Raw genomic sequence first — 113,936 nt, forward strand, 5'->3', positions numbered from 1 at the left:
CACTTTGTACACTGGCAAAACAGAAAGCACAAAATAATTACTTGAAAATATTTCTGTATTTCATACCTTTTCCTAATGATTTCTTTTAAGATTTAAAAAAATTGATTTTTTAGAGAGAAAGGAAGGGGGAGGGGGAGAGATATTGATGTAAGAGTGCAACATTGATCGTCTGCTTCCTGCACACACACCGCCACCCCCCCACCAGGGACTGAACCCAAAACCCGGGCATGCACCCTCACAATCAAACTGGCAACCTTTTGGTGCACAGGACGATGCCCAACCAACCGAGCCAAACCAGCCAAGGCTTTTCCTAATGATTTTATAACTTCAGCCACATACACATGTTGCTCAAAAATGACATTCATGAATACGAATTTATCCACAAAGTTTGAGGGGGAAAAAAGATAGTTACTCAATGCAAAATGAAAACTTTCAATTTTTTATTTTTGACTGCAGCTGTTTACAGAAATATAGTTGCGAGTATACAAATGTTCCAATAGAAGCAAAATATCTTTTTAATATTTAACAAGTTATCACAGATAGCTAAAAACATAGATGCAAATGAAATTCCCCCAGAGAACAAACTGAAAATATCTGGTGTCAGTGCTCTGTAACCCCAACTATGAAAGCCATATACACAAAAATGTAACCCTTAGTCATTGCAGGACAATGGAAGAAGGCAGTTCAGTGGTTGATCAGTGTGCTCAAGCAAGTAAAATAAAATTTAAATGGCAGAATGGCAGCTAAACCACTTGAGAATAGGTTAATGAAATACTTGTAATATATTTATCAAAACACTAAGTAAAAGTTGTCAAAAATTAGCAACTACTTGGAGCTTATCAATTAGAAGTAAGGGAACAAGGTGAGAAGATACATTCATTAGATGAAAAGAAATTAGCTGAATGTCACTGGAATCAGTTTGTAGTCCCTAAAGTCATAAACACTTCAGTGCAGGACAGGTCTTTATCAGACACGTTAGTCTGATTCCAAACCCACTCTCAAACATCTGAGATGGTGCGTGTGTGTGTGTGTGTGTGTGTGTGTGTGTGTGTGTTGTCCTGAGGTTCATTAGCTAAAATATTAAGTGATCCCTATGAACTACTCAAACCAGGCAAATTACTCTGGGGAAAAAAAGAGCAGGAGTGATATGACGCTAAAACATGGGGCTTTTAAAGGAGATATTACAAGTTAAAGTCAAATAGAATTGTGGGGTAGAATGCTTTGGGTACAGGAATATATTAAACAATCAAGTAAGGGAGAGAGGAAAGGAAACAAGAAAGGAGGAATGTAGCTGGAGCATCTCCCAACAGTTTGCCTATGTATTTGCCAGCACCATAGTTTGTAGAGTAAGCCACTTACATTTCCACTGCTAGTATTAAGCGGTGGTGGTTTTTATAGAGAATATTATTATTTTGAAATGTGAATTTTTCTTTCATGAGTTAATTAATTGGTGATTTGTAAACAGTGGGAAGAAGATTAGAATAATCACAGAGGTATTAAATTACACAGGAAGATTAAAATGAACAAATCGATTTGCTTTGTGGCTAGTTTATATTTGCCATGATCCATACATTGACAAGGGAGAATGCCCAAATTATACGATGCATTACTGTCTTGTGTAATATTTATTTCAGTAAATAATTCTTGTCTGAAGCATAAGTTCCAAGAACAGTTATATCTCCACTGCAACAGTTCTCATACAAAGCAAGCTACTTTTAAAGAAGTTTCATGTATTAAAAAAAGAAATTAAATAAGGTGCTTTGTTGATCTGGCCAAGCCATCTTATTTAATATCTCAGATACAAATATAAGTATAGGAATGACAATTTTGTTCTGAGAGTTGGCCTAGCCAGACCAAAATTGTTGTCTGCTGGTAAAATAAGAGGCAATGAAAAAAAAACCTTGTATTATCACTGCCCACAATGTACCCATTTTATGAATAAACAGAAGAATTTAGCACCTGTCAATTATATTAGCTACTTAAATGTAATAACAATGAAAAGAAATATAGAACATTGCACCTATATCTTTAAATCAGTCACTTAATGTAAACGTTTTAGTAAGTGGTAGGACTTGCCAAACTAAGTTAACTGAGTCACCGATAACCAGACTAATTATATAAACACATAAAATACACTACAAGCAGTACGGAGAATAAATAATCATTGCCAATAAAAGATTACGAGTAACCGGAACAATGTATAACTCCATCTATATGAGTAGGGAAGAAACAGCTTTCTAGATTTTACTGTTAATAGTTTACACTAGTGGCTCTCAAACTTGATGTGTGCATCAGAATCACCTGGAGGGCATTAAAGCACAGACTACTGAGCCCCACTCAAGAGTTTCTGATTCAGTGTGTCCGGGACAGGACCTAAGAATCAGCATTTCTAACTAGTTTACCAGGTGATGCTGATGTTGGCTTGTAGGCTAAGGACCATATTTTGAGAACCACTGGTTTCTACATACTGTTTATGTAAAAAACTATATACTATAATGTTCTTATGTACATGACACAAAATATATAGGGAAGAGGGCTGGTTTTAATTAACTCTCAAACATATAGATTAGTAAAACTGATCATTTTAATGTTTCTAAAATGATTTCCTGAAGTGTAATCATTTCCCCTTATAGTCAATTACATTTCAAAAGTCTAAATCCTGTCTAAGTCCTACTACAGTCATTTTAGAAAATATTCATATAACACTTACACCAAGTTGCTATCCAAAACAAAAAGGGACATAAATATTCTACATAGTTAAGATGTATTCATCAAGAAGGCATCACCACTATTCAGCATTATAGACTTCTTTGGAATGATTAAAGTGCATAATATCAACAGGGTATTAAGAATATTGCATAAATGTTTGCAGTCTTCAGTGTCACTAACAACCACGGAAACACATAGAGGATAGCAGCTCATCCTAAAGCTACTTCTATCCTGACCTGTTGCTGATGGCCCTTTCCTCAGGCACTACCACCATGTTAAGGAGCTGGAACATAGGCAAAATTAACAAAAACCAGAGGGACACTCAATTCAACTGTACCTGGTTGAAAGGAATTATCTTAGTGCTGTAGGGACTCAGATATAACTTCATTTCCTTTAACACTATTTTTTATAGCTAGATTACTGAGGTTCTGATGAGTAAGAAGTGCACTATAATTAATTACTTGGCTCTGTCCAGTTAGAAAAACTGACATTACCAGGCTTTATTTAAACTATGTGTTTGTGATTTATTTTCATTCATCTAATTAAGATCACAGAAGATGCTTTAAACACTTCCTGAAATTTATACACATTTATGGGCATTGAGTCTTACAAGTAGTAAAATTTTCGTTAGCATTCAGGTAAGACCTATCATTAGTTGGTTGAGATGAAGACAAATTTATAGTTAATTTATATAAAGCCTAAATAGGATAATTCTGTAATTTTTACTTACCCTCCCTCAACGGAACAATTCTGGTAATGTATCTTCTGTTACTCTTATGCCAAAGGGAGTTAGATACTTATAAGTTGTTTCCTATGATGATTAAGAAATAGAGCTATAAAAACCTTCCATTTTGCACAACCCCTTGGAGTGCCCTTCTAGTTGCTAGATGGGATGCTGCCTGATTCACAAATTGCTTAATAAAGCCGATCAGAATTTCAAAAAGATAAGAAAGAAATGCAAGAAAAGAATGATTAAGTGGAAAAGTGGAAAGTTGGGATCCATTAAAATAATTTGTGTTTTTGGCAATAGCAAAAAAGGAAATTACAAAAAAGGGGGCACTATCATGGTAAAAGGCACTTTCCCATTTAATCTAGTTATAAAATACTAATTTTAAATTTTTTCCTAAAAGAGAAAGTAGAGTAAAAATATAATTTTATTAATAAGTGAGGCTAGAATGGCATGAAAATCTATGGGAATTAAAGAATTAGAGCCCTGGGACAATTCACAAATGACATTGTAGGTATTATTTTGATATTTACTACATTATGAACATTATCTCCAGAATTTAGCTCTAGTGATACAAATAAGCAGAGGAGAAAACCTTTTTATATATGTTATTAGATTTTCCTAAACCACTTACTAGGGTATATTCTCTGAGTTATTATTCTAATAAAGCTGCTGAACTATTCAGTGTCTCTCATTAAGCCCCTCCCCCTCCATATAACCAAGGCATGCAGCTACAACATGGTTGTCTTGGTTAAGGATGCAGCCTGTGGTCATGAAGCTGAGTAAAGCTTAGAGGTCTTATATAATTTTCAATCAATTTTTAAAAATCAACTAAGAAACAGATATGAGAACAGAAACTTTCACCAGAAAAATGAAAAATTTTCAAGTTACCCCTAGTGAATATTTTGAAACCATGCTGAATTTGAGACTTTGATTAAGTCTTTAATTTTGTTCTTTAATTACTGATGCATCTAAACAGATTTCACTTTTCCAAAACAAGAATCTATAATGGCTAAAATAGTCAAAAGAATTATTATCTTAGTTCTAGAGGAGGGAAAGAAGGAAGATACCTCATTAATACTGCGTCTATAATAAACAAAGCCCTCTAAAAACCTGTTCTAGGGAGACTGGTGAAAACAGATTTGCACTGGCTAAATAACATGACTCTTAATTACAAAGGTAACATGATAAAGCTCAGAAGCAAAATACGACTTCTAATGATCTTCTCCTATGTTGGTGTGGATATATAATGGAATGACAGTAAGAAATAAAACACACATAAACACACACACAGACACAGAGATAAGCTCCAAGCATTAATGTGAGTTGCTAAAAGCAAGAACAATTGAATGTAACAATTCAAAAGAATAACATGTGGTTTGTAACTTATTTTTAACCTTCTGCCATTAATAAATCCAATAAATTGTTGTTTCCAAAGCCTTTGCTGGCTCACGAAGTCTCTTCTATATGTAGCTATAACTTGTAACAGTAATCTGGAAACTGCATTATTAGCACAAGTATCAACCACTGACCACTAAGCTAACTCTTCAATAAGAAGATAAATACTTTTGTAACCAAATTGTATATTCAGAATGTTGTACCTAACATTGACCTTTAGGGGTAAGGAACATTTAACAATGTTAAAAAAAATAACATCATTATTGAATAAGAATATGGTAGCATAGCGCAGCCCTTGTATAAATAACCACAAAATTTATCAAAATAAAAATTGGGTTTTTTGCCTCTGTCCAATCAAACCATTACAGTTCAGGTGTATGTTCTGTTCTAAATTTAGATAATATAAAACAGAAAATTGGTCCCTAGTGACTTGGCATTGGCAATCGGCATTGTACAACGATAAACCTCTTGCTAAACAACAGAACAGAAGTCAGCACACAGCCAGTCTTCTTGCCACCACTTAATCCACAGAGCAATGTTAACATTCTAATTAGAACTTGGTGAACAAACAGACTTCCCGAGTCTCCTGTATAATCTCTTGGAAAAAAATTCAGAAAACTCAGAAATAAATAGTATTTTATTTCTACTTATTTTTATACCTGCTGGGTAAGCTTTCTGACATTTGTCAACCCTCTGCAGCTGGAGTTTTACATTTTAAAACTGAAGCACTGGATTGTGTGGCTGGTCTTTCTCATAACCTGAACTATATTGGGTAATTTTTCTTGATACAGGTGGGGACAGAAGGGATATACTGAGGAAAATGATTTCAGTTCAGAGAATTTATAAAGTAGCTCTGGATATTACAAGATGGGGAAAATGTTATTAAAGTTACAAACATTTTTTAGTGTCTTCATAAATAAAAAGCATAGAACACAGAAAGCCAATTAATAATAATAACAATAACAATAAAATATTAAATATATAGTGAGCAAAGACTGAATGGCTCATTCTCATGAAACACCATTTGACACAACTGCCTAGATGGGTTTCCTTACTCTAACATTTTGCTGAGTGAAAGATCCAGCAAACACACAGTAAGCTGCCTTTAGCCCACTAAGAACATCAAGAACTGCCTGATGGAATGGCCACAGATGAACAGGTCATTTGTTTCAAAAGATACTTAAATACTCAATAAGGACATAACAAACCCCCCCCCCCTCACTGTTATCAGACGCCACGTTGTGGTAGAACATCAGACAAACTCACAAATTTACCACAAAAATGTGTGGCAAAAAAGAATAGTTTATATATATGTATATATATAAATTTCTATATTTATGCCAATGTACTCACTCAGTACAAATAGCAAAATAGTATACCATTTCCTAAATACAAAATATAGCTTTCCAAAAAAATGAAACACACATTTGATATAAACCATCCAAAACTTGAACGATTGAAAACTGTATTCAAAATTAAATGACCCAGAGTAGGTCTCTTTCTGAAAAGTTCCCTTCATATCGGCAAGAAGCCTGTACTACTGAAAACGTAATTTAATGCCTCTCAATCAGAGAGAGAAAGAAAGGTTGGGGTTGGAGGGAAGAATATATGAGAACAAAGAAAAAACAAATTAGGAGAAGAGCACATTCAAAGAACCAAGGAAGATCATCACAAAGAGGGAGAAAAAATCTGGCTGTATAAACAAAACCAAGACCACAATTCCACTAAGTTCAACTAAATGCATAGGATAGAAAAAAATAAAACAACAGAAAAGTAGCCTTCAACAATTAACAGGCTATTTTTGGTACACTTAAAAAATAAATGAAACTGACAAGAAGGCCGAAACATCTTATCTACATATAGAAGCCACACACAATTTGGCCTTAAACTGTATTACCAGCTTTCTACAGGCCAAAAGAAAAATAAGACAAAGCATGTGTCCAGACAACAGGTTGTAGTGAGAAGCAGGCATCCCATGGGTGATGAGAACACCCAAAACTGTATAACTAACACTACAACTGCAAGTTCTGGAGTGTGTTATTTTGCTCTCTATAGATGTAACACAAGTTAATTCTTCATTTTAAGTCAATGACATGACCCTGTAAAGCCTAAGGTTTGTGGGAACCATCAGATAAGTGACCACTTCAAACTATAAAGCACTGAGGTGACAAGTGAATTACACTCTCTGCAGCTCAGGGAGAAGTGATATTCCAAGAAATTTTACTTTGCCTTTTTAAAATTAAAATTTACACTGTTTCCTATTAGAGGGAAAATTTTGAAGACTTCACAACAGCACCGTTCATGGGGAAAAATGCATTGTTTCTTGTTTCTCAGGAATCAGCTCTCCCCATTCCTAAAAAGGTACTCCCAGCCCCACCTGTGCTGCAGGACTTGCTGGGTTACCCCAGATCAAAGTGGCCTTTTCCTTTAAGATGCTACAGGGTCACAAAGCTAGGAATATATTACCAACTATCTAAAATAAAGTGAAAAAGAGGGGAATAATATAGACGAATATAAAAAGGGAACAACCAGTCCAAGCTTGGGTTAAGAAGAAAACAGACTTAAATTGCTGTGTCAGTTTAAACTGCTACCGGAAGATATCAGAACATAATTTACCATAATATTATCCCTTTCATTTTTTATAGAGCAAGATAATTATTTTTCTATGCAGTTATGGCTGAACCCCTCACCAGAAATGCAGAGAATTAACAACAATCTGAAAAATAAAATCAATAGCATTCCAGCTGTTTCCAGTTGTGTGTTGTCTGCCTTTGTGATAAAGAAGCTTCTTATCTGTGTAGAGCTCTTAATACAGCTTACTTGTCAGAATGTTACCTCTCCAGTTTTTCTATAAAAACTGAAAAAAGACTCCTTCACTTTGGCCAATAGCTGTTTTTTTTTATATTGAAAATCACAGCCTTAGTTATTTGAATTTTCCTTTTTCAGAAGCTGTTATCTGACTAAAACAATGCAGGGAAGAAAATAATGAAGAACAAAAGTAAACATGACAATATGAATTATTTTCTAATAGCAATAATAACTGAGCAATACAGCTTTTAAGTTTAAACTGTACTTTTGAAGAAATAGTGTCTAGGAAAATAGCAACAATTAATTCTGTCAGCTGGAAACTCAAATAGATTCTCAGTCATCATTGTTATTAGGAATATAAAATATGAACATGTTAACAATGGTGGCTAATCACTGCAACAGGCAGCAAGGGTGAAATCTATCCGTTTACTCAATCACAGTTTTTCATATTTCGTTTTGTTTTTAAAGTAACAGTTCAATAATCTTCATGGAATCACAATATCTCAGGAAATCTTGGAATCAGGATTTTCTTCATGGAATTTCTAAAAAAAGAAGACATTTAATATAACTCACTAGAGAGGGAAAGCATTTATAAAGTTCCTGTTACCCCGAATGATCCCAAAGTATATTACAGTACTACTTTATCATATTTAGACTTCCACAGTTTTCTGACTCAATATTTCTTGAGGAAAAGAGAAATGAGACATTATTATATCTAATATATAATACATACATCAAATTTTCTGTCATTCCAAGGCAAAGAAGTTTAGAGCTAGAAGGATTGCCCAGTATTAACAATACGATCACAAGGTATCACTCATCGAGTAACTTATTCAGAGTAAAAAAGTGCCATCTTGAGAACACCACATTTTAAAAAATTAGTGTCTAAACAGTGCTATTACTTAACCCAAATCTGCTGAGAATAAAATTCATTGATGCTTTTTAATAAGAAAGAAGCCAAAATGCAATACTTACATACCAGTTAAAAGGAGCCAGTCATGTTGTTCCCTTGGTTTTGCAATGAAACAAGCAAATCAATCTTTTCAATGTTCTGATTGGTGTTTATAGAGGATGCCAGCGGAGAATTCTCTGGCATTTGCTGAGAAAGAAGTGTTGTCACAGGTGGCTGGCCCTCATTTTGTGGTTGGCCTGGTTGACTTATAGCCATCAACTGATCTGGCAATGCAGCTGGTCCAGACGTTAAAAGCTGATTACAGTCTGCAGAGACATTTAAAATAGAGAAGCTACCTGATTAGTTACTTTCTGTTAAGATTCATAAGAAGATATGAATTAGTTGCTGGGGTTAAGTCATTATTGTGTTCACTAAGCACAGAACTAAAGTTGAGGCCCCTGACAGCCCCACAAAAAGGTTTTACTGAAAAGTACCGATATTCATCTTTGGTTTCCTCTAAGTGATATACAAACACAACTTTATCTAGTTATCATCCTAAGTTCTATATAATTTCCTTGGTACATTAACATTAAAGGTGGGTTCTTACCTCCCTGGAAACTACTTAATTTAATTCGCTCAAATTTTCTGTCATTCATTTTCCTTTCAAGTTCATAGGTGAAAGCGGCAAGCACATATGTTTCTCCACACTCTCGCATTTAATCCTCCCATAGCCTTGCCGAGTACTCAATACTACCACCACCCTAGATGCACAAACTGAAGCTCACACCAGTCAAATCACTTGTCTAGCATCTCAGTCTATGCACGGGAGAGCTGGGACTTGAACTCAGTTCCGCCAAACTGCAATCTGTGTTCTTAAAACCACTGTGCTTTGCTTCCTTCTAATAATAAGAGTACTCTGACCATTTAAACCAATAACATTTAAGAAATGAGAAATAAGAAAGTGTTTCTTACTATTTTGAATGCCAAATAAGAACATTCCTGAAGTCTGCTGAGATGAACCAGGAGAATTTTGTAGTTGGTTCATTGTGCCTCCTGTAGTGTTGTGAAATAAAGTAGCTTGTGGCTGAGGTGAAGCTGTGGCTCCTTGGATTCCAGGCATGTTGTTCTGAGGGGAATAAAGAGGAGACTGTTGCATGTCTTGTTGGTTTATACTGGTCTGCAATGCAGACATGGATGCTGGAGAGAGGAAGAGAGTTACTTGCTGCTCTTGAGAACTGGGTGACCCCTGGACCAACTGAATCTGAGGAGAGCTATGGAACAAAGAAGTCTGTGACGATTCAGACTGGGTAGGACCTGGGTTCTGAAGTGAGGAAACTGTGGGCTGGTTCTGAAATTGCATGGGCTGCTGCTCCTGATTCATTGGGGCCATATTATTTTGTTGGTGAAAAATTGACTGGTTCTGTTGCTCCTGATTAGCCATTGGATTCTGACTTGGGTTGAATATCATGTTTGGTGGTGGTTGCTTCTGAGATGCCATTGTAGCCATGGTATTTTGGTTACTGAATAAAATGCTCTGCTGTTGCTGCTGCTGCTGTTGCTGCTGTTGCTGCTGTTGCTGCTGCTGCTGCTCCTGGGATGGAGAGTTACTCTGGATGGCAACTATTGAGTGCTGTGACTGGAAGATTGTCCCTTGTTGGTTTTGAGGCATTGGGTTAGGAGGAAGGGAGCCCAGGGACACCTGAGGCTGAAACAGACCTTGCTGGGAGGGTTGTGCCTGTTCTTGGGAAAGCATAGGGGTCTGAATGTGTGATATTGGAGGCTGCTGTTGGAAAGCAGCTTGCTGCTCAGTGTTTGACGTTGATTGAAGTGGAGAAATTGAGTTCTGAGCTGCAAAAAATGAAATCTGTTCTTCTTGGGCCACTGCGTTAGTTTGAAGATTATTCATTGGACTCTGGGAAAGAAATATGTTGGCTGACTGCTGGTCTTGAGGAACATTAGAGCCCTGCAACACAGCCATAGTACTTTGAGAGTGAAACATTGGAGGCTGCATCTGATCAGTGGAGGATGTAGAAGTTTGACTATGGACAATAGGACTTGGACTGTGAAAAATAGAACCTTGGGTTTCCTGGGAAAGGTTCTGAGCATCAGCAATAGGATTTTGAGGATGAAAAAGTTGAGCCTGTGAATGAGAAGGCTGCTGCAAAAAATTCCCAGATTGGAGTGACATCATCTCATTACTCTGCTGGAATAAACCATTACCTTGTTGCTGGGCACCACTATTTTGAACACTCATCATACTTTTTGTAGATGAAAAAAGGTTAACTTGAGGTTGATTGTCCCCACTATGTTGCATTTGGACCATGGTCTGAAAGACACTGTTCTGAATCTGTTTTGCTTGTGTGCCCGTTTCTTCTCCATCTCCTGAACTTGACGTCTGAAACATGGTAGTGCCAGGGGTTGCAACCTGCTGTGTGGTGGTTGTAGTAGTTTCATTTCCAGAAACTGCAGGAGGAGAAGAAAACAATTCACACTGCATTTGCATGTCCTCATTGGTAGATAATGCACTCATCATATGAGGGGTCTGCTGGTAAACTGGAGACTGCTGAAGGTTTCCATTTGCTGAAGCAGTTGAAGGAAATAACTCCGACTGAATCTGGGCAGCCGCCTGGCAGATACTCTGTTGCATCTCCATCACCATTGCAGCTGATGATTCCATCACCTGCTGCTGCTGTTGCTGCTGCTGTTGATTAGATAATGTGTTTTCAGTCTGTGGGTGAACACTTTCAGCTCTTCCAGCTATTAAGTTATCTGGTCTGGTATGGACTGCTGGCTCTGTTGAGGAAAATATTCCAGGGCTTACACTATTTTGAATCTGACTGACTTGTTGAAAAATGTCTGCACTAAGCTGTTCTTGAACATTCTCATTACCATCTGGAGTAGAAAATAAAACTGAAGATAACTGTTGTTGTGCCTCTAAAACTTGTTGGACCAAGTCAACACTTCCACTGCTGCCACTAGCAGTACTGCCGGTAAAACTTCCTGCTTGCAACTGCTGAATCGTGTTCTGTAGCTGACTCACACTGCTTGGTGATGGGAAAATACTTGATGAAATCTGCTGCTGTAAAGTCTGTGCTTGTTCTTGTAGTGGTGACTGCTGCTGTTGCTGTGATGCCTCAGTCAGGTGTGACAAATTAACCACAGTACCATCTGACTGCAATACCTCTCTAGATTGAGTTTCTCTTGTCTGAAACTGTGTAGCCTGCTGCAGTAGTGCATCACTGTTAGGCAGCTGACTAGAAGCAGAAACAGCTGGAAAGGTACCAGGCTGTGAAATGTCCTGTGTTTGGATAGTTGTCAGGGTCTCTGGGTTGTATGCTTTGGGCTGAATCTGCTGCTGCTTTTCATTTTCAGAGGGTAAGTGAGAAGATGACGATGATGAAAAAGACCCATTTCCTGCTATGTTAGAGATATTTTCTAATGTCTGTTGAGTTGATCCAACTGTCTTTGTAGTCTAAAAAATAAAAATACCCAAATAATATGTATAAATAAACATTAAATGAGCTCATATGATACTTCAAAAATTAATATTATTCTAAAAACATATACATATGCAGGACCTATTTTCCACTCTATATTATTATTATTTGGAAAACAGATATAAGACTGTTCCTTGGTGATAACATGTCTGATTGTCTAAAGAATATTTTTAAAATATGTATTATAAGCAAAGACAGGCAAACAAGGAAGTAAAATAATCAGCTATTGACATGCTTATGACAGTAAGAACATTAATTCTACGGTTCATGAATTAATAGCAAGTGAAAAAAAAAATCTCCATTTTGCAGTTTCCTGGTAACATTATAAGAGGAAAACAAGCGAAAAAGGGAAAGGGAATTACAGAAAAAGAGTGGGAAAGAAAAAGAAATAAAAATATCTCTAATTTTGAAAATGCTAACCCAGTACTTTCATTTATACTCTCGATCCCACAGGTCTAGCTAATATATTAATTCCTTCCTTGTCAAAAGTGGATACTGGAAAATACTTTAAAGGCAGGCTATTTTATTGGAGTATAAAAGCGTTTACTCTGAAAAGCAAAATTCATCAAGTGCATCCAAAGAGAAACAAATGTGAAAGAGAAAAAGTAAAAAGCATAAACATGGGGGAAAGAAATCAAACCACTTAAAATATAAAAAGCAATTTTTATATTTAAGGTTAAGATGTTGGTCACTGGTCAATGTGGCTGGCTTACCTTAAAAATAGGAGATGATCTCTTTTCTGCTGTTACTTCCATCGGAGTAACATCTTCACTCTTAATCATACTGCTTGATATGAGTGGAGTGATCAAAGCATTAGGAAGAATATTTACTTTATCTAGGTTACATCCAGTAGTTTTCATTGCTGTGCACGCACACAGACACGAGAGAAAAAAGAAAAGTTTAAAATCACTGAAGTCATCAACTATTTCATTCTATAGTGTGATGACTATTAACCATGATTTAAAAAGTCTATTTTTTTATGCTATGTAGCAGGAGATACAAAACTGGTATATTGAAATGTGCCCTCTTTTTTGAAGTAGCATTGGCTTGTGGACTCCTGGGTCTGCGGGTTAAATATCAACCTGCTTAAGCAGCTCCAATATCAAGCTGTATCTCCCAGGACTCTTCTAAGGGGCCTTGAATTATACTTCTCAACACAATCAGGAAATATTATAGGATACAACTTGGAAATCTCCATGAAGTTAAAGATACTCAATTACAACTGCTACACTCTCCTTTTAGTACATGGCTACCTTGCAGTATAAAGTCAAAACTTTTTAAAGACCACAGGATTGTCTGAAAATTTCTCTCAACAAATCTCAAGCTTCTCATTAGAAAATGCCACCAAGTAACCAAATAAATTTGGCTTTTCTAAAGTAATGTCTTAGAAAACTTGAATTTGCCAAGTTGACACATGAACACATTTCCTTTTTAGACAGGACTTAAAATAATCCCATTTTCAGAAGAGATTTACACCAAGGAGAAGCAATATATAGCAGATGAGGTATGTTTTATCACTTCATTATATCTACTTTTTCCCCTTCATTCTTTTTCTTTTTACTACTTGAGTCAGCCATTTGGCAGACTTAGGAACACCTACTGATATCACTAATGACAGCCTTCTGAATTGAACACATACCCAAATCCTTATTTAAAAGATTACCACTACTTTGAGACCCTGTGGAGAGAAATACAGATTCCACAGAATATGTAGCTGTTAAATTTCTTACTTTGATATTAAGAAGAAATCTTGGCTACAAAGAGGAATTTTAAATGGTATATGGTATATGAGTAAGACTGCTACCTTTGTAAATATTCTGATTTAGAAATATTTCAAACTTTCTGGTCTTACTTCAACGTGTCTGACAGTCAATTGGCTGGAAGTAATTCCTGTGGGAACTGATTATGTTGAGGAAGGAGGAAGTGCTCTTAAATTTACTTTGGACATTCTACCCTTTATTATTCTCAGAAATGTTTCATTTATTCATGAGTCCTCTGGACCTATTTGCACCTAGTTCTACCAATAGCAACACAATTCAGCTCAAAATCTAATTTTTACTGAGAGAAAACATCAGGCATTTAAAAGTATATATGACCCATCTCACAGGACAATTTGAAAGACTATTAGTGTTGTTTTAAGTTGATGTGGTGATATTCAACTGTTATTCCTGCTTTTGAATTCTATTACAATGTGAGTTCCATGAAGGCAGCGATTTTGTTCTTATTGCCTGGTATATAGTAAGCAATTAATGAATATTTGTTGGCTGAATGTAGTTGAGCCAGATAATCCTGGCAGTTTACTCATCAGTGCTTAATTTCCCACTAATCTACTCTGGAGAGTGTTCACGGTCAGAAATTATAACGGCAAGCTATACTGAACACATTATATACATGAATGCTAAATTTTACTTCTGACAATAGAAAAAAATCCATCGTATTTGATAAAATTTATTAAGCATATTATTCCCTTTAAAAATGTATTTTTAATTTTATAATTTAATTTGATTTAAATAATGAATTTCATGGTAGAAAAATATAAGTAAAAGCTAGAATTATAGGAATAAATCAATGGCCATTATATAAATGACATCTTCATTTATAATGGCACAAAAGTATCATCAAGTATCATAGCTGTATTAGAAATCTGCTAAGAAAAGTATCTACCACATAACATCTTGATGATATCTTCATTACCTCTTCGGATTGGCAGGGGAGTAAATAAAGATGCCAGAAGAAAGAACCTAAAGCAACTTTTTCAAATGCTGACAGTTCATATTTTGGTCTCTTCAGTCTCAATGTCAAGTACTAATCTTATTCATAGCCAAAAGTTTCATTGACTCTATTTTTGACATACATTATTGTACTTTAGATATACTTTTAAGATTTTTAATATTGGAGAATGGAAAACAAAACAAAAAATTCCTCCACTCCAACATGTTTTAAAAAAAGTTGTTTATATGGTGAATGAAGGGAAATATCAAGTTGGGAAACAAGTCTCTGCATTCAGTAAAAAACAAATATTTGTTTTACAGTATGGAAGACACGCTGCTAAGTGTTCCAAGTACATAAGAGAATACAAAATAATAAAGTTTGCTAGAGAAAATACATAGGATCACCTATTTACAATTTTTGAGAATCAACTTAGTACCTTTCATGGCCTCTTCAAAAGAGCAAGGTCTTGCCGGACTAGATATTTCCTTCTTCACATTTACATTCAAAGCACCAGCTGCTGTTATTAAAAAAAAAAAAAGATTAATGCTCTAACCCCAACTGAGCTATCCAACCAGGGCAGATCTTCTAAACTTTTAACATTTCAATTGCTCTTACTGCTCTGGTTTTTAAAGCATCTATTTTACCTAAATGCTTAAAATCATATTTAAAGTATTTATTCACCAGCAGTCTTTGATATTTTTAATTATACAGATTAGAAAATGTTACAGGCATATAACTCTATTTGTGATTTTTATCACTTATCACTTCAAGCATCTCTCTCACCTCCCCAAAATGCGTCCTGCAAGCCAGCTAGACTAAACTATTAGCAGTTTTCTGAAGTTGTCACTTTCACTTTTCTGCACATTAGAGGTACTCAATGAATGGTAATTCTTACTGAAGAGTAAGCTGTATGATAACTCTGGAGAGTCTGACTTCAGAGCATTCCTAGCTTTTCATTTATTATTAGAGCACAAGGCAGAAATGATACCCTTAAACATAAGAGTAAAAGCAGTATTTGGTGGCCATCTTCTTAGGAAATAATAATATCTTCAAAAAATACTAATATATAACTGGTTTTTGTTGTGGTTTTTTGTTTTTTTGGCTGGCTGGTGTTCATATCCTTCCAAAGTATTAGAAATTAATCATTCATTTTAGTTCAAAATTTTTTATTTTGACATACCTGGGTCTGGAGTGTAAGTGAATGGCTGAACTTCATGAGATCTTCCAGCATTGGTCACTACATATATTCCCACTGACACTGGCAAAGTTATATGTTGGTCATGATATGGGGGAACCTTCACAATAAGATGATTCTAATTGAAAGAAAATTACAAGAGTCAGAAAAGAAGCAATACTTAAATCAAAATTTTGAGATAAAAAATTATAATTAAGTACATTTCCTATTAGCTAGCTATAAAGTTCAAAAATCTGACTAGAAAAAAATGTATTTTAAAGCTCAGGTTCAAAGGTATCAGGATATTAACCTTAAAATTGCTTTTAAGATAAAATCCAAATGCTTTACAATGATTCACAAGGTTCCTGCCCTGAGAACTTTATCTCATTCCTATTCTCCCCAGATAGTTTATACTCTAGCCATACTGACCTTCTCAGTCCATTCTCTTAACACACTAAATTCATTTATACCTCAGAGCATTTACAATTCACTGTTCTCTCCCACTAGAATATTCTTCCTTCACCACATCAAATGGCTAGTTCTTTACCTATTTTCAGGTGTTATTTAAATGTTACCTACTCAGAGAAGCCTTCTCTGACCATCTGTCCTAATCATACAATCTTGTTTATTTCTAAAACAGCATTTATCACTAACTGAAATTACTGTGATTATTTGCTTAGTTTTTTGTCTCTCTCCAGACTCAAGAATGTAAGTTCCAAAGAACATAGGATGTTTTGTTCTTCATCTATCCTGTTAAGCACCTTACACAAAATACACACAACTATATTTATTGAATAAAAGAATGAATACATTTTGAGGGAAAAATATGCCCACCAAGCACAGTATCAGTTACCATACATTCTGTACAATCTTAATTGAGATGTATTTCACAAGTCAGTTCACTGCTTCCTAATCACTTAGCCAAATAGGGTTCAGTTTAGCCAAGTTTACTCTCATTTAGGAAAACAGGGTTGAGTTTACCAAAACCTGGAAATCAAAGTTGTTGTTTTTTGTTTTGTTTTGTTTTGTTTTGTTTTCAGAACAGTGGCAGAAGCATCCGTATAAGAAAAGGAAAGAGTTCATAAATGCTTCATCAGCAATTGCTCAAGGGTGCTCCACCTTCTTGGAAGATGCTGTGAACCACATTAGACTTACTCTCTCCTTCCCTGGTACAGTATAGTAATGGGAAGGAACACCAAGGGATGGTGATTATGCTTTTGTACTGAGGATGTGATATGTAGGAGGCAAATGATGACAGTTGAGGGTGAAGTGAATTTGATGACATTTTTTACTGAGATTATAATCAGCTGACTCAGTTGAAAAGAACATGTGACAGATAAGGCCAAGGTCAAGGTTTCAATTTCTAAGCACTTATTTTGTGTCTAAGATTTTTCTTAAAACACAAAGAAATAAAAATTAATTGAACACAAAGGAGTTACAAACTTTTTTGATAAACTGAATACAGATTCTTAATTTTTTGCCTCTTCTATCTCTCTGCTTGTTTTCATGTGCTCTTTTCTATTCCTATCAGCATTTCATGCTATATTTTAGGCTTTGGGTATTTTATACATTAGTATGTTCCCACTTCCCTGTTCTCTCTGATCTCTACCTAAACATACCACTGTTCTGCGTGTCTTCTATCTGATTTGCATATAAATGTGTCCTTCTCTTCAGCTTGTCTCAATATCTTAGTTTGCTATTTGCTCTACATACTAATTCTTAAGTCATTTCTTTATTCTTGTTTTTAAGCTCTTTTTCCTTGTTATCTAAAAACAATACATAGTGAGTGCCTACAAATACATACTCTTTAATACAAGTGTAACAAATTATACTTCTGAATGCAAACAGGTAACTAACAAACATAAAAACACCTGGCACATAGTAGGTACTCAATAAATATGTTTTGCTTTGCTTTAACTAATAGTAGGTTAAGATAACCCAAATCCCCAGAGCAAATAAATATTAGGAAAGAAATGTTTTATTTATTAGCAATGGCAATTTGCTGATGCTCTTAAACTTTTTTTTCCATTTTTAAAATATGTTTTTATTGATTTTAAAGAGAGAGGAAGGGAGAGGGATACAGAGATAGAAACACTAATGAAAGAGAAACATCTATCAACTGCCTCCTGCAAGCTCGCTACTGAGGATCAAGCCTGCAACTCAGGCACGTGTCCTGACCAAGAATCTAACCTTTACTTCGTGGTTCGTAGGTCGACCCTCGACCACTTAGGCACACTGGCCGGGCTTTAGCCATATTCTTGAATTCCTTTTATGTTTTTTTTGTTTTGTTTTTTTTTTTATTGTTCAAAATACTACAGATGTCCCTTTTTTTCCCCATTGACCTACTCCCCTCCCCAGGCCTTCCCCACATTATTGTCTGTGTCTATGGGTTGTGCTTATATGCATTTAAATTCTTTGGTTAATCTCTCCCCACCCACCTACCCTCCCCTACCTTCCCACTGAGATTCCTTAGTCTGATCCATGCTTCCATGTCACTGAATCTATTTTGTTCATCAGTTTATTAAGTTCTTTACATTTCACATATAAGTGAGGTCATGTGATGTTTGTCTTTCTCTGCCTGGCTTATTGTGCTTAGCATAACATTTTCCAGGTCCATCCATGCTGTCCCAAAGGGTAAAAGATCCTTCTTCTTTACAAATGCATAGTATTCCATGGTGTAAATATCCCACAGCTTTTTTATCCACTCATCTACTGATGGGCACCTGGGCTATTTCCAGATCTTAGCTATTGTAAATTGCGCTGCTATGAACAGAATATAGGGGTGCATATATTCTTTCTGATTAATGTTTCAGGATCTTAAACTTTTTAAAATAAAGAATTGTCACTTCTAGTAGCAGTGGCATAGTCCTAGCTCAGCTAAAGAAACTCAATAAAGAAACTTTAAATGATTTACATCAATCTCATATAAAGAAAAAATTTGATCTGTTGATTCAGGCAATTTCAGAACAAAGCCAAATTTCTCAGAGAGTAAACAATTAAACTATAAAAAGTCTTAAATTATACCTGATGAAATAATTCCATGTCGATTTCAGCTTCTGACTTCCAAGAGTTTTCATCTGATTGAAATAAAAACAATGGCTTACTAAAATTTTGAAAATTTTTTTACTTTATAGTTTTACAACAAAGTGAAATATGCAACAGTTTCTATACCAGTAGTATTATGTCTACTTACCAGAAACATTTTCTTGGAAAATCACTTTAGTTCCTTTCAGAAAGTTCTTGCCGATTAAAAATACCTCTTCCTCTCCTTTCACTGAACAGCTATGCAAGCTTTTCTTTAAGATTTCTGGCACTCCTGCTGGTTGAGCTGTGGATATACATAAGCATTCCATAAAAAGAACCACCAACACATTTCTTATCTAAAATCAACCCTCAATTATCCAGTTCTATAATAAGTTGTCTTTGTTGATCTCTAAATTGACTTCCTTTATTCTAAACTTTTACCCAAACAGAGAACAGAAAAAATAGAAAAGTCCATACTAATTTTTACTTACTCTTGTAAGATTATATAGGAATGGATTAATATCTACGATTTTAGGTTTTCCTTTATCATATGTCATCTTTGTTTTCTCATTACAGGAATAAAAAAGTTTTAAAATGTGAACTTGGCCATGTTTTTGTCTTAATACTATTTTTTAGGACTGTAAAAACATGCTTGTCCCACAATTCTATCCTTAAAAATGTCAACTATGTTATGCCATTATGAGATTTCTGAGGCAATGAGTGTCTCTGGATGGTAGCGAGGCTTCTTTAAGGATCCAGATCCAGGAGTCAGAGGATCCACATCAAAAGAGTACCTGAACATAGACTGCATCCAATTCAGAATAATTCTACCAGAGAAATTTCCATGAACTGGATGGGGTATGCTGAGATTAAAAAAGAAACCACACTTGATTTTCTATTGCAAAGACTGACAAACCACTACTAAAATTAACAAAGAAGTCGACAAGCACTGAAGATCCAGCTATAGTAATGAATAAATTTTAATCAGCTTACCAACTTCCTCATCCCAGGATTTCCTTACAAAAATTTATTAGGTATTGCTTAGCAAATCAGGGTCCAAAGTCAAGGAAATCAGGGAAATACTCTGTTAAGCAAAACTAAATGAACAAAAGGATTTCTCCAAGCATTTCATATTCTGATGTACACTAAATATCCAAGAAGCGGGTATAGTATGACTCCAGAAACATTCTTCCTTATTGACACCTAACGATTAGTTTTCTACCAGAATACTTTCTGGGATACTGGTGTATGTAAATAAATACATTTTAAGTGCTCAAAAAACTGTTTCCCTTAAAGTTAAGCACTTTGATATAGTTACACTCGTCTTTTAAATTAAATTTATTGGGGTGACATTGGTTAATGAAATTACACTATTTGTTGTTTTAGTAAACCTTCACAACATATATACTGCAAATATATATGTCATCAACTTATAATTTAATGAGATATTCCACTAAACTTTAGGAAAAGTTTAAGTTTTTTTCTCCTTAGATACTTATATATTTAATAGTTCATTTTATCTTTACAAGAATGTAATGTGGGAAACTGTTAATGTGAAAACATTCACTGCTCCTCTTTCCCTAGTGGAAAGGCTGTTAATTCTCACTCCACTCACATCAGGATCAGCCACGTGACTTTTGTGAATAATGAAATGAGAACTGAAGTAATGTGCCAGTTCCACTCAAAAGTTTTAAGGGCCTCAGATGGTTTGACCATCTCCTTTTTCCTCCACTACAAAAATGGCAATATCCCAGATAAGGGAAGCTTCTTCAGCCCGGATCCCAGAATGCAGCCAATATCATAAAGTGAGGGAGAAGAAAAACTTTGTTGTTTTAAGCCATTGATGTTTTTTTTTGGTTGCTTGTTACTGCAGCATCCTTTAGCTTTTCAGTTTTTAAGTTTGTATCACTTATTGGTACAAACAAGTATCCTATCCTTATTAAATATATAAATGGCAAATGACATTTTCAGCAATGTCTGAGAATTTTAAAAATTATGAATATATATTCATACACACTGTCTAGAACCCACAGGGTTAATGTATGGAGAGAATGGAAATAGTTATTGGTCAGACACTGGCAATTACACACCCTTTTTAAATGAAAAATTAACTGAACTAATTTATAACTTTTTGGAGTAACTCTGGAACTAAATATGTGTTTTTAAGGGACATTAAAAATATGGTAAATATTATTTTTACTAGCAAACAATAAGAGGTGCAAAAGTATATAAATATATTGTATTAACAAAATGAATGGAAAGTCTATAACCTTTCCCCCCATTTTCAAATACTATGTGGAAATTCCACTTCACTGAATATTATAAAAAAATTTTTTTTTGTATCTCATTTTTTCCTTTTATGTATTAAAGGCCTAAGATGGCAAAACAAGGCACTTCTGAAAGTACAGTGTATATTTATCTCATATATATTTATATTTACATTACACAAGAAACTAGTCTGCTACTACTATTCAAGGTAATTTAACTTTAAATGTTTGACCTTAAAAAGCCTCTTTTCTCTTGCCTGGCCAGGTGTGGCTCAGTGGTTGAGCATCAACCTAGGATCCAGAAGATCAAAGTTTAATTCCTGGTCAGGGCACATGCCCGGGTAATGGGCTTAATCCCTGGTTGGAGGTGTGCAGGAGGCAGCCGGTCAAGAACAACTCTCTCATCACTGATCTTTCTCTCTCCCTCTCCCTTCCATTTTCTGAAGTCGATAAAGATATATTAAAAAAAAAAAAAGTCTTTTCTTTTAAAAAAGTTTAATATTTACCCAACAGGACAGACTTCATACCAAACAGAGCTAAAATCAGGATTATTTAAGCATTAACTGTTTTAGTTTTATCTTTAAGTAATTAGTAAGTTGACTCTTGGAAGTGATCGCACTACTTAAAAAATTGTAACATAAAAAAAGTAGCCACTTTTCTGGTATTATGAAAACTGTGTTTTTAAGATGCTTTCAAATTGTGGTCTAAAAAACAAAACTGAAAAAAGTAATGAATGTCTGAATGCTGAAAAACAACAAAGCAAATATTTCAACCTGTCCAAAGAATTAGTAAAGCTTTTTAATAATGTCTGTGAAGAGAAGAAAAGTTTACTCAATGTATTTTTTTTCTTAAAGTTGTAAGATAGACAGACATAAGGGAAGCAGAAACTTATTATTAAATTCAGTCAGATTTACTACAATAAGCATTATAAGATAAAATCTAACATACATTATTGAAGAAAGCTATGATTAATTTAGCTGTATTAAAAAAATAACTACAGTCTTTGGGCAAGGGAAACAAAGAAAGAAGTAAACAAATGGGACTATATCAAACTAAAAAGGTTTTGCATAGCCCTGGCTGGTATGGCTCAGTTGGTTGAGCATCTTCCATGCAACAAAAGGCGGATCATTTAATTCCTGGTCAAGGCATATATGCCTGTGTTTCGAGCTCAGTCCCCAGTAGCAGTGTACAGGAGGCAGCCAATCGATGTTTCTCTTTCTCCCTCTCCCTTCCTCTCTCTAAAATCAATAAAAACATATTTTTTAAAAAAGTGTTTGCACATCAAAGGAAATTGTCAACAAAACGAAAAGACAATCTACTGAATAGAAGAAGATATTTGCCAATGACACATCTGATAAGGGATTAATATCCAAAGTTTATAAAGAATTCATACAATTCAAAATAAAAAACAATCCAATTAAAAATCAGGCAGAGGACCTGAATAGACACTTCTCCAAAGAGGATATACCAATGGCCAAAAACACATGAAATGATGCTCAACATCACTAATCATCAGAAAAATGCAAATTAAAACCACAATGAGACATCACCTGTCAGAATGGCCGTTATTAATAAGTCAACAAACAAGTGTTGGGGAGGATGTGGGGAAAAGGGAACTCTTGTGCATTGTAGGTGAGAATGTAGATTTGTGCAGTCACCGTGGAAAATAGTATGGAGTTACCTCAAAAATTTAAAAATAAAACTGCCTTATGACCCAGCAATTCCACTCCTGGGTATATATCTGAAGAAACCCAAAACACTAATTTAAAAGAATATATGCACCCCTAAGCTCATTGCAGCATTACTTACAATAGCCAAGTTATGGAAGCAACCCAAGTTCCCATCAACAGACAAGTGGATAAAAAAGTGGTGGTACATATATACAATGGAATATTACCCAGCCATAAAAAAGAAGGAAATCTTACCATTTGCAACAGCATCTAGAGGGTATTATGCTAAGAGAAATAAGTCAAAGAAAGACAAATACTATATGATTTCACTTGTAAAACCTAAAGAACAAAATAAATGAACAAACAAAACTGAAACAGACTCGTAGATACAGAGAATAGACTGATGGCTGCCAAAAGGGAGAGGGATTAGGGGACTCGGTGAAAAAGGTGAGGGGATTAAGAATTGCAAATTGAGAGCTACCGAATAGTCATGGGGATGTAAAGTACAACATAGGGAATATAGTCAATAATATTGAAATAAAAAAAAAATAATAATAATATTGAAATAACTATGTATGGTGCCAGGTGGGTACTGGAAATATCAGGAGGAGCACTTTGTGAAGTGTATGATTGTTTGACCACTGTGCTGTATACCTGAAACTAATACAAAATAATACTGAATGTAAACTAATAAAAAAAGTAATAAAAAATTACTACAGGAGGGTGAATACCAAAAAAGTATGAAGATTCATATTCTTAGTTTGATAAAGTATGACTAAATAATATAAACAATATATCAAATAAAAAAACCATATATACGTTTATTGTCTGGACAAATCTAAAGATGTTAAGAATGTAAAGGGGATGGTTCTTCCATCCCTTTAAAGGCATACAAACAAAAGACAGACGATGAATCCAATGGCCACTGTTAAACCAACAGACAGAAGCAGAAGGTCACAAGGCACAACATGAATTCTGGCATTAGGCCTTTTTTCCATTGAGTGTCTCTAGATGGAATATCAAGAATCTGTTTCCTCTCCTCCCTTCCACCTCCATCACCTTTTAGCCCCTTTTCCTTTTCTACCTCCCTCTCATCTTCCTGTTTCCTTCTACCTCCCATTCCAACTGTAACCCTTCTTATTAACCTATTTCCTTTTCACCTCTCATTCTACTCCAACTGCTCAAACTCGCCAAAATTGTTATATTTATGGAAATAAACACAAATCAGAAACCTTTAATGGAACAGATACTCTTATTTTTAATTTTAAAAAGATTTTGGGGGTCCTTTGTTTCACTATGTATTATTTATATGTTTACTTTTCCTCTCCCCTCATACACTCCACTCCAAAGTCTAAGTTCAAGCCTCAGGCTCCCTAAAGTAGTCAGGATAAAATTCAAATTCTTTAGCTCAACACACAAGTCTCTTTATGGAAGAGATCCTGCCTAGCTCTACCGGCCTCAAATCTTACCACTTCTCCAATCACATCAAACTCTTTAATTTCCACAAAGGAAGCATACTCTTTCATTGAGTATATTTATACCCTGTTCCTTCTATCCAGAATGACCATCTAAATCCCATTCTGCTCTATTTGTCCTTGAAGACATAGGACACATTTTACCGTCGCCAAGCAGTCTGGGTTAGATGTTCTTCTTTTCTACGTTTCCTCATTCATGCCTTTATATCATTTTAGAATATAATGAGTTTGCTTGTCTATTTTCACCCTAGCCTGCTAGATTTTTAAGCTCCTTAAGCTATCATGTCTTTACTTCCCGAGTTGGGCACATTGAAACTATCCTTTAACTATGAAGCTTTCCCAAAACTATCCTAAGACCTACTTTTGGAGATTAAGTGGCATGTCTTTTTTATTTTTTATTTTAATGCAGTAAGGGGGACTTTAACAGATAGCCAAGATTGATCAGCACTGCATTCATACTGAATAAATGATTGAATGAATGACAATGAGACACTATTTTGTTAGAACACTGTACTGTTTCTAGGAATTAAACTGTAGCCTCAATAAGCACAACTAATTAAAAAAAAGAACACCTCACCAGAACAATTTTACTGCCTGCCAAAATTTGCTGACTGATGCCACGAATATGAAAAATTTTAGTTATATATCACATTGGGGTTTTTTTGTTTGTTTTAAATATATATCTTTATTGATTTCAGAGAGGGAAAGGGAGAGGGAGAGAGAGATAGAAACACCAATGATGAGAGAGTGATTGATCGGCTGCCTCCTGCACGCCCCCGACAGGGGATCGAGCCCACATCCTAGGCATGTGCCCTGACCGGAAATCGAACCTTGGTCTCCTGGATCCTAGGTCGATACTCAGCCGCTGAGCCATGCCTGGCCGGGCTATATCACATTGTTTTTAAAAACAGGTCAAATAAAATGTCTGAGGAACAGAGACAAAATGATCAAACTGGAACTGATCAAAATAACTTACTTCATTTCAATATTTTCAGAAAAATGATGTTAAGACAGGGAGTAAAAGTATAGAAAAATGGTGACTAAAAAAACCTGTTTTCTATGAGTCATAAAATGGATTTCAGAGAAATGTTAAACAAGAAACTGTCTACCATATGGTCCAGCAATTCTACTCCAAGGTATATACCCAAGAGAACTGAAAACACAGGTCCACACAAAAACTTGTACACATATGCTAAGAGCAGCACGACAATAGCCAAAAGATGGGGGAAAAAACAAATGTCCATCAATGACTTAATGAATAAACAAAATGTGGTATATCCAAATAATGGAATATCATTCATCTGTAAAAAAAGAATGAAGTACTGATATGATACGATACTGATGGACCTTGAAAATATTATGCCAAGTGAAAGAAGCCAGACAAAAGGCCACATATTGTATGATTTCATTTATATGAAATGTCCAGAATAGGCAAATCCATAGAGACAGAAAGTAGAACAGTGGTTTCCAAGGGCTATGGTGAGAGGAGAATGGAGAGTGAGTGCTAACAGGTACAGGGTTTCTTTTTGAGGTGATGATAAAAATGTTATAAAATTAGATAATGGTGATGGTTGCACAACTTTGTGAATATAATAAAAACCACTGAATTTTATACTTTGAAAGGCTAAATTATATGGCATGTGAATTATAACTCAGTAAACTATTATAAAAGAAAAAAAAGTCTATGGGACAGAAAGCATGAATCTGATTGCATATAAATTTAAAATAATCAATTAAGTACCTATATGCCAATACCCTGCTAATAAATTATGAATTATAAGCTATATAATCTAAGAAGTATATCCACTATTACGTAACAGTTGATCAAAATAAAATCCTTCCTACATTCTGTAGTAGATACTATCTCTAAACAATGGGCAAATAAAATCAGCTGTCTCATTCATCTGCCATGTCCTACCTTGAACAAACAAGATTTCTTTCCTTTCTTGTTTTATAAAAAAATGAAACTAATCATGTCTATTCTATTAACATCACAAAGTTACTGTCAGGATCAAATAGAATAATGTAGTATAATTATCAGTGGGAAACTCACTGGAGCAATGCCCAGCAGAGAGGATGAGACTGTAACTATGCGGGGGTTAGATGCTGGGATTGGGCATCATCCGCCGCCATGTCCCCCCTCTTCTGCATCTGCCTCCCTGTGCAAAGCATACATTTTAGGCTGTTTGCTGCCACTGCCAGTTGGTAAGAAGCCTGCCACTGTGGAGGGCTGCTCTGACTGGGCGGATAGATTTATGAAGAAGCCAGTCGTTTTACTGTCAGTTCTGTCGGTAATAAAGTTGGTATTTTCATCTCAATTTCTCTACCTCCTTTACAAGTGGAACTTTTTTTTTAATCCTTACCCGAGGATATTTTTCCATTGCTTTAAACAATAAAGCAAGATTGTCTGACCAACCTACACACCTTTGGGTAGTATACTTAATGAAAACCTCTAACGATCAAATAAAATTACATTTTGAACACAGAATGACGACATTCATTAAACAGGATGATAGATCTTTAAAAAAATCAAATCAAACCATTAGGAGGAGTGTGCAGATCAAGAGGATTATTAGACTCTTGCCTCAATGATTAGATCTAATTGATGTTCATAGAAATTACCATTAGAATTATTTTAAGCTATGTTATACAATGAAGAAAAAATCAGTCTGTATGTATGAAAATAGTAACATTAATAAGAAACATGAAAGCTCTTTATCATGTAAACTTATTCACAAATTATTATTCTAACACTTCCTCTTCTAAAAGAGTTACAGGAAGTATACTGCATAAGGTACCCCTTTATTTAAAAGAAAGTTCTGCCTATGTTTATCTAATCCAGTTTCTCTAGGCAGACTGCAAGTGCCAAATAGTCAACTAAAGGGATAAAAATATATATCCTATACCTCCATAATAAATGACATTTACAAAAGGAAATGGAAGGGATACTATAGGTATTCAAGTAAAATCCCCTAATACAAATTTTGATCTACTTTCTAAAGTCATAAAAAAAACCCCTAAATGATACAACATAAATCTCCTAGATAGAGGAAACAGTTCTCTAACAGAATTTCAAACTTTAACTATAGTCCTAACCATGCAGAGGCTATGGCTACAAGGAAATGAATTGTTCAAATTTGGTTTTTCAGCACTGCAATTTAACTGATCGTGATGGCAATATAGCACAGTGACTAAAAGCAGAGGGTTAGAATCCTGGTCTCGCTATGTACTAGCTATGTGGCCTGAGGAAATAATCTCTCTAAAAGTCTCAATTTTATCAACTGTAGAATGGAATCCATATATAATGTGATGGTAAGGGTTAAGTGATATAATGCCTATAAAGTTAGTAAGAAAATCCCTGGCATATAGTTAGAGTTCAAAACATGATAACTTTTATTATTAGCTATATATGCCTTCCACTGTATGCTGCTGCTTCTTAGGGCTTTCATATCCACGTCGGACACAACCTCCCAAGATATACTTTTTTGACAATGTGGACATATATTCTCATTAACGGTGATAATTAACAAGTGATAATAATAATTACAGATGAAAAATTTCAGAAAACATGTTTTCTATTTCTTTAGTACTTTCTACCACCTTTAGCTGGATATACTTATACACTTTAACAACACCTTACTGCATAGAAAATGAAGAAATAAATGAACAAACTAATGCAAGAAGGAACAAACAAATAAAGTTGGCAACCATCTCTCAGTCCCTGCTAAAGCAGTATGGTCTGAATTATCTAGCATCTCCTGGCTCTGGCCTTCAGAGAGTAGCTATGGTCATACTCAAAGCATTAGGTTACGTAAAAGAAAAACTGAATATGCCCCACTAAAATTGGAACTCCATCCTAATAACATTCAATGGCACATCTTGTGAATTACAATAAATTCAAAACTGAAGTACCCCTATTAAAAAAGCTTTAGAACTCAATGAACCATCTACAGATTATTGATTCTGTCCCTATTGAATGTGATAGAATGAACATGGAACCTACAATCTTTATTATTATTTTTAAAATATATCTTTATTGATTTCAGAGAGAGGAAGGGAGAAGGAGAGAAAAAGTTGAAACATAAATAATTATGAGAGAGTCATCATTGACTGGCTGCCTCCTGCATGCCGCCGACTGGGGATGGAACCCACAATCCAAGCATATGCCCTGACTGGGAATTGAATCACAATCTCCTGAATCCTAGGTTGATGCTTAATTGCTGAGCCATGCCTGTTGGACAGAACCTACAATCTTTAAAAGCAGCCTATTTAAAACTGAACATTACACAGAAATACCCCAAAGAAATACTAGTATCAAAATAAATTTTTCAAAATAATGAAAAAATAGAGAAATTCATTTGAGCTCTCTTAAGATCAGAAAGATACTTTTGAACTTTCTAAAATTAGGGTGTTTGCCAAGCTAAAGTATGGTTACAATAATTTCTGAAATGAATTAAAGGGAAAGGAAAAACAAGTTTTACAAAGGATAAATAATTTGACAAAACTAAGCTACAATAAAATAACAAAGGCCCTGTAACTGTCCTAAGGGGTAGCAAGGTCAAAATACCAGTGATATCCCAACAAGAAATTCAACTGAATGGAATGGGTCTCTTCTGTTCTTTTTAATTCAGGTATAAATTCCAAAGAAAAAATGCCAAAGAAAATTACTCTTGATGAAAATCTTCTTGAGTGTCGTATAAAGGAAAAAATTTCCTATTTATTATTTGTAATAATACTCATTAGAGGGAAACCAGAATATATAATGAGGTGCATTCAACAACATGATTGAATTTAAACACACATACATATCATTTACTTTCTGTGCCAAGGTTAGCAAAATAAGAATTTCGTTTCCCATTTCTAAACACAATACTATAATATTCAAATTTGTAATCAGAAATCCAACCGCTGTATATTTACAAAGTTCTGCTTACCTTACTGTTTCTTTCCTCTAAGTATATTTAACATAAATTATTATATTATTTTAAAGTGCATAACATAGTGATTTGACATTTATATACGTTATGATCTGATCATCACAATAAGTCATGGGACAAAGTTTTTATATTATTGACTCTATTCCTTGTGCTGTACCTGTGACTTATTTGTTCACCTCTTATTCCTTCACCTTTTCACCCATAGCCCCACCTCGTCCCCCTCTGGCAACAATCATTTTGTTCTCATCTATGAGTCTGTTTTGTTTGTTCATTTGTTTTTGTTTGTTTTATATTCCACATATAAGTAAAATCATATAGTATTTGTTTATCTCTGACTTATTTCACTTAGCACAATACTCTGTAGGCCCATTCATGTTGTTACAAATGGTAAGATTTCTTTTTTTGTTTTGACTAATATTCCATTGTGTGTATATCTTTTTTATCTGTTCATCTGTTGAAGGACACCCAGGATGCTTCCATATCTTCGCTATTGTAAATAATGCTGCAATGAGCCAGGCAGGGCATGGCTTAGCAGCTGAGCATCAACCTAGGACCCAGGAGATCGAGGTTCGATTCCCAGTCAGGGCACATGCCCGAGTTGTGGGATTGATCCCCAGCGGGCAGTGTGCAGGAGGCAGCCGATCAACGACTCTCTCATCATTGATGTTTCTATCTCTGCCCCCCTCCCTTCTTCTCTCTGAAACCAATAAAGATATATTTTAAAAAATAATAAAACAAAAATAATGCTGCAATGAACACAGGAGATGCATATATTTTACCTACTGTTTCTTATGTTCACAACACAAAACACAGTTAGGATCACAGCAATTTATCACACAATGAAGATGCTGGGAAAATTCTTTGGCTTTCCAATTTACTTCTGGTAAACTATTCAAATTTTTTTTTTAAATCAATATAGGAAGACACTAGAAAACTACAAAATGCTATACATCCTTTGAATTTTATTCAAAATTATCTACCTTTAGTATAGAAAATCTGACTATAGCTTTTAATGTTTCAAATTTTGCATGACCAAAAGCTGGAGTATGTGAAACATCTGAAATTTAGAGATGTCTGAAAGGTTAATAGAAAAAAAAAACCCACAAAAAACCAACCTCCATATATTTAATATCTCCTATTTTCTTACTTACTACATAAAATCGGAGAAGAGGGTGTCTGCAGTGTCAAAGTAGAGCCATCTTTCCTTGTGATATTAACTCGAAAAACCAATCTGGCACGAGTGCTTTTTTTCTTGGAACCAGCAATTCCTATTCTGGCTTCAACATCAGCATTTCTCAATTTCAATATCCCTACGCAGTCCACCCTAAACAAAGAAAAAAATACATTAACTGATATTTTCTGTTGTACACAGAATACAATGTTTTAAATAAAAGCAGTCTCTTTTTTTTAAAGTTGTTTCCTTATTAATTTTTGAATATGTAATGTAATTATAAGGTTCCAATTTCAAAAGGTAGAGAAGGGTAAATTCTGAATATTCCTAATTCCTAATCTTCTTAGCTTTTCATTTATAATGGAAAAAAGAACAAAAAAATAAAATCACTATTTCAAAATCTGAACATAAGTAATGATTTACAAAAGATACTTTTGCTGTTTTGTTTTTAAGTAAATAAGTTTAGCCTCTTGTTTTTGGCAGTTAATTCAGATATTAAAATAGAGGAAATGGGTTTTAGTTTTAAAAATATTAGTAACTGTCCCCAAAAGAATGGAATACAACATAGTCATAAAGATGTATGATATAGGGAAGCCAGCAGAGGGCGGGGGCTGGACTGGGCAGTGCACGCCGCTGCAAGATGTCATGTGGCTTGTGTTTTGGACCGTGGTGTGTACTTATGCTCCCTATGTCACATTTGCTGTGGCCTTCGTGGTCGGGGCTGTGGGCTACCACCTGGAATGGTTCATCAGGGAAAAGGATCCCCAGCCTGTGGAGGAGGAGAAGAGCGTTGGGAGGACCAAAAGTTGGATGAGCTGCTAGGCAAGGACCACACCCAGGTGGTGAGCCTTAGGGACAAGCTGGACTTGTCCCTAAAGCTATCCTGACCAGAAACAGCCTAGAGAAGAATTAATAGAAGACAGAGGGCCACATGGGACCTTCCGTAGGCTGTGACTGGTCCTGTTACCATGTTGATCCAGCTCCAGAGCCTACATTTGATTTGCACTGTTGCTTTTTCTGGCCCCTCCAGCACTACCCAGCCACACACATACTGGGTGCTCTTCTACAGTCAGGCAGGCAGACACACTAGCAGCTGAGGGACCAGTGAAGAGGAAGGCCTAGAAGGTTCTGGCCTGCAGGTTGTATTTGTTGTATGGTGGCCACAACTGCTTAGGGTTCTGGGTGCACTGCTGGAAGTAGTGTTATGAAATACATGTTGGCTGTCAGCCTCTGCAGGGAGGCAGTTTGACCTCAAGCCAAAGTGCATGGAATTGGGGAGTTGCCTTAAGAGAGATACCACAGGTCTAGTTCCCGTTTGCATGGGAAGAATTCTGAAATCTACCTGGCTCCTCCCTTCATTTGCCCAGCCTTTTGTGCTCACTCTTCCTGAAATTCTGTCCTACCAGTTCAGGAAAGGGGGGAGGAGTCCCTGGGGAAGGAGAACATTTTTCTGTTCTTGGCAGCCCAGGCTGTTCACCTTGGGGCAGGTGAATTTGCTTGAAAATAATCACCATCTTTAACCACCCCCTCCCCATCACTTGACTAAAGTGGCATCTGAGAAACATAAAAAAAAATGTATGATATAGGATAATATTTAATGTTATGGGAAAATACTCATAAGTAAAAAGTAGGTTACAAAATAGTAGGTACAATATTATTTCAATTTTATCAGAAAAAAGGATGGAAAGGTGAGTATCAAAAGAGTGGTTACTTCTGGGAAGTTGGCTTTTGAGGAGTATGGTTTTAGCCTTTTCTGATTGTTACTTATTTATTATTATTATTTTTTAAAATATGTTTTTATTGATTTTTAAAGGGAGAGGAAGGGAGAGGGAGAGAGAAACATCGATGAAAGAGAAACATCAACATCAATCGGCTGCTTCCTACATGGGCCCTCACTAGGGGACTGAGCCCACAACCTGGGCACTTGCCTTACTGGGAATCAAACTTGTGACCTCCTGGTGTATGGGTTGATGCTCAACCACTGAGCCACACCAGCCAGGCCATTTATTATTTTTTAATTATTCTGTATTTTCAACTTACAATGATTAGGTACTATTTTCATAATCAATTATTCCCTTCTTTTCTTCCACTATATACTTTTATTTTTATAATTTTCAAAAAATTAAAAATAAAATTTTACTGGATATTTTTCCAAATTTTCTTTTCCAATTAACTTCTTACTAACCTATGCAAAAATGGCTTTCAAAAAGAAACTGAAAACCAACTAGAGAAAGTCTTTAGCTATCCAACACAAATAATTACAACATAGGTCTACTCTACATCAGTACATTAACACTTCTAATATTTTTCAGGCAATGAAAATGCTTAAAATGAAAAATATATAGTCCCAGAAGGACATAATTTTTTTGTAATATAGGAAAATAAGAACCAGAAGGTGAATTTAGACTAGATGTATGCTTTTTCACACCAAGATGGGTCAAGGTTGCCCTGGCCAGTGTGGCGCAGTTGGTTGGGCATAGTCGTGTGCACCAGAATGTTGCCGATTTGATTCACAGTCAAGGGTACATGGCGGTTTTGGACTCAACCCCTAGAGGGGGCCTGCAGGAGGCAGCCAACTGATGTTGCACTCTCACATGGGTGTTTCTCTCTCCCTCTCCTTTCCATTCTCTCTAAAAATCAATAAGCTATTCTTTAGAAATAAATAAATAAAAATATAGGTGAAGGGGCCATGATGGTCTCTGTTAAACAGTTTCTAAAACAAGCACTAAGAAAACAGAGCTTAGGAAAGCAAACCAAATTATAATTTTTATTTCTAATGTTAATATTATTAATTCCAACAAATAAGTCTATATTATTTTCCAAAAAGCCAGCATTCCACCTGGCTTTTATTTCCCTGCTTTTCACTACAGGAATTCTCTAGCAAAGAGTAAGAGTTAATTTTAACCCATTACCATTCTTCATTAATCTATTTTTAAATTTGTCACATTTAAAACATTTTAATAAATACTCAAAATCTTCTTTTATACATTAGAAACAAAAAAATTTTCCTGTCATTATATACAATTATGTATATAATAAAAAAAATTTTACTAAGTACTTACGCTAGTGTCATGTTGTTGTTCGGATCAAGGCCAACTTCTATAACAGTAGTGCCTTCAATGTCCACTTCTTTGCAGGGAGTTGTATTTCGTCCAGTTACCCTGCAGGCCTGATAAAATCCATGTGGTTTCACTCGACCAGAATCATTACCCACAAACACTTGCAACACTACTGGCTCATTATGGCCTTCCAGCTGGAGTGAGATAACATGGAGCATAAACACTAATTAGCCTTTCAAATAATCTAATTGTTAAATCAAACATTTAGTACCAAGTCTTATATTTGTAACTGGATTATAATAAAGAAATAATTTAAATCCTCAAGAAAAAAAGAGAGGTAAAATATTTTCATAAAGGAAAGTTGGCTAAGTTTCTGCAGAAAATCGTAAATTTAAATTCTGCAATAATTACATTTTTTTAAATTCTCATCCAAGGATATGTTTTTATTGATTTTAGAGAGAGAGGAAGGGAGAGCGAGAGGAAGAGAGAGCGAGAGGGACAGAAAGAGGGAAACATCAATCAGCTACCTCCTGTACACGCCCCAACTGGGGATTGAACCCACAACCTAGGTATGTGCCCTGACTGGGAATCAAACCTGTAACCTTTTGGTGTATGGACAATGCTCCAACCAATTGAACAACCCAGCCAGGGCTGCAATAATCACATTTTAATTACAATTATAGGTTTAATGATAAAAGTATCAGTTATAATTAACATATATAAGCAGATGAGAATGAATACACAATGCGTTAGATATTTCTAAATTTATGGACTGCCAAAAAAGTCTGTGATTTACTCAGGATTTACCACCACCGCTAATGGAAAAGTCACTAAACCGTGTTGGTGGCACCATTATCATCATGATTAAATGAGAATACATATACTAAATTTTTACTCTCTTAAAGCTATTTGTTGAGTAGAAGTGTCTGAAGTATAGCTATATAAATAATAGAAAAATGGAATTCATTTTCATACACTAGATGCATACATACAACATCATGAAATCCTGGACCAAAACATTATGGTCTGAAAAATTGCTAGATCAAACCAGGGTCTACATTGATCATTAGAGGTCTCTAGCAAGCCTTCATAAATTAAATTGTAACTTGTATGCTGAAGAATAAATATTTAAAACAGGATTTGGGAACAAATGTTTCCAATGCTGATTCTTGACAAGGTTTATAGTTAAACATTGAAGCTGCTAATATAGAATGCAGAAAATCACCAAATAACTTGTACAATGTACATCAAAATGCTTGGGGGGAAAAACTCATACAGCTTTTCTAACCCAGTATAGCTGTATCTCTGTGAAATGATATCATAATGAGGCAAATAAGCAACCTTTCCAAACTGTCAGTCAACAGAACCTAAAACAGTGTCTGACACATAGAGGGATGCAATATTTGTTGAATGAATGAATCAACTTTTAAGGTCAGTCCACGTCCTACCATAGTTAGGCAATTATCTAACAATACTTCTGATCAGACAAGTACTTAGATAAAGCAAAATTTAAAGACAAAGCAATTAGGTAAAAAATACTGTCCAAACTATCAGAATGTCTATGTTAGATAAATATTTACAAAAAGCATAACTTAAATGTCTCACTTGCCTGTTACTTGTTTTGAGTTTAGGGGACTGCAGATGGGTTGATGTTGTGAGTAGTAGAGGGGTAGAAATCATACTGTACATGTGACTATTGACCAACTTTACAAATGGTCACCAATAAATTTCCTGATCCCAAGTTTCTACCATGATTTCATTCAAGTATAAAATGAAAGGCAGTCCAACTACATACTGTTTAACTAACACATTTACACAAACTATTTATCAAGAACCTACCATGTGACCAGCCAAAATTCCAACCTGTTTGGTACTTTGCAAGGAGTTAGAACACTTGTTAAACATCTCCCACCCACTTTTTTTGGTTTGTCTTCAAAGAGAAATATTCTTTGTAACAAGGCATCCCAGGTGCTAAAATTTAAGTCCCTTTTTTTCTTTAGCATAAGTTCTGAACAGATGAAGACTCAGTTGATACCCTAGTTCGTAAACTAAAGACTTGTTACCTATCAACCAATCCTTTCCTGAGTTGAATAGTCCTAATTACATTAGCCATTTTAAAAACCTTATTTTCTAAGTCTATAATAATTTCTTAAATATTTATTTGAATTCACTTTAAAATTTCTTAAATATAAAGTTTGGGAAGAATCTAATATGGTTGCTACTAATGTCAAATATAAGGGGAAGATAATTCATGATTTCCAGATACTTTTCTTATCAGAACACATTCTCATCTCCTTCATTTAAACTAAAATTCAAGTGATATCAAAGTAATAATATTTAGCTTATGGTTCAGTCAGACTTTTACTTTAATTTCTATTATATATAGTTAGCAAGCCTATCCTTCAATTTCAGGCAGTTCTTGCTAGTTAAAAACAAAATAATGAATAAGTAAAACTGGAGAAAATTCTTCATATATTGCTAAATTTTAAAAAATACCTTTACTGTAGGAAAGCCTTGCTGTGTTCTGTCCTTAACTGAGCCACGACTACCCTCAGTCAGGTACCGAGCTCTATGCTGGGTCTCAGGTTGTATAAGTATCTTCAGCTCCTTTCCTTCACTTTTAACAGGATACTGTCCACACAACATAGGGCTTTTCTTTATTCCAGTTCCTTTTTGGTTTTCCAATGTTCTGAGAAGTGAAAGCACAACATGGAAAAAGCATCAAAAAGTGTTGTTTTTACAAAAGTCATCTAAGACAAAGAAGGAAACAGAATAGGCAGTAACATTAAAAACAACCGATTGTCTTACTGACAAAATACAGTCTAAGGGAAGATACATTCCACAATAAAGTATATTTTAAAACTTTGTAATAAAATTTAACTAACGATGCAAAAATAAAAGAAAATTGGACAAGGAAGACAAAGGGCATATATGTGGTGGGAGGAAGGAAGAATGAATGCAATAAACTGGGAATAACAGAAAAGAATATAGCTAATGTTACTTAAAACCTTTCACACTGTACTTCAGTCAAAATAAATTTTTTAAATTACATATATATGTGAATGTTATATAAAGCTATGAGATTAACTACCATTATTTTCTAATCAGACTTGAAAGGCAAAAAAAAAAAAAAAAAAGTGGGGGTAGCAAAAAAGAAACAAACAAAGGGCCTTAAAAAAAACTGAAGGTACATGTAGAACACTCTTTTGGATACTTTTCTCAGGACATCAAACTGAGAAAATTATAATTTAAAAAATCAGTGATTCAATTTTTATTGGAAATTAGCTTTACTCTAAACAATCTTTCCCAGAAGTATAATTTTTCAGAGCATTTTAATTTGTGATTAGTTAAATAATTAAAGCTCTTAGCACACAAAAATTTTATAATCTGGGCTTTACAGAAAGGCAATCTAACTTATTTTTTAATTTATTATTATTTTTTTGTTAATCCTCACTCAAGGATATTTTTTTCCACTGATTTTTAGAGAGAGTGAAAGAGAGGGAAAAGGGGAAGGAGAGAAAGTGAGAGAGAGAAACATGGATGTGAGCGAGACACATCGATTGGTTGCCTCCCACATGCACCTCAACCAGGGCTGGGGATCAAACCTGCAACCCAGGTATGTGCCCTTGACTGGGAATCAAACCCAAGACCTTTTGGTGAATGGACCGATGCTCTAACCATTGAGCAATAACCACCAGGGCTAACTTATTTTTTTTAATTGCGTTTCTTACATTTATTTTATCATTCATTTTCTATGTGGAATATGGATTCAAAGAAAAATATTTCAAATGGTGGTTAGGACTTTAGGTAAACACATTTAATCTGAAGCACTGCAAATATGTCATAAAAATAAATAGAAAACAATATTGTTAGTTTTAAAATAAGTTGAAATTATCCATGCACACTTTTAAAAAGTCAGGGCCTATAATGCTTTGTGTATGAGCCTCCCAGTTCTAAGTTTACAGTAACAATGATGATTCAGAAGCCAAGACATGACTGTGGACAAAATTTCCCCCCAAACCAAACAGGCTCCTGGAGGAATATTATGACTTCAAACATAGAGGAGCAGTGGTGGCTAAGCAGCCCTAAAACTAGCTCTAAAGTTTACCCTTCCACCTCTAACCATGTTTTTGTCTCAAATTATCAGTAACAAAACCAGTCCTGGTTCCATTCAGAGTCCAAACCACGGCTAAGGAAGGGACAGAAGAATGGAGGGAAGAAGGGATACAAAGGGATGTATAGTAAGACTGACTGGTAAGTTTTGAGGACAAGTAGTATTCAATCATCTTTATATTGCCTCAATCTTGTACAATTCCTAAAGAGTAGGTGCTGGGGGAAAAATTTGTTTACAAAAGCAAACAGAAAGAAGGGACAAAAGTAAGGAAAGCAGAGGGAAAAAGGAGTTTCTACAATAATAAGTGGCTAAGGCATGCCAGTAAGTTTGACATAATTAAGTCAAAGATTACCTGAGTAAGTCATTTAAAAGGCCCTGGAAGAATAAATGCTATGAACAAAAGTATCAAGTTGAAGCTGAAACAATGAGCAATAAATCCTATTTTTCTTTTCATCATTCTGGGTAGAAATGCAAACATTTGCTCTGAATGTAATGTGCAGTCCCTTATTCATAAAATTTTTATAATGGTATCTTGTTTTTCAGTCATTTTAAAATGAAAGTAAAAATATTCACTTACTGAAACTAATGTAAAAACATCTCCCAAAGGTGCACTGCAAGGGACTAAAAGGAAATAGAGCAAAATGCTAATAGCAGTTGTACTGAGTGACTAGATTACGGGTTATTTCTTTTCTTCTTCTATTTCTACAGTTTTCAAATATCTGTAATTAATAGCTACCAAATTTATAATAGAAAAAGGAACACTTCAGTTTGAAATATAAGGAAAATTTAGCATATCGATTAACTTGGAAAGATACAATTTTTATATTCACTTATGCTAGCAAAGTTAATATTTATGAGAATAGTTGATAATGAGTTTTACTATTTCAGTAAAACAAAATATTTCATTTTGGAAGAAGACTGTTGAATGAGTTGACAAAGTATACACATTAGGGCTTAAAGAAGAATAGCACATGTAACTAAACAATTTATGAAATGATACTTTAAAAAGCCCTTAAAACTATCTTTATTCTCTAGGCTTAAATGTAAAAATAGAACACATATATATTTAGATTTCTAGACATGTAAGACTATTGAAAACATCAACTAATTATTAGCCATTCAAATTACTAATTTTTAAGGCATGATGGCTTAAGAAAAAACAAGAAAGTATCAGTTTAATTGTATGGACTTTACTTCTAAATGGCATCTAAAAAGAAAATCCACTCTCTTGGCATATTCTGTTCAGAAGTATTAAAATGGCATTCTAATTCCTTTGTACTATATATCCTTCTGATTGTCTATGCCACAAAAATAATTTTCACTATAAAAATGCCTAAAAAAGGTTTCACATCCAGATAACGTATCTTAATTTCTAGGACCACCTAGAAGAAATATAGGGCTAGTCTCAGGACATTTAGTTGAAGAATTTAAGGATATGGCTAGGAATGTTTAAATGCCTAGTAGTTTCTGTTTTTAAATGGTTTTGTTTTCTTAATAACTCTTTTGTTATTGTTGCTAATCCTCACTTGAGGATATTTTTTCCATTGATTTTTAAAAAATATATATTTTTATTGATTTTTTGAGAGAGAGAGTAAGGGAGAGAGAGCAAGAAACATTGATGAGAGAAAAACATCAACTGACTGCCTCCTGTACGCCCCCTACTAGAGATCGAGCCCGCAACCCAGGCATGTGCCCTGACTGGGAATCGAACTGCGACTTCCTGGTTTATGGGTAGATGCTCAACCACTGAGCCACACCAGCTGGGCTCCATGATTTTTTAGAGGGAGTGGAAAGGAGGGAGGGAGGAAGGGAGGAAGGAAAGGAGGGAGGGGGGAAAGAGGGAGAGGGAGAGGGGGGAGAGGGAGAGAGAGAGAGAAACATTGATGTGAGAGAGACACATCGATTGGTTGCCTCCCGCATGCATCCCAACCAGGGCCAGGTTGGGGATCAAACCTGCAACCCAGGTATGTGCCTTGACAGGGTAGAACCAGTGACCCTTCAGTGCACAGGCCGATGCTCTAACCACTGAGCAACACCAGCCAGGGCATACATTTTATGTAATATTGTAATCATATAAAAATGCTATTTCCACCTTAGCGATCAATAAACTGCTGTACAGAACATATTTGAGAGTACATTTTCTATAATTTAGCATTATATAAATTATAAGTTTATGGCATATTAGATTTAAGGCTTCATATCTCTCTCTCAAAATATTTCTAAATATGTTTCATGTTCCTAACATTTTTCTTGTTGAAAAATTTGGGACTTTAACTTGAGATCCTCTTAATTGTCTTCAAAGGCCTATTTTTCTCTATATTTATATATTACTTTATCCTTTTCTTGACAGAGTTCTTAATAATTCAAAATTTAAGCTTCTTCCATCATTTCCATATGCTAGAGTCAAATATTTTTCACTACGTAAGAAGCTGGACATTTCTTTTCCTGCTTGATGAATTTCTGTTCCAGGTATTATTTCATGAGAGATTTTATCTTGACAAATGTTATTATACTTTCCCTGAGTAATCTCAAATCATTTCTAAGATATATCATACAAAAAGCAGAAGCAGAAAGGAAGTAGGTCAAATATCTGTTTTATGTTTTTACCTCCCAAGATCTAATTGGCTTTAATAAGCAATTCATGAATGGGGCAGTATCCCTTTTAGCAACTAAAAGGATGCTCTAAGATATTGATTTAATAGCAACCGCAAACCATGTGTGTTGACTAACTCAAAGTCAAAATTTTATTTGTTTTTCATTTGAAACTTTAACATTTATTTCAGTATGAAAATAAAAAACTCTCTTCTGGAACTTAAAAACAAAACCCTTTTTCCACTGAATCCCAAATAAACATATACCTGTATTTAACGATAGATGTACATGAGCTTTTTAGTTCTGTGCTGTTTCAGAGCATTATTTTTAAAAAAATTTAAAAGATATGTTTTTATTGATTTGAGAGAGAGGAATGGAGAGAGAGAGAGAGAGAGAAAGAGGCAACCATCAACTACCTCCTGCATGTCCCCTACTGGGGATCAAGCCGGCAACCCAGGCATGTGCCCTGACCAGGAGTCTAACCAGTGACCTCATGTTTCATGGTTCAGAGCATTATTGTATAGGTAATAGTTACACACATATGTTCTAGAATTCTTGAATCTGCTAATGGAAACATTTTAAGAAAGATTATACCTGGTGGATTTTTTTAGATAATTTCCTAATCTGGGCTTTCTAAAAATAAAAAACAGGTAAACGTGCATTTTCACTTAACTGTATCACCCCAAAGGAGTTTTAAGTAAGAGCAGAGAAGCAAGTAGCAGAGAATAATTATTGCTTAAATGGTAAGTATAACTTTCAAAATGTATGAGAGAATATTTAAGGATAAGTTTTAATATACATTAAAAATACTCTCTGTACTACTCAATTAGTTTAACTTATTGAGGTTTAATTCCTGGTCAGGGCACATGCCTGGGTTGCGGGCTTCGATCCCCAGTAGGAGGTGTGCAGGAGGTAGCAGATCATTGATGTTTTTATCTCTCTCTCTCCCTCTCCTGTCCTCTCTCTGAAATCAATAAAGATATATTAAAAAAATAAAATAAATTTTAAAAAATGAGCCCAGCTGGCATGGTTCAGCAGTTGAGCATCGACCTATGATCCAGGAGATCAAGGTTTGATTCCTGGTCAGGGTACACGTCCCAGTTGCAGACTTGATCCCCCAGTGGGGAGGTGTGCAGGAGGCAGCCAATCAATGATTCTCATCATTGATGTTTCTATCTCTCTCACTCTCTCCTTCTCCCTTCCTCTCTTTGAAATCAATAAAAACATATTTTAAAAAATATATATATCAATGATGTCATCAAGTAGTAAACAAATCAAAAGCTTCTCCATCACTTCTGTGACAACCTGAAATTGCAGATCCTGGGGCAACTAACAATCTCTCAAAAATCCAATGTGTTAAATTTTATAAAACTATGTTGAATATACTATAGGAAACTCTAATTAAAAAGTCTAGCAATTAAATATTAAATAAAAGTACTAAAGGAATTAAAAAGTTAAAAATAAGTCATAGTATTCTGTACTATATAGCAGTGAATATTCTGTAATATAGTTACAGAAATATATTTAGAGAGTGTTGTGCACTGGCAGAAATCAATGTAAACTCAAACACCTACTATGATCCTGTTCTATCACCCTTTGAATGCATAATACAGAAGCACAGAAAAAAAAATTAATGATGTATTTTTAAAAAATCCCAAATCAGAGCTGTCTGTCTGCTCTCTGTCTATTGAGTCTGTCTCTATTTTGCTTGGCAGTTCAGTTTGTTCATTAAATTCCAAACATCTGGGGTGGGGGGTGAGGGGAGAATTGAGCAAAAAAGAGAGAAAATTCATGAACATGGACAACAGTGTGATGATTTGGGGAGGGGCAGGGTGGATGGGGAAGAGGGCATGGAGGGGATAAATGGTGATGGAATAAATTAAATTAAAATTTAAAAATCCCAAATCAATTAAAATAAATATATAAATCTAAATGATGAAAATCAAGTCATCAATTCAGTCTTTCTCTTATTTTTATGAAATAAAAAAAGTCTAAAATCCTCACAAAAATGGAAATTGATTGAATCATATGGAGAGATGATGTGAAAGAGAACACAAACTAGCCCTTTATGAATGTTTTGAGCTGTTTTAGCTAGTCATTACATGCTAGTTATTTTTATAAGTAAAAATATTCTTAAATCCTTTTAAAATATAAATCTATTTGAAATTTAAAAGTTATTTCAAAACAGATTATTTTATTTTATACTACTTAATCATACCCATAGTAATATACCTATCGCTAAAATCTGTTGATATTTTATTTTTTCTCTAAGTGAAGCTTGGTAATTTTCAGTTAAAATTTTCAGGTATTTCAATGATAAAATTAGTATCTTTGCTTTATATGCAAACTTGAGCTGAGCAATTAAGAAAAGTGGGGAATGATTTGTTTTGTTTTGTTTTGCATAATGGTGATAGAACTTAAAAAAAAAAAAAGTGAATACCAACCCATTTCCTGCTTTTGAGTTGCCTTTGTTGTCCGTGGTAAGTTGAGAAAGCACATAATGAGGTGCTTTGGCACTGTCGGCATCAAATATATCCATATTAGATTCTTCACAATCTCGTCGTTTGACCCCCGGCCTCTGCTTTGGATTTCGTTTTCGTGATTTACGAGGTACCTCAGTGTTATCATTGTAGGAACTGGTGCTCATGTTACTGAAGTTGGAGGGGGAATCCTCCATCCACATACTGCAGCTCTGCTCAGATTCCAATCCACACCCCTCATCCTGGCAGGACATCCGACTGTTATCCAACAAGTCCTCAGGTGGTGGTGAGATGTACAAGACTGTGTGCCTCTTCGGTGTTGATGGATGCTGCTGAACTGTGTTACTGGTTAACTGCTTTTCACTTACCCCTCTGTTACTTACCCCCAAGGCTGAGGAGCAGCTCTCCACTTGCATAGCCTTGCTGTCGGTGACTGAGGTAGAATAAATGGTAGGGCTGGAAGAGGTGGTAAAGGAGCTGCAAGCACCGCCCATGGAGGAAGAGGAGGGAGCTGAAGAAGCATCTGCAGTGTACAATTTAAGAGTAAATACACTATACATGTTTTCACCTATGCTGGCTAGCAGTCCCATTGAAAATGTGATTTGTGAACTGATTGTTTTTCCCCAAAATGAATAGTTGGAATTTGGTTAAGTTTTAGAATATCAATGCTTCAAGCAATACAAGGCCTAAGAAATGCATTTTAAAAAAAATGCCCAAATAGCATTATTTTACTTGTGCTATAATTGATAGATTTTTTTAAAAATCTCATTTAATGTTTTAAGCTGTAAAGCAAGAACAAAGCTTTTATTGCCTCAGCTGGATGTTTGGTTGAATTGTAATCATTTAAAATAATAAAGAAAACCCCAATATAAAATATATGCTTCTGGTCCACATTCAATGCCAATTAAATAATTTATTACAGAATTTGAAAAGTGGGACTGTGCTTAGCCACAAAATATTAAAATAAGTTTCTAACCTATGAAGCAGAGAACTACAGGTCATTTTTAATGCAGACACTCCCTGCTTCAGAGGCAAATCCTGGAATAAAAATATGAGAAAATAAATGAGAAAAGAGCTGCTGATTATTCCAGATATCAATTATAAAATGAGAAATAAAGAGAAAAAATATATAATCAACTGAATTGGAGGCAAAATGGAACTGGTACCGTCACTATGTCACTATGATTGTTGTCACCATGATATAGAAGAATAAAAGTGAAAAAGGTTTGATTTGGAACATGCTGGGTTGTAGAAGATAAGCAAGTTAACCACTGACGGTCTCTAGAAGTTCGAAGTGGTAGTTCAAAACCATGGTCTCTAAAATAAATAAATCCATCTTAAATGGCAGAATGGAAAACAGAGTAAGGACTGATTATTGGATGGAGTTCTCGTATAAAGTATTTGATTACATACTCAGCAACTGGTTATCACTGTCCATTTCCTCTCTCTTTAAGGGCCTGCTTGATTTAAACTATTAAATGAATTTCCTAATACCATATGAGTAATAGCAAATTTTATTGGCTGGAATCTAACAACAAAGAATTAAGCAGGAAAAATCTCCAGAGATTACCAGAATTGGTTCCTACAAAAAAAAAAAAATGTTTTTTTATAAAACCGGTTATCTATTATGCTTAGCAAAAAAGATTTAAGTAGATCTTTTCAAAATGTGTGGCAACTGGCAGAATAGCTCATTGAAAGCTACTACTTTAAATCCTTAACAGCATAACCTTAGAGGCACACTAATAATGTTAAGGTTGGACGCTGTCAGTCCTAAAATTTTACAAATACCATTTTATCTTGTATAAGATATGGAAAGGTTTATAATTATATACACAAAAATAAAAATAGGTAACATGACAGACAACTAAAAGATATGTTTATATCTAAAATTAATTTTTATCTATAGCCAAGTATGCCACTGTTTTAAAGTGGTATGATGAAACTTAAAATTGTGATATGCAGTTATTGGAATTGTAACGTTCATATCAATTATAATATAAAGAGTGAAATGTAAGAATGCCAATGATGTCTAGATAATCAAAAGCCAAGTGCCAAAGATTTAATTTTAAAATGAAAACATGTACAAAAACACTTAAATCATTCGAAAGAACTAAACTCACAATTTTTCATTACTTTCAAGGCTAAAGAGTATAGTAATTAATATTAGCATCAATAATGTGATCTACATAATGCCACACGAGAGATTACTCCCAACTGCCGTAAGTCAAAGAACTTAGAGCAATTAGATGATACCAGTTCCATTTTCCAGTTTGTATCCTTGTCAAATTCAGTAGCTGAAATTGGAAAATTCAGTCATTTTAAACTGCATTCCAATTTAAAGAAAAATTTATCAATTTTGTATCATGCATTAATGCAATCTTTTCTTAGTAAATAAATATTTTAAAAGATCTGTAAACACTACAAAATCTAGATGCTAATGTCAGTGACAGTTTAGGAGCTGATTTGTAGCCACTTTGGGTTTAAATAACAAGTTTTCCCCTTGTTTTTTGAAAAATGAAAGAATTCATTTTAGAAAAATAGAAAAATTATGTCTAACATTCCTCCATCTGTTCCAACTATTGGCAAAAGTGAAACTAAATTTTTATGTGTGCACAAACCCATGTTCTTCATTTTCAGAGAAATACAAGTATGCAGCATGCAATATTTGCAGTGGAACACACAAAGCATGCAGCATGAATGCTGTGAACTTGTATTTCTATACATTTCTATAAACAGCTTTCCCCCACCCACGCTTTTTCAATCTAAGTACCATCCACATGAGAATGCAGAATATGAACATCGCAGGGATCCCTGTCTTGGACAGATGGAAAGTTCAGGTGAAAATCAACTATGAACTCAAAAGCAAGTTATGTGGTTTTTATAAATTTAATCTGCAAGATATAGCCCAGCATTGCTCTTTGGTATACTATATGAGTTTATCTTGCAAATCTTATCAAAACAAACACGGTTATAAAACCCAATTGATATAATCATACATAAATGTCTGTTCCAGGACAGGTATGCCAAACTGTGATCTCATACCCTACATAAACTAAAATATTCTATACATTTTCCTTGGAGCCTAACAGACAATTTTAATATTTTACCTGCAGTTTCCTGGATATAGTTATTAAATTAAAAAGTTCATTAGTACAAAACTATGACACTGAAAACATAAATTCTGTCAGAAGACAGTAGTAAGCATCCTTTAATTTAAAGAGTATTACTTTTTAAAGCCTACCTCAGTTTGACCCTAAATTACAAAGATTCTACTCACTTTAAGACTATAACAAATAAAACTATAAAAGTCTTTACCACAGTATCATTGTTGCTCTGATGAAGATTATAGTGGTGTATAAAATCTTCCACATAAAGATCAGCAAGACATCGCCGAAGAGCATTAATAATGCCAAGTGAGGTGGTGGAGGGTAAGAACTGTGAGCCCCTTGAGAGCATGGACAGTATCTTATCTTAGGCTCTTCCAATGCTTAACATAGTGCCTTGCATGCTATCTGTTGTTAAATTAACTTATGGGAAGCCAGTATTTGATATGGGTTCTGAATTATATTAAAGTTAAACTGGCAAGTAAATGTACCAATGTGTTCATAATGGACACATCAGGCTTATTTAAAAAAAGATTTACTACTCAAAATACTTAGACTATATATCTGATAGTGGGGAAAGGTTTAGACGTAACTTAAGAATTTAGAGGTAACTATTTGCTATTTCTGTGAAGAGCGCTATAATAACTTTCTATCTTAAAACTATATATAAACTAAACTACCTACTTGTACACTAACCTATACATTTGCTAAGAATAAAAATCCTTAATATCTATTAAAAACAAATGCATAAAAATACTATCAAGAACATATTAGATTTCTCAATACTAGTTTGTTGTTTCTAAGCATTCCCAGAAAAACACTAAAAAACATTCCTGGAAATATTATAAATATAACTAAAGGTCACTGTATCATTAAATATCAAGAAAAAACTTAATTGACATTCAGTAGAACAAAAATGCTAATGCAATCCTGCCTCAAGTATATATTCTTTTTCATTTATAAGTTCTTATAAACAAAATATGCTACCTTTCTTCACTATTTTTTGGTTTTGAGTCTCCATTTTTATCTATTAGGAATGTAGAGACTATGCTTAATTGCTGCATATTAAAATACAAAAACTCAAACATAAAAATGTTTTAGTAACTGCTTTTATTTTCTCATTGAGCAGAGTAGTTATAATGTATTTGTTTTATAACTTTATAATTTTATTTGTTCTTTAAATCCCTTACCAATCCTTCATAAAGATGGAAGTTTTTCTTAAATTTTTTCTTAAACTTATCCTTTCACCTAAGTAATGTGTAAATAAATTTTTATTGATTTTTTTCTTTTAGGAAAAAGTTATCTTTGAACCTAGAAGGATTTTATTTTCCCACAGTATTATCTGTGACCACAGACAGCACAGCAAACCAAAGAGAAAACCTATAGACCATTTCTACAATTTACTAATGTAAATTTATAATCTCAAAAGAATAGATTAATTCTAAAATTTTTAAATGAAGGGAAGTATCACATCTATAATGTTCTAATAATTCTATTATTAAGGGCAGCCAATTACTAGGTAAAATGTCGGTAATGATAGTGAACTTCAGTTGGACATATGTCTTCTTTTAAGAAGATGGAATCATTAAGGTTAACTATAAATATTCAAAGTAGTTGGGACAAAAAGAGTGGCAGATAATATCTACAAGGATAACCCAGAGGATTTATAAGTACTATTAATTTGATTACATGGAGAAAACGGATTTTTAAATACTACTACATAATAGAAACCCATATAGATTTTATATACTCCTTGCTTATACAATATTTTAAAATTAAGAACAATTAGCTCTAGATTTGTGAACTAGAAATTATTTTAATTACCATATCATTTTAATGCTTAAAATATTATTAAAAGAGATGATACTTTATATGGAACTAATTAAGCTTTTTTATAGAAAGCTCTGAAATTAGAAACATTCTTTAAAGTCCTTAGAAGAAACAAATACCTTTTACTGATTTAAAATATATGACAGAAATTACATTTAACTAAGCTTTCAAGATAAAAATGTGTCCCCTAGCATTTAAATAAGCATATATACTTTATAGCTTTTCAATATTAGTGCAAAAATCAGTCGCGTTTCCTAAGAAAGCCATTAAAACAAAAGCCATAAAATTTTACAAGTGTGTTAAGTGAACCAATAGTGGAACGGAGAAGGAGCAAACTATTAACTATTCGGAAAATAATCAAAAACAACACAGGATGTTTAGAAACAATTTCTGGTCTAAAACACTTACTGTTCAACCTTAGTTATTGTTTTTAAGTATTTCATTTTTCTTACTGGTAACAATAACTTCAGATCTAAATATCTATCTTGTTTGATAAAGTCACCAGATACAAGGATATATTTTCACATCAAAGAAAAAAGATATTGAGAAAAAAATTATAAGGCCAACATTCATGTTGCCAAGGGACTGAAAAATCTAGGACACACAAAGTGGCTGCAAACCTGCTTTGTCAACACCTTACATGCCAACCTTCGTTTTCTACTTTTCTTCTTTTTCTTACAGTATTAATGTAAAGTTTAAAACTTTACCAAAAATTTTAGTTTTCAATCAGTATCAATCCACTATTTAGAAACAAAACAAAAAACAAAAAATGAAAGGAAGGAAAGAAGAAAGAAAGAAAGAAAAAAAGACTTATGAAGAAGTCTGAAAACCGACCTATACCCTGGGTGAGATTGGATGGGTTAAGTGTCTCTGGCACTATTTGTCTTCACTATTGACAGACACTGTCACACAACCCACCACACGATGCCTGTCTCTGAATGGCGAAGCTAGAATGCAAGTTAAGTGTATTAATAGAAAAAACAGCTAGCATCCCAGCATATAAAATAAGCAATCCAGATTACTTTATCAAAAACCCTCCCCAAAAAACAAAAAAATTTTAGGGTTGATCATTTAATTTATATGCTTAAAACATTTCAATTTCCCATTTGTACTTTTCCCACCCAACATAAGTTTACATGCTACAATAAGCAATGTTTTAAAACAAACGTTAAAGGAACTAAATTATTCACATTCAAATAAATGCAAATGGGAAAATTTCTTACCCAGAATTTTTGTTAACTCATATTCACCAAATTGTTCTCCTGTTTACTAATGCAATCTAATCCATAAGCCAGAATGTTCTCTCACACAGGTGTTTTTAGGCTGTGCCTTCACCCAAATTCCCTTAAAGAGTGTTAGAGGATATACTCACCAGCAAGAAATATTAACATTTTAATAGCAAAAGAATATTTTCATTCCTCAGGCCAACTTCCACATACTTCCTCATCCCCCCTCAAAAAAGTTACCAATTTACACTTCCAAATTAGATATGCTGCTGTGCATAACATGTCTGATTCTAAAGGGTCTATTTTAAAAAATAATTAGCACTATTGCTGAAGGTGAAAAGTTTGTTACTGATTTGCTGGAAACCATCTTTTTCTTCCCCAGTCCATCAAACTGCCAGTCAGCATTCTAATATTACACAATAAATACTCTCCCATTTTTAATCTGAAACCTACTAAAATAATTACTTTTACTTTGTCAGTGTGCCATTAATATAGGCACACAATATTTATTAAAGAATGTTTCCTGAAACATGCTTAGAAAAATGTTAAGTGTGAGCAATGTTTTAAATATATCTTTTGTCCTATTCAACCCAAAGTATCTAAGCATAATATAAAATATATACTAGGCACACATTATAGAATTTGGTTTTTAAATCCCCTCCTACTGGAAGAGAAAGATGCTTTCTACCATCTGGTCATTTAAGTACTACTGCAGGGTAACATCACTGGTTAACAACGGGTGAAAAGACTAAAGCCCAGAAAGAATTCTTTACCTCAAATAACTGAAACACAAAAGACGTATTAAGAATCTCTGAACAGTTTCAGAATGCTATAGAGGCAGGTAATATAAAAATGTGCTTATTCCATCAGAAACTGGATAAATCACAATACTTATAAAAGTTATGTAAATAATTATGCTAGCTGATAACTAAGTTTATTACATTGTCAAAAACTGTAGGAAGTACAAGTTTAAAAAAAGGGACAACTTTTTTACCACTTGAAAGGTATTGTTGCTTTAAGACAAAACAGAGATTATCACTACATTAACTTAAATAAAAACTGGAGAGAAAAAAGTTCTGAGGGATGCTATTTGAAGATCACTTCAATGCTTTATATAGTACATTTAGTACATTTTAGTATAGTATTTAGTACATATAGTACATTTTAAAATAGTTTATAAATAATAAAAGGTATGCCTGCAAACACTAGTTCAATGTCTTCACATTTCTTCTTTTACAGGTGACCAGAAAAAGAAAATAGTACCTGTATTATCTTCTAATTTCATTAACCAATCAGGTTTTACAATTGGGTATGGATTAGAGTGTATATTAGATCCAATTGTAGAAAAAATAAATTGTCTAGGCAAAAAAATAGAAGTCATAAATTTCTCTACCACGAGCTTTGAAAACTGATTACATTTATCATTTCATTTTTAAAAAGTGGGAAAAGAATTCTAGGAAGAACTCTTAGTTAACTTTATGGAATCATTCTTTTGGGAACTGTCTGTTCTCTCTCTGACTCCTCCTCTATCAATATTCCTTTTACAAAGAAGGGTTCCCACTGATAACGTGTCAATGTAAAAGAATAAATCTGAAAATAAACCCCATGGCTCATGTGTGTGGCTATATCTCAACTGATATGCAAAACTTCAAAATAAGGTAAAAAACAGACTGGGTGAGAATGGAAAGAAAGAAGCAAAATAAAGTTTAAAAAACTGTTTTTATAAAAATAAGATCTATTTTTAAAATGTTACTAACAAATGAAAGGAGAAACATATGAGAGGAAGGTCAATGTTTAATGAATGATCACTAATTGTCAGGTAATGTTAAGTATTTTACATATTTATGTTTATAGTAACATTAAGAAAAAGTTGGTATTATTGTCTAGTTACAAGGGTAATATTACTAGAAATTTAACTTCCACAAGATTGTCTATATTATAGAAATTATATGATAGCAATCAGATTCAATTAATTCTTTATGATTCCAAAGCCCATGCTAATTTTATTATATTTCATACGTTCAAAAAATAAAACTATAATATGTGTGTGTGTTGTTTTTGTTTTTGTTTTTATCTAGACTGTGGCCATACGGACCTGGCATGTTGTAGTGCTTTCTCATTCATTTTCTGATTTAACTTAATTGACAATACCTTGCTATGAAGGAGTGATAGGGGAAGAATGAATTTTACGCCACTGGGCTAAAAACACACTGCCAATGAGTATCTACTTGTATTTATGGATGAAAAGTCAATGTACCCTTACTTATGGGAAAAAAATTTGATCAAGTATCTAATTTAGGTATGCTACACACCTTTGTTACTTTTAAAGAGCACAGTGCATTGGGCATTTTGACTATTTTAATCAACTGCCACCTGGTGTTTTTTAAATTATGAAATATTTAAAACTAAACACCAATGGTAGTACCCTCTGTTCATATTTAACAAATGATAACATTTTACTATGCATGATTTTATTTTTTATTTTAAATATATCTTTATTGATTTCAGAGAGAGGAAAGGAGACGGAGAGAGAGAGATAGAAACATCAATGATGAGAGAGTCATTGATAGGTTGCAGCCCGCAACCCAAGTATGTGCCCTGACCGGGAATCGAACCCCGATAGCCTGGATCCTAGGTCGATGCTCAACCGCTGGGCCACGCCCGGCCAGGTGCATGATTTTATTTTTAAGAGAAAAATATGTCATACAAACAGGTGAAGTCGTTTGTTGTTTCCTAATGTATTCCCTTCACTTCTGTCCCAGCTGGGGTGTTATTTATACAACTTTATTATTACAACTAATTATTACAACTTTATTATTTTACAACTAATTGTTGTAAAACAGTTATGGCAGTGATTTTCAACCAGTACACCTCAAGAATTTTTAAAATATGCAATAACTGACTAGTCAGAGCACTGACCTCTTTTCCCTTAGATTGTCAAATAAAAAATGACAACAGCCAACACAACAATAGCCTATGGGTGTGAATGTCCTGTCTTGAGCCATAAATACATAGGTCATATAGTAAGTTGCATCTTATTGGTCATGTCACATAATAAGGCTGTGTCTGATTGGTTAATTCTTGGTACCAGAAATCCTTATATACAAGTATAGGTACCTGATTTTTTAAAAAGTCACTTTGGAGCAAAAAGGGGTAGGTAATTACTATTATTATTTCTCTGTAAACCAATGAAAATTACACCTATTTTTTGGTCAGATCGGCAAAAACATTTTTTGGCATGCCACATAATTTTTAGTAATTAGTTTATGTGTGCCACGAGATGAAAAAAGGTTGAAAATCTCTGAGTTATAGTAATACTTTCTTCTTCTGATATTATCAATCTTACTGGTGATATGAAAAAGTAAGTCCACTTATATGCATTAATAATGCAAAATTGTACAAAACACATAAAAATAGAAATTGTGTCAATTTCATGTATGTACTTGGCGTATGGATGGTTGAGAATCTGTTAACAGTTTTAAAATGCTATTCTATAGACTCAGGTAATATAAAAATGTGCTTATTGTATCAGAGACTGAATAAATCACAAAATTTATAAAAGTTATTGCTAAAAATTGAGAACAATAAAAAGGGAAAATGTACTTTTTGTTAATTAAAATTTATAATATGGATAGCCTCCTGAACTGGTAGTTGTTTCTGAATTAACTGCTATGGCCTAAGTTTGCTTATGCTTTTCATTCTGATAAGGCAGATGTCAGCATAAGTCTACACACACATACATATGTACATATATAATTTCTATATGTATAAATGTATGTATTTAGATTTACTATGTAATTTCAGTAAAAAGACAGAATGAGGAGACTTTTTAAACCTAATTGTAACATTTTTATAACTAGGACCTGACCTTCTTCTGGAAATGGTTCCGTTTTCTAGGAAAAATAGAAACGGCCGTATGAGATAACCAAGAGCAATTTACATTTTAGCTCACAACACCAATACATAGGTTATACAGGTGGATTACCTTTCCTGCCAATAGGCTTTGGGTGTAATCTTAGGAATAGTACACTACATAAATGGCCAAAATTCTGAAATATGTTAACCTAGTTAACCCAGGAGAGGAATCAAAGGCAAATGTATTCCTCAAATTTAGTCAACTCAAGAAAATTCAAATTATATAACTGTAAATACATATTTTCTAACACAAGTAAATTTGTTATAATAAATTCAACGGGTTATAGAATTCTGATGTTGTGAATCACTTCTATTAATAATATTCTTCCAGAAATCATATTCCCATTTTGTAGATCCTAAAACTTGCAGAGGAGAAGAGGTATAGCTTTTTCAACTCAATATCCAATGCAGTGCCTTCCAGGATTTTGTGTTTCCTTAACTAAAGTGAGAGCACACAATGCTAAATTCTCTAAAGAATAATGGCAAGGAGAAAAGAACTTAGACTCCGGTAAGAAGAAAGGGTCCCTGGAAGGACTGAGATATGATAATATGCAAATTGTCCAGTATAATAATTCCTATCACATAGTAAGAACTAAAACATGACAACTTTAATTTTTTTCAACTCAATTTTTGTTCAGTTTTGTTATTATGGATGGTTTAGAAATTCCTAAAATTTTAATTTAGGTGATTAAGATGTCTGAAATTAATTAAAGCATAGCTGTTCTTTGATTACAGAACATTAATTTAGTTCTTTAGTGTGTTCTCCTACAGTGTAAATAGCACTCAAGTAAGTTCTTTAAGTATAGAAAATATTTGTTAGGTATTTGAGATTTATTAATTGCTATGTTATAGAACTCAAAGCACTATTTCATAAGTCTCTTCTAAGTTTATTATATGGATCACTTTATGTAAAGTTAATTTAAATTAAAACATTAAAAATCTCCAGTGATCCAACTAGTGGAAATATTCAATAGAGGTTTGTATTGTACATGCTTTATGAGTGTATATATACCCATATATGTTAAAAACTACTACAAAGTATTAGTGCACTGAGAATATATTCCCAAAAGAGTACATATATATAATTACTAAAAGTAAAATAACAACTTTATGTAAATAACAAAAGAATGACTAACTAGCTATTCTTAAGATTCTCTAGCTGAATCATAAAATGTATGGTTTAACTGTTTACTAAAAAATTAAAATTAAAAATTTTTAAAGAAACAGTTACCGTAGCAAAATCATATTTTGATATAAACTAATAAATATAATGTCATATCCTAAAATGAAGACAAATAAAGTCTAGGAAAGAACAAGAAAGTAATTTAATTTCTTAAAATGATCAAAGATTTTTGTCAACTTCTGTCAAAGACTTCCTATTTTATACAAATTGAGTAAATCTAAGGATAAAAACTATAAACATATAAGTAGATTTAAAATACGTTTAATTGGTATGTGTACTATATCTCAATAAAGCTGTTATTTAAGAAAAATATTTGCCACGTCTCTTTTCAAAAACTCCAAATTCTGGTGTAACTGTTTTATTTCTCCTAAATTCTTATATTTTAGTTCTTTGTAACATACTATAGGAACCACACCAAAAAAACAAAAATCATTTCACAATTTGTATTTCTTCTTGATCAATTCGTTTTGCCAAAAAATAGCAATTCATTTGCATAACTTTTTTGTATTAGGAAAATGGCCTCTCTCTTAACTACTGACAACGTATAATACTGTTCAGAAAGCCTGTATTTCTAAAACTTTTGTTCATTCACATATTGAACTTCAAACTCTTAACTACCCTTCCGGCGGGACAAAAACAGAGGTCTTTAAAAAATGGGGAGTACAAATTTCAGACTGGTGATTCTTCACTATACCTCCCAGATTTTGACACTTGACTCCATAGAGAGGAAAGGAGTTGTGTAGAAGTCAGTCCTCTTTCCCCCACCCTCAACCCCTGGGACTTACCGGATAAAAAGATGTTATTGCTGGGACTTTGTAAAAGTAGAAATAGTGTAGAGGCAGAAAAAGATTTGAGAGATACTCTTTTACCCAATATTCTGGATTGTGGATTAGCAGCACCATGTTTACTCATTCCTTCAGTAATGTGTAAAGGGAAAATATTTAGTTTGGTGAATCTGAGAAACACATTTTAAAAATTAAATAGTAAAGAATGTACATGAACACCTACATGCCCAGCCTTTAAATTTCAAAATTTAAATTGATTTAGAACTTGTGAAACACAAACCTTTATGGCAGAACTAGAAGTCTGTTCCCACCAGGCCCTCATAACTGATAGCAGCCAATCCGGCTCCTTCAAAACTCTGAAGAATTAACTACATCAAGAGTCATCATTTTTATGCATTTCATACTTAAACAGCAAATGCTAAAGATTAAAAAAAAACTCACAGAAGTCTAATGTGCCTTTCTCGAGAAATCTAGTATTTTGGCCACAAAACACTGAGTGGTAATTTACTCTAAATCTCTCTCTTTGACAGTTATGTCACTAAGGATATTAATAGGTCAAATAAAAAAGACAACTTTAATGATATATACTAATTGATTTCCCTACAATAATTATTTTGTAGTTTAAACTCTCTTACCTATAATGTTATATAACAAAGGCTTTATTCTACCAATAAGACATTAGCCTCCTAGAATAACACTATGTTGGTTACTAAAACTAAATTTATGTTTTAAAAATTACAAATGACTTGGTTTTAGATCATAGAAACTTTCTGTGTGTGAATATAAGAAAACTGTTAAGGTTACCTCCTTACTCTCTTCACCGTCATTATAAAGTAATAACTTCTCGATCTAATAAGAATTTATTACTTCAGAATACTTCCTGGGTGAATTCTCATATTTTCGGGATTTTTCAACTGATAGCTTTCAATCTAATTTATCTAGAGACGGTTTTCTCAAATATATGGAGAAAGGGATAGAGGGAGGAAGAAAGGATCAACATTCCATTAGTGACCCAAATTCAAGAATTTTCAATATTTATATATAAAAACTTTTGAATTCAGTTTGGTATTATTTAAAAGGAAGTGTTCTTTTCCCAAAACTAGCTAACATCTTTTTCAGCTTTTAAAAGGAACTGGATCTACTGTCAACAGATGTTTAAAAGCACAGAAGAAACAGACTTTTAGTTCTATACAGATTCAACATGTCTTTAAAAAACAATCTCAAAAGATACAAAAGAAATCAGTTAGTCAATTTCTACCTGTGGACTTAAAGTGAAATATTTCATTAAAAAATATTTTTTCGTATTTCATTGTCTGATACAAATTTTAAACGAGATTAAAACTTTGAATTCCAGAAAAGATATTCAGGGACATTTTAGAACCCAGTGGACATAAAGTGAAACGAGGTCATCTCACAAATTTCAATACTAAAAAGTTCACAATTAAATCCACAGTATCTGTTAGAAAATGTCTGGCAACACATGAACAGTGAGCAGGGCTGATAAGTTTCTTTGCCATGTTTAAAGTTTTCCGGCCTTCAACTAGGAAGGCAGCAACCTACACTATACAGCTCGGGAAAGATTGATACACAAGGTTAAAGGTACATAGGCTAACATATACAAGAAAAATAGCTGAAATTCTACAATAGTACCAATATCCTCACTTAAATAACAACCTTCCACTTCACTGTTCTTTTGGAAAAAAAAAAAAAACAACAACAACAATTAACTGAAAACAATGTTCTGGTGGACTTTAAGTACCATTTGAAAAGATGAGAGGTATCATATTAGACAAGAAACCTCTAATTAGTAGACTAAAACTTCAGAGTATATAATTTTTTTCCTTTTTTTTTTTTTTTTTTTTTTAAACCAAACACACTTAGCAGTCTATAAACCCAACTAAAAGAAAAACACAGTTGGGCAAACAATTTTTTTAAAGCATTCATATTAATTTATCAAGACTTTTTTCTGTTAGCTTGTCTATCTTTTATTCTAATTCAATCAAAATTTGAACCAGTTTTATAGAATTTATAAAGTGTATGATTTGAGAGCTGAGTAAAAATAAGCTTGATAAATTTCAAACATTAATTGCCATATTTTAAATTGACATAAAAATCTATTTATATAAACATTACATTTAAATCTTACTTTCAACTAAATTTAAAATAACTATAAAGTCACATATGTTTTCAGATGTAGGGAAAAGGTTATAGTAACTTGCTACAAACAGAAAAGAGACTTGAGTGTTTGTGTCCTTTTTCAGATTATACAAAGTAAAAATTTTTCCCCTTTTTTTAAAGCAAATTTTAAAAAATAATTTTTAAATATAATTTAACAAATATAATTTTCTAACCATGGCTTGGTATTTAACCTTCTTATGTGCAGTCAACCACTGAGCTTTAAACTCATTCCCATAGTTGAAGATAAGGTCCATTCTAGGAGATGGCACTAATAATGTGCCAATGTGAAATTTTAAGAAATAATAATTGTATCAATAAAGTTACATTAAAAAATTTTAGTTTTAAAAGTATATATTTTAAAACCTCCTAAAAGCCTCAAATCACACTCTTTTTGATATGAACTTTACCAGCACTGTTCATGTTGGCCAGATAATACCCTAGTTTTCTTTAATAAAGTAAAATGAAATGCATACCAGCAGCAACTACAGCTGGAGGAGGCGAGCCTGCCTCACCACCACTTGTCTGACTCATTGATGCTACAGCTGTTTCTCTAGATGGAGGTAACTGTAACTCCTTTGGGAGAAGATCATAGACAGATTCTGTGGGGGGGGGGAGAGAAAAAATTTTGAAAAGAGCTTAAGTTAATAGCCTAATATATGAGCGCAAATATGTCTTTTTAACATATGAGAACTACATTATTCACACACACACATAACTCCATAAAATTACTGCTGTAAAAAATTACTAGCAAGTATTTTTCTTTTATTATGTAGTATTATTGAACAGAAGAGTAAATTTTCCATTAGTTCTGCCCCGTTTTCTTCTTGGCTTTATCCTTTATGCTAAAGATGGTCTCCAGAAAAAGTTATTAAATTTTAAAAATGGATAAAACTAAACAGAATAGAAGAATGTCAAATAACCCAAGATGTTCCAATATCTCCCTGTATAATGAGTGTAACTACCAACCTTTACATATTGAGATAGGTATATTACATCGTATGTCAGCTTTAAAATGCCTTCTCCAATTAACCCATTAATCTAGTCCTGTGCTTTTACACAGCACCTTTTAGCAAATATTTTAATTTGCTATCATAACGCATTTTTCCTTCCTAACGAAGCTAAAAAATTAACGTCATGGCTCAAGGAAATCCTTATCTCTGAGAAATCTCCAAATCTAGAAAGATACAAGTATAGAATATTCTTAAATCAGAAAGTATTATTACCTATATTAGATTATGATTACTTTTCTATCCCAGATTAAAGAATATTCTTTCTCCTTTTAAAAATATGTTTTTATTAATTTTAGAGAGAGACAGAAAGGGAGAGGGAGAGAGAGAGAAACACTGATGAGAGAGAACCATTGGCTACCTCTTGCATGCCCCCTACTAGGGATAGAGCCAGCAACCTGGGCATGTGTCCTGACGGAACTGAACTGGCAACCTGTAGGTGCATGGAATGATGCTTAACCAACTGAGCCACACCAGCCAGGGCAAGAATATTATTTCTTTATAATGTATTTTATAATAATCTACATATTCATAAAATTAAATTTATATCTACTGTTTAAGAAATTATTTTATAATTATTATATGGTTTTTGCACAGAAAGAATTCTCAACATATCCTCTAAAGATAGAATTAACATTGGAAGAACCTCAAAACACCAATTAGAATCATATGCCGTTTCCAAAGAACCAAGGCACAGAGTTTAAGGGACCTGTCTAATATTCCATGAAACCCAACATTCCAACAACTAAAGATTATTAATTATTTATATGAGTGGTTAAAATACCACAGGTAGCCATATAAGACATTTTAGCCTTGGTAACAAACGATACTTTTAGCTAACTGATTACTGAATTCATAAATACTTTGACCCTCCCAGTTAACCATTAAAGTAAGCATGTTAACTTTGCTGTGGATAGGGATAAGAAAGAATGTTGTGAAGGAAAGCTAAAATTAGAAGTTATACTATGAAATTATCTTCATTCAAAGTAAACAATCAATTTAGCCCTGCCCAGGTGGCTCAGTTGGTTGGAGCATTGTCCCATACACCAAAAAGGTTGCTGGTTCCATTCCTAGTCAGGGCACATACCTAGGTTGTGGATTCCATCCCGGGTCAGGGTGCATACAGGAGGCAACCAATTGATGTTTCTCTCTCTCTCTCTCTCTCCCCCCCTGCCTCCCTCCCTCTCTTCCACTCTGTCTAAAAAACAATGAAAAAAATATCCTCCCATGAGGACTAACAAAACAAACCAAAAAATGCACTCACTCTCTTTTTAAAATTTAGATTTTACTTTTGTTTGCTAAGGAATTCTGTCATCAATCTGCCACTGCTGTCTTATGTATTTTTTTTTTTCTATTGATGTTGCTAATAACTTGTGCAATAATGTTTAATTAACTTAATGGTTCATTAATGAATTTTAGTTGACCAAAATCCCAATACAACTACTTAAAAGTATCCGGGTAGTAGAATTAGGGCAAGTGTGCTAAAATAAATAACTCAGTTAACATAAATTATTAACATAAATGTATGATAAAAGTAATTAGGCAAAAGGGGGAAACAAGCTCAGAAGAGCAAGAATTTGTCTAATGTTGGTGCAATTGTACAGAGCCCAGGGCAATTAGGGGGAAGGAAGAAATGAAATAATTTTCAGATATTGAAAGCAAACTAATGCTTCCCAATGTTGGGTGGGAAGGTGAACAGTGTAAAAATGGGCCGACTGGCTTGTTTGCTTGGTCATTAGTAAATTCTAATGGATTCATTTTTGTAACTGATTATTTCTGGGTCAATTTGGTCCTTTATTCTTCAACATTGATTATGAGGGATGAAAGTCTCACTACACTGCATCAAGCTCAAAGTTGACAGAAATCCTATCATGAGGGCACAAGGCAGTGAAAGAGAAGGAACACTTGGTAACTTAATAGTGCAGATTTTTTTTCCCCCTTCTCATTTGGGAAATCTGTTCCCTAACTGCTAGTTGCCTAAATCCCATTCTCTACTGCTTTGTTCTACATTTTGCTCAGTTCCAGGAAAAGATAAAAAGACTTCAAACCCCCATCTTTCCTCACTTTCCCCCAGAAAAGTCCAGGGAGATTAAAACAAAGGAAACAGCCAAGAAAAGCATGCTTTTCTTGTTCTCAGCAAAGTAACAACATTAATAATATAATTACAGCTGCCATTTATTGAGTACTTGGGGCAGGAGGCAGGCAGTATGCAAATCTCATCATAGACATATTCTGACTTGATTTCAAAACAATCCTGTAAGCCTGGGTGGCGTGGCTCATCAGTTGAGCATTGACCTGTGATCCGGGAGATTGTGGTTTGATTCCCAGCCAGGGCACATGCCCAGGTTGCAGGCTCAATCCCCAGCAGGGGGCGTGTCGGAGGCAGCCCATTAATGGCTCTCTCATTGATGTTTCTATCTCTCAATCCCCTTCCTCTCTCTGAAATCAATACAGACATATTAAAAAAACAGAACAAAACAAAAAAACCCAATCCTGTAAGGTAGGTTTTACCAATAAAGAATTTGAGGTTTGAGTAATAGTAAAAAATGAAAAACACGTGATAAAACAAGAAGGGAATGAGAAATATAAAGTTTAGGACAGTGGTTTCCTTTGATGGGGAGACAAGGAGATAGGACAGAGAAGGAGCAGAAATAAGTTGGGCTGACAGTGGGTTCAGGAATGTTATTTTTACTAAAATATATAATCACCAAATACAATAAAAATTAAAGTTATGCATGGATAGTGCACAGCCTCACAGAGTTATTAAAAGGCTTAAATAAAAATGATCTGTTAAAAAGAACTCTGTAAATTACATATATTTTTGGAATTTTTATCTCCATCTCACCATTGTTGACTTGACAGTATTCAATGTTCCCAACTGCTTTAGGGTCAGAAAGTAAAGACCAAAATTGTAAGAGAGCCCACATACTTTGTGACTTCTTAGAAGACTATTTTATTTACTTCCAGGTATCAAAATAAATAAAAGTTGTATACAACCAATACTACAGATTAAACTCCATCTCTGTAAGTAAGGTGTTTCTGTTCAATTGTCAAGCAAGTAGCTAAATGGAAAAACTGTGGTGAAAAGGATGATACTTTTGGGGACTGCTTAAAAAATTTAACAGAAAGTGAATTAATGCAAGCACAGATGTTATTCAAATAATGAATGCTTCCCGGTATAAGATACAAAAACTACATAATACTGAAAAATCCATTTATTTTTATTTTTATTTTATATTTTTTGATTGATTTCAGAGAGAGAGAGAGAGAGAAAGAGAGAGAGATAGATCAATGATGAGACTGAGTCACTGATCGGCTGTCTCCTGCACACCCCCTGCTGGGGATCGAGCCCACAACCTGGGCAGGTGCCCTGACCAGGAATTGAACCACAATCTCCTGGATCATAGGTTGATGCTCAACTGCTGAGCCATGCAGACCAAGCTGAAAAATCCATTTATAAATGTATGTATCTTATTTGTAAAATGGGATTTCACTTTTTTTTTTAACTTTAAATACAAAGCTACTTTAGTACACAAAAGAGTTAAAAGAAACTATCAAAAAGTCCTTGCAAATGGTTTGGGAACTAAATGTCTTACTCTTGCATCTCTCTATTAACTCTCTCAATAAGCTGGAAGGCTATGGTTTCACATTAGATATTCTAAAACAAAATGTCTGGCACCTCCACTGTGCCAACATAGTTCTGCATTGAAGAGAGACAGCATTCATTCTGTTAAAAACACTTCAGGCTTGACAGTCATCATACTTGGCATCTCCACTGGAAAAATGTACTGGCTGCAGGTCTACTGGATATTTGGTTTCTAAAAGGTTATGAAGTCCAAGAATAACTGGTAGGTAATGCTCTGTTTTAACAAATTTTTCTAAGTTCAAGTCAATTTACTAGTTTGCTGTCACATATTTACTTAATCATATCACTTCTTCTTGAATGTATTTTATTATTGTTTTCCTAAAACAAGCTAGTGTCCTAAAGTAATTATAAATAATATATAGTAGCATGAATTATATCAACTTGAGGAATAAGAAAACTAACCGGAGATCTGCAATCATTTTAAGATAGCACATCATATATATTTTTCTAGTGGGTATTATTTTTCACTTAAAAAACATCACAATTATTTTCTAAATAACTTAGTAACACTTATAAAATGCAGAATTGAGTATACTATTGAACTAACCATTCTGATTCTCTACATTCTTAATTTATTTATATTATTTTCTGAAAAAATTACTTAAGGCTGTTCTAGAAGGAAAAAACCTTCAAAATCATATCTATGACATAAAGTGCTGACATTTACAGCTTATTTATAAATTTTCAAAGATCTTACAATAATACTTTTACAATAGAACTGTGAAAACTGTAGAGTTCAGACAGAGTCCATCAGGGGCAAGGAGGACCCAGGGCTGAGTATCAGAAGCCCAGTGGGGTGAGGAGGGTAAGAAGTATGATGAGGAATGAGATATTTATGTGGTTTTAAAGTACACCTCAACAAAAAATTTACTAACTACAAAGGAGAAACAGGGATAAGTCTGACAGAAACCACCTTAATCAAGTGATTAAAGTGAGTATCAATAGTGACACAAATCAAAATTGTATGTCATCTGCGAGAATGCAGTAAGAATACATCATTTCTGTGATATTCTTGTCAAAGATGCATTATTTGAATGTAATCATGAGGAAGCATACAATCCCAAATTTAAAAAAACATTCCACAAAATAACTAACTTCTGATCTTCAAAAGTATCAGAACCATGAAAGTCCAGGAAAGACCAAGGAACTACTTCATACTGAAGGAAACTAATAGGACATGACAATTAAATAGACATGTAAGTCTAAACCAGACCATTATATTATACAAGACATTACTAGAACATCTGAAGAAACCTACATAGGGTCCGAGGATTAGATGGAAAAAAATGTACTGATGTTATTTTTAAAATTATGGTGGTTATATTGTGATTATGTTGGAGAATATCCTTGTTTGTTAGAAATACATACTAAAGTAGTCAGAGGTGATGGGGCGCCATGTCAGCAACTTCCTCTAAAATAATTTAGGAAATCTTTGCACTGTACTTACAGCTATTTTATAAGTTTGAGAATGTTCCAAAATTACATAGCGGCACATGTGCACATTTCATGAAAAATTTAACAGTTAATTACTACGAAATCCAAAACTTCAGCTCTGTTTTACTTTTTAAAATTGCAGTTTCCAAAGGGATACTAGCTTATTTCATGTCTTCATATTTGGATATCTGGCCATCAAAAATGATCTACAGTGTACTCCCTCTCACTTTTGCTACGATTTCTGTCTAAAATTAACGAAACAAACAAAGCCAGATACTTTGATAGTGCAGCGAGAATGGCAAATAGAATATGAATTTAAACATGTTTAGAAAACTGATGAAGAGAGGTCTAGCAACGGATGATGCTGGGCATACAGACTGCTGTATTCTTGCTTTGTATACAAAATCTGTCCTAGAACTGAGACAGAAAATTATTTAAAGTACTGCTTGCTTTTCAAAATACAGATATGCAAGAAATAAAAATTAAATTTCCCCATGACCTCCAAAGGTAAATATTAAAACACTAGTATATTTATGTTTCCTTTCCACATTTTTCTATGCATATTTTTGAAGTTGAATAATAATGCACATAAACTTAATATCAAACTTTTCATTGAACATAACAATTTTTCATATGCACTATATCTTTGACATCCTCATATTGCTATGCGTCATCTTTATGTTGATTTTCTATCTCTTCAATTAGTAGGTGAAAATTCTTCAAGGACATAAATTATGGTATGTCTCCTTTGAATAACTAAAGTTTAGCAGTATCTTACAACAGGCACTCAATGTTTGCTGATGAGGTTATCAAACACTAAGGAAAGCTACTAGGTAATAATTCTAAGTTGTGAATTAAGCTGCAGGAAATTTTCTAAATTTCATATTAGTTCAGAAATTCTGTTAATATAAAAAGTAATAACTTTAAATAACATCAGTGGTAAGGTGACAATACTATACTTGCTACAGAATGAAGCAAAGTTCAATAAATATCCTCATTCATTTATTCATGCATTTATTAAATATATACTGACTGCCTTGGTGCATGCCAAGAACTGTGCTAGGTCCTGGGGGTATATCCGTAACAAAGGAGACAAAATTCTGAGTCATGGACCTTCTGTTTAATGGACTTAAACTATGGTGACCAATTGCTAAAGAGAGAAAGAGGCTCCAGTGTTCTACAATTTTCTACCCTTACTAAACTCACATTTAATTATAGTATCACTAAAATAAGTTCATTTCTGGAACATAAGCAGTAGAAATTTCTCTCTATATATATCTATTTTAAACCTTTATAGTACACACTTAATGTAATGAATACACACTTATAATTTAGCTGAATGTTTACAAACCTAATAATGAATAGAGCTCTATTCCATTAATAGTTAACTATATTATATAACCATATAATTAATAGTCATTTCTTTTTAAACTATAATAACCATGTACTTATAAATTTATGCAATACTCTATCATTGGAAAAAAGTAGAATTAATATTTTATGTATATTTGTTTTCTTGTCTTGAAAAGATAGTTAATTATAAATAATTATTTGCTCATTCATTCATTAAGCACATTATAAGATTATCCAGCCTGGCCAGCGTGGCTCAGCTATTTAGCGTCGACCTAGGATCCAGGAGATTGCGGTACAATTCCTGGTCAGGGCACATGCCCAGGTTGCAGACTCGATCTACAGAAGGGGGCGTGCAGGAGGCAGCCAATCAATGACTCTCACCATTGATGTTTCTATCTCTCTCTCCCTCTCCTTTCCTCTCTCTGAAATCAATAAAGACATATATTTTTAAAAAAATTATCCATTATGTGCCAGGCACAATAATACAGGGGGGAAAATAGATGTTCTTAACTTCAGTGTTATTTCTAAGTTTATAGGCCATCCTCAGGAATTTATTTTCTAAAAAACCCAAAAAACAAAAAAACTAACTTTGTCACCACTAATTAAGTTTGTGTGCACAGGGAAGATGCTAAAGTAACCTGCATCTCTGTTTTCAAACAGCTTAGTCCAGTGAGGTAGACTGCAAGTACATAAATAACCAATGGAATCAGTATCAAGATATAAATGTTATGTGCAAAAAAAAAAGATAATATAAAAGGGCAAGGCAAGAATTGTATCAAGGGAATGAATGTGGTTTTATGAGATTAGTCTTAAATTCACATAAAAAGCACAAAATTCAGAGGTAGAAGTGGTGAAAGTATTCAGCATGACCCTCAGTTTTTACAGAGAAGAAATTATGTTCTAATTAGGTTATGACTTGCTTAGTTAGCATAGCCAAGACAGGTTAAAGCTGGGTCCTGAGCAGGGCAGCTGGCTGAAAGATAAATTATTTCCCGAGTATTCCTGTCTATGCATTAGAACACTGAAGTTAGAAACTTCCTCTATTTTATTTGCTATATTATTATTGTGTCTGGCCATAATGGGCACTTCAATGATGTGCTTAATGAATAAACACGTGAATGAATGAGCAAATCATCTACCTTGATTGATTCTACCCAAACAATCCTAAAGCATTAATTCTTGTTTTTATACCCATAATCCTAGTGAGGGAAAACAAAACAAATAAACCAACAAACAAACATCCATCTTGTTTTCCTTGTTATCATTACCAAAATGTCCTACTACCTCAACTAGAAGTGTAATTATCTTATAGTATTTTCTACCCTAAATACCCTATTCCCCATGTCCCATCTTTCAGCTTCTACCCCATCATCACCTAAATCACCATTTTCATAATGAACAAACAAAAATTACTTTTTATGTTGTAGTGTCTTCATTTTCAGTGATTTTTAAAGTTATTTTCTATAAAATTTCTTTTCTATTTACGTAAAATGGATTTTTTCCTCCTTCCGATAGAGAAAATCAACAAGGCCCACTTTGTCTTTTGTACTCTACACAAGGATTATCAACAATAAACAGAAGAAATGTGCAAACCTCATACTTTTAGACATAAACTAATTGTTTACAGAGATAAAAAATATTTGTCTAACATGAGTGGCAATAAACAAATGACCAAGTTCATTACTCTGCCCCTGAATTTTAAGACAGTAATCAACAAAAACATATATATTTTTTCCTGAATGAAGTTGCCTGGGATTCCATCACAGACCCACTGAATAAGGGTTTACAGTAAACAGAATCAAAGAATATGTAGTTTTATAAAGCTCCACAGATGATCTGGCTAAGAACCATCACTTTAAAGCATGAAATTCATCCTCAAATGTACTGGCTTCTTTAAGTATTGTTAGTTAACTATTTTTTCCTAAACAGTAGGAAAAAAACAGCAACAAAGAACCAAAACCATTCTCTGCAGATTAGCTAAATTTTTAAACCTTGAAGAAAAAAAAAATTATATTTACAAATCAAAAAGAGGAAATGAGCCCTGGCCAGGTGGATCAATTGGTTGGAGCATCATCCTGTACACCAAAAAGGGTGCAGGCTCGATTCCCAGCCAGGGTACATACCTAGGTTGGGGGTTCAATACCAGGTCAGAGAGAATACAGGAGGCAACCAATTGATGTTTCTCTCTCACATCGATGTTTCCCTCTCTCTCTCTCAAATCAATAAACATATCCTAGGGTGAAGCTAAAAATAAAAAATTTTAAAATAAAAAGGAAATGAATGTTGTTTATTTTCCATGACTAAAATGACAATTGCTATTTCACACAGCTAATTTTGGATATTTGACACTTCGATTTTATACATGCAGACTTGAATAATACCTAAAATAATGAAACAAATTAGCACAGTTCTTGTTATTTTGAGCGTGAGAGAAATGTTCTAGGATTATCTCTCCTGGGTAAAACCAATGATTGTCAGTGGGTAAAATTCATACCCACTGGCGTAGCTCAGTGGTTGAGCGTCGACCTATGAACCAGGAAATCACGGTTTGATTCCAGATCAGGGCACATGTCCGGTTGCAGGCTCAGTCCCCAGTACAGGGTGTGCAGGAGACAGCCGATCAATGACTCTCATCATTGATGTTTCTATCTCTCTCTCCCTCTCCTTTCATCTCTCTGAAATCAATAACATATTTAAAAAAAGAAAAGTGTCTTTGAGTCTTTTGAGTCAGGTCTAGTAATATAACCAGTATAAACCTATCAAACACCAGTCTATAGGAATAAGCAAATATCACAGACTAAGATATCTTATAAAACCTAGTTTGACTGTCCTTTGTTGCTGCAAAGAATACAAACTAGGCTATTAAATTGCATAATTATGTGGCAGTAGAGCTATAAAATAACAGAACACTAAATATCTGTTGAATGAATATTTATGAGCGACCCTGCAGCCTTATCCCTCTCCATTCTCTTCTTTCCCTCCATACTCTCAAGATATGATACTTTCAATTCTCAGCCACGTAGTTACTCCCTTATTTCCTTGGAAATGCTATAGTTTCTACCCGAAACACTGACCATGTTCCCACAGCCCCTTTCAATTGTTACTTCTTCCCAAGAAACACTTCCTGATCACTCCAATTTTAGTTAGGTATCCCTCCTATGTATTTCCGCTGCCAAAATACTTGTCACACACTGTTCCACAATTTCCACTTTATCCATATGTATTTTCCTATTAGACTACACACATCATGAAGACAGTGGCTGTGTCAGTCTCATTCACTACGTTTCCTCAGTAATAGCACAGTGCTTAGCACAAACAAACATTTGTTTGATGAATGCAGTGGCTTTTCAAAGCTTTAAATTTATAGGACTAATCTAACTAACAAAGCAAATTCTGCTGTGACCAATCCAATATATTCAGTGTGTTAACTGTACAAAAGCATTTTTCATGTCTTAGCTAAGATAACTTTTAGTACATGCTTATATATCAAAGCAGTTACTGGAATTTGGAAGTCATTTGTGAATAAACATGCAAGATACTGGGTGTATATGTTTATTATGTACTAGGAAATAAAATTACTTTGCTGGGAAAAAAAAATGAGCAAGAAAACCGAACTGTGGAAATACCTAAATTGCTGAAAGACTGTACAAAGAATGAGGAGGCAGAAAGTCAGGTAGAATGACAAAAGAAGCCGGGAGAGAAGCTAGAGAAGAGTCAGAGGAGGGCCTGGTGAGTACAGTGTCAAAAAAAAGAAGTCTTGAGCCTGGCCAGTGTGGCTCAGTTGGTTAAGCCTAGTCCCATGCACCAAGAAAGAGGTCACTGGTTTGATTCCCAATCAGTGCACAAGCCCAGGTTGCAAGCTCGATACCCAGTAGGGGGCATGCAGGAGGCAGCTGATCGGTGTTTTTGTCACTTTATCCCTCTCCCTTCCTCTCTCTTTAAAATCAATAAAAACATATTTTTAGAAGAAGGAGGAGGAAGAAGAAAAAGAAGTAGTAGTCGTCGTCCTCCTCCTCGTCTTGGGAGTGGACTGCCAAAAATGAAAATGCCTCATTTAGTTCAAATAAGAAAAAACTTGAAAGAATGCATTTTATTTGATGTGGCAAAAGGTACTTCTTGATACTTTTGCCAAAGAAGTATCAAGGGAGTGATGGGGACAGAGCCAGAGGCACAAAGTTGAAGACCAAACAGAAGTGAGAAAGTAAATGCAGTGTAAGCAGAAATATAGGCTACTATTTCACAAAGTCCTTCCAAAGAGAAGGAAACAGAGACATAAGAAGACAGGGCCAAATAAAAAATTTATTTTATTGTGTGGAAGAAAAAACTATGTATACTTGACAGAATAAGGAAAATATCCAGTAATGAAAAAAGCTTGAAGATCCAAGAGAGGACATAAGAATAGATTTAATTAAGAAAACACCATCAAATTTGGCACTTGTGAAATCACAACTGAACCTCCTAGAGAGTGCCTGATGCTAACAAAGGGTTAAGGGACAATTGGATGGTGAAGAAGTTGAAATCAGTATAGCAATAAATATAATACAATAGTTTTCTAGGGCAGTATAGGATTAAACCATACTATACTATAAGGAATTCATTTTCTAACTTTCAGTTTAATTTCTTTTGAAATGATATCATGTGCAAAGGTATCTCCAAAGAAAGTGTAGCTACACACAGTTTGACAACCACTACAATTAGGAAACAAAACGTGAAAGAAAATAATGAAAAAGGAGAGTCAGAAAATATTTAGGTGAGGTAAAGTATGTCATGAAATCAAGTTCAGGAGACTGAGAATGCATTGGAAAAAACTGGGCATTTCTTCCAATGACATGAGAGAAATAGAAAATAGAAAGTGAGAAGACATAAACAAATTTTTGAGATGAAGAGGTAAAAAATTGAAGGGCTTCAGTGAGATGGCTTCAAAGTGCTCTAGGAGAGAATTCAATTATTTCTATTTGCCTGTGACCATGCTCTAGAAGCAAGATGATAAAGAGGCAGTTAAGAAGCATTTCTATACCTACTAATGTTTAAAAGGCCAATTATATCATACAGAATAATTAAGGAATTAAGACTGAGATAAAAGTTCTAGAAGATGTCGATATTATTATTAAACAAAAGTACATGAATTCTCATTTGGCTTGATCAGATAGTCGAAATCAGGATGTACTATATATAGCAGATGATTCATAGGCATTCAAATATAATTGTAATCTTTTTTGCATGAAGGGGGATAAAGGATGAAGGAAAGAGCCACAAGTTCCTTAGAAATATCTACAATCACTATACAAACTATGATCCTTGTGTCAGGATATCAGTATTATTTACAATAAATAAGAGGTAAGTAGCATGTCATAATAAAAGAGCAAAGGCAGTAAGAAATGGGCTTTCATTTTAGTTCTATCACTTATTTTCTTGACTTTGGGCAAGTTACTTACCATACTAAGCCTTTCTTAGTTGTCTCATTTATAACATGACAGTAATAACTACCTTGTAGAGTTGTGAGTGCTAGCAATAAAATATACAATACAACTAGAATGCACTGTCCAGAATAGCATAGGCATACGCTATGATTATTATGCTGATGATTAATTCATTTCAAAGTAATTTACTGTGAGCCAAAGATACAAAATTAAGTACGACAAAAACAGTTTGCTGTCCTTGAGTTTTTCTGTAATGACAGAAACAAAAAGAGAAGGAAATAATTTTTCTAAATTCCAAGTGGGATAAATGCTATGAAAAAACAAACAGGAATTTGTAATTAAGAATAACATGGAGCCCTGGCCAGTGTGTCTCTGGTTGGAGTGATGGCCTGCGTGCCAAAGGGTCTTGGGTTCGATTCCCAGTCAAGGGCACATTCCTGGGTTGCAGGTTCAATCCCCAGCCCAGGTTTGGGGCACATGAGGGAGACAACCAATCGATGTCTCTCTCTCACATAAATGTTTCTCTCTCTCTTCCCAGCTTCTTCCTGCTCCCTCCCTCCCTTCCACTCTCTAAAAATCAATGGGAAAAATATCATCGGGTAAGGATTAACAAAAACAAAACAAAACAAAAGAATAATGTGGAAACAACTTTAAGAGACGATAATCAGGGAAGGCCTCTCTAACAGGTTTCTAAGAATAAGAAAGAACCACAACTGAAAGAGTAGAGAAAGAAGCAAGACAATCTGAGACAACAGCATGTGCAAAAGTCCTCAGGCAGAAAAAGACATAGCATATTTGAGTAACTTAAAGGTGCACAGTATAGCTAAACTATAGTAATCAAGGAATTCCCTTAGCTAGCATGAGATAAAGTTAGCAGAGAGAGAGCAGATCATTCCAGGCCTTGGTACCTTTAATAAGGTTAAGATAATGTTTATTGATGAATGGATGCATGAAATAGTTCATATAAAATAACTCAGAAGAGGAGTATCTAATGTGTGGCCAGTCCCTTTAAAAAACAAAAACAATTAAGTTCTGCTTATTCAAATTAGTTCAGTTTTTAGGGAAGGGAAACAAAGTAAAAAATACCATAATAATTATCATTGCCCTAGGAAGACTACAAATACAGATGTGAGGGTAAACAAGAGCTAAACACACATTAACAATACAGTACTGCAGCTGTTTCCCCAACCTAAAATGTGCCAAAAGTTTACATGTAAACTGTTTATAATCTGTGACTGTCTCCACCATAAACCTATAAGCTCTGTTACAGATGGAGCCACATCTGCTTAAATTGCATGCATTCACTGAGGGATTACTAGGAACCACTGAGTTATAGATATATTAATTTGAGCTACTAATAAAAATAAAAGTCATAATTCCTACCCTCAAAAGGGCAAGCAATGAGATGGTGTTACTGAGATATTCCATGAGCATTGTTTCTTTTATTCCAAAGGCAATCAAGTGAATACCTCATGCCCATTGCAAGATGACTCTAATTTCACTTCAAAATACACAGCTTTTCTTTCTGTAGGTCTTGCACTTTCTATGGTACAAATCTGGACTACAGAAGTGTTCTGTTTGAAATAGAAACAAGACTCATAGAGAACAGACTGACAGCTGTCAGAGAGGAAGGAGGTTGTGGGGTTTGGTGAAAAAGGTGAAGGGATTAGGAAAACACACACAAAAACTCATAGACACAGACGACAACAGTATGGTGATTACCAGAGGGGAAGAGGGCTTGGGAGAGGCAGAAGAGGGTATAGTGGGGATAAATGGTGATGGAAGGAGACACAAATACAATATACAGATGATGTATTATAGAATTGTCCACCTGAAACCCAAATAAGTTTATTAACCAATGTCAACCCAATATTCAATTAAAAATAATGCAAACATTTGTTTTATCCTAATAGTTATTTTCAGGAAGCTTGCATCAGGTAGCAATCAAACCAATGGCTTATGGTCCTACAAACGAATATATGTTTAAGATAAATTTAAGGAAGCAAGTAATATACTTTTTATTTAGCTCTAATCAGTACAACAAAAAATGTAGACATAAGACTTGCTAATTTCAGCAAGATCAAAAATTTGTATAATAAAGATATCCAAATGAACAGGAAAAAATTAAAAAGAAGTGTTCTGTTTGGCCTGAACAGTGTTTTAAACATTCTGAATTAGATGTCAACATTTAATAATGGGATTTTACATAAAAATCCGATTTCTGGCTTCTCTTGATGAATCACAAGATCTGGCAACATTAAGTACATATTCCCACAAGGAAAACTGAAGCTGCCTCTTTTAGTGTCCTTCCCAGTTACTGATATAGCCAATTTCACTGATTTATATTACACTGAGTCCTTGTAGGCATCTGAGTTTCCAATTTCTATACTAGGAGTTGCAAGGTTGAGGTCTTTTTCTGAAATGGGAGGAGGGGAAAACAAAAGATGAGTCTTTCATAACGAAACTTTGCAAAAGCTTAAAGATTAAAACAGTGGTCTCAACTTTCTTGATCCCTCTCCAAAGCCAAATATAATGAGAAAGAAATTGTATACAATGGTCAAGGGCTGGTAAGTACCTGATCTTCCAGAGAGTAAAATAAAGACGTAGTACCAAAACACTTCCTATTTTTAAAAAGGTATAGACTTGCACGGGCTGGTGTTGCTCAGTTGGTTGAACGTGGTCCCATGCACCAAAAGGTCACCAATTCAATTCCTGATCAGGGCACATGCCTTGGTTTCAGGCTCGATCCCCAGTACCGGGTGTGCAGGAGGCAGCCTATCAATGTGTTTCTCTCTCTCTCTCCCCGCCACCCCCCGCCACCTCTCTTCCTCTCTCTCTCAAATCAATAAAAACATTTTTTTCAAAAAAGCATAGGCTTTCATAGAATTTAAAATCCAACTTCTAAAGAGTTTACCCAGTCTATTCCCTTATGTTATATATATAGAAACTATATAGTTCATAGATATAGAAACTATATCTATGTAGCGCCAGAGATTTAGAATTTGCCCAAAATCAGATACTTGACAGCAAAATCAGAATTGGAAAGCAGTTTCTCAAAAACCAACAGTTCAATTTAAAATTTACTAAGCATCTAATACGTATAAGGCTCCATGCAAGATGATACGAATACAAATATGTACTCTATATAACATAGTGCTTTTCCATTTTATTTTGGTTATGTTTTTTAAGAATTTTAAACAATCCAATAAAAGCCACTTTAAAAAACTCACTTTCTATACCCAAAAGAATTGAAAGCTTGTAATTCAAATATATATGTATGCATGTTCATAGCATGTGACTAGCAGCACTAGACAGAAGAGTCAAAAGGTAAAAACAATCCAAATGGCCATCAGAAAATGAATGGATGAGCAAATTGCAGTATCCATACAATGGAATAGTATTCATCCGTAAGAAGAAATGAAGTATTAACAGATGCTACAGGTGGATAAATCTTGAAAACATTATGCTGAAAGAAATGAAAGAAGCCAGACACAAAAGGTCATTCTAAAAACTAAAAGTATTTCCCTTAAGATCGGAAACAAGACAGGGATGTCCGCTTGCACCACTCTTATTCTACATAGTACTAGAGCTCCTAGCCACAGCAATCAGACAAGAAGAAAATATAACAGGCATACAAACTGGAAAAGAAGAGGTAAAACTGTCATCATTTGCAGATGATATGCTACTACATAGAGAGAACCCTAAAGATTACACCAAAAACTACTAGAACTGATAAATGAATTCAGTAAAGTAGCAGGATACAAAGTAAATATCCAGAAATCAGTTGCACTAATAATGAACTATTAGAAAGGGAAACTTAACAATCCTACTTACAATTGCATTAAAAAAATAAAAATAAAATAAAATATCTAGGGATAAATTTAACCAAGGATATAAAAGACCTGTACTTGGGAAATTATAAGACACTAAAGAAAGAAACTGAAGAAGATACAAATAAGTGGAAGCATATTCTGTGTTCATTGATAGGAAGCATTAACATCATTAAAATGTCCATACTACCCAAAGCAATCTATATAGGGTGTCCCAAAAAAATGTATACACACTTTGAATGATTATAAAGTAATTTATAAACACTGAAAAGGAGTGAGAATTAAGTGAGTTACCAGCTGTTAAAGTGTGTATACATTTTTGACACATCCTATGAATTCAACACAATTCCTATCGAGATACCAATGGCGTATTTTACAGAACAAGAATATTCCAAAAATTTATATGGAACCAAAAATGACTCCGAATAGCCACAGCAATCTTGAAAAAGAAGAACAAAGTTGGCGGAATCACACTACCTGATAACAAAGTATGCAAGGCCACAGGAATGAAAACAGCATGGCACTGGTATAAAAACAGACATATAGATCCATGGAACATAAAAGAGAGCCCAGAAATAAACTCACACTTTTATGGTCAATTAATGTTTGACAAAGGAAGCAAGAACATATCATGGGGTAAAGATTGTCTCTTCAATAAATAATGGTGCTGGGAAAATTGGGCAGATATGTGCAAAAAAATGAAACTAGACCACCTTCTTACACCATACACAAGAATAAACTCAAAATGGATTAAAGACTTAAATTTAAGACTCAAAACCATAAAAATCCTAGAAGAAAACATAGGCAGTAAAATCTCAGACATTTCTTGTAGCAATATTTTTTCTGATGTCTCTTCGGGCAAGGGAAACAAAAGAAAAAATAAACAAATGGGACTACATCAAACTAAAAAGTTTTTACACAGCAAATAAAACCACCAACAAAATGAAAAGACAACCCACTGAATGGGAGAACATTCGCCAACAATACATCTAATAAGGAGTTAATATCCAAAATTTATAAAGAATTTATACAACTCAACACCAAAAAAACAAACAATCCAATTAAAAAATTGATAAAGGAACTAAACAGACACTTCTCCAAAGAGGACATACAGATGGCCAGTGGACATATGAAAAGATGCTCAACGTCACTAACCGTCAGAGAAATGCAAATTAAAACCACAATGAGATATCATCTCACACCTGTCAGAAAGGCTATCATCAATAAATCAACAAACAAGTGTTGACAAGAATGTAGAGAAAAGGGAACTCTTGAGCACTGTTAGTGGGAATGCAGACTGGTGCAGCCACTGTGGAAAGCAGTATGGAGTAACCTCAAAATATTAAAAATGGAACTGCCTTATGACCCAGAGATTCCACTTCTGGGAATGTATATGAAGAAACCCAAAAAACTAATTCAAAAGAATATATGCACCCTTATGTTCATTGCAGCTCTATTTATAATAGCCAAGATTTTTGGAAGCAGCCCAAGTGCCCATCAGTAGGTGAGTGGGTAAAAAAGCTGTGGTACATGTATAAAATAGAATAGTACTCAGCCATTAAAAATAAAAAAGATGGAAATCTTACCCTTTGCAACAGCATGGATAGACCTGGAGAGTATTATGCTAAGTGAAATAAGCGAGTCAAAAAAAGACATGTACCATATGATTTCACTTATATGTGGAATCTAATGAACAAAACAATCAAAACAGAAACACTCACTCATAGATACAGAGAACAGGCAGACAGTTGTCAGAGGGAAGGTGGAGTTGAGGGACTCGGTGAAAAAGGTGAAGGGATTAAGCAAAAACCCCCACAAAAAACCTCACAGATACAGACAACAGTATGATGATTACCAGAGGGAGGTAGAAGAGGGTAAAGGGAGGATAAATGGTAATGAAAGGAGACTTGACTTGGAGTGGTGAACACACAATACAATATACAGATGTACATCTGAAACCTATATGATTTTATTAACCAATGTCACCCCAATAAATTAAATAAAAATAAATAAAAAAGAACGTTCTAATATATGAAGATTCCTATTTTAACATCTTTATGGTTTATTAAGTTATAAAAGGGATGGAAAACTTTTTAGGTATAAAGGAGAGAATAAAGTCGCTTCAAATCCCAATTCTCAGAGATCGTCATTCTAACATTTTAGTCTATTTCCTATTAGTCTTTTTTAAAAATAAAACTGGAATAATGTTTATATCTTCCTTTTTAAAAATTTAAGTCATAATGAACATTTCCTTCTATCATTAAAGATTCTTTGATACATGATTTATAATAAAAACATAGATTTCATTTGTAAATATTAAACAAAAAATGATAACCAAGATTTCTCTAGCTTCCCTTAATCTAGCTCAGGAAATCTTTTTATTTTAAGTATTCTTCCTCAGCAATCCCCCACCCCACTCCTCACAATGATGCTCTTAAAATCACTGTTTATCTATCATTCTTGGCAAATGACTTGTCTATTTCTCCAGAGAGAACACAGGCAATAGGGCATGAATTTCCCATACATCCTTTCCCAGATATAAATTATCCTTACCTCTGTCTCTTTAGGCTCAAGAAAAGAAGCAACCTTGTGTACTGGATACCCTTTTCTTCCTTACTCCTCCAAAACTTTCTTTCCTATCCTTTATCTTTAATTCCCTCACTCCACAAGATTTCTATTCGTATTGAATCTTTCTAGCTTCCACCTTCCGTTCCCTTCACAACCACACTTAATACAACAAAAGGTGCCTTTACTAGCTGCCTCCACTTTCTCTACTCACATTTATTACGGAACTAACTACTATTTGGCTCCTGTTCCACTACTCCATTAAAATTTCTGTTACCAGTAACTCCGAATTGACACTAGTGACTACTGCTTTCTGATAACTCCTCTTCCCACTATCTTCTGCTGTTCTTTTTTCTTCCCTCATTGACTCCTCTTTAGTTTACTCCTTTTTGCATGCCCCTTAAACATTTTGCCCCCTCCCCCCCAGGGAAATGAATCTTCAACTTTCTTTCTCATTCTTCTCTCCTGATTGTTAATTTCAACTTCAACTGTAACTCCAATGATATCTGTAAGTTGCTGATGATCAACGTTTGCCTCTACTTCCAGATTTATAGATATAAATACCTACTCAATATCTCCATTTGGATACTTATATAGACATTTCATCCTTAATACGTCCAAAACCAATCTTTTGATTTACTTCCCCCTCACCTACCCACCCATCAGAGTCTTTGCCATCTCATTAAATGAGAACTCCATTCTTCTAGTCTCTCGATTCACAAATTTTGGGCCCAGCCAGGCATGGCTCAGCAGTTGAGCATCGATCTAGGATCCAGGAGATCGCAGTTCGATTCCTGGTCAGGACACATGCCCGGGTTGTGGGCTCGATTCCCAGTCAGGGGCGAGCAGGAAGCAGCTGGTCAATGACGACTCTCTCATCATTGTTGTTTCTCTCTCTCTTCCTCTCCCTTCCTCTCTCTGAAATCAATAAACATATATTTTTTAAAAAAATAAATTTTGGTATCATTTTTCACTCAACGTTTTCTCTCACATTTCACATCCAATCCATAAACAAATCCTGTCTGCTTTTCCTACAAGATACAGTATATCCAGAATTCCATCACTTCTTGCTACCTCCACTACTACCATCCTGATCTGTCTCACCTGGACTAATACAATTACCTCTTTTTCCATTTATGTTTCTAAAAAAGCCTAGCAAATTGAAGAAATACTTCCTAGTAGAAGTGTACAAGAGAACAAAACACAACTGAATTTAAGGGAAAATTCACTTTTGGACTTACACACAAATAAGTAAACATATATGGTGAGAACACAATTACTCAATGGTTGTCTTTCAGCTCTAGGTTACCTTTCTATTTTTAGAATTAGCCACCACCTCCCTTCTGAAGCTTTCGACCTCAACAGCCCATTATAATTCCACCAAATGAGTACAGGCAACCTTGATTACAGACCCAATCTTAAGTATTCTTAGAAGTAAGTCAGTTTCTATAATTAGGGGAAACATTAAACTTATAGGCCAGTCAGGGTATCCATCAGGAAAGCACTAGTTGTTTTATAAAAATTATTGTAAATTACCAGTGTGCCAACTTATACCTAAAACATTATTTATTCATAAAATTTACTTGTGCACAGATTAATATGCATTTACCAATAAACATACAAGTACCAGTCAAGATTAATTTAATTTTACTAACTTAAATTATGTTCATATTCTCTCACTCTCAGATAAACTTAAAACTTGAGCTGTGGCAATAATCCAGGAAAACATCTTTTTATATATAAAGTATTCTAGTGGTTGAGGACCATAATAAATCAAAGATAAATAAATTAAGCACTTTAACATTCATACAAAACAAATACTACCCAATAGTGCCTTTTACCCAGGCCTTGTGATGAATACAATTATACCTATATTTAGTCCAGCAGTTATCCAGGGTCCTCATTAACTTCTACTAATGTCTAATTAATAATACAAATACAAAGAGAATACCTTTTTGAGACTTAGTAGGGTTTATAGTTTCCATAGTTACAGAAGTGTGTCTCTCACTTCACTAATGCAGCTTTTCTTCTTCCTGGCTCACTGCCACAATTCTGTGACATTTATCGGAAAACTGCAATCTTCTTGCTACTATGAAATACTATAAACATTTGCTTTCTAGAAATCAACAAAATGAATCAACCATGCATATTAATAATCAAAAATTTTCCAATCTAAATGAGGTTAATGTGTCTACTTCATGAATTTTTCACAAAGTCATCTGTAGCCTAGTTTGGCTCATCAAAAATTTGTTTTGATTATCCGAGATGTTGCACACTCAGTGGTGTTTAAGTCATTGCACTTACATTTAAAGATAAAGATTTTGGGTCCCATGTAGAAAAGCAAGAGAAAATCTAACTTTATAAAAGTGGAAGAAAACTATAAGTGATTAAACATAAAACAACTAAAATATACATACTCTGTTAAATGGAAAAATGAAAACAGTCTCCTTTCCATGTGCCACCACACAATTATCTCTGTTTTGCCTCATTAACTTTACAAACACTTGGTATATCTCAGACTCTTAAAATTAATTTTATTTGTTTTTAACATATATTTTGTGGTAAAAATATACATAAAATTTACCATTGTATTCATTTTTAAAAGTGTACAATTCAATTGCATTAACTTCATTCACAATGTTGTGCATGACCATCACCAGTATCCATTTCCAGAACTTCTTCATCATCTAAAACATAAACTCTGTACCCATTAAACAGTAACTCCCCATTGCCCTCTCCCCATTTTCCTTGGTGACCACTATTCTGTTTTCTGTCTCTATTCTAGATACCTCATGGAATCATGGATTCATGAAATCATACAATATTTGATGTTGGGGAAACACTTTTTTGGTCTGGCTTATTTCATTTAGCATATGTTTTCAAGGTTCATCCATGTTATAAGATGTACCAGAATTTCATTCCTTTTTAAGGGGGAATACTTAAGTATGTACCACATTTTATTTATATATTCATCTGTTGATAGACACTTGGCTTTAGTATATTCACAGAGTTGTACAAAAACCACAATAAATTTTAGAACATTTGTATCACCCCCTAAAAACCCCAAACCCCTTAACTATCATCCCTCTACCCCCCAACCCTCAACCTATCCTTAGGAGCCACTAATCTACTTCTGCCTCTATAGATATGTCTACTTTGCACATTTCATATAAATGGCATCATACAATATATGGTCTTTTGTGACTGGCTTCTTTCACTTAGCATGTTTTCAAAGATCATCCATGCTGTAGAGTGTATCAATAATTCATTCCTTTTTATGGCTGAATATTCTTCTATTAAATGGATATACCACATAACAAAATAAGTCAGACAAAGACAAATAATCTCACTTATGTGTGTAATCTAAAAACCAAAAACCAAAGAACTGAACTCCTAAATACAGAGAACAGATTGGTGGTTGCCAGAAGCAGGGGGCAGGGGGTAGGGGAAAGGGGGCAGGGGAAGGGAGCAGGGGCAGAAGAGGGTGGGCAAAATGGGTGAAGGTGGTCAATGGTACAAACTTCCAGTTATAAGATAAATAAGTTCTGGGGATGTAATGTACAAGAGCATGGCGTCTATAGTTATCAATACTGTATTGTATATTTGAAAATTGCCAAGATAGTACATGTTTAAAGTTCTTATCACAAGAAAAAATATTGTAACTATGTGTTGTGATGGATGTTAATTAAAGTTATTGTGGTAATAATTCCCAATATATACATATATCAAATCATGTTATATATCTAAAATTAATACACTGTTAATATATCAATTATATCTCAAAAATGTTTTAATTAAAAAAAGTATCAATCACAGGAGTAAAATGCCCAAAAAAAGCCCAAACAAAAAACCTCCAACTCTTCTGGACTTAAAATCTCCTAATTCAAGCCCTGGCCGTGTGGCTCAGTTGATTGGCGCATCGTCCCATACACCAAAAGGTTGTGGAGTCAATTCCTATTCAGGTCACATACATAGGTTTTGGGTCCTGGTCAGTCAGGAACATATGGGAAGCAACCAATACATGTTTCGCTCTCACATTATTTTTCTCTCTCTCTCTTCCTTCCTCTCTCTCTAAAAAGCGAGAAACATATCCTTGGGTGAAGAGTAAATAAATAAATATCTCACAATTCAAAGACTAATTCCTAGCAGGAAAAAAAGAAGTTTAAAAAGCATTCTTATCTCTTAATACAATTATTCCAAAAGTAGTGGAATAACACAAGCTTGGTAGTCCCAAATCAGTGTTTTAGATGCTACACTCACTGTTACTAGGACCCTGCAGAAATTAAAAGCTAAAAAATTTCTATGCAGTGTTTCTGCACATGAAATAGATATATTTAAAAATCTATCTATAAATAATATTGCTAAGTCCTACTTCCCATTGACTTAATGTTTTTAAAGTGAAGTTTGTTCCTGGAATATGACAGTTAAAAATTACAAGATTAATTTAATAGTTATTGTGGGTTGGGGTTTGACAGAAGTGATCCTTACATGTACCCACACACATTCCCCACTTCACTCTACTAAAGTCCCAGAGAAAGTATGCCTGGTAAAAGAATTGAGATAATATTGAGCAAATAGGTCTATTTCCAGTTTCACAATCACCTCATATTAATTGATTATTCTGTTCTGTGGTTCACAGGCTTTTGAAAACCCCTTTTTAAATTAAGACCACCTCCTCTCCCCCCCAAAAAATCCTCCCGATCACAGTGGGAAAAAAGTTCTGTTGGGAAAAATTATATTTTCTGAAAAAGGCACCAGACAATTTTTTTATGCTATAAAATTAAGGTCCTATCTCTAGCTTTCTCAGTTACCCATGGTGGTCCTATTATCTATTACTTTAATTAACCATTCTAGATTCTTTTTTTTCCCCAGTCTGTAACATATAAAAGTTCCCTTAAGAGAACTTTTGCTCTCTACATTACATAGTCATACATTTTGCCCTGAGCTGTCGCTTTCATGCTTCAAGAGAACTTGCTTATTTGAGTATTAGTGAACAAATCCACCTCCATTTTCATCTTAATTATCTAAATCTTTGTCTTTACAGACTAAATAGCTCCAATTCTTTAACAGCCTAGGTTTCCATTGGTAGTCATTTTAATGCAATTATTATTTCAACTGAAGCTTTCTATATAGCTGTATAAAACTAGAGCACAGTTCTCTCAGACTTCCAATACCATTCCTTCCTTCTTTTCTGGATGTGATATTCATTCATTTATTCATTCATTCAATAAATATCAAGCCCTTTTTAGATATAAAGCACTTGTGCCATATGCTATGAGAATACAAGGTACAGTCGCTGCCCTTGAGAAAATTACCATCCAGTATAACTTTTAAAACAAAACTGGACTTCACTAAATGTATTTTATGGTTTATTGCAGCTTTAATTCTGTGGTTGATTCTAGTATTTCACAGTTAATTATCTTATCATGATTTGGGTTTCATTTCCTGAATATATGCATTTTCTAGGACTTCAAAACTATAGCTTTCCTAAATTTTGAGAGAACTATCCTCAAATTCTTTCCATAACTTTATTACCACTTAAAACAACGATTAAAAAGAGTGAAATACTTAAAAATAAATATTTTACAAAGTATAAAATTTATTGTATGAAAACTACAAAACGTTGAAAGAAATTAAAGACTTAAATAAAAGGAAGACATCTCAACCTCATAGAGAGAAATATTTAATATTTTTAGGATGGCAATACTTCTCAAACTGACAAATCAAGTCAATGCAATCCCTATGAAAATCACAGCTCATTTTTTGTTTGCAGAAATTGCGAAACTGATCCTAAATTCAAATGGAAATTCTCGGGACTCTGAATAGCCAAAACAATCCTATATATGAAGAACAAAGTTCAAAGACACATTCTTCCCAATTTCAAAACATATTTCAAAGCTATAGTAATCAAGACAGTATGCTACTGTCATAAGGATGAACACAGAGATGACTGGAAAAGAATTGAGAATCCAGAAATAAACCCATATATCTATGGCCAACTGATTTTCAACAAGGGTGTCAAGACTATTCAACGGGAAACAATAGTCTTTTCAATAAATAGTGTTAGGGTAAATAGATACCCACATGCAAAAGAATGAAGTTGGACCCCAATCTCACACCCATATACAAAAATTCAAAATGGATCAAAGACCTAAGACTATAAGAGCCAAGACTATAAAACATTTAGAAGAAAACATACGTATAAATCTTTACAACCTTGGATTAGCCAACAGTTTCTTAAATATGACACAAAGCAAGAGCAATGCAATAACAAAAATAGAAAACATGGACTTTAACAAAATTAAAAATGTTTGTGCATCAAAAGACAATACCAAGAAAGTCAAAAGAAAATCCACAGATTTGGAGAAAATTTCTGCAAATCATATATCTGATAAGGGACTTGTATATAGAATATATAAAGAACTCATACAATGCAACAATAAAAAGACAAATAATTGTATTTTAAATGGGCAAAAATCTTTTTTTTTAATTTTTTTTTATATCTTTATTGATTTCAGAGAGAGGAAAGGAGAGGGAGAGAGAGAGAGATAGAAACACCAATAATGAGAGAGTCATTGGGGATCAAGCCCTCAACCCGGGCATGTGCCCCAACCGGGAATCGAACCTCAATCTTCAGGATCCTAGGTCGATGCTCAACTGCTGAGCCACGCCCGGCTGGGCAGGCAAAAATCTTAGTGATTTGGCTACATTATAGAATATAGAAATAAATGAGAATAAAAAAGGTCTTGTTACCTTTTGTCCTTTATAAAATAGCTTTCCTTTTTAGAAGGTTGTAGTACTTGAACAATGAAAATTAAAGAGGAAAGAGTATACATTGTATAAATCCATTTACAGAAATTCCAAAAAAGGCAAAACTAATCTATGGTAAGAAAAACAGATGGGCAGTTGCCTGAGGGGCTAGAATGGGCAGAACTGAGTACAAAAAAGCAAGAGGTAGCTTTAGGGGGTGATTGAAATGCTCTGTATCTTGTCTGTGATGATTATACAAATGTATATACTTGTTAAAAATTCATGGAACACTTAAAATGGGTGTTCCTCTGTACCTCTATAAGGATGGTTTGTTTGTTTAAAAAAAAAAAGAGAGAGAGAAGAGAAAGAGAAGATACAAGTAATAACAGCAGAACCAACAAGCAAAATGTAGAGAGTACCATGAGAAAATGCAGACATGCATAGAAGGGGAAGATAAAAAAAAAAAAGCAGGGGGTTTGGGGGAAGGACAGTGAAAAGAAAAACCAAAGCAAATTAATAGGGCCCTAGGTAAAATATTGCTATTCATATAGCATTTCATAGTTTTTGAAGTCCTCTAACATTCTTTCAGTTGTTCTTCCTCAGCACTCTTAAGTAAGCAAGACTGATAGTTTCTCTGACAAAGAGAAGGAATGGTTACATGATTTTCTACAAGGTCTCAAGGCCAAACTAGAATTAAAATTCTTTTTTAAAAATACCTAACACAGTATTTTCAGGAAGTTCAGAAGCAAAGACCAACCATATCAAGAAATAAAACCAACTCTTGAGGCTCTATTAGTACTGTTTTTTTTCTGTTGCTCATTTCTTTTCAAACTTAGGCTATGAAACATACCAGCAGAAATGGGGTAAAATGATTATTATGCTTCCATAAAACTACTGCCAAAGAAATCATAGCCCCATGGCATCCTCCATTTCTAAAGTAATTCTCCTTAGGTTGTGGCTTGCTTTCCTTTTCACTCCTGAGACCATCATTGGTCAAGACAGAGATGGTTCAACCAGCAACGTGCTTCAATTAAATCTTAAAGACACCCATGAAGTTAGGCAATGATTTGCTAATTTTGAGTGTTAAAATATTCCTCCAAAGGGTCATCATCACGTTCTTTACTGAGTTTTATGTGTGGCTTACAGAATTTCTCACATTACTTTATGGAAATTGCTTAGCTAAAGAATCCTATACAAAGTACTCTTCTCACACTATCTGAACAGTGGTGTAAACTTATTAGGGCCCAAAGTGTAAATGACAATTATAAATTGTTTGTACTATAGGAAAGCCAGGAAAAGCTCAAAATTCTGGAGTAAAACTGTCAAGTTTCAAATTCCAGCCTCCGCCACTAGCTATGCGACCTTGGGGAAATTAGTAAATCCTGTTTGCTCACTTTTGAAGTAGGGATACTGATACTATCTCATAAGGTTCTTCTGAAAATTAAATGTGAAAAATATCTATAAAATGCTAATACACATACCTGCTCAAAAATGTTTTCAATCACAATAACACTGAATTTATTATTCTTTCTTCTCTTTAACTACAAACATTGTTTCTTTTAAAATGTCCTACAAAGATTGCTTTAAGTAGATTTTTGAACCTAAAGCCAAATTTATAAAGATAAGAATAATCAACAACTTGGCTCACTATTAGAAACTTTTCTGTTCTTGTTCTTACCTTCAAAACCAAGTCCCAAATGTACTAAAAGACCAACCATAACGTTTCTGAATGGGAAAGATGCAATAAACATTCATGGCTGGCCAGCAGTAATAATCACCACCTATGTATCAAGTAAATACCTTATCCAAGGGGGATACATTCCAAGATCCCTAGTGGATACCTGAGATCTCAAATAATACCAAACCCTATCTATGCATGCTTACCTATGAGAAAGTTTAATTTATAAATTAGACACAGTAAGAGATCAACCACAATAAGTAAAATAAAATAGAACGATTATAACAATATATTGTAATAAACATTATGTGGAAGTGATCTTTCTCAAAATATCATCTCAATTGTTTATTTTTGGAATTTTCCATTTAATATTTTCAGATTGGGGCTGACTACAGATAACTAAACTCAGAAAGCAAAACCATGGATAAGGTGGGACTACTGTATTAAAAATAAAAGCAAGAGAAAAAAATCTATTTTTCAATAGTTATTATAAAAGTAACTGAAAATCACATTTTCAGATGAAATCATCAAAAATATAGATCCTTTATCACAATATCAGATTTTACTTATATTTGGGAGCTGAAATTATTATCTGTAGTTAATCCATAAGGAAAATGTCGTTTTCATTCAAGTACATGTTTATAATTAGTGTATTATATTTTTGTTATACCTTTTATTATACCTTTTATAACCTTGATTTTTATTAAAACAGCAAACAAAAAAAGAGACATAAACCTCTTTTACGTAACCTGAAATAAAACCTTAGCAACAAGAAAAGACAGTAAGTTTAATAAGCAACATTTCTATTGAAGAATGCCTTTTACCTCTCTTGAGCTAACAAGACTATCCTCTGTCAGTACGTAATCAGGCCCAACTAATGTCTCACATATCAATTTGATGTTTTCTTTTTTTCAAATTACTTGTTAATTCTTAATAGAAAAGCATATGATGAGTTAAATTTTCCTAATAAAAGTGGCTTTTTATACAGGGTGGGGCAAATAAACAGTTTATTCTTGTATTATTATTTAGTAATCATTGCATTATTTTCCATACGAACTATTGTAAACCTACTTTTGCCCCACCCTGTATATTATATTGATTACAATAAGAAACGTTTTTCCGTACTATCACTTTCAAGTTTTAGGGGACTCCTGGAATAATTACAGTATAGTCAAGAGTCAATTAAGAGCAGGCCAAGAACCACCTGATAAAATACGAATTTCTATCCTCTTACTGTAATAAACAACAGAATTCTAGGACTGAAGAAAAATCATGAAAGCAGAGTTTAGGAAGGGACACAAAAACAAACGGTAAGAAATCAGAGAGATAGATCCTAGAAGCAAGAAGTTGGGATGGTCCTGGCTGGTGTGGCTCAGTTGAGAGTTGTCCCATGCACAGAGGGGTCACCGGTTCAATTCCCGGCCAGGGCACATGCCCGGATGCAGACTCAATACCCAGTAGGGGGCACGTAGGAGGCAGCCACAGTGATGGTTCTATCCCTCTCCCTTCTTCTCTCTCTAAAAACCAATAAAATCATATTTAAAAAAGAAAAAAAGCTCAGTTCTGCTTCCATATATCCACAATTCTGCATGGGATTAAAAAAAAAAGTTAGGATGAACTGTATGACTTTTGTCATATGTCTGAGCTTCATTTCCATAGTTATTTCCATAACGATATTTTTAGTTTACTAGGTATGAGTCAATAGGTTAATAGATACTAAAGAAAAGAATCCAATAGACTATTTTTAATGTTAAATATTTTCAAGAAATCCTTTCCAATAAGATATCTTCACACATTTCATCATGTAAGAGTTAATGGCCTAACTACCTTACTAACACAGATCCTAGGAAAAGAAATAAATCAGGCCTAATGGCAATTCAGAAATATTCCATGAAGTCAGTAAGACACTGCTACTACTTTTAGGACTTCCATTTGTGAACTATAAAGCATAATTATGCATTATACCATATCAAATAGGTTGACGGTAGTAAAAAAAAAAAAAAAAAAGTTTAGTTTCCCTAACTCACTGTAATGTTTCATATTTTCTTTTTAAAATTTTCTAATCTTAAATGTTTAATTCATACCAGACTGCATCATATTGGTGTTTAGTTCTCATGTAACCAGTTACTTTGATCCATCATAATCTAACTCACACTATTAAAAGCATTTAAATTTTTTAATCTACTTTTATTACTTGATTTTTCCAATTTGCGTGTTTTTCCTGTTTTATCTGATTTTCTACCATCTTATCTTACACCCCTATATTTCTAGGATGACCTCTTAGTTAATCTTATTTGTATACTTCCACTTAGTTGAATTTTTATTTCAGTTTTTATATGGCAAACAATATATGCCATAATCAATATTTTTCAATACTGAAAGTGTAAGAAATGGTACCTTTCTCTCTGTAATTGAACTTTTTGTCTAGGTACTCCAAAGAGGAATCCTAGTCTTCAAATCTGAACATCCTAACTGTAAATCATCTTTTTATTTTTAATATATACAAACTATCTTCTTTAACAGTAGGGAAAATGCAAAAATAGAATCAAAAAGTAGAAACTTCTAGCATATACTTTTGTCCAAGATACTTTTTGCCAGTTATTTTTAACATAATTGCGAAAGTATGTTTTTTATTTACTTATTTTATTAAAAGTTTCATGTGTAATTATGGGGTCATCAGAAACATTTTAATGGCTATGTATGATTGCATTAAATAGCTAGACCCTTCCTTTTCCCACTGTCAGGCAATCACCACATTAAATTTAAAAAGCAGTATGGTAACCTAGTTAACTAGACTTATTGTGGTGATCATTTCCCAATATGTTCAAATATCTAATCATCGCAGTGTCCATCTTAAACTAATACAATGTTATATGCCAACTATACCTCAATTTTAAAAAATTAATTTCCTATCTTAAAAAAAAAAAAGGTAGTAACAAGAAGGAGCAGCATTGATATGCAGGATAAATGCAAACTTAATTAAATGGTAAAGACATTTTAAGTCTAAATCTATTTTTAAAGCTTAATACCCAATTGCAGGTTTTCCAACCTTATTTTCCTAAAGAAAGGACTTAAATTTGGAAAAAGTATGCACTATATAGATGGCTGTTGTTTAAAAATTTAGCCAACATTTATTGAGCTCTTACTATATGCTATGTTAAAGGCTTTACATGAATTTGCCTCAACAACAACCTATAAAGAAGATGCTATTGTTGTCCCCATTTAAAGATGAGAAAATTGAAGCACAAAAAGATAAATAAAATGACTAAGCCAAAGGCATACACAAATGTTGGAACAAGGATTTGAACCCAAATCTGACTACATGGCCTATAATTTTTTTTTTTTTTAATATATTTTTATTGATTTCACAGAGAGGACAGGAGAGGGGGAGAGAGAGAGAGAAACATCAATGATGAGAGGGTCACTGATTGGCTGCAGCCCACAACTCGGGCATATGCCCTGACCGGGAATCGAACCCCGATCGCCTGGATCATAGGTCAATGCTCAACCGCTGAGCCACGCCTGGCCAGGCATGGCCTATAATTTCAACACAGATTAGAAATTACACTATACACTAGAAGCAGTAGCTTCCTGCTCAATTATATCTTGAAAAGGGAGGAGGGAAGACACAGAGACTTTGTTAAAATAAATTAGAAACACATTTCCTGGAATAAAAGAGAATATTTTTTAAATTAATATAAGAAATGTCACTATAACACAGAAGTGTTTGTGTATAAAATGATATGATGTCTGGGATTTGTTTTAAAATAATACAGCTTGGGGAAGGGTAGAGGATAACAGGAACAAGATTAGACATCAATTACTAACTGTTAAAGCTTAGTGATGGGTATATGGACTTTCATTATTTTTTTTAATATGTTTTTATTGATTTCAGAGAGAGAAAGGGAGAAGGAGAGAGAGAGAGAAACATTAATGATGACAGAGAGTCACTGATCAGCTGCCTCCTGCATGCCCCCCGTACTGGCAACTGAGCCCACAACCCGGGTATGTGCCCTGACCCGGGTATGTGCTGCGATCTCCCGGATGGGTGGATGTTCAGTATTTTATTACCTCTACTTTTGTGTATTCTTTAAAATGTCCATTTAAAGGTTAAAAGTAGACATTGGTTACACAGATTAAAGACTTTCATACAGAAGCGAACATCTTTCTTATGATACCCTGTATCATACATATAAAAGGACATGACATACTTGATACTTATACATTTTATATATCATCTTATACATTTTATATATCATCTGTAAAAGGGTGGTCTTACTTTAAATATCTATGTATCCTCTCACAACCAAAACCTAAAATTAATGAAAGTAATTTAAGCACAAACACATAAATATACATAATAAATGGTTGTCTGCATTTCTATCAACTTGTTAAAAATATTTGCTTAAATAATTAACTCCCCCCCCCCCCCCCGCTTTCTCCAGAGAATAGATGGGTTTGCACACACAAATATGACTCTACAACATGGTCACAAATTGAACAGTATGAACAAAAATAAGAAATCTACTTCACTAAGAAACACTTCTAATAATTCCTCATCTAATATTGTAGTTGATTTTCAAACTAATATATATCTATGGGCTTCTTGTAAGTATAAATATAATCAATAACTTGAGAACCTTCTATATGCTCTAAACTATAGTTAAAACAATTCAGCTTACACAAACAAACAAAAAATTTATTAAGCCAGATACTATACTAGGCATTGTCATAAACATTAGCTCACTAAATTTAAGTGATTATATACATTTTTATAAATAGACTCTTACAAAATTTAGAGAGGTAAAATCACTTGCCAAGGTCATAGGGCTAATAAATAGCCAAACTGGTACTCAAATTTAAGCTCAATTACAAAACCCACATCTTTCTCCCCTATACCAGACTACCATATAGAAAACAAACACCTACACTTAAGTCAAACTTAAATATTTAGGGTCCTTTTTAAGCGGGCCACAAAATGTGTAAGAACCTGAGCCCACCCCCCCCACACACAGGGCACTGGTTACATATATATGTTACAATGGCAGCTTGGCTTTGGGTAAAGGACATCAACTAAAATACAAAAAGCATTGTTTCTGGTACTGTGTGACTCCTCGCCCTTCCAAGTCTCTTAATTTCGGCCTCAGGTTACTCATCTTTACATTGGGGAAATAAATGTCCTTGCAGTGCAATTCTAGGATTGTGAGAGTCAAAGATAATATATGTGAAATCACTTCAAGAATTATAAAAACAGAACATTTTTTTGTCTTAAAATGCTAAAAACAACACAAAATAAAGTTTTCTGAAGTAATCCTCAATTGTCTGTATTATCCTACGTATTCTATTGTTTCCAGAACATTCTAAAACCCTTTTTTCTAAGCACAGCTCAATCACCATCTCTACTACTTGGCTTTCCTCATCTTTAAAAATAATGCAATAGTAATGACATCAATGCTTTTATAATAAGTAATTAATATATCACTTTAAAATACTTAACATATAAAAACTGAATTTTCAAACTAAGTATGTGTTTGGTGTCACTCTTTTAGTTATATTCATGATCTTGTTTGAGCCTTTTCATATTCAGTTTGCTTGTAAAAAGCTATTTACTAAATATCTGGAATTCTAAGATAGAACACCCAACACATAATCTTTAATGCTTTTGGGGGGTAGGGTGAGGAGGGGTTCAAGGCTTCTCCAAGCAGATACAATAGCTAACAATCACATCAAACGCAACCCACAAAATCCACTGAAACATTCAGCTGCTCTAAAAGAAGGATCAGGCTCTTTAGGAGAAAACTACATTGTATGAGTTTGCAAAGTTTCACACTTTCTCATTTAAACTCCATTTCAGAGAAAGCCTTTGCATACTCACACAATATGCTTTAAAATGGCACTCTGCTGACCTTCCAATAGTCCAGCTCTATGAAAATTCTGGGATGGGTGTAACTTCAGAGAATCTGAAAAACACAAAAAGCATTAAGTACTTTTTATGCTGAATGATTTTTTTTTTTAAGCCAAGGATAGCATACATCTCTTACATAACTGCCATGTATCTTTAGGAGCTAAAGCCCGTATTTGTGAATACATTCTCTGTGAAAGAAGGCTAAATTGTCTGTACAACGGTCTCTATGCTAAACTTAGATTTCCATAAAGCATTTCTTTCATGGAAAATTATCTGATGATTACTGCCCAAATGGTGTTAATGTCTTGACTATTTTTAGTACCCAATTGTACCACATTTGCCCTCCTCTAAGAATCATCTCTTGATAAGCCTTCCGACACTCAAAGCTACATTTCCAAACTACTTCAGGTAACGTTGCCCAAAAAACATCTTCCAGGACGGTGACTGCCAACTAAAGTCATCAGAGCAACAGACAATGGCTATAGTTACTAAGTAGGACTCTGTGTACAAACTCAATCATCAATCTACAATAAAGTCCAGGACCTTGCGGAGTAAACCATCTCACTCCGATTCACTTAAACAATTTAAATACACGAATGGGAAGCTTAAGTCCCCCTCTTTGGAAGGGGTGAAATCAGTGGATAGATGTTATCAAACCAAACACTTGAGCAAACGTATAATTTCTCAGGAAGGAGGCTCAGAATGGCACGTAATTTTTAAAAATACGGTGAAATCAATCATTAATAACCCAATTACGTCTTTTGCCCCCTCCCAGGAGTTTAAAAGTGGCGAAGAGAGCAGTGGGAACATTTTGGTTTGACGCCCCTTGCACAGGGAACCTGTTCTAACACATTCTTGTGGTGTCCAGTGTAGGAATTTAACCCCAGTACAGATCAGCTGAAGTATTAATATTTTAGATCCTGTGAGCCCCCTTCACGCTCCCAGCCAAAAGAATTCTTAAATGGGAATCTCTGTCCAGTGCCCCTCTCCCTGCGACGAGCCCTTCAACAGCCACGAAATAGAAAATTCTCAAAGGACAGAGTCCATGCCTGAGCTGGCGCCCCGGGGGGACAGGAGAGGAATCAAACTAATGCAGAGACGGCACCCCTATTTTTGTAAGAGAGAGGGAGAAGTAAGTAATGGGAATGCCACAGAGAGGTAGGAGAGAAAAAGACAGAAAATTCGGGCCCCTTCCAGCAATAAGATGACGAGGAAAGGCAGACCGCCCGGGCGAGGGGGGCCGTCCCAACAAGGGGAGGGAGTGGACTGCGCCGGAGCGAGAGGGGAGTAAAGCGACGATGCACAAACAACCTGGAGGGGGAGAAAATGGTGACCCTGCACCCAGCACCAGCTCCAGGCCTCGCCGCCGGTTTGGGGGCAACTTTGCCGGGGAGGATGGTCCTGGTAACAGGAGCCGCGGCCCCACGCATCGCGGTGGCGCGAGCGCGGGGCCCAGTCGGGGGTGATCCCGGAGCGGGGGGGGGGGGGGGGCGCTGTCGGCTGCTCCAGGAGCGTGGCGGGGCCGGACGGGCCGAGGGACTCTCAGAGCGGCTCGATGCGGCCGGTGCCGCAGAGACCCGGGGGCCGACGGCATTTGGGCCCGGAGCGGCCAGCGGCTCCACGGGGGAGGGGCCGCCACTCCTCCCCGGCGGCTTCCACCATCTCCCAACCCCAGCGGACTCTCCCCACCCCCCAGGTCGGGCCATCCCGGCCAGGGCTCGGCTGTCCCTCCGCCTCCGAAACGGGACCCCTCCGGCTCTCCCCGGGCCCGGCCTCCCCGCCCCCACGCCCCAGCCGTCATCCTGACTCACCTCGCGAGTAGAGGGACTTGGGAGATTCCAGGTCTAGGTCCGCGCTGAGCAATGAGATGAAGTCCGAGGGCATCGCAGCTCGACCCAGCCCGGCCCGAGGGCAGCGGGAGGGGGGGGAGCGGCGGTGGCGGCGGCACCTCCTCTCCGGGACCGCGGGCACCGAACCGGGGGCGGCGAGGCGAGGGCGGCTGCCGCTGCCTCCTCCTCCTCCTCGAGGGCAGGGACTTCCACCGGGCCGAGGACCGAGGACTCGGTGGCAGGGTGGAGAGGAAACTCCACAGGGACTAAATCCCGACGAGCCAGGAGAGGGGTTCAGGGCGGGGGGGAGGGAGGGGAAAGAGCCAACGGGTCCGTTTGGTGCTTCTCTTCAGAGAAAACTGACGGTCGCCTCCGCCGCCGCTGCTGCTGACAGGAATCTGAGCTCCGCCCCCCGCGGGGCACTGCGCAGGCGCGGAGGGGGCAGCTCAAAGACCGGAAGAGCCGTGGCTACCACGGGAGGGCGGGAAGGCGCGCCGGTGGAACAGCATCGAGGGCTTCGCTTCCTGCCTCCGCGGCCCGGCTGCCGCTGTTGCCCAGCCCGGAATAGGTCCCGCCGGCCGGGAGGGGGGAGCCGGGGGGGTGTCCGCCCGGGAGGGAGCGAGCCCGGGGCCGGCGGTGCAGCCCTGAGCTGAGCGCTGGCCACAGACCTGGGGAGCCGAGAGGTCTGCGCCCGGAGGGAAAGGACCCCCGAGCTGGCGGCTGGGCGCGCGGCTTGGGTCCAGCAGGGGCTTGGAGTTTCGTCGCTCAGACAGTCACCAGACCTTTGGGGTTTTCATAGCGGTGTCTAAATTGAGTTGGCCAAAGGACTGTCAAACTAATTTCTTAATTAGGAAATGGCAGACCATATTCGAAAAACCTCAAGTTGTTTTTAAAGTATCTTCACGCCTTTCTTTGCCCTTCCCCCACCCCACTCCGCCCTATGTCCTTTAGAGGCTGAAAATAATAATAATAATAAAAGATCTTTCTGATTGGGCTAAGGTGGCCCTGCTTATTCGGAGTGGGAGATAGAAGACAATTTAAAAATGGGATCATATGAATCCACCTTGCTATTTTCGAGCAAAAAAGGCGGGGGGGGGGGGGGGAGCCAAAAAACTAACCACCACTCTTCCAAGCACTTTTTCATTTTTTACCTTTGGACGAGGCAAGGATGGCAGGAAGAGCACATTTCATTGAGTTTTTGCTATTCTGTTCATAGGGCCAAAAGTTTCCATTGCAAAAACTGAAAATCCTCACCTACACCGCAGACCGTTTCCTGAGTCTAATACACTTATGAGAAATTTTTAATCAAGCTATTAAGGTATCAAGTGGAGTGAAGGGTATGCATGTTGGGAAATCATTTTAATCGTGTGTAGAATATTGATGCCAGCAGCCACCGGAGCAAAGTTTTTAAGATACTTGACTTGGTTTTGCTTTTGTTATTTTATCTACAGAGATAGTTACGAATCATAAAAAACAGTCTGTTGTTATATATACAAGTATACACACACACACACACACAGAAACATGTACATGTAAAGAGAGAGAGAGCCCCTTTTCCCCAGGAATTAAGGCAATCCGTCTGGACTTGGGGTGCTGGGGATGGGGGAGAAACCCTGCCCAAAGAAGGCCCTTTTGCAGGTGTCTCTGGGGTGAGGCCCTTTGCAAAGCTTTACCTGCAGACCTAGAATTTACACTTGTGTCATCACAGTCTACCTATCTTTCTATCTGAACGTCTGACTCAGGTTGCCCAATTATCTTCACTGCATTCTGTGTAGTAATCAATCAACCCTATCCACATTTTCTTCCTCTCAGAGGTAAGAAAGCTTTTCAGAGCCACCCCAAGATGGCGAAACAGAACAGAAAGCTACCTTCAAATATCCATCCCACAGTATGCTGTTGTAATAAGTCTCAAGGGAAGTCCCTTCATAACTGATCAGAGACCCACTCATTTGAGAGAAGAAGGCTTAAACCCCACATTGCCCAAGAAAGAGGCCAAGGCCTAGGCCAAGGCTTTTGAATCCAAGTACGAGTAAACACCTGTTGGAGACCTACCCCCTCCATTAGTCAACACGTAATGCCAGAAGAGGAAATTGCAAGGCAGAACCCCAATACTAAAAAAAAAAAAAAGTTGGGTGAATCACTCAGCATATTCCATTTCCCCAGACCTATGTAATCATTCAACAAACTTAGGGTATAGGAAATCCCCAGATACCGTCCTGACCCTAATTAAGAAGTCAGAAATTGGCAAGGCCTCTTCCTCTTTTTGTTTCCTAGTACAAATGCTTTTATTGTATATGTTAATCAGATTTCCCCTAAAAAGCGAAGAGCAAAGTGAAGAGGGGTCTCCCAAAGTGTGACTTGACCTGGATTGTGAATTCTCCTAGACTGTGATTCTTTGGGCTTGAGCCCCACCCCATCAGGCCCTGCAATAAGCAGTGATTATATCTAAATGGCTATTTGAAAATTCAGTGGTTCCCCCCCCTCCGCCCCCACCATATTCTTTCAGAGAGATACATTTTTTTTGAAAAACTGCTTAGACGGATAGTTTTCACAGCCACGTTTTGCAACAGCATAAAGACCTAGATTTTCATTTTGTCCTTAAAATGTCAGTGACTAAAAACACAAATTAATTAGTAAACAGTGTTTGCTCAGCTCTGATCACAAAATACGATATGACCTACATGATATTCAGGGTTATCAAAAATAACTATCTGATCGTTGTATCTTTAGTAAATTACATTCTACCCCTAGTTCCAACGTTATTTCCCTCTGTAGTCATTAGTGTCTGTTGCTTCCCCTTTTATTTGATATTCGAAATAGTCTCATGTTGTATTTTAAAAACCACCCCATCACCCAAGCATATACCTTCATAAAACTTCCTGTGTGCACGATAAAAAATAACACTTTAAGCCATAAAATTTGGAAATTTCCTCTCCTTGGAGAGTACAATAGGATTATGGAACAAAACGTAAAGCGAATTTCGTAGTTTGTAGAATTTCTTTGTATTACTTCCCCATCGTCATATCACATTCCTGAAGTTACTCGATTGAAATTTCACAAGAACCTAGATTCAACTACAAGGTTGTGTAGATTACACAATAGATTGGCAGTTTTTATATTGGTGGTGTGTTCTTTAACCCCTCCTGGACCTGTTCAGGCACTTGGTGAATTGTGTGTTGCTGGATCTACTCCAAATGAAAAAGGTTCAAGTATCAACCACTGAAAAGAAATTAAATAAACTCAACAGAGGAATGTGTTGTCACAAGATCTACAGGATCCTTGTCATTGTAATACAGTTAAGGCTATTAAAATGATTTTAGTCACACGTATAGTGTAAAGAACTTGCTAAACAAACACAAAACCTGAAAGGAAAATTTCCAGAAAGATTCAAGTCATGGACAAAAAAAAAAATGTAAACTGCAAATTACCTTTGCCCCACCCTGGGAGCACAAAATAATAATGGAGAATTGATAGTGGTGGGAAATAGCATTTGTGATGAAATTGTAACCAAAGTCTTATTTGATTATATGTCAATTTTTATCCTCAAGAACATGTTCTAGCAAATATTTCTGAAGGAGGAATTCGTTTTGATAGTCTTGCCATAGGGTTTAGAACATTCTCATTGCTTACGTCTTTCAAAGTGCCGATACCTGATCATCAGTCACCTCGTTCACTTGGATGAAGTGCTCCTGTACTTTACAAGCTGGTCTGAGTCAGAGTTCTCCTCTGAAGTCTCACAGAGACCAGTTCTGTCTCTCAAGATCTGGAATAATTGCAAGTCCTGAGATAGGGTGCAATCAGCTTGAATCTGGAGGACTCAGCAGTGAGAAAGGAAGTAAACGCCAGAGAAACTCGAAGGGTGCATTAGGGAGGAGAAATATTAATGGGAAAATAAAAAACTCCAAACCCATTAAACCAAGAAAGGAAGGAAGATGTCGCTAGGTCATCCCAACAGTGAGCGGTTTAGACCTATGTAAATGCGCACAGGCCCTTACCCACACTGGCCTTCATACCGCCCCCCTGGGTTTGTAAGATGACCTTTCCACATCTAATTATACTATTTGTTGAGTCTAGTAACCCCACCTCAGCTGTGATATTAGTTTGACCAAGAATATGAATGAGAAGTTATTTTACAATTTCTTATTACCCTCTCTCTTAATTCAGGGCATTTTAACCTGAGGTCTAGGGGTTGGTTTCAAGGCATCTGTGATCTCCCTAAACATGTATACAAAGTTTTGCAAGCTTCCACCTACATGCATCTTTTCCCTTGGAACAAAGGTGTTTAACTTTCATAAGATTTCTAGAGGAGGGAAAGATCCATAACCCAATTCTATATGAAGCAAATCCATTATTTTCTCTTTCCACAAATGGGCTCCAGGAACCACGGTAGGTGCAGGAAATACAAAGACATTACAAAGATGAATATAAGAAGTCAACTCTCAGCCCGACAGGGGAGGTGACTTTTAAGCAAAGACATGCACTGTGACAGGTGCTACGCTAGAGTCCTGTGCAGGTATCTAGAAGTAAATTACCTTTTTGGTTTCTTAGTGAGCTGATAGAGGGAAAGAGGAAGGAATGCCATTCAACACACACACCACTCTTTTTTCCCTACCCAGAGCTGATATCCCTTCACTGCAACCCCAGGGTCCTACAGTGATTACAAGAGGCTAGACAGTTGCCGGGCAAAGTCCTGACATACAAATGTTTACATTGTGATGCATCACAGCTATTATGTGTTGATACAAATATCCCAAGAAATACCTGAGCTTCATTGGACTTTGTCAGTGGGTGGTCAAAGAAACACTGAGTGTCCTTTTTCAGCTTTGCTAAGGATTATGGCTAAATACTTAGACTAAGGATGCAATGATAAAATAGTTGAATTGGTCATCCACAACTAAGCCCCAGAGTGGAAGGGCTACGTTGAAGTTATTGGATAAACTAGACTTATTTTAGAAATAACATATTCCACCTGAGAAGCATTCGTTTCGGCTGAATAAGGGAGTGGGGACTGCTCCAAACAGGGAAGAGGCATGCAAGGGATCTGCCCACAGGTGTAAGAGGCTAATTATAAACTATGAGGCTGAGAGAGAATGTTCATTTATTTACTCTTCAGTTACTCTACCTGCAAAAATCCTATTTGTATCCTTCAAAGTCTAGTTCAGATAGTACTTCATCTGTGAATTCATCCTGAACCTTTCCAAGAAATATTAATTGTTCTCTCCTTTGGGTTTCCACAGCATTTTGTCCAAACTATTGGTAGAGCCCCAAATCTGACCTGGTCTTCAGTGTTGGGGGCCGTCTTTAGATATGGCACCCAATTAACTCTAATTTCTTCTAGATAGACTTTGTGTTTTCTCTACAGTATTCACACACCTCAGTGGTCAAAAGCTACCAAAGGAGCATATCTTCGTTCACAGGCTCCAAGGAAAAATCTGATAGGTAGTTGTACTTATTTATGTTAAGTTTATCAAGGGCTATTTGATGCAGTAGAACCTGAACTGACTTGGAACCAGGAGTCCTAAATTCTAGTTCAAGGATGCCCAGCAAACAGTCATATTTCTCCTGAGCAGTGTGACTCCCCTCCAAGGAGGCGTTTCTACTTTCCCTCTGGACCTAATCCTGGGTGAGGTGAGGCTGGAGCTGCTGGCAGCACCTTGCCACAAAAAGAAAAGGGCCTCTCTGATGTGGAGGGAGCAGAGGAAGCATTGCCTAGAGTTGGGGAGAGAGAAAAACTAGAATCTGAAAAAAATTCACTTGAGTCCCTGGAGGAAGCCATGGCTGACTTCAATTATCCAAACTGATAAATTCCGTGTGTGTGTGTGTGTGTGTGTGCGTGCGCTTAAGAGGTTTGGGATTGGGTTTCTGTCACTGCAAAGTGAGAAAGTCTTAATTTGATACAATCTGCCCAGGTTTATGGAACTCTCTTGGGCCTCTGTCTCCTCTCTGTGAAATAAGTGGGTTAGATTATTTATCAGACAGGCATTGTGTTTGGCTGCTAGTAACAGACACCGGTGGTTTAGAGGTTTTATTTTTCTCATGCGAGAAGTCCAGATTAGGCAATCCAGGACAAATCTGCAGGACCATGATGCCAACAGGCACACAGGCTTTCCCCTCTGCCAGCTTTCCAAGTGGCCCTTGTTCTCATGCTTACAAGGCGGCTGTCACCTCTAGTCATCCTGTCTGCATTCTAGGCATGAGGAGGAAGGAAGGCTAAGGGGCCTAAGGGACAACTCTGGTCCCTGGAAGACCCACATGGTGGCTTCTACTTACATCTCATTGGCCAGGACTGTGTCACATGGTCCCTCCACCTGAAAGGAAAGTTAGGAAATGTGTGGTGTTTTCAGATGAGTACATTGACGCTCTGAACACAATTGGGGGTCAGTTGGCAAGGAAGAGGGGAAGGACAGATGTTGGACAGACAATTCCAGTATCTGCCACAAACTACATAATCGCAAAGGTAACCTTCCTCTCTGAAATTGTACGATTCTGATATTTTTCTATCTTGTTTTACCTGATCCTTTCTTAATAGGAAAGAGCTAAATATTTTTGTGGAAAGCACATTTTTTTAATATCTCAAATTTTGGAGAAGCAGAGGTACATCTCATCAATGAAACGACAATCGGTACATGTGAGATGTCAGATTACTAGTCAAAAGCTCTTTATAGTTATTATCTCTTCACTGAAACTTTCTTAAGGTTTTGTAATTCCAATCTTCTGGAAGCCTATTCTTACTAATCACAACTATTCTGATCGCTTCTTAATTGTACTAAGTTACCTAGCTTTTCCTTCTGAGTTCCAGTCCTTCTCAAATGATTTCACATATTCATCTTTTATCTCGCCAGCTAAATTGCAAACGTGTAAAGAGCAGAGCCCCACACTTAGCACAATGCTGGATTTGGAGTGAGCAATCAATAATTGTTGAGCAAAGAATGAATGAATGAATAATTGAAATCTGAAATTCTATTTTTCTCTCCTCAAAACTCTGTCCTCAGCGCATGCTTGTGAACTGACTGCATCTCAGAATCATTACCAAGGCAATTTGTATCCTAGGAAGCCAGCTTTAGAAAGCCTTTTATTTTCTACCTTCAAATCCTCTCCGCCACTGGACATTCAGCTCAGCCTCAGGAGTCAGCACTCTGACCACCTCCCTTCACCTAATAGTTTCACCTAAGCCCTTCCCATTTTAACAGATTAAAGGTTTTACCTGCAGGAAATTCTTATGTCTAAATTAAATTCTGTACATGCCATTTCCCTCTTCCTTTGCTCTCTACTTTGAAAGAACGCAGCAGGTAATGTGTTTACTAATGCTTTATAAAGGCCTGAGTGGGTTTATTTAAAAATTAAAAATAAGTTATGTGGTTATATACTGCAAAAGCAATATGTGTTATTATTATCTAAAAGTAATCGCTGAAAATATAAATAAGAAGTTAATAAATAAGAATTATTCAAAAACTCATAAACCACCACATAGATAAGACCATTTACTATATATCATACTGGAATTTGCCTGTATATATTTACATCACATATACTAAAATGGGGTACACTGTGTATACTGTTATCCTGCTTTCTCGATGCAACTGTGAACATCAGTACACATCAGTAAGTATTTATAATAATGTATGATGGCAGAGGAATATTTTGTTATATAATATATCTTAATTTATTAGCCAATCCCCTTCTTTTGGCATTTAGCTTATTTCCTTTTGAAAACCTTTGTAAATACCACTGAGATGAACATCCTTGTAGCTAATCTGTGTTTACAGCCTTTTAAAAATTACTTCCTTTGGATATACCCCCCAATAAATTTTACTTTGCTCAGCAGTAAGAAGAAACAATGCTTGTAATGGAAGAGAGTGAAGCAAGTCCATAGTAGCTTTTTACCATTATTTTGGAACCTAAAATGTGTTTGACTTGCAGGTTCCAGGGCTTACTCAGCATAACATAATGCAACAATTTAAAAATATATTCCCATGGCACAACACCTGGAAATCCAAGCTCTCTGCAGAACACTGTAGAAATGCTGATAGAGAAACTTAAAATCACAAAATATATAACTTCATGCTATATCCAAGACAACTCTGTACAGACAAGCATGAGGTATCCATTTAAGAAAAACTCATCAGAAAAAAATTATAATTGAAGAAATTTGGCCAGTTAATTCTTTTTCTACTCTAAACTGGAAAAAGGTGGCATTATCTCCTTTAGTGGAGCTCAAAAACTACCAGGGCAGGTGGAAAAAGCAGAATATTTCGATTCTCCACTCTGCCACTTACTAAATGCATAAATCTCTTAATCACTCTGAAACCTCAGTCTCCTCCTCGGCAAATTGGGGTTATAACAATACCTTTGTCATTCACAGTTATGGAGAAAATGAGCTAAAGTGTGAGAAAGTGCTTTGTAAAATACAATATTGTAACACAAACGTCACCAGTAACTGTTGTTGTACTTGGTGAAGTGTGCCATCCCATGTACGTATCTCATTGCTTGACTTTGCAGTTTCCTATTATTAACAAGTTTGAGCATCTTTTCAGATATTTATTGACCATTTAAATTCTCCTTCTGTTTGTTTCCTTAGCCCACGTTTTCATTTGAGTTCTTTGCCTTCTGTTAGCATCTTTAATATATTCTGGAGGCAAAGCCTTTGCTGGTTGTATGTGTTACAACCTAGAGATAGGTACCGTTATTATTATGCCCATTATAAAGATGAGAAAAGTGCAGCTCACAGGGGTCAGGGACGTGGCTCAAGGTCACACAGAAAGAACTGGGAGCGAAGCAAGCAGCCGGCGCTGGAGGGAAATGAGGGGAAGCGCACACGTCAGGCAGGCCCCGAGTTCTCAATGTTCATACATATTATCAGTCACTGTCATTTAATCATCACATCTACTCTCTGAGTTAGACACTGTTACTGTTCCCATTTCACAGATGAGGGAATTGAGATTTTACTGTCCTATCTTGTTCAGGGTTCCCATTCCTCAAGAGGAATATTAAGATGTAAAAAAATTGGTATAGTATCAGTATACCACAACAGCACTCTGCATCAGCATAGATAGAAATAAATAAATCAATAAAAACTATAAATAAGAACAACTTTTAAAAAACCACTCATATGTACTGTTTTATATAAAACATGTATATATATCTATATAGTATATGCATATCTCTCTATATAAACACACATACATGTGTGTATATATATATATATATTTTTTCAAAGAACTAGAAGGGAAAATTCCAGCTTCATGATAGGAAGTGGTGGTTAAATCAGCCTTTAGCTTTATCTTCAATATTTCCTGTTTTTTAAAAAAATAGAGAAGCAAAACAAAGATTGTTAGCAAATATTACAAAGTGTTAATGGTTATTTCTCAGTTAATGGTGAGAGTATGGGTGTGGGTTTTTGTTGTTGTTGTTATCCTTTGTATTTTCTTGTATTTTTTAAACTTTAAAATGTGAAAGAATTTCTTTTAAAAATGGGAAGGAACTACCCCAAAATAGTAATAGTGATCATCCTTTTATTATTCCTTCTGCTTTTCTATAATTTCCAAAACTTCTGTAATAAGCAAGTCTACCGTGGGAGGGAAACCACCAAATTGTTTTGTCTTGTTCTAAAGTTTTGTTTTTAGCAAACTTAATCCTAATATCTGGAGATAGTTAACGTATATCAGTGCAGAATCAACACCGAACTATCTTATGCATCTTTATATATATTCTTATTAATATACTGTCTAGGACTGAGTATCTACAACTAAATAGGTGATGGGAAAGCCCATATTGTCCTAACACTATTTCCCCACTCAGATAAGTGGGTTAAAACCCTCTCATGAGTTTGTAATCATACGGAAATGAGTCATGGACAGATGTCAAAGTCTATTGTATCTTTAATTTCTAAAGAATAGAATATATATCTGCCTAAGTGTGGGCATATTCTAATATCCTGAATTGTGGTTACTACCCAGATATAATGGACACATTCGAAATGAGTAGAAATGAGATATTTACTGGGATTAGCTAGGATTTCTCTTACAATCTGTTTTATCATTCAGTGCATGGATATTAACAGTTGGGTAACAGCAGGTGTGAGTGGGTAAAATGACTCTAAATCACAACCACGTGGGGGGAAGTTAGAAAAACTGTGTAGCATGGAAACCTTTTTACTTTTGTAGCTATATAAGCAAAGCTTGAGTTTCCAAGCCTAGTGACAGATTTATTTTAATGTAATTGAATAATTGGAGTTTTCCACTGTCAGAAACTTTTATCCACTTCATTAGAGGATTAAAAGAAAACTTGATCTGGTGTGTTTTGGCACTTTCTCTTCCCAGGGACCTAGAGAGAGAGAACTGGGAACACATGACCCTGGATATTATCTGTTTCCGCTGAATCCGAGCACAGTATATGCCAGGTCACTGCCAGAAGTTTTAAGTCTGCCTCTCACCTCTATTGTCTCAGAAAGATTGGGTTTTAGAGCTGGGGGAGAAAACCTTAGAAGCCACTGAACCCCTCTAATTTTCCAGGAGGAAAAATTAGGGCATGATTTTGGCAGGAACTAATGAAATTAAACCTATGCACACACTATGACCCAGCAATTCCGCCTTTGAGAGCTACCAAGAAGAAGCCTATGGAGACACTCAAAGGTGTTCATTGCAGCACTATTTGTGTCAGAGAGAAAAAAAGAAAGAAAGAAACGACCACAACATCCATCAGTAGAGGAATGACTAAATGAAACATAAAATATTCATACCATAAAGCACGAATGAGTAGATCTAAGTGGACAGATGTCAAGAACAGAATGAATCAAAGAGCCAAGTGAAAAATATATGTACATAAAAACTCATACAACAATACTATTTTTACATGGGTACAATATATGTGATATAATACTGAATATAAAAATCTTCTAAAATATCTAGACTTATGCTCTTGAAATACAGTAGCTACTAGCCACATGCGGCTATTTATATTTAAATTAAGTAAAATAGCACTAGCTACATTTCAAGTGTGCAGTAGCCGCATATGGTTACTGGCTGCGGTATTGGACTGCATAGATATATAACATTTCCTCAATTACAGAAAGTTCTATTGGACAATGTTGGTCTAAAAAAATACGTGCCAAATTCATAAGATGACATAGGTGGGTAATAGTAAAACCGAAACTGGTGTCAGGAGACCCTACAGAAGTATTCTTGGCATGAGACCTCATGGGGGTTATTCATGGATGGATGGGTGGGTGGACGGGTGGACGGGTGGATGGGTAGACGGGTGGGTGGATGGGTGGGTGGGTGGGTGGATGGAAGGATTCATTCATTCACTCATTTGTGATGATTTATTGACTACATGTTGAGCCCTGAGTTCAGCCCTTGGGAAACAAAGTTCAATCTGATGTCAGTCTAGCCCCAGAGAACAGACTACACAAGCATCAGTCATCAGTATGTACCAAATACCTCTCTGTGGCAAAGTCTACGTGAGGCCTAGAACCAGTGGTGAACAAAACAAAGTCCCTATCCTCACAGAACTTGCATTCCACAGCAGGGTTTCTCTCTCGACATCACACACATTTTGATGGATGAGTCTTTTTTGTGGGAGCTGTCCTGTGGAGTTTAGAATGTTTAGCAGCATCCCTGGGCTCCCTCTACTCACTAAATAACACTAGTACCCACTCCCCAGAGTAACAAACAAAAAAGTCTTCAGACATTGCCAGTCCATTGAGAACTATAGGGAAAGAAAAACATCCATCAAATTTTAAACAGGGACGAGTGTGTGGCTGGTGGGATGGCATTCTATGGGATGCTTTATAGCATTTCAGGGACCTGACCTAATCTTTAAGGGGGTAGGTGAGGAATGCTTTCCTGGGGATGTGACGATATTGTCTGCTCTTTCAGCCAAACATGGAAAGAACTTGCCTGCATTGACACAATTCTGAACTGAGATGTTAAGTAATTGGCTCGGGATCATAACTAGTAAATGTCTGGAAGTATATTCAAAGTAGACTCTACCTAACTCCAAACTCCATGCTGTTCCTAGGGTCCCCAAGGCTGTGCCCTGCACAAGGGTGCTCAGCTCAGGGGTGAATGGGGATCCACTCTATGCTCTCCAAGTCATGCGCTCCGGCAGGGGCTCCACCTGCCTGGAAGCAGGGTCTCTGTTACTTGGCACAAAGGCTCCAAATGGACTAACAGGCCCTCCTCTTTCCCTCTGTCCCATGCCAAGAGAATGACGACACTGGCCATGACCACGATTGTTGCAGAAAACAGGGAGTGTGATTTTGGATGTGTTTTGCGTTGCCAGTGGTGAAGGATGGGAAGAGGGGTGTATTCTGTAAATATCAGGAAACACAGGGGCGTGGAATTTCATATGTTATAGCAAGCCCGTATTCTGCAGATGCTGGGCACATATTTTGGGTCTTCTGATGTTAACCAATACCAGGGGACTCAAAACACAAAATATGTTCGGCTGTCATCCCCAAAGCAATGTGCTCCACTTGCCAGGAATGGAATTTTCACACATTTAAGGTCAAAGTGAAATTTCTGGGAGGGATCTCAGTGAATCACAAAGCCAGTCACCACATTCAGGGGCTCTGAATAGGAGGAAATCGGAATAACAATATGCTGAGTTTCTCAACACCAGCCTGTGGGCAGTTCAGGATCCTGAGCCCCTGTGTGACCTCCCAACAGAAAAGCCACCCTTGGTTACATTTAGCAGAGCTGCATTCTGAGTAATTCACTGGCAAAACAAACCATAAGTGTTGCCCCTTAGAAAGGAGGAAACTACACAGGCTTCACCCGGTGCCAAGCTCAGCATTAAGCACTTTTATGTGCTCTCACTTAAATCTCTCTCTGAGGGATTTGCTACTATCATTCCTATTTTACAGGCGAGGAAACTGAGGTCCAAAGAGGAGGAGGCGATCTTCCCAAATGTCACACAACTAAGCGGCTGAGAAAGGATTCTAACCCAGGTGCATTGACTCAAAAGTGGGTGTTTGTCTAAATGTTTAAAAGTAACTTTGCCAACAAACTATATTTTTTAATTTTCTAAACTTAAGAAAAAAATAAATCGCTTCTACAGCATATGCTATCCCCACACTGTGGTTTATATTCAGAGACCAGATGGTAACATAAAAACCAAGAGCCTCTTCCAGCACTCACACAAGGTCTGGTCACACTTTTCTACACCCCAGGAACAGATTCCACATTTCAAGCCTGGTATAATGCGTCTCCCTTGCACCTGACTTTCTCTAAGGTTTGCCTCATTCTGTTGTGATATCACCTAACATTACATTTATAAAGTTTTTTCAACATTTTATTATGAAAACTTTTTTTAAAGTATGTTTTTATTGATTTTTTAGAGAGAGAGAGAAAAACATCAATGTGAGAGAGAAACATAGATCAGTTGCCTTCCTTACACACCCGATCAGGGACCAAACCCACAACCAGGGCATGTGCCCTGACCGGGAATCGAACCGGTAACCTTTCAGTACCCAGGACAACACTCAACCAGCTGAGCCACACTGGCCAGCTGAAAACTTTCAAACATATAGACAGACAAGTTGAAAGAATTTCATAGGGACACTCATACACCCACCACCTAGATTCTACCATTAACATTTCACTATACTTTTAACTTTTAATAATTTTTAATAGGTGCCAAGAACTTTGCATGCATTATCTCACTTAACTCATGAAAAAACTCTTTAAATTACTCCCATTTAATCGATGAGGAAATTGAAGTTCACCATTGGACTGACAGAGGAGTTTGTCCACAAAGTCACTATTCTAGTTACATTCACAAAGATGAAGACCTACTTGAGCTGGATTTAATGGGCTTTTATTAGTTCAGTTAATGTGGGAGATTTGTTTTCTGAGTCAGCGAAGTCATTTTCAGGTATAAAATTCAGCAAAGGAGTACTTGTTTAGCAGGAAAGGATCTGTTCTTTTGGATTCCATAGATGGAAAATTGTATTCTTTTCTTTTTTTAAAGTGTACAGCAGGGCTATATACACAAAGATGTTCACTGCAGTGTTATTTAAAATGAGAAAAATTGGAAACAATCTAAATCCTCCAAATCAGAAAAACAGTTGGTTACGGCATTTAATACCATATGTTAAAAAGATGGCATACAATGCAAATGTTAAAAATTATCTTTCCTTCACTTCATAGAAATATTTGCGAATCCCTGCCGACATATGTGCCCAATCCAAATGTAAAGTGATACTCAAGGATGTAAGATTGAATATCTTTGGCATAGGAAAATAACAAATTGAAATATCAGAATCGAAAAGGCATAGAATGCCAGAAAAAAAAGGATCTCTATAGGGCACAGTCATCTGGGACATGTATTGGGTGTCTTTAGCTTAGTCTTGAAAAGCCTAATATAAAATACAACCCAAAAGCACCAGTTTCTTTCATTGCGCACACATTTATCGAGGGCTTATTAGATGCAGATACTGGACACTCACTGGTAGAGAGAAAAGGTTCCTATCTTTGTGAGGATCATAATCTAGATAGAAAGTAATTGTCATACCTTGTCTTGAGTTACATCAAAGGACTGGAAAGGCCTCTCCATCTGATAATACTTAGAGCAGTGGTTCTCAACCAGAGGCGATATTCCCCACCCCCCGCCCCTGGGGACATTTGGTGATACTATCTGCAGTCACTTTTGATTGTTACAACTTGGGGCAGGGAGAGTGCTACTAGCATCTAGTCCGCAGAGGTCAGAGATGATAGTAAACAACCTACGATGCACAAAACAGCAACCTATCTAGCACAGATGTCAACAGTGCTGAGGATGACAACTGTGACCTAGACGCTCAGGATTCTTTCTTGGAAGTTAAAGTGACGGAGAAACCTAGGAGGAAGGGGGGGGGGCCTGGGGGCATGTGTGTGCAGGGGAGAGGATGGACCTGGGTGATTATGAAGGTTGTAAGGCAAACCTATGGGTAGAAACAGCTCCAATTTACTGAGGATCCTACTCCAAAAGCTAATTTGTAAATTGCTTCTTTGGCATATCTTAGATCCCCTGCCTGCCTCCCTCCAGAAGGAGACCATATGGTGACAATGAAAGGCTCTGGAGATAAAATCAGAAGATCTGGGTTGAATCCCAACTTTGCAATAATGAAAATCATTTTACTTTTCTGAACCTCCGTTTCCACTTTTGAGAAACAGGGAGGGAAGCGGGCTCTCCCCCGCTGCTGAGATGAGAACAGGTGCTTTTGAACGTGCCTGGTTCTCCGTAGAGGCTCAAAGGTGACACTGTCATTATTGTTTGTTTGTTCACAATGTATCATTAAGTGAAAAGAGAGCTTGTAAAACAGAACATAGTGTATGTGTCCAATTTTTGTGCAATATGACTATCTGCCGAGAAAATAGTCTAGAAGTAATTATATTAAATTGCTAAGACAAATTGTCCCTGAGTGAGGTGAAACCAAACCAAACCAAAGCAAAACAGAAACAAATATATCACCTTTGGAATTAGATAGTAAATACATGTTATTTTAAACTCTTAAGGTTACTTTTTAAAAGGCATTTTATGATATGAGGAAATACCTTTAAGACACAATTTAAGCAAAAACTAAACCAAGACAGAAATTATATAGAGCTGCACAGCCCCTTGTGGCTAATGAATACTTGAAATGTGGCTAGTCCGATTTGAGATGTGTTACAATGTAGGAAAAAAAATTCAAAGACTGAAAAAAATGAAAAACATCTCATTAATAAATTTTATAATGCGCTACGATACAATGACAATATTTTGGATCTACTGAATTAAATAAAATGCATCATTAAAATTAATTTCGCCTGTTTTCATTTTTCTTTAACGAGGCTCACAAAACATTTAAAATTACCTATGTGGCTCACATTCATGGTTCACATATTTCTTTTGAATAGTGCTGATACAAATAATATAAACTTGACTGTATAATTAAAAAAAAAAAAATGCAGAGGAAAAAAAATAGAATGGAAAAACCCCAAACTTACTATCATGAAGAAATCTAAATAATAAGGTTATGGGGGCTTTTTTGGAGCTTCTTTCCATTTTTCCTTGCTTCCCAAATGTTCCTCAGGGTGTGGCTCTCCCTGTGATAATCTGGAAAAGGGCCAAATGAGTCTAGAATCTGTCCTGTACTCCAGGGCAAAAACTGTTCTTTCTTAAAATGATTACATCATATGTTGACTGTCGTGCTGTGGACTGAAAAAAATGACTGTGGCTAGCTGACCTGTCCTTTGGTCCTGGGCATATAGGGGAAGGTCTGACTCTGTTCGCATCTTCCCTGGGCCTTCCCCACAAAGAGGAAACGGGGGGTGTGAGGGGTGTGAGGGGTGTGAGGAGCAGCTCCATGGATGCTCAGAGCGGCCCAGGGCAAGGAAATGAGTCACCCAGTGAGTCAGCCCCGCCGCCCTGCTTTCATTCTTGGTATTGTTCCACCTCACTGCTCCTCTGTCTGTCACCCTTTCCCCATGAACCACATGTGTAGTCTCGAGATGACCCAGGCAGATTTGACTGAGAAGGGCTCCTGGGTGCCGAGCACCTAAGGTGCCTCATTCATGATTACCACATGCTCTCCTCTCACCAACACAGGCGCTATTGGCATTCCCATTTCCAAAGTGAGGAAACTGAATTTCAGAGAATTTAGATCCTTGGCCAAGGGCTCACAGCTAGGAAGAGGCCGGAGTGGGATTCAAGTTCAGGTCTGACTCCAAAGACTGTACTCCCCAACGTGGCAGGACCCCACCACTCTGACTTCCCTAGGGCTTTCATCTCCATCTACCCCCACAAGACCAAGAAGGAATTAACGTGTGTCTTTCCATGGCTCCGTACGTGAGGGGCCCTGACTGAAATGGCCCACGCACCCGAAACGTAGGTGGTCTGCTTTCCCTCTTCCAAAAGATATCTGGGGGGGAAACCTAAGAGTCTGATAACAGACATTTTTACACTTTAGGCCTATAATTCTCATTCAGGGAGTATCTGTGGATGAAGTCCTACTCCAATTGTGGGATGAAAGACTAACAGGAATTTCTGCCATCTGGAGAGACATCTGGGGGAGAAAGAGGGCTTTCTCAGTTCTGCTCCCTCCTGAAAACAGGAGCCCTTCTACTCAAGAGCCAACTCTTGCCTTCAGTCTATTAGCCGGGTGGGTGGGGCCAAGGCCTAGTAAGCAGATGCTCATGTGATGTGGCTGCCACAGAACGCCACCCCCTCACAGATTCCACCAGTCAGGAGTCATGCCTAGGGATCAAGCACTTCCCTTTCTTTTAAACCTCTTTTTTTGGTAATTAATGTTTTATAGGTTATACAGTCACATGATTCAAAAATTATATACATTATATCATTTTTAACCATGTGAATGTATTGCACGCAGACACACACACACAAAGTGACATTGAAAAGTCTTTCTCCCACCTGGACCCCCAACTGCCCAGTTCCTTCCCACCCCCAGGGTCACTGCTCTTATTAGTTTCTTGTGCATCCTTTCAGGGTTTCTTTATACACATACAAATAAATACAAATACACATACACACATACCACCACCCTTCTTTTTCTACAAGAGTTGCGGGCTCTTTATACAAAAGTAAAAATGCTGCGTGGAACACACGTTAGTGAAAAGGAGCCTATAGCTAGCTATCTTCTTTCTAGGGGCACTAAGGTCCTTTCCCTTTGTTTTTGCATTTTAAAGTCAGGTTTAATGAGGCATAACATACACATACAGGAAAATTTACCCTTTTCAGTGGGTAGTTCTGCAAGTTTTGACAAATGCATACAGTCATAGCCACTACCACAGTCAACATACAGAACAGCTCTACTGCCCCCCAAAAATGTCACGCCCCTTTATAGTCAGTCCTCCACTACCCCGTAGGCGCCCCATCTGCACTCCATCTTCAGCCTCTAGCAACCGCTGCCATGTGCTCTGTCCTTACAGTGTTGCCTTTTCCAGGATGTCATGCAAGTGCATTGGAGATGCATCCCTGTTATTACGTGTATGTGGTGTGTCTCAGCAGTTTATTGCTCTTTTTTGGTGAGTTGCATTCTATTGTCCCGCCATTTATCTGTTTGTTCGTTCATAGTTGAAGGACTTTGGGGCTGTGTGCAGTTAGGGCAATTATGACTGGAACTGCTATAAACATCTGCATGTGGATTTTTGAGTGAACGGGCATTTTCATTTCTCCTGGGTGACTACATCACAGTGGGACTGCTGGGTCATATGGAGAGTGGGTGGCATCTCCGTTTTAATCCTTACAATAGCCCCATGCCCTGATCTTGTCAGCTTTCTTCTCATAGGGGGAATCTGAGGTCCAGAGAGGTTTAGTAGTCTGTCTCCCCCATTACCCATCAGATAAGTGGCAGAGCAGGGATTTGAACTCAGATCCGACAGGAAAAACCTCCTCTGGTAACCATGATGTACTTCTTCCTGTGGCTCTGTTAAAATGGGTCAGAGACACCTAGGGCATAAGGGCTAAAGGTATTAATAAAACACAAACCTCACTTTCTAATTTTGGCTCCCTTACAAGAATTCAGACTTCTGGTTCAGAGGAAATCCTGGTGGGCCCCCCTCTGGGCTGGTAGTACGCTCGATTGCCTCGAGAATACCAGCTTTCCCAAAGGGAATGATTCCTAATGTTTATGAGTGGGTATGGAATGTGCTCTTGAAAGTTTATAGTTCATTTAACATGCATCATCTCATCAGAGAACGATTTCACGAGGGGTGGACCTGTCTCTCCCTCTAACCCACCCACAGAGCCACTAGCACCTGAGGAGCAGCGTGCAGACGGAGGCTATCTGTGACCCTTATTATTTCATTCTATTCTGAGCCGCGTGCCCCTCCCTTTTCGCAATGACAACCTGGCAATTTCAAACGCCCTCCTGGCACGCCTGGATTGGCAGGGTGGTGGCCTGGAAAAGGGCCCAGGCCCGGGCCTCCAGTCCTTCCCTCAGGAGTTCGTTAGGCATTAGGAGGGCTATATGAGTGCCCAGTGTGGGGTCTGGCACCCAGGAGGCAATCAGCAAATATTGGTCCCCCTTCTTTTCCCTAACAGAGGAGACAGGTACTAAGCCAGCAAACAAGACACTGGAGGTTAGCTTCTACCGCCAATGTGTTGTGTGCTTGAAACACACAACTTCCCACTCTGCACCTTTAGTTCCCACATTGATAAAAGTGGCCCAGGTCCAAGTTCACTATATGGATGTGATTATAAATGTAGCCTCCCTTTCAGCCTATAGAAGAGGGATTAAGGGAAAAACTCCTTAATCTCTGGGCTGCCCAGAGGGCTACCCTCTCCAAGAAGGGATGAGATTTTACTGCCACGGAAAAGGGGTTGGAAGCAGCAGAGAGAGGCCTGAAACTCGCTGATCCCATAAAATCAGGTCCACATGGGGAGCTGAGGGAACCACTGGCCAGTGGAATAAACAGATTCTCTGCCTCACACTCATTGCAGGAGCTTGTGAATCTCTGTAAAGTGCAAATAACAATGGCATGTGCCTCCCTGGGTTGTCGGGATGGGAATCTGGAAGTCATATGTCCCTTGCTTAGCCACCACTGGGTTGTATTGGGGTGCAAGGAAACCATGCGTGTGAGCCAGAGGTCTCACATGAGTTCCGTCTGGCCTACACATAGGGCGACCCACTTGTCCTGGTTTGCAGTGAGAGATCCACATCCTGGGAAACCCCTAGTCCTAGGCAAACTGGGACAGTTGGACACACTCCCCACACACGAATTTCTTAAAATGAAACTCGTAGCCAATGTTCAAAATTCAGCAGTTCACCTTAAACATTCCAAATGTCCAGAACCTCTTAAAAACCACAGGATCTGGCAACTCTGTGCCCACATTTGCACATGGAAACAGTGAGTGGTAGCAGCTTCTTTTAGATGGATCAACACTTTGCCACAGTCCCTATCACTCTCTGTTGCATTACACCTACCCATCCACCTCACTCATTATTACCTGTCTGGCCCTTGTAACACTGACGTTTGCAACCTTTGGTGTAAATTTAATATCTGAAGAGCTTAAAAATTTAAGAGATGAAACTTTAAAAAGTTACCCCTAGGTTGGCTCTTTTCAAATGGTGCAAGATAGGCACACTTTAGTGGCTACCAAACACCATCAATTTTTCTCTCTGGTGTTATTAAACACAAACTAGCCCGGCCAGCGTGGCTCAGCGGTTGAGCATCGACTAGGATCCAGGAGATTGCTTGCTGTTCAATTCCCGGTCAGGGCACATGCCCAGGTTTTGAGCTCCACCCCCCGTAGGCGGCACGCAGGAGGCAGCCGATCAATGACTCTCTCATCATTGATGTTTTTATCTCTCTCCCTCTCCCTTCCTCTCCCTGAAATAAAGGTATATTTTTTAAAAAGAAAATAAGAAAACAGAAGAAGCGTTCCAAATATGCCTAAGCAATGGCAGCCCTTAAAAAAAAAAAAAAAACTAATGTAAACTGTAAGAATTTACATTGTTTTGCCATAAAAGTTTAAGTGCTGTCACTTTCTAATGTAAAAGAAAATGCAAACTCAGATGTTTTCCTCCTGAATTGACCCTCAAACACAAATTCTAGCTGCAAGTAACAGAAATGTAATCCTAAGCAGTTTGAAAAGGAAGAAAGAATGAGAGCGTAAGAGAAGGAGAGAGGGAAAGAGGGAGAGAAGAGACGTATTGATTTACGATGGCTTCCAAAGTCAAACTGCAGAACTGTGGGAGTGGATGTCTGGACCCAGGGCTAACAGGATTCAGGTACTCAGTCTCTGATCCAGCTGGGACTCTGTTCCAGTTTCTCTCTGCACATTAGCTTCATTCTCTCAGGCCAGCTTCTGCACAGGGAGGAAGAAAGGAGCAAAGGCAGCTTTTGGCTCCCATTTTCACTATTTGGATCCCCAAAGGGGGAGAAAGGATGGGTGGTGAGTAGTCGGGGGGGTATTCTCTTTTCCACCAGTGGGAAGATCCAGTTAGAAAAATCCTAGGGAAGAATTCCAATTGGCCTGGCTTAGTTTCAGTGGCTGTTTCTGGACCAATCAGGGATCTGCTCCCAGAAGAAGGGATGGACCTTAGGCAAGTCCAAATCATAGCTACCAACAGGTTGCCCTCTGTGGGGTTACACGATCTCCAGGGCCCTCCAGGTTGGGAAGCTCTTCTGTGGGCCCTGCTCTGTTTTAATTGCTTTGTATATGTTATCTCATTTCATGTTATCATTGACCCTCTCAGGGAATTTATTATCCCTGTTTTACAAATGAGGGAACTGAGACACAAAGTAGTTAAGCAGTTCAGCAACTGGCCCAAGCGGTAGACCTGGGCTGTGAACCCAGGTGATCTGGCGAGAAATCATATCCTAGCTGTATCACAGCTGCCTACCTGAAGCTACATACAGCAGTTCCCCTCACCCCCGATCAGCTCATTCGCTTTCTGTGGTCTCCGCTATCTGTGGTCAACAGGGGTCCGAAAACATTAAATGGGACATTCCAGAAAATAAACAATTTATAACTTTTAAACTGTGTGCTGTTTTACGTAGCGTGATGAAATCTCGCGCCAATTCACTCTGTTTGGCCTGGGACATGAATCATCCCTTTGTCTGCTGTCTTCACGCTGTAGACGGGACTCGCCCGTTAGTCGTCTTGG

The 113,936-nt window shown here is 35.9% G+C and overlaps 1 protein-coding gene and 1 pseudogene across 12 annotated transcripts; one reads left to right on the forward strand and one right to left on the reverse strand.

Moving 5' to 3' along the window:
* Positions 1 to 425: 425 nt before the first annotated feature.
* Positions 426 to 92,740, reverse strand: NFAT5 (nuclear factor of activated T cells 5). 12 transcript variants are annotated; one of them, XM_087827498.1, is made up of 16 exons: positions 92,327 to 92,740; positions 90,517 to 90,570; positions 57,401 to 57,526; positions 43,090 to 43,229; positions 42,671 to 42,948; positions 36,017 to 36,209; positions 33,524 to 33,714; positions 30,442 to 30,614; positions 19,111 to 19,245; positions 18,942 to 18,994; positions 15,924 to 16,056; positions 15,180 to 15,260; positions 12,745 to 12,893; positions 9,507 to 12,006; positions 8,622 to 8,860; positions 426 to 8,184 (listed from the first exon to the last, which is right to left on the reverse strand). In XM_087827498.1, exons 1-15 carry the CDS (start codon positions 92,397 to 92,399, stop codon positions 8,625 to 8,627), a joined length of 4,515 nt encoding a protein of 1,504 aa, XP_087683624.1. In that variant the 5' UTR covers positions 92,400 to 92,740; the 3' UTR covers positions 426 to 8,184; positions 8,622 to 8,624. The 12 variants fall into 12 exon arrangements, with proteins under 12 accessions (XP_087683624.1, XP_016056297.1, XP_087683622.1 ...); XM_016200811.2 differs by lacking the exons at positions 90,517 to 90,570; positions 92,327 to 92,740 and adding exons at positions 43,683 to 43,744; positions 48,475 to 48,587 and having other exon boundaries at positions 42,671 to 42,742; positions 57,401 to 57,484; XM_087827496.1 differs by having other exon boundaries at positions 15,180 to 15,257; positions 42,671 to 43,229.
* On the forward strand, positions 31,107 to 31,374 carry LOC107527911 (small integral membrane protein 12-like; annotated as a pseudogene).
* Positions 92,741 to 113,936: the final 21,196 nt, after the last annotated feature.

The sequence above is a fragment of the Miniopterus natalensis genome, chromosome 18 (genome assembly GCF_054644295.1).
Source record: "Miniopterus natalensis isolate mMinNat1 chromosome 18, mMinNat1.hap1, whole genome shotgun sequence".
NCBI classification, from domain to species: Eukaryota; Metazoa; Chordata; class Mammalia; order Chiroptera; family Miniopteridae; genus Miniopterus; species Miniopterus natalensis.

Coding starts and splice junctions, on each gene's coding strand:
- NFAT5 (XM_087827493.1), bottom strand. CDS start 92,399: ATGCCCTCGGACTTCATCTCATTGCTCAGCGCGGACCTAGACCTGGAA. Junction 90,571..92,326: donor CAAGTCCCTCTACTCGCGAG/GTGAGTCAGGAT, acceptor TGTGTTTTTCAG/ATTCTCTGAAGTTACACCCA. Junction 16,057..18,941: donor ACATGGAATTATTTCATCAG/GTATAATTTAAG, acceptor TCTTTCAATTAG/AATCATCTTATTGTGAAGGT.